Genomic DNA, 101,556 nt, shown 5'->3' on the forward strand with positions numbered 1-101,556 from the left:
CCTTCCTCCTTTCCTGTCCCTTCTTGGATGCCCAAATGCAAAAGGAGGAACATTTCCCCTTTTGTTTTGTTTTCAGTGTGTGTTTTGCTAGCCCTCTGCCAATGAAAATGGAGCTTGGTGGTGGTGGGGGGTATGTGCGGCTCCATTTTTGCTTGCAGAGGGCTGCAGGAGGCCATCGCGGCTGAAAACGGAACCCGGGAGGGTTGCGTGTGGCCCTCCCGAGCTCCGTTTTCACTGGCAGAGGCACCATGAGGCGGTCTTTTGCTGTTTCCAGGCCAGCCCGATGGGTCAGATCTAAGCACCTCATGGGCCAGATCCGGCCCCCAAGCCTTGAGTTTGACACCTGTGTGAAAGACAGTCTTTACATCCAATGAGATCCCTTTCTTAAGATGGAAAGTTTCCATTGGCCTTAACAGTTGAACTAAAAAGTGTTCCCCTTTACACACACACACACACACACACACACACACACACACACACACAGGGAGAGAGAGAGAGACTGCACACTTCAAAATATCACTGCTCTAGAATTTTTGTCTGGGCTCAATAGTGCAGGGCTGTGATAACGAACCTATGGCACGCATGCCAGAGGTGGCACACAGAGCCCTTTCTGTGGGCATGCGTACCATTGCCAGCTGCTCTTCAGGCTTCTTGGTGCACCAGCCAGCTGGTATTCATGGGCAGCGGGGCGGCGGAAAATGGCCTGAAAAACGGCCTGAAAATAGGCTGTTTTTCATTTCCGGGCCTTTTCCAGACTGTTTTCAGGCCAAAAATGGCCTGAAAAAGGCCAGAAATGGCCCCCAAAATGGGCAAAAAACAGGCAACCAACCAGCTGATCGTTGGTTTTCTGGCACTCTGGCAAGCACACGTGCATGCGCCTGCATGCACGTTCCGGTTTGGACACTCGGTTCCGAAAAGGTTTGCCATCGCTGGTATAGGGCAAGCCATATAAAGTAATTTCCTTCAGTCTGGTGCAATGTGAATCCAACTGCTACAGGTAACCGTCCACTTGCAACCTCAATTGAGCCCCAAATTTATGTTGTTAAGTGAGGCTTCTGCTCAGTGAGTTTTGCCCCATTTTACAACCATTCTTGCCACAGTCGTTAAGTGAATCGCAGCAGTTGGAACAAGGCCGTTAAGTGAAGCTGGCTTCCCCTTTGACCTTGTTTGTCAGAAGGTCACAAAAAGGGGCATCACAATGGCCTCAGGAATACACCAACAGTCATAAGTATGAATCAGTTGCCAAGCCTCTGAATTTTGATCATCTGTTCATGGGGATGCGGCGAAGGTCGTTAAGTGCGAAGAACGGTCATAGTAATTCACTTTTTTCATTGCTGTCGTAACTTTGGTCACTAAATGAACTGTTGTAAGTCAAGGACTATCTGTACTTTGTAAACCACGACTTAGCACATTGTGCAACTCGGTTTATTCAATTAATCACTGTTAAGTAAATAATGATTTAGTATTGGGAAAGGGGTGAGCCTCTGAATCTCATTTTTGGGGTCTTGGGAGTTCATTCTGATCACACACAAAGGTGCTTTTCCAAAATGGCAACTGGATTTTCTTTTCTTTTTTTCTTTGAAAACCTTTTGCTTCTCATTCCAGAAGCTTCTTCAGTTCTAATTGACTGGTGGGGAATGGAAAGATTTATATTCTTTGCAATCCTCTGGTCGTTAGGACTCTTGTTAGGTCTCTGAGAGTAGTTGAGGCCACTTGGGGGTTTAATCTGCATCCTCAGGGTGACCCAAATCAGAGTTTAAAAGGGTGTGGAACCTTCCTGAGTAAGTGAAAGTGTGAAGTGTGTGTTTTTCTTTTTTTTTTTGAAAAATACTTTATTAGTTTTACCTTTAAAAGAACAACACAACTACAAGTTATGTACAACAAAAAGACAAACAGGCCTTAGCATAGGCCAAGAGGGAGAGAGAGGAAAGCCTAAGAGAGGGGAAAGGGAAGAGTAAGGTAGGGGAAGGGTAGAGTAGGGAAAACAGTTAAAATAAACCCATATTTTGTGACTGTCTGTAAGATCCTTTCTTCTTCAAAAGTATCATCAGCGGTGCTTTTCTTTATCTCTGCTTTGGAGGCCCTCGGCCATAATTTTCCTAGAGGTGATCTATCTTTGGTTTAGCCAATTATACAAAGGATTCCAATTGTTGTAATAGGATGAGGATTCTTTATTTTTTAGTGCTTGGGTTAGTTTGTCCATTTCGGCGCATTGTAAAATTTTCTGAATAACCATATGTTCAGTGGGAATGGAAGGTAATTTCCAGCCCTGGGCGAATGCCAGTCTGGCTGCGGTTAAGATATGAATTACAATATACTTCGATTTTTTGGGTATTTGTTTATCGAAAATTCCTAGAAGGAAGGACTCTGGTTTGTACTCTATTTGTTCCTTGGTTATTTCCTCTAGCCAGTGCCTAATTTTTTGCCAGTACTTCTGGGTTTCCTTGCACGACCACCACAAATGGAAGAAAGTACCTTCTATGCTTTGGCATTTCCAACAATTGGGGCTCGTGTTGGGGTGCATCTTCGCCAATCTCGAAGGGGGCAGGTGCCATCTATAAAACATTTTATATACGTTTTCTTTATAAGCTGCTGATTTTGTGATCTTAATGTTCCTGTTCCAGATCCTTTCCCATTCTGCTAGAGTAATGCTCCGTCCCACGTTTCTGCTCCACGCAATCATATTTCCTTTGACAATTTCTTGTTCTAGTTCAGTTTCTAATAAATGTTTGTAAAATTTAGATATATTTTTTTTTGCTCGGTCCTAATAGAATTTTGTCTAAAGTCTGTAATTTATTGTAGATTCCAAATTCCTTAATATCTTGTTTATATCTACTATGAATTTGAAGGTACACCCACTGATCAATTTTAAATCCTCGCTCTTGTAATTCTTGTCGGGTTTTCAGTTTTCCTTGTGGGTCTAATAAATTTTCGTACTTAATCATTTTAGTTATATCCAAATTATTAGGGTGTACTATCGCTTCCATTGGAGATAGCCAAATCGGTATTTTTAGATAAAGTTTTTTACGTACTTTTTTCCAATTGGTTAATAGAGAGTCCCTGATAAGATGCCTATGGAAATATGATTGCCTGGGTTTCCCAGTTTCCCACAGAAAGGCATGCCATCCTTTCTGCATATCGTGGCCTTCTAATATTAGTGTTCTTTTGTTGGTTAAATTCACCCATTCCTTTATCCATAGTAGGGTGGATGCCTTATAATATACTTCCCAGTTTGGCAGGCCTAACCCTCCTCTGCTTTTCAAATCTTGTAGGGCTTTTACATTAATCCTAGCTTTTTTCCCCTGCCAAATAAATTTCAGTGTTATCTTGTTTAATTCCATAAAAAAAAATTATTTAATTTGATTGGAATTGTCTGGAATAGATATAGAAATTTTGGCAGAATATTCATCTTAATCAGAGCAATCCTGCCCAATAAGGAAAGTTGTAATGTACTCCAGGAATCTAAATCTTTCTTGGATTGTTGGAGAAGTTTGTCATAGTTGTTTTCTTTTAATGATTTGCTTTGTGGAGTAAGCCAAATTCCTAAGTATTTAATTTTTTTTGTCACCTGTATTCCCATTATTGTCTCTAGTTCTTTATTCTGGTCTCCTGTTAAATTTTTAGACATTAATTTCGTTTTTCCCCTATTAATTTTAAATCCTGCGACTTCTCCAAATCGTTCTAGTTCTTCTAATAAGTTATGTCCTTTTTCTATAGGCTCCTCCAGAAAAAAAACCAAATCATCAGCGAAGGCTTGTACTTTGTACTCTTCTGATTTAATCCTCAGTCCTCTAATTCTCGAATTTTGCCTAATATACGTCAAAAGAGATTCTAGGGCGAATATGAAAAGCAGAGGAGAGAGAGGGCGACCCTGTCTAACCCCTTTTCCTATTTTTATCGGGTCAGTTTGTTCCCCATTTATTAGAATATTTGCCTGTTGAGTGTGGTAAATTGTAGTGACGACGTTTTCGAATCTAGTGCCGAGGTTCATATTGTATATTTTTTGAATTAAAAAATGCCAGTGAAGTGTGTGTTTTTCATTATTGTGAAAAATAATCATGTCACTTTTTTCACTGCTGTTGTAAGGTGAAAATAGTCACTAAATGAATAGGATAGGATAGGATAGGATAGGATAGGATAGGATAGGATAGGATAGGATAGAATAGAATAGAATAGAATAGAATAGAATAGAATAGTTGGAAGGGACCTTGGAGGTCTTCTAGTCTAACCCCCTGCCTAGGCAGGAAACCCTATACCATTTCAGATAAATGATTATCCAATATCTTTTTTAAAACTTCCAGTGTTGGAGCATTCACAACTTCTAGAGACAAGTTATTCCACTGGCTGATTGTTCGCACTGTCAGGAAATTTCTTCTTAGTTCTAGGTTGCTTCTCTCCTTGATTAGTGTCCACCCACTGCATAGTTGTAAGCCAAGGACCACCTGTATTCATTCATCTGGAAAGGTGTTCCCAGACTTTTCCCAATTGAAACAGACATTTGTCTGGAATGGTTTGGGACAATATTTTTCAACCTTGTCAACTTTAAAATGTATGGACTTCAACTCCCAGAATTGTCCAGCCAATAAGCTGGCTGGAGATTCTGGGAATTGAAGTCCACACATCTTAAAGTTGACAAGATTGAGAAGCATTGGTTTGGGGGCATTCCTCTTATGGGCAGGGGATTGCAGTAGAGGACCTCAAAGTCCCCTTCCAACTCTACCATCCAACGGTCTATGATTTCTCACTCAGGGCTATGTGAATGCGTAGGTAGGTAGGTAGGTAGATGATAGAGAGACAGACAGACAGAGATAGAGACAGAGACAGACAGGCAGGCAGGCAATGAGATTAGATAGATAGATAGATAGATAGATAGATAGATAGATAGATAGATAGATAGAGAAAGATGATAGAGAAAGATGATAGAAAGAGACAGACAGAAAGACAGAGACAATGAGAGAGAGAGATAAATGATTGATAAAGACAGACAATGATAGATAAATGATAGATAGATAGATAGATAGATAGATAGATAGATAGATAGATAGATAGATAAAGATGATAGAGACAGACAGAAAGACAGACAATGAGAGAGATAAATGATTAATTGATAAAGACAGACAATGATAGATAAATGATAGATAGATAGATAGATAGATAGATAGATAGATAGATAGATAGATAAAGATGATAGATAGAGAAAGACGATAGAAAGAGACAGACAGACAATAAGAGAGATAGATGATTAATTGATAGAGAAAGACAGACAATGATAGATAAATGATAAATAGATAGATAGATAGATAGATAGATAGATAGATAGAGATGATAAAGATGATAGAAAGACAGACAGAAAGACAGACAGACAATGAGAGAGATAAATGATTAATTGATAGAGAAAGACAATGATAGATAAATGATAAATAGATAGATAGATAGATAGATAGATAGATAGATAGATAGATAGATAGATAAAGATGATAAAGATGATAGAAAGAGACAGACAGAAAGACAGACAGACAATGAGAGAGATAAATGATTAATTGATAGAGAAAGACAGACAATGATAGATATATGATAGATAGATAGATAGAGACAGACAGACAATGAGAGAGAGATAAAGGATGGACGGACAGACAGACAGACAGACAGACAGATAGATAGATAGATAGATAGATGATAAAGATGATAGAAAGAGACAGACAGAAAGACAGACAGACAATGAGAGAGATAAATGATTAATTGATAGAGAAAGACAGACAATGATAGATATATGATAGATAGATAGATAGATAGATAGATAGATAGATAGATAGATAGATAGATAGATAGAGACAGACAGACAGACAATGAGAGAGAGATAAAGGATGGATGGACGGACGGACAGATAGATAGATAGAGATAGATAATGCGGTTAAAGAGAGGCGGGGCTGTCTGTGACCCAGGCCTTGTCTCGGCGGCCACCCGGATGATAAACTGGCCTCTTTTGCTAACTGCAGCTTCAGAAAGCAGCCGTTATTCCTCATTAGCATACATTTCAGCCGGTCTGTAATTAGAACAAGGGGCGAGAAGAGGCAGGGGGAGGGGAGGGAGAGACCCCTAGCAGCCCCGCTGTCACCAGGATGAATAACCCCCTTCCCAGGCACGAAAACCCACCAACCCCATAATTCCTTCTCCCTTAGGACAGAAGCACAGAAACCGTGGTACAAGGGGGAAAAAACTCACTGGAAAATCTTCAGCAGCTCCCATATTGGAGGCTAGTGAGATCCAAAGGCATTAATTAGGAACGTTGATTAATTAGGAATGTTGATTAATTAGGAATGTTGATTAATTAGGAATGTTGAAGGAGGGTTTCTTCCTTTCCCTCTTCCTTCCTTCTCTCCCTCTTCCTTCCTTCCTCTTTCTTTCTTTCTTTCTTTCTTTCTTTCTTTCTTTCTTTCTTTCTTTCTTTCTTCGTATCTTCCTTCCTTCCTTCCTTTTCTCCCTCTTCCTTCCTTCCTTCTTCCCTTCCTCCCTTCCTCCACCCTTCTTTCTTTCTTCTTTCTTTCTTTCTTTCTTCCTTCCTTCCTTTCTTTCTTTCTTTCTTTCTCTTTCTTTCTTTCTTTCTTTCTTTCTTTCTTTCTTTCTTTCTTTCTTTTCTTCCTTCTTTCTTCTTTCTTTCTTTCTTTCTTTCTTTCTTTCTTTCTTTCTTTCTTTCTTTCTTTTCTTTCTTTCTTTCTTTCTTCCTTCCTTCCTTCTTCCTTCCTTCCTTCCTTCCTTCCTTCTTTCTTTCTTTCTTTCTTTCTTTCTTTCTTTCTTTCTTTCTTTCTTTCTTTCTTTCTTTTCTTCCCTTTTCTTTTTCCTTTCTCTCCTCTCTGTTTGTTAAACAAATCCTGCCCAGGGGTGGGGGAAGCATCACAAGACAGCTTCCCTCCACAGGCCTCAAAATCAGAAGGTGAAAAAAAAGAGCTGAAGATTTTTTTAAAAAAAAACCAGGGTTAAAAAGGTGCCTCAGGTAAGCAAGCAAAACAGAGCATAGGGGAATAGTTGATGTGAAAAAGACCCCTCGGAGGACCAAAATTATTAACATATTAATCATGGCTGGTTAAAAAAATACATGAAAATACCTGAAATGCCTTTGGTTCTGGAAAGGTAAAGGAGGCGACAAGGGCTCTGGCCTGGGAGGAGGGGCATCTTGGAGAGGTGGGAGCTACCAAGATGTTTTATGGGGGCACATCTATTCATGGCTTCCCAGGGGTTATTTGAGAAGTACCATGTGCAGCATGTATTTACACAGGTAGTCCTTGACTTATGACCACAACCAAAACCTCCCGTCATGCCCTTGTTGGAGTCTGATTCTGAGGGGGAGATTGAGGAGTTGACAGGGAGTGGGAGTGTGGCTCTGGTGGCTGTGGAAGAAACGGGGGAAACAGTTCAGCTGGCCAGAGGAAGACCCAGGGCCACCCCCTCTTCATCCTAGGGCACGCAGGGAGGAACGGAGAAGGGAGCAACATGGCTTACTGGAGAGAAAAGGCCCTGATCCCTTTCATTAGTTGCAGCTGGATATAAGAAGGGCGTTTGCACACAGCACCTTGCTGGAAGCCAAGTGTGCATTATCTTTGTCGAGGCTTATATGGGTTTTGGCATCCTCCCAACTGTGTGTGTGTGCTTCCGTTATCTTTTGGAAGTCTGCAATTTATTATCCTGTCCTGTCCTGTTAATTACTTCAGTGTGATTTGTGTTGGTTTTTTTTTATTTCTACTTTATCTGTACTTTGGGTTCAGGCTGCATTTCTTCCCTTTGAAGATTGTTTTTGAAGAGTTTGATCTCCAGCCGAGGATAACTGGACATTGGGAGACAAGTTGGAGGCATTAAAGGGACTTTATCCATTTTTGTGACTTTGTTGCTTTTGTGCCATGCCCCGGGTCATCACACTTCCATTGCTAGCCAGGACAATTGTTAAGTGAGTTTTGCCCCTTTTTATGACCTGCCTTGAATAGTTGTTAAGTGAATCACTGCAATTATTAAGTGAGTGAAACCGTTGTTATGTGAACCTGGCTTCCCCAATGATTTCGCTTGTCAGAAGGTTGCAAAAGGGGACCCCGGGACGTTGCAATGGTCATAAATGTGAGTCAGTTGCCAAGCGTCTGAATTTTGATCCCGTGACCATGGAGATGTTGCAGCGGTCACAAGTGTGAAAAACGGTCTTAAGTCACTCTTTTCTCGGTGCTGTTGCAACTTTGAAAGGTCACTGAATGAACGGTTGTAAGTTGAGGAGTAACTGTACAATTACAACCACAATCCTTTTCTCCGAGTCTGCCCCTCAGTACTGAAAGACAGCTGTCATTCAACCCTGACACTGAATTAACCAATTCAGGAAACTTTAATTAGTCAAGAACCCTAATTAAAATGCTCCGTCAGCATGATTATTAGCATTTTTCATTCCTAAGATGCTTTCAAGTCATTTCATGTGGAAAAGTTATCCATGAGAAACTCTGGGGTGGGAGAAAGGACCCACTATAGAACCAGAGGGAGCTCCTTTCCGGTTGATATGACAACGCCTGTCACAAACTGAAATAAGAATACATTGTATTGAATATCACTTCAAGGTTCGTCTTGTTTAATCTGTCAACCCATAAAATATTCCTGTGGTCTTTGTAGAGTTGCCAACAGAAAGGGAGGGGGGAAAGGGATTTGAAAGAGCAGTGCGGCAGCTTGGAAATCGAAAGTGCATTCCATAAATAGTTTTTCAAAGATAGTAACTAGGTGACTGAAGTTTCTGCCACGCAAAATTCTAACTGGAGAACACGATTGATGACTCTTGGCTATGAATGTGCCTCATTGGAGAATATGAATTATGACACACCCAGGGAGTGGAGGGAAAACCAGGGTCAAGGGTGACAATGAATTATGTGTCTCAGTCAGCTACACCCAGGCAGTGCCGGACATGTTAACTCCCAATAAATCCTTTCGAAGTTTTGGAAGTTTGGCTCAAGACTCATGATTTACTTGGGATAACTGCCGGAATCCTAACACAACCTTCCTATCCTCAAAGTGCCTTCAAGAAACATTTATTTTGCAAATTTGACTAACCTCTATGTGACCTGAAGGCCATTGATAGATTCCTTTCAGGATAAAGAGCAGAATCAATCTCTGGCTTTTGGTTTTGAAGATTCGATTGGATTTGATAAGAGAAATATTATAGCTCTTTAAATGTAAGGAAATTTGCATTTGGTAACTTACTGTCCTTTAGATGAAATTAAGACAACATTTTATGAATAATGTTTTTTAGTATGTCAACTATTAGTATTTTAAGGTGTTTTATACATTGGTGTTATTTCTTTAAATTTAGAGAGAAGTGGCTGTATTGTTAATATCTTTGTACTGAAAGAAAGTCAGAGGCCACCATTGCTCTGTTCGTTTGATGTATATTTTTGTCACTTTTAATTAGTTTTGTCATTTCTTTTTCCTTTTATGTGAGTTTGCATTTTCATGTATGATGCATAAACTTAATAAAGATGTTATTTTAAAAACATCTTTATTTTGTAGTCACTTTCACTCAACTACCTCCTTTTAAAAATTTAGTGTCAGGATTCCAACAATTGCCCTAATTAAATCATGAGCCTCGAGCCAAGCTTCAAAAACTTCAAAGGATTTATTAGGAGCAAACATGTCGGTATGACCTGTATGTAGCCGATTCTGAGATATGTAATTCACTGTCACTCTTGACCCTGGTTTTCCCCCACCCCTTTGGGTGTATCACAGTTCATATTCTCCAACATAGCACGTTAATAGCCAAGAATCATGTTCTCCAATTAGAGATTTGCATGGCAGAAACTCTGGTGCTTAGTTACAATCTTTGCAAGATAAAAATGGAATGCACTTTCGGTTCCAAACTGCTGCACTGTTCTTTCAAATTCTCCCCACCCCCCTTTTTTTTTGTTCATGGCAACTCTAAAACATGCATAGAAATGTTTTATGAGTCGACACCTAAACATCTGCCACCTAATTGTTTTAATCACTCAATCATCTCTACCATCGTTGCACAAGTCCCAAAGACAGCAATCAGGACCCTGGAAAGCTCCCATTTGCTGGATTAGCAGGACCCCAGATGTTGCTTCAACGTTGGGCCAATCATTAGGAGACTGTGTGTTCTAGTCCCGCCTTAGGCCCAAAGTCACCCAGCCAGCTTTCATGACCAAGACAGGGTTAGAACTCATAATCTCCTGTTTTCTAGCCTGGTGTCTTAATCACTAGACCAAACTGGTTCTGTCTGAAATATCTTGAGGATCAAACACCTAAATCCAATTTGGGGGTGGGGAGTTGTCTATGCCAGGGGTCTCCAACCTTGGCAACTTTAAGCCTGGAGGACCTCAACTTCCAGAATTCTGGGAGTTGAAGTCCACCAGGCTTAACGTTGCTAAGATTGGAGACCCCTGATCCATGCCACAAGACCTGTGTTAGCTTTGATTGTGGCACAACCCAACTTGTGAGGTTCACTGATGAGGCTGTGTGTCCTCAAAGCAAAGAAAGGGGAGTTAATTTAAGAAAGTATGGTCCAAATAATTGTGAGTATGAAATTCAATTTGATGTAGAGGTTAAGGCATCGGGTAGAGACCAGGAAATGGTGGGTTCTAGTCTCGCCTTAGACACAAAGCCAGCTGGATGATCTTAAACCAGTCCCTCTCTCATTCCTAGAAAGTAGGCAATGGCATACCATTTCTGAAAAAGTTTCCAAGAAAACTGAAGGATTTGTCCAAGCAACTAGGAGTCAACGCTGATTCAAAACAGTGGTGGGATTCAAAAATTTTACTACCGGTTCTGTGGGCATGGCTTGGTGGGTGTAGGGTGGCTTGGTGGGTGTGACAGGGGACCGGATACTGCAAAATCCCATTCCCTCCCCACCCCACTAACCCGCTTTCCAGCTCTGTTCTCCTGTGCAGGGCAACAAAAGAAGACCCAGCTGATCAGCTGGGACTCAATGGGAGGCAGAGAATAGATGGGGGCGGTGGGGCCAGTCAGAGATGGGTTTTGCTGGTTCTCAGAAATTTCTGCTACCGGTTCTCCAGTACTGGTCAGAACCTACTGAATACCATCTCTGATTCAAAGCCTACCACACCATCACCAAATTGTGAATATTGGTGTTATGGAAATATAACATACAAGTCTGTTTGTCTTAGGCATTATTTATCTTTTGGTGAGCTTCCTTTCTTCCTAATGTAGGTTTAATATTTCCAGTTATGTTTTCCCCCCTGGAATCATAGCATAGCATAGCTGGCTGGAGAATTCTGGGAGTTGAAGTCCATAAGTCTTAAAGTTGCCAAGTTTGGGGAATCCCTGCTCTAAAGTTAGAATCGCCGGCTCCTTGGTCTAAAATTGCAACCGGAAGTTCCACAGCCTCTTTCGCGTCGAGAACCCTTCTTTTGACCAAACCTGCCTGGCAGCGCTTGTTAAAAAAAAAAAAAGAATTTGGAGAAGCTCAGATTTTAATAAAATTAAATTATTATGCTCCCCCCACCCTCCGCTCATCTCACGGATACAGCGACTCTGTATTTGTTGTGGGGAAATATCTCAGCATCCAAATATATGATTTACACATCGGTTGGGAGCAACAAACGCTTCCCTTGAACGAACTACTTTCGCAACCAAAAGGATTTAAATCTCCCAAACTTCTTGGTCGAACGTGGAGAGCCCCGTTTTCTTTCAATCAGGTAGGCTGCTGGGGGGTCTGGAAAGAAAATTAACCAAGGGGTGGAGAGATGGGGGAAGAGGTCTGTCGGCGCTCTTACTTACACACGCTTATTCACAGTTAACTCATCCCAGTCATTAACTCGATTTTCTGGATTGGCAGGACACGCGTCTCCACCACAAGCAACAATGGCGAAGCCTGAGCTGGCTGGCTGGCCGGGCAAGTTGGCCACGTTCTCGCAACACTTTTTTTTAGCCCTCCGATCGCGGTTTACAAGCTATAATCATATAATGACTGGCTTTACTCCACAGGCTAAAATAATCCTACTCAGATCAAGCGCCGGAAACGGCGGGCTGGTGTAAACTCGGAGAGCGCCAGAAGAGAACCGAATAGAATTCTTTCTTGGCCAAGTGGGATCGGATAGCCAAGGAATCGGTCTCCGGTGCATAATCTCTCAGGCTGTAGAGATTCTCAGCCATCCAGGTTGCCCTCGGAAGTTGTGGGAGCTTCATCACTTGAGACTTTCAAGAAGAGATTGGACTGCCATTGGTCAGAAATGGTGTGGGGTCTCCCGCTTGGGTGGGGTGGGGGGTTGGACTAGATGACCTACAAGGTCCCTTCCAACTCTGATTATCTGTGAAATCTGTGAAAGATCACTGTTGTCCCAAAGGTGCTTTTTTTTCAGGAGGCAACTGGGCTTTCTTGTTTTTTCTTCTTTTGAAGACGTTTCTCTTCTCATCCAAGAAGCTTCTCCAGTTCTGACAGGATAGTGGGGGAATGGAAGGATTTATATTCCTTGCAGACAGCTGGTCATTTGCATCCTTAATTTAGAGAGTCCTGGAAGCACTTGGAGGTTTATCTGTGTCCTCAGGGTCATATATTACATGAACAGTGTGACATCTGGGTATCCTTAGCTTTGATACCGAATTATAGTAATAATATTGACAATTGTAGTTATCTTGGTTATATTAATCATCCTCACATCATAATATCATTATACATAATACACTCGTCTTTCAACTCCTAATCCTTTCTTTTACATGCTGATTTTAAAATATGACATAGGAATATGCATAACAATATTTCCCCCCCTTTCTAATTTCTACCTCTATTCTAAATCTTAATAGCACAAATCATATATTAGTAGGTGTTCTGATTTTATCCATCATCTCCATCAAATCCATTCCTCCTTCCACACCATTCAAAGGGTCTTCATCCCAAATTGTATAGCTAAAAGTCTGCAGAGACTCTCACTCATCCAGGTCATAGTTGTCCCAAAGGTGCTGGACTTTGTTTTTTGTTTTTTTTCCTTTTGAAGACGTTTCTCTTCTCATAAGTTCTCAGTGTACATACAAACAACAAAGTGATATGTCATAGATCATACGGTAGGATCATAAATCATAAGATACACCAATTGATAAATCATAACACAGCAATAGGAGAAGGTAGTAGGAAAGACGAGAAGATGACAAGGATAATAGCCATGCAGCCTACTACATGGATCAATATCTCTGGGCGAAAGACAATGCTGTAGGGAGTCAGGTATTTAGCAGAATGGTGGCATGGAAAAAAAATTATCTTTTGTGTCTAGTTGTTTTGCCCTATAGGGCAAATCTCCCGAAGGGAGAATTGCTCCTTTCAATTCTGAGCTACCAATATTCTCCCTGATCAGGAACTATTTCGCAATAGATTTATTTATGTATTTAGTAGATATATGTGGCAGCCCATCTCAAGTATATGAGTTTAGGTGTTTAGGATTGTGCGGCAAAGAGGCATTGGGTTCCGAGGGATTTACATTTGTTCTCATGAGTGCACATCTCTGCTCACATAAGGAATGTCTATGGAGATTCTCCGTCATCCAGGTCACGATTGTCCCAAAGGTGCTTTTAATAAATAGAAAATAGAATCACAGAGTTGGAAGGGACCTTGGAGGTCTTCTAGTCCAACCCCCCTGCCTAGGCAGGAAAGCCTACACCACTTCAGATAAATGGTTATCCAACATCTTTTTTTAAAAGCTTCCATGGTTGGAGCATTCACAATTTCTGGAGGCAAATTGTTCCACTGATTAATTGTTCCAACTCAAGGAAATTTCTCCTTAGTTCTAGGTTGGTTCTCTCCTTGATTAGTTTCCATCCGTTGCTTCTTGTATTGCCTTTAGGTGTTTTTTCAAGAGGTCTTCTTTTTCAAGAAGCAACTGGACTTTCTGGTTTTTCTTTGAAGACGTTTCACTTCTCATCCTTCCATGATCCTTCCATTCCCCCACCATCTAGTCAGAGCCGAAGAAGCTTCTTGGATGAGAAGCGAAATGTCTTCAAAGAAAAACCAGCAAGTCCAGTTGCCTCTTGAAAAAGCACCTTTGGGACTCATACAAGGAAGCATCTAGTTTGCACTTTCTAAGTGTACAAGAAGACCAGGCCATTTTCCCCCCCTCCCTTTTCAGGGTCACTTTCTTGCTGTGTTGTTTAGGAAGTAGCGTCCGCCTGGCACCTCAATTCATTTTGGGGATTAGGTTCAATACACTGTAATCTGTAATCCAAGGCTCTTCAAACTTGGCAAGTTTAAGACTTGTGGACTTCAACTCCCAGAATTCCTGAGCTACCATGACTGGAGGAGGAATTCTGGGAGTTGAAGTCCACACGACTTAAAAGCTGTCAACTTTGAAGACCCCTGCTGTAATCAGTCAAGGACAGGGGTCCCAGGATACCCACCCCAAGCCCTCAAAAACTCTCAAGGGTAACATTAAATAAGTTTAACAGGAGGAGTCCCCAGTGCTCTCTGAGCTGGGCTGTTTTCTTGCAGACGTTTCATTACCTGATAGCACTGATGGTGATACCTAGTTGGGTAATGAAACGTCTGCAAGAAAACATCCCAGCTCAGAGGACTCCATAGTTCAGCCCTAAGCTTCAGTTGGTGGTAGATTCTTCTATTGGAAAGTTGAACTGACTTAACATTGTAGGAAGAGAGGAGTGTTAATTTTATTTTAACCAAAAGCCAGGCCTCTGATAGTCCCTTTTCAGTATGCAAAGACTTTCCTGAGTTACAAATCTTTTCCTATCATTTGAAGAGAGGCTACTTCTGAGGGAGACTGAGGGTTGAGATATAAATAAATAAATATAAATAAAATACTAGACTCTTCCTGAGTTCTGGCCTAGGTTTCAGACAAAGCCTAGGTTTCAGACATTCTGGCCTAGGTTTCAGACATTACGTAACAAAGCCCCCATGGACTCCACAGATAATTCAGTCTAAGGTAGGTGTGCAAAAGGGTTTGTTTTTTTTTAAACACGGGAACGAAGGGGGGGGGTGAGTGGAAAAATGTGCCCAAGGACAAAAGATGTTCTCCCATCAGGAAAAAAAGAGTAACCAACATTTTTCTCACCCCCCACGATCTGATCCCAGTTAGGTTTAAAGCCTGGGATTTCCCTCATTTTAATGAAAGCTTCACAATAAACGAGGAAGCGTTGGCAATTTAAGAAATCACCAGAAAATAGAAATGCCCCCCCCACACATAAATAAAGGGTTAGCATTGTATTCAAAATTAATAACCATTGAGGTTTATTTCCCATGAAGTTTTCCTTTGAAGGGCCGACCTGGGCAACGGAGGGGAAGCGCTCACACACACACACACACACACACACACTTGATTGACTTGACTGTATTTCTCCCCCGCATCCTTTGGGAACTGAAACTGGGCCTGCCCACACAAAAAGGAGATGATTAGTGGGTGTTCCTCCTCCTCCTCCTCCTCGCTTTATCCTCCGGGTTTCTTTGCCCCCAGGGGGTTCTCCTTACATAAACCGAGTCGGCCACCCCGCGTGGGGAAGAAAACACGGGCGAAGAGCCGCGGCGCGAACCTATCTAAGGCTGGCGAAGGAAGCGCGTCACGCTTTTACGCAGTTCAATATGGAGAGAAAGAGAGGGGGTGGAGGGGGGAATCCACCCCTTCCCCATTTTTGCCTCGTCTTTTTTTCCGTGGTACCTACCTTTCTGCGGTTCAAAAATGGATTTTTCTGAGGAGGTGGGGGCGGCGGCGGCGGCGGGGGGGTGTTATTTAGGACGCTGGTCATATTCAGCGGGGCCTTGGGATGAAATGGACTAGTCTGGGAAGGTGCCCTGGTCAGTTACGTCCAGAATTAAGGGGGAGAGAGAGATTGAGAGGGGGGCGTAATGTATTCCCTTCGTTGCCTCCTCCTCGCCCCCTGCGCTGAGAAACTGTTTTGAAAACAGAACCTCCCTTTCTCTCTCCCTCCCTCCCTCCCTCCCTCCCTCCCTCTCCTCTTTCCTTCCTTCCCCTCCCTCTTTCCTCCCTCCTCCCTCCTCTCCTTCTTCCTTCCTTCTTTCCTCCCTCTCTCCCTCCTCCTTTCCTTCCTTCCTCCTTCCTTCTTTCCTCCCTCCCTCCCTCCTTTCCTTCCTTCTTTCCTTTCTCCCTCCCTCCCTCCTTCCTTCCTCTCTTTCCTTCCTCCTTCCTCTCCCTCCTCCTTTCCTTCCTTCCTTCCTCCCTCCCTCCTCCTTTCCTTCCTTCTTCCTTTCCTTTCTCCCTCCCTCCTCCTTTCCTTCCCTTCTTCCTTCCTCCTTCCTCCCTCCCTCCTCCTTTCCTTCCTCCTCCTTCCTTCCTATCCTCCCTCCCTCCTCCTTTCCTTCCTTCCTTTCCTTCCTCCCCCTCCCTCCTCCTTTCCTTCCTTCCTCCTCCCTCCCTCCCTCCTTCCTCCTTTCCTCCCTCTCCTCCCTCCCTCCTTCCTTCCTCCCTCCCTCCCTCCCTCCCTCCCTCCCTTCCCAGCTCAGTCCTTCAGCTTGGGCTCCCAACCAACCCCAGCTCATCCCGGCAGCCTCAGGGAAACTGAGGCAGGGGCTGCCCTTTCCTCAGCGCCCGCTCCTTTTAACTGCTTGACTATTGCTGGGCTAAAGGAGTTTTCTCCCTACTAATAGCAGGAGCGTATTAGGAAGCTGTTGCCGGGGCTCAGATAGGAGAATCCCGGGGGGGAGAGCGATGTCCACTGGCTAAGGCGCTCCCCACCACCACGCCAGAAGGAAGCCACCATCAGCCGCTGCTGTGCGGTCAGGAAAAAACAAACACCCGCCTTGAATCTGTCATTGAAGGCAACCAGAAGCTCAGCTCCCCTCGAAGGAGCCTAAAGCTTAATATTTCCATCCTTTTTGGCCCCTTTCCTTTCCTTCCCATCCATCCAGGGCAAACGGGAGGCGTCTATTTCCCCGACCCTGAACTCTCGCAAGTTCTTGAACTTGAAACTTTTCCAGGACCCTCCATCGCCCCCTCCCCAAAGCCCAGTGGGGTGGAATTTGGGGTGGGGGGGGGGGGGGGGGGGGCTCCCTTTTGATTGTCCATTCTCTTTAAAAAGGGAGAGAGGAGGGGGGGAATTCCTATAGTATTTTATGTCCCTTTCAGTCCTCTCTCCGGACCGCGGGAGGGGGGAGGGGGCAAGGCCGCGTTGGGAATACCTACACAGGCACCCATGCCTATATCCATAGCAATTACCCCCCCTCCCTCCCTATCTGGAGCGGGGGTGGGGTGGGGGGGAGAAAGACACGATGGTGGAAAGACCCAGATCGTGACCTTGTTCTCTTCGGAGAAGAAAAGGGGCTGCTTGGTTTGCGACACACGTTGGGAGCTTTGGCGAGCGGGGACCCTCGGAAGGAGAGGGGGGGCGTGGGAGAGCCAGGAGGCGAGGGAAGAGCCCCCTTCCCTCCAAACTCCCCCCCACGCCCCCTGTGAGAAAATGTGCCTGCCCTTGGAGAGAAAAGGGTGGCTGAACTTTTTCCCTTTGCCCCTTCGGTTGCTTCCCTCCGTCGCCCCCGCCTCCTTTGTGCAGCTCAGCCAAGCAAAAAATAACAGCGGGATATTTTTTTAAAAAAAAAGGGGGGGTTCTTTCCCATCCCCACCAACCCTCACCTCAACACCAGCATAGTGCTTTTGGGTGGGTGGAAGACAACTTGGGGTCATCGCCCAGTGGAGCGCCCGTAGGAAGGTCTTTAGCTCCCTACCTCGTAAAAAACAGACCTTGGGAAATATTCAGGGCTGACCAAAACGAAGGAAGGGGTGTTTTTTTCCCTTCCTTCCTTCCTTCCTTCCTTCCTTCCTTCCTTCCTTCCTTCCTTCCTTCCTTCCTTCCTTCCTTCCTTCCTTCCTTCCTTCTTTCCTTCCTCCTCCCTCTCCTTCTTTCCTTCCTTCCTTCTTTTCTTCCTCCCTCCCTCCTTCTTTCCTTCTTTCCTTCCTCCTTTCCTCCCTCCCTTCCTCCCTCCCTCCCTCCTTCTTTCCTTCCTTCCTTCTTTCTTTCCTTCCTCCCTTCCTCCCTCCCTTCCTCCTTCTTTCCTTCCTTCTTTCCTTCCTCTCTTCCTCCCTCCCTCCTTCTTTCCTTCCTTCCTTCTTTCTTCCCTCCCTCCCTCCTTCTTTCTTTCCTTCCTTCCTTCTTTCCTTCCTCCCTCCCTCCTTCTTTCCTTCCTTCCTTCCTCCCTCCCTCCCTCCCTCCTTCTTTCCTTCCTTCCTTCTTCCTTCCCTCCCTCCCTCTTTCTTTCTTCCTTCCTTCCTTCCTTCCTTCTTCCCTCCCTCCCTTCCTCCCTCCCTCCCTTCCTCCTTTCCCTCCTTCATTTCTTCTTTCCTTCCTCCTTCCTCCCTCCCTCCCTTCCTCTTCCTCCCTCCCTCCCTTCCTTCCGTCTCTCCCTCTTTTCCGGGCATTCCCGTCTCCTCCACCGCCCACCCGCTCCAAAGGGAGATGGGGAGTTTGCGGGCTGTCGATCTACGTATTGAAAAACCCACCCGCCACCCCTTTTCGGTGTGTTTTGGGGAAACTTCAACCGGTTGCGATCCGGCCAACGGCCGAAGAAACAGCGGCGCCACCAGAAGACAAAACAGGTAAGTCCTGTTTACCTATGGAGGGAGAGGCGCCCCCCCGGATTCAGAGAGGAAGGCGGGGGAGGGGAGGCTTTTGCGGCAATCTCGAGGTAGGTCTACTCGGAAGTAAACCCCGTGGAGCCCAATCGGGTGCCCAGGATGGTAGCCCTGGAGGACGGCAGCTGAATCGGGGAGTCCTGGGACCCTCTGCTTACTCACGAGTCGGCGCCGCTCCGCCACTGAGGATGCGCCTATGCCACGGACCTCAACCGGGTCTCGCGGCTTCTCCGGCAGGGGGTCGCGCCCGGCCTCCTCTTCAATGTAAATATATTTATATATTTATTTACATTCCGGTTTTAGCTAACTTGAGTGAAATGAGCTGGAGGCGTCCGCTGCTTCCAAGCGGGTTCCGTAGCGCAGGACCACAGAATGGCAAAGTTGGAAGGGACCTTGGAGGTCTTCTAGTCCAGCCCCCTGCTTAGGCAGGAAAGCCCTATACCATTTCAGACATTTGGTTATCCAACATTTTAAAAAAAAAAACTTCCAGGGTTGGCGCATTCACAGCTTCTGGAGGCAAATTGTTCCACTGATTAATTGTTCTAACTCAAGGAAATTCCTCCTTAGTTCTAGATTGTTTCTCTCCTTGATTAGTTTCCATCCATTGCTTCTTCTCCTACCCTCAAGTGCTTTGGAGAATAGCTTGACTCTCCCTCTTCTTTGTGGAAGCCTCTGAAATATTGGAAGACTGTTATCATATCTCCCCTAGTCCTCCTTTTCATTAAACTAGACGCAACTGCTTTTTATATGTTTTAGCCTCCAGACCCCTAATCTTCTTTGTTGCTCTTCTCTGCACTCTTTCCAGAATCTCAACATCTTTATTTTATTTCATTTTATTTATTTGATTTGTCAATCACTTTACAAGGTAATAGATATAAGTATAAACATGAGTAAGAATACAGGAAATAGGTACGAATAAATGGGGACAATAGGACAGGGACGGTCGGCACGACGGTGCCCTTATGCACGCCCTTTACAGACCTCTTAGGAATGGGGTGAGACCAATAGTGGTTAGTTTGAGGTTAAAGGAGTGGGGGGTTAGAGGATGTAACTACAGAGTCAGGTAGTGCATTCCAGGCATTGACCACTCTGTGGCTGAAGTCGTACTTTAGGCAATCGAGTTTGAAGCGGTTTACACTGAGTTTGTATCTGTTGTGTGCTCTTGTGTTGTTGTGGTTGAAGCTCTTTTTTACATTTTGTGGCGCCCAAAGTTGGATGCAGGGTGCTGTTTCTCTAAAGCGGGAAAAATAAATTGGGGGGCGGGAGTTCAAATACTTTAGATGTGGGTGGAGGAGGGAACGCCTGGAAGGTGCTTAGACGGCGTTGGCGTTAGACTGACAGGCTGGTGTGTGTGTGGCTTTTTGCAGACCTTCCGAGCAACCATTGACTTGTGGGGGGGGGGGAGGTTGAATGAGCGAGACCGTGGGGGTGGGGGGCAGGGGCTTAGACCTCTCCCTCCACCCCTGTCCTTGCAAAAAGACGGTCCCCCTCCCGTCCGTCCCAGGCCAATTGGGACGGAAATCTGCTGTTGAACTTGAAAAATGCCTCTATTTCTGTGTGTGTGTGTGTGTGTGTGTGTGTGTGTGTGTGTCTCCTTTCTTACTTTATGGTGCGGCGGGAGAGGGGAAAGAAAGCCAAATATTTCCAGGGGCAGAAACAATTAATCCAAACCCTCAGCAAGTTTCTAGACCACAAAAGTGGGGGGGCCTGGAAGCGGGAAGGAAGGCCGCTCGCTCCGTGGCTCACCCGCCCAAGTTCCCAACCCGGCCTATTTCGCGCAAGGCTCGTTGAGGCTCGGCCAGAGTTTTTAAATGTGGGTTTCTTAATTTCTTTTTCCTTGGCTAAGAAAGGCGCGATTGAGAAACACCACCCTCCGCCGTTAAAAAATCTCTCTTCTTCGCTCTCCTTTATTTCTTGCTGGAGGTGGGGAGATTTCTACTATTCTTCTCCCCATTTTTTCCCTCCCCCCTTAAGATTGGAGATCTCTCCCCTCCCCCCTCCCCCACAAAAAAACCACCACGTGCTTTAAAAGATCTACCAGCGAAGACGATCCCACCCCCGCTTTCCACCTACGCATATCTTAAACATCTTTTTTTTTTTTTTGCAAAAAAGATCAGATCTCGCCCAGCGGCTCCTGCTTCCTTTCAAACCGCCTCCCTCCCTTTTTTAAACTCTCTTTTTCATCCGAGGTAAGTTATCTCGCCCCGGCTTGGCCCGCCAATTAATTCCCGGGATCTCTCGCTTTAGGGATTGGGGGGGAAAAAAAAAAGACGAAGCGAAAGTTTGCTTGCAGCTGGGCGGCTCAGCCTGCTTTCCGCAGGAGCATCCTTTCTTGTTTGGCTTACCTGCACAAACCTTTCCCCCCCCCCACTATTTCCAAGCTAAAGCAACTTTCCGAGTGGGAATCCCCCCCTGGTAGATTGGGATTCTTAATTCGATTTTATGTATTTATTTGGCCCCTTTTGAGAAGGAAGGGGAGGGGCGAGGAGACGCGACCAGTTTCAAAGGGCAACTTTTTAGGTCGATTTGAGAGGGGAAAGGAGTTGAGTATCGCCTCTTCAAACGACTTGGGGAAATTAATATGCTTAATGTTAGGCTTTCAAGCTTAAGGATTTTTTTCTCTCTTCCCACTCTCCTCCCCCGGCTGAGAATTGAAGCGTCGTTTAACGACGGTTTGGGCGATCCTAGAGATCGTGTAGGATCTGTGTAATGCCTACTATCGCGTTCCGCTCTTTGGATCGCGTGAGGATGACTTGAGAAGAAGTCCCATTGAAGTCCATAGGTTTCTCTTTGGAGCCAAGGACATAAGGGAAATATTTGTTTATTAAGGGCTAATCCAGAAGTCTGATGGGTGTGTTTTATTTCTGTTTGTCTTGGTTTGCTGTCTCACAGCTACAGACCAAAGGACCCCCGGATTACACAGATTATTCTCGGGAAAGTGTGTCCAGCAATTGCAACTTCAAATAATTTATGGATAATTTGTCTGGGGTAATAAATCCTCTCCTGCTGGTTGTGGAGCTTTTCAATGATAAATGGGTTTTTAACATGAAATCTCAAAACAATTTTACTTGGATTCCAACATTAAGTCTGTCTAATTTCACAGACCAATTCTGAAAAGCTTTCGACTTTCTCCCATTTTCCCATTTAAAATATATCCCATTTTAAAATATAGATTCAAAAATTAAAATTTCAGTGCTGTACTTGAAGACCATGAAAAGAATAGAGATGCTATAGCATCTTAAAATATCTTACTTGTTTCTTCCTTCCGTCCCCATTTCAAGGCAACCAAAGATTTAATTTCCAGATTAACTAAACATCAGTCTTATGCAAATTTCACTGTAAATTAACACATTAGGCTTAATTTCTAAGTAAATATGCACTGATTCTTTTCACTTGGCTTTAAAAGTAAATCTGATTTAAAAAAGAGGCTGTATTTTTTTTTCTAAAACAAAGTTCATCCTGATTTCTCTCTCTTGAATCCCAAATCAAACATTCTCTTTACTGTTCATTTTTAATAGATTGTTTTAATGGCTTAGATTATTTTGAGCTAGATCAGTAATTTGTACTTAAAACCTGTCATTCTATGAAGGGCTGTATTTTAATTATATTTTTATTTATAGTCTCTTGATTGCAGAACCATGTCTGTGAAGTGAACGAGAATAATAACATTAGGAATCCATTGCAATATTTTAAAATTTACCAGAAGTGTGTACAGCCATAATTTGCTGAACAATTTATTTTATGCACACTGTGCCTTTTAAACAAAAAAACTGTTGAAGTTTAAACTTTTTCTGCCTTGTGTTTTTGGATTTGGCCTTAAGATGAACTTCTCTTTCGCACCCAATAAAGTGTCATGTATCCCTTAAGTCTTTTAAAAATGCAACTCTTCTCATCTTATGGGATGTGTTGTTGGATGTGTTTGTGGTAGCTAGTCATTTTCCTGTTCCATATGAAGTATATGAAATCTTATAAATTCATATATTAATTTATATATTTATATTTATATTTATAAATTCATATATGAAGTATATGAAATCTGAGTCTTTGCTCCTGGTTCCGCTGGCATTTAATGGTCATTTGCCCTGAATATTCTATGAAATCTTAATAGTTGGCCCAGTCTTCTTGGCAACCGAGCAAGGCTATTCTGGCAACCTAAATAATATTGATAATTTTGATCAAGCTGTGAGATGTTTCCAGTGGATTGTATTTTACAACCTTTGGACTCTAACCCTTAACAATACTGCCATTCAACTATGAATTAATAGGTTATTATATCAAAGAGAGGGGTTTATTCTACAGAGCTACCTTACATGCAAATCTTTGGGGCTTCCACCTGGAACATTGGCCTCCTGTCCTTCCTCTGCTGTATTTATCAGAAGGAAATGTTTGCATGTGACTCTTCATGTGTTTGTTGAAAACTGCCAAGTTCAGTTAGCAAAGCATGGAAAAATACACACCTGAGCCGAGTTTATCCTGTTGCATGTTCTTCTTTTAGGGATAAAAAGATGCCTAGAAGCTCAGATACTTGAAAGAGCGGCTATAAAAAAACAAAACCAGCCACAATTTAAGGAAGGAGAATCTCTTAGGGTTGCATTTCATCAGTAGTTGACTAGGGAGCCAATGCCATTCAAATCAAATCAAAGATTTCAAATCCACTCCCGAAATGGGGCCTGCCCTGCTTGTTTAGCTACAATATTGAAAGGATGAAATAATCCCCTTTGCATTGTAGATGGAGGGTGGGGAGAGAGATTTCAGTGGAAAGTCTTAATGTTTGTTCTATCGGTCTCAGTAAGTGCAGTGAGATTTGTTGTATAGGCTTGCAAATTAAATTCAGTATTGTCTCTTTTTAATAGAGCATGTCTGTCTTCCTTTGTCCATAACACTACAGACAGCAGATTAGTCTGAAAGGAAGTCCCCCCCCGTTTACAACACCAGGACATGTATTTTAGTAAACATTCAAACCCTGATGTTAACAGAGAGGTTCACTTCAGTTCAACTTGCTAGCAGCCACTGAGAAGAATTGGGTTTAACTTTGCAATCCTAAACAGAAATAAATCCCACTGAATGCAATTTACCTTGTTCCTGGGAAAATGTATCCAGCAATCCCTGGCTCATTTCTTGGCAAGAGAGCAAATCCTGAATATGAATGATCTCTGCTAAATTTGATTAATTGGTGGGGGGGGGGATGTGAGATGGATAAATCAGGAGTTAAACCCATTTTTATCAATGTATGCTAATTGATATAACTAATGTGTATCTCAGAGACTTACAGTGGCTTTTCAGAAAAGCGTCCTCATTATTCTACTCTTAACAAAATTGGTGAACATTTTTTGTGGGGCAAAAATAGCTTCTTTTTTTTGATATCAGGTTGTACACAGTTATCCCCCCCCCCCCAAAAAAAATCCCACTGAAACGATTCAAAGAGTTCAGTTTGAGACAAAGCTTTTCCATGCACAAAAATTAGCTGCCAGCATCCATGCCATCTGTGTTTTTTTCCTGCGTGCCCATTCAGTTGTGAGTTCATCGTGTTTGCATTGCTTTACCCTCAGTAAATGTGATTCTTATTTTTTTCTATTTTTTTCTTCAGCCTAAGAGAGACTAAGGAATGAGTAAAGCTGGGCCCAAGCCTTAAATAAATAAAACCATCCAAATTTAAAAAAAACAACCACAGTAGTGCTTTAAAATAGCAAATATAACAATAAAAACATTCTTTTTTTAAAAAAAGCAAAATGCTAAACATTGTGCTTTCATAACACGCTGGTTGAATCGGTAGATCTTCATTGCTTTCTGATGAAAAAGTGGGCCAAAATATTGTTATCTTGGAAGAGAATTCTCACACGCTGGGTGAGCTAAATCCACTGGTGAGCTCATAATCAGGATTTTTTTCAGCCCATTTTAATGCACAAGCTGGATCGTATTGGAGCAAGTATCCTTTTAACTTCCTGGATCCTTTGCTATTATTGATAGGATTGCAATCCTTATTTGCAATGGGCTGTAGTTTATTGCAGTAAATATTTGCAACACACCGTAGTTTTTACACTTCTTTAAATAGCAATAACACTTAGACTTATATACCACTTTATAGTGCTTTACAGTCCTCTCTAAGCGGTTTACAGAGTCAGCATATTGCCCCCAACAGTTTGGGTCCTCATTTTACCCACCTCAGAAGGATGGAAGGCTGAGCCAATGCTTCACTAAGCAGATTGGATCCCTGAAGCCAGTTTCTCAGTACTAAAGGAATACACGTTATATAAAGTAGCAGTGGTAGGAGAAAGATTCCATTGTTTATTTCATGAACTTGGGATGCTCCACTCTTTTTGAGACCTGAGTTTGGGAAGGATAAAAGTGGAGTCCAAAGATGGCTGGATAGAGCTACTTCAGTTTATTCCACAGTTGGATGGAATGGAAAGAATCCTGTTTTGAAGTCAGGGAGTGTCCCATATCATCTTGTTTTCCTCCTCCCTCCTCATTCCCATTTTCCTTTTGTGCTGGGCTTTCTAAAAGAGAGGCTCTCGAGAATATCTCCAATTGTTTTGTTTTGTTTTTAAACAGTCTTGGATTCTTTCATGTCGTTGGTCGTGTGAAGGCTGTCTGGAGAGGGGAAAAAAAATGATTGGCACAATGTTCTTTTTGTTGTTGCTCCAACACCTCTGGCCTCATCTTCAATCAGAGCTTGAGCTCGTGGCTACAATTGCCCTCCATCTGAGCTGCAGCCATTCCCCTTCTCTTCAGGACGCCTCCTGTAATCCACAAGGAAGCTTTTAAAAATTGATGCTTAAGGGCACTGGGGGCAGGGAAGCATCGCCACTGATAGAAGTAAGGGCTACGTCCCTCTTCTCTTTATGGCAGGGATTCCCTTTTGGGGGGAGGAAAAAAAAACCAGCAATTAGCTTGCCAAAACTCAGCAATGCTGGGTGCCTCTTTATGTGATGTTTGTTGGTCATTTGGGGCTGGCTTATTGTAGTAGCCCCCTTCCCTTGGCACTCAGAAAAGACCAGGTTATTCAGCCAGATTTGTTTCATTTCAGTCTGAATTCTTGTGTACCCTGGAAGCTTCTCACCCACTTCAGCCGTTATTCTAATTTCCCTGCCTGCTTTTTAATTTCTCCAAAGCTGCTACCATTAAGGTGCCGGAGATATGTATATAGGTATATAGGTGGGGGAGGGAAACATTTTTACAAAGGCTATCTTGGGGTGTTTGAGAAAGAAAGAAAAATGCAGGAGATTTAGGAGCCTGGGGGTGTGTGGGGGGTTTCTCAAAAGCTTAATTTCAGCCCTGCTGAGGGAAGAGGAGAAGGAAAGAGGGAAAAGAATTGGAGGTGAAGAAAGGGTGAGAGAGAGAGAGAGGACGAAGATTGAGAAAGAAGAAAGGGAGAACTCAGTGGTGGTCTGGGAATGTCCAAAGATCAGTCTGCAGGTGTGTGTGGGTGTTTGTGTGGGTGTTAATATATAAGAACATAAGTATGGTAGATATCCTCATGAACCCAACCCTTGTGCTGATTTCCATGAGGTCAGTGCAGTTCTCAGATCCCACGGAAAATTCTCCCTAATTTGGTGTGGGAGAGCTGCGCAAGTTTTCAAGTCCTTTTGGAGATATTTTGGGAGTTCCTCCTATCTTAAGACAGAGAGAAATAGGTTTCAGGACCGTGGAGAGAGCTCAATTTACAAACTTGGATGGGTGTGTGTTTTTCCCTGGGGTGGGGAGGAACAGCATGCCTTGTAGGGCCTTTTGAGGTGCTTTTTGTTAAAAGGTATTCTCCTCGTCCCCTTTTCAATATTGTAACTGATTTCGGGACTCTGAGTTGACCAAGTTCAAAATATTGCTCTGTCCGAGAAGTGAACTTAGCACTACAGGATCGGGGGCGTGATTAGCTACCTTCAAATACTTGAGGAGAGAGAGGGGGGAAGGATGGAGGGAGAGAGAGTGAGAGGGAGGGAGAGAAAGGGAGGAGGAGGGGGAGAGAGAGAGAGAGGGAGGGAGAGAGAGAGAGGGAGGGAGAGGGAGGGAGAGAGAGGGAGGGAGGGAGGGAGAGAAAGGGAGGAGTAGGGGGAGGGAGAGAGAGAGAGAGGGAGGGAAAGAGAGAGAGGGAGGGAGATCCAACCTAGAAATAAGGATAATTTTTTGGCGGTGAGAGCAATTATTCAATGAAAGAGCTTGCCAATACAGTAAAATATTTGTAGCTCAGGGTTGAAATGAAGGGCCCTTGCTGATCTCTGAGCTTGGTTGTTTCTTTCAGACATTTCATTACCAAACTAGGTAACATCATAGCTTTCCTCCTGTGCTCCATTCCTGGAGGTTTAAAAAAAAAAAAGACTGGACAACCATTTGATTGAGATGATAGAATGGAATGGAATAGAATTCTTTATTGGCCAAGTGTGATTGGACTCACAAGGAATTTGTCTTGGTGCAAATGCTTTCAGTGTACATAAAAGAAAAGATACATTCGTCAAGAGTCAAGAATCATAAGGTACAACAATGATAGTCATAGGGTACAATCAGCAATCAAATCATACTAGGATTTGATATAAAATCAATATAAGTCATAAGGATACAAGCAACAAGGTTACAGTCATGCAGTCACAAATGGGAGGAGAGGGTGATAAGGAGTGATGAGAAGATTAATAGTAATAGTAGTGCTTTGTAAATAGTTGTATAGTGTTGAGGGAATTATTTGTTTAGCAGAGTGATGGCATTCGGGGAAAAACTGTCCTTGTGTCTAGTAGTTCTGGTATGCAGTGCTCTATAGCATTGTTTTGAGGGTAGAAGTTAAAACAGTTTATGTCCAATGTGAGGGGTCTGTAAATATTTTCACAGCCCTCTTTTTGACTGGTGCAGTATACAGGTCCTTGATGGAAGACAGGTTGGCAGTAATTGTTTTTTTCTGCAGTCCTAATTACTCTCTGAAGTCTGTGTCTGTCTTGTTGGGTTGCAGAACCAAACCAGACAGTTATAGAGGTGAAGATGACAGACTCAATAATTCCTCTGTGATGATGTGAGATTCCTGCCTTGAGCAGGTGGGTTGGACTAGAAGCCTTCCGAGGTCCCTTTGAGCCCTATATGTTCTAGACCAGGGGTGTCCAACCCTGGCAACTTTAAGACTTGTGGACTTCAACTCCCAGAATTCCTCAGCCAGCTTTGCTGGCTGAGGAATTCTGGGAGTTGAAGTCCACAAGTCTTAAAGTTGCCAAGGTTGGACACCCCTGTTCTAGACTTTGTTTGCTTTGCCAAAAACCAGCCCCCACCTTCCTAGAATTGAGTTTATCATTTACAGGTTATTGTGGGCTTCATCTTTGTTTCGTTTCGTTTCTGATGTGCAATCGTCATTAGTCCGCCTGGCATATTAAGATGCCTTGTGGGAAACAGATGGGCCCAAGGACAATTCCCACTGCTCTTTAAAGGGAGAAATTTTGCAATCACAGGGAAACCAGAAAGGGGGCAAATGAGGCTGGCTAGTTTTGAGCGAAGGATTAGACAAGCTTTCACTCTTGTATTCGCTTGGCTGCCTGCTGTTCAAAGAAAGTGGGAATTGGCCATTGTTTCAGCATTGCTGGTTCTCATTAATATTTGGATGTAAATATTTTGACCTTAGAGTACTCGGATTGTGTTCAGAAACATCAAAATTTAGGCCTTCCTAGAAACGTCAATGCAGACAGACTGAAAGGAAGAGTTGATGGACAAAGCTGTCACAGGGGAAGGAATTGCCTGCCTTGTCACACCAAGACAAATTCCTTGTGTGTCTAATCACACTTGGCCAATAAAGAATTCTATTCTATTCTATTCTATTCTATTCTATTCTATTCTATTCTATTCTATTCTATTCTAATTCTAATTCTAATTCTAATTCTAATTCTAATTCTAATTCTAATTCTAATTCCATTCCATTCCATTCCATTCCAATCCAATTCTAATTTTCTCTTCTCTTCTCTTCTCTTCTCTTCTCTTCTCTTCTCTTCTCTTCTCTTCTCTTCTCTTCTCTTCCCTTCCCTTCCCTTCCCTTCCCTTCCCTTCCCTTCCCTTCCCTTCCCTTCCATTCTAATTCTAATTCTAATTCTAATTCTAATTCTAATTCTAATTCTAATTCTAATTCTAATTCTAATTCTAATTCTAATTCTAATTCTCTTCTCTTCTATTCTATTCGATACATTTATCATTATTTTTTTCCCCACCTTAAAACCTTTCACCCCAGTAAAATTGCTCCTGGATGTTTAAGCTCGCTTTCAGTTTATGTTCACGCACAATCCCTTTCACTCAGGTCCTGGCAGTTGCTGTCCTTCAACTTACTAAGCCCGGTTAATGTTACCCACAGTTGATTTTTGTGCTGCTTCGGTGTTGTCTATGTATGCATGGAACGCATAATGTGCAGGGCCCCTTTCAAATGTTCTGAGGATTTGTGATTATAAATTATTGGTGGGGGGGCAGTTTAGGTTAAATATGTAGAGCAATAATAAGCGTCCTAGAGAGTCCCAAAGGTGCTTTTTCAAGAGGTTCTTGAAGAAGCTTCTTGGATGAGAAGCGAAACGTCTTCAAAGAAAAACCAGAAAGTCCAGTTGCCTCCTGAAAAAAAGCACCTTTGGGACAACCATGGCCTGGATGACTGAGAATCATCATAGACGTCCTTGAGAGTTATGTGTGAACTGCTGCTTGACCTGGCTAGGGGAAGTCCTGTCTAGGAATTATGGAACTAAATTGCTGTTTAACTGTGACCAGGTTCATTTATGATAGCAGTAGCTATGCAATTTCTGAGAAAAACAGGCATATGTCTGAATGTTGAAGTTCTGGACATCGAGTCCTAAAAAAGAGGGAGAATTTGCTTGTTGAAGTTGTGTTCAACCTTATTCTTCCACTCACTCCCCCCACCCAAAAAGCTAAAATTATTTTATGGCAAAAAATATATTTTTAAATGAATTTCCTGTCTGTATTCTTCCTTCCTTCCTTCCTCCCTCCCTCCCTCCCTCCCTCCCTCGCTCCCTGTATTTTCTCAAAATCAAGGGTGACTGCAGGGTACTATGATCCAGAAATGCAAGTTGGTGACTACCCAATTAAAGTCCCGCCTCTTTTTATCATTCTGTATATACAATAGAGGCAAAGTTTTGATTGGCCAGTCCTGGTTTCCATCTTGACCTTTTTGGATCTCTTCTCCAGATACAGGACAAAAGGAAAAGAGATGTGCCGGGAGGTGGGGAAATGCAGAATTCAGGCCCTGGTTTTCAACGATTGAAGTAATTGGGAAAGTTTAGCTTAGAGGTTAATCAAAGAACAGATCAACAGAGTTAGAAGGGACCACGGAGGTCTTCTAGTCCAACCCCCGGCTCAAGCAAGAACCCTAAACCATTCCAGACAAATGGCTGTCCAATCTCTTCTTAAATCCTCCACAATTTCAGGAGGTAAGTTGTTCCACTGATTAATAGTTGTTCTCACTGTCAGGAAATTTCGCCCTCTCGTCCTTTTTATTAAACTAGACATGCCCAGTTCCTGCAACCATTCTTCATATGTTTTAGGCCTCCAGTCCCCTAATCATCTTCTTTGCTCTTCTCTGCACTATTTCTAGAGCCTCAACATCTTTTTTTTACATCGTGGTGACCAAAACTGGATGCCGTATTCCAAGTGTGGCCTTACCAAGGCCTTATGAAGCGGTACTAACACTTGAACACGTGATCTTGATTCTATCCCTCTGTTAAGTAATAGGGCAATAGGAGGAGGTTAATAGGACAGCTCTGTTCAAATATCTGATTGGGCATTTGGGCAGAAGGGAAGGAAATGTCTTTGCTCTTGTTCTGGGACTGGAATCAGTAAGTGAAGGACAAAATATCTGCTATGTTTTGATTTTTGGATGATGCGCCGAATATTACGGAAGGAGGATCTGTCATATCTTTTTAATCTTTTTCTGCCTTCCCCCTTTCTTTGCATGGCTGGAATTTATTTATGCACAGTTGAACTCTGGGTTTATTTTATATAGATAGATATTTAGAGATAGATAGATAGATAGATAGATAGATAGATAGATAGATAGATAGATAGATAGATAGATAGATATAGATATAGATATAGATATAGATATAGATATAGATATAGATATAGATATAGATATAGATATAGATATAGATGATATAGATATAATCATGACCTTTCCATGAAGGAGAATTTTGAATATATATATAAACACTGGTTTTAAAAAAATCTCCAAGTGCCTCTTTTGGCTTTCTTGTCATCTTTTTAAAACGTTCTTTCCACACATGGAAAAGGTACATTTATTCTGATTGTAAAGCACTTATCCTGACCAACTTTATCTGAGATGGAGACTCAGCCTGGTATTATCTGAAAAGGAGACCACAAGGAAATCTCAAATCCTTGGAATCGCCCAGCTGAGCTCAAGCTAAAGGATAATATGAGAGAGAGAGAGAGAGAGAGAGAGAGAGAGAGAGAGAGAGAGAGATTATCTGTCAAATTAGAAGGAAGTGGCAGGTTGATCTGGGACAATGTGTCTCAACCTTAACAACTATAAGATGCATGGACTTCAACTCCCAGAATTCCCTAGCCAGCCTGGCTGGAAGTTGAAGGTAGAAAAAGATTGATTCTCTGGGAGAACAGAGGTTTAGCTTCTTTTCTTCTTCTAGCCCAAATACCAAAATAATGTAGAAGTTGGAATCATTCTGCATTAACAGAGCAACCTCTCCAGAAGTGTTCTCCTTTCCAAATAATACTGACAGATCCTTACCTCAGCATAGAAGTGCTGAATGTTTCTGTTGCATCCCAGCAAAAGCTATGGCAGAATTATCAAGCTCCTGAAACAGAGATGGTGATTAGGAGAAGATAAGTCTAGTTTGGAGACTTATGCACAGTTGCACTGAGCAGTCTCCTCTGATATCTGCATGAGTCACTAGATGCCCAGACCTTACTCAGTTATAGATATATGCCCTTTGAGCTTGGATGTTTGCTTGTGAATGTTTCATTATGTGAAGGAGTGTGGGGTTCTCTGGCTGTTATATACAGGTAGTCCTTGACTTATGGCCACAGTTGAGCCCAACTTTTATGTTGTTGACTGAAACATTCGTTAAGTGAGTTTTGCCCCATTTCACTGAATTGCTGGAGTTGTTAAGTTAGAAACGCGGTTGTTAAGTGCATCTGGCTTCCCCATTGCTTGTCAGAAGGTCGTAGAAGGGGATCACATGACCCCAGGACACTGCAACTGTCTTAAATATGAGTCTTTCCAAAGCATTTGAATTTTGATCATATGACCATGGGGAGGCTGCAACCGTCATAAGTGTGAAAAACCATTGTAAGTCATTTTTTTCAATCCTGTTGTAACTCTGAACAGTCACTAAATTAACTGTTGTAAGTCAAGGACTAAGTATACAATGGCTTGCCTTGTCAGTTTTGGTGGAGGTGTGGTTTCCTTCTTGGAAGTTCCTTAATTAGAATATTGTTTTCACCTGGTTGTTTAATCCCTGCTTATCTGAATATTGGCTGCTGGAAGGGGGTGTATGCTAGTATTTTTGTTCCCTTCCTAGGTTTTTAATTGTCTCCTTTAGTGTGGTTTATCTGGCAGGACACTATGAGCCATTGTATATAAACAGCCAGCAAACTTCATACTCCTTCACACTGACGATGTTACCTAGTTATATTACCTAGGTTATTAAGATGTTTAGACGAATGTGTAGACTAGATTCCCTAGATGTTTAGACTGGATTTGCCATTTCTATCCATCTATCGAGCCCTTCCTAAGAACTTGGGAGAGGTAGGTGTGGATGTTTGATGGTGTTAGAGATATCATCGGAGGATGTAAGCTGTTCTGAATGTAGCTGCCTTTTGCAACTGACTGACAGTGTTTCTGTCAATGCCGACGGTGTTCAAGTGATGATCTTGTTGTTTTGGGTCTTATTAATTACCTAGGGTGAAGAAACACCTATAAGCAAACAACCTAGCTTAGAGAGCATCAAGAAATTAACAGGAAGTTACTTTTTTATACATCTCATTCTTTTTCTTTCAGCTTCCAAAGCCTTCAGGGGCCTTTTTCACTCTCTAAATCACCTGTCCTCACCTTGACTTTTTGGAAGTTGAGAAGTTTTTTTTTTTTTAATGAAATTGGTAGATTAGGTGAAGCAAAAGCTTCAAAAAAAATTTAGCTACCTTTTTTCTTGTTTAAAAAAAAAAAGAAAGAAAATGGCATTCCCAAACCATCATTTGCAAATTAGTGACACATTTTGCAATGTGCAATTTATCCAAAGAATTTTGAGCTGGCCTCTTTGCAGTAGAACTGAGAGATGCATCTCCATTAAATGTCTATCCATCAGGACCAACAGATGGAAAATCACATTTAAAGTATCTTTTTTTGTTCATTGGCAGATTTATGTTACGTAATGCTCCAGATAGCTTCTCCTTCAGTTCTTTCCATGTAAAAACCTTCTTGGATAAGTGGAGCTGAAAAGGGAAAAAAAACTGGTCCAAAACCACTCAGTGAATTTCCATGTTTTTGACTATCAAAATCAGGTTAAGTGAACAATTTAATGTCCCAAAACTTTTCTTGGTCAAATAAAAAACCCATCTGCTTAGGGCGGTGGATTTACTTTAGAGCAGGGGTGTCAAACTCAAGGCCCGCAGGCTGGATGGTGCTTAGAACTGGCCCGTGAGGCCCGCCCTGGAAACACCAAAGGACCGGCCTGTGGCAGGCATGGGATTCAAATATCCCAGCAACCGGTTCGCTGCCTGGTTGCTGGGTGGGCCTGGTCGTGGTGGACGGGGCCTACTGCAACTCCTAACGACTGTCAGAACTGTCACCTCACACCTGCACTCTGTGATCGTTTAGCTTCAGTCGGCCATGAACTCTAGAGATGGGGGAGGCTGAAGGGGAGAAGGAAAGCTTGGGGGGAAAGTGCAGGGGTGGGATTCATATTTTGTAACAGCCGGTTCTGTGGGTGTGGCTAGGTGGGCACGGCCATGTGACTGGGTGGGTGTGGTTTCTTCTTATATATTTTTTTGCAGCACCCCCCTGTTTTTTGGGCCTCCTGTGCCTCAGGGGAGGCTCCTGGGGAGGCATTTTTTGCTCCCAGAAGGCTTCCCTGGGGCTCAGGAAAGAATAAAACTGAGCACGGGGGGGGCGTGCAGCATCAACCTGTGCTCCATTTTGGGGCTTTCTGGGCCTCAGGGAAGCCTCCTGGGGTGCATTTTTGCTCCCAGGAAGGCAAAAATGGGGGTTGCTGCACACACACCCCTCCATTTTTTGCCTTCCTGGGCCTCAGGGAAGCTTCCTGGGTGAAGCAGTAAGTAAGTGAGGAGAATCCCGGCACAGCTGATCATAAGAACAGCTGATCATTGGGAGGAAAAAACAAGAAAAGCTTAAGGAGTGACTGGACAGGGAAGAACACAGTCAGCAATATCGGGCATGTGCGCAAAGTTCCACATGCCCAATAAGGACTGACAGGGAGGGGAGGGGAGGGGAGAGGAGGGGGTGGTGGAGGGGGGGGAGGGGCAGCCAGGGGCACGATTTGCCAGTTCTCCGAATTGCACAGAATCATAACAACCGGTTCTATAGAACCAGTCCAAACCGGTAGAATCCCATCCCTGGGAAAATGAAAATAATGGGAATAAGTGTACTTCTCAGTGACTGCGCCTCAAGGTCATTTTCCTGGGAGAAGAATGCAGCCCCAAGACAGGCTTACACCACTGGTGTCAAACTTTGCCGTCATATGATGTTTTGTGATGTTTTTCCCCTTCGCGGAGTTGGGATGGGCGTGGCCTGCATGTGACACATCCAGTTCGGGGGGCTGCCAGTTTGACACTCCTGGTCTATACTTCTAGTGACTGTTTCAAAAACATCTGCTTTGAAATTGATTGGACGATGGAGGGACTAGCAATGGGAAGTGCCTGCATGGAGAAAAGTTACTCTAGAGATTTGACACGCAAACTTCAGTTCTGACTTTGCTTTATTGTTATCCACTTGATCTTTAGTAAATGACACTTTTCTCAATAAATGGAGTCAAGGATCATTCTTGCTTAAAGGTTCAAGTTGACACAAGACTGACAGTGACCACATAGTTAGATTTTCTCCTTCCCCAGCTAAATGACCCTTATGTCCGATTTCATACTCTGAACTCATCAACTTTGCGGCTGAGATCTTTCAAAGGGTGGTCAGAATTTGGCTAGAATTTTGAGAATCCTAGCCGTAGATAAATTAACAAGTTGGGAAAAGAATGTTGTTCTGTTTTGGTGTTGCTTTGAAATACAGTGGAACCTCGAATCACGAATGCTTCTGTCTGTGACCAAATTGGGTGACGACCAGAATTTTCAGAAAAGTTTTGTTTGTGGTTGTGAACACATCTTTGAGTGGCGACCAGACACACCCATGGCAATATTCATGCAGCAATTTCCCCTTCGGTGCCATTTTTTTTGTCCATGCACGCGCAGTCAGTCGTGCTTTTGGTCATGACCAAATCGAGTTGCAACCGAAGTCCTGGAACATATTATGATTGTGACCCGAGGTTCCACTATGCATAATTATTATTATTATTATGGTTGGTCACCCTGATGTTTAGGCTGGATTTGGTATTTTTGTCCACCTATGGAATCTTTCCCAAGGACCTGGGATCGGCAGGCAATCATCATTTAATAGCATTAAAGGAATTGTCGCAGGACATAAGCTGTTCAAAGTAAAGCTACCTTTTGCAATTGATTGATGATGATTTTGTCAATGCTGATGGTGCTCAAGTGATGCTCCAGATCTCTTGGGATGGCACCCAAGGTGCCTAACACTATCTTTGCTTTCTTTTGCCATAGTCATTCTGGCCCAAAGGTAATTTTTCAAAAGGCAATTGGATATTGGGGGGTGGAGGGGATTTCCTTGAAAACTTTTCACTTCTCATCCAAGAAACTTCTTCACTTAAACTGAACCAAGAAAGTCCATTTGCCTTTCCAAAAAGCACATTTGAGACAACCGTGACCTGAATGATTGAGAATCTCCATAGACAGAGATGTTCAGCGTCTGCAAAATTCTTCGTATTTTGTTATGTTCTCCAGTTCTTTCTCTTCTCTTCTACTGTCTTTAGATGTTGCAATATCTACTATCCATCCAGACTTTTTTTTTGTCTTTCATATCAACAATGGTTAAGTCTGGGATTATTGTATCATTTTACACTATATTTCCACGGTCCTACCTGAAACATCTACATTCTTACACGAGGCCATTTGGGTTTAATTTTTCCATATATTCTGATAGGTCTTCTTTTTGCCATTTATACAACAAATAAATTCCTGTCCATCCCAATAAAAAACCCATGATTTCCTACTTTGCTTTTTAAGCATGTGGATATTATAATAGGCCTTCTCAAGCGCAGCAAGAAACCAGATCTTATTGAGCCATTTTTCAAATGACAAATTATCCCAATATTTCTATTGGTGGAGAGTGATTGAGTTTGCAAGGGAAAAAAAGCAGGTAAACGACGCTGCAGTTTTATTTTATTATTCTTTGCTTTTTAAGTTTATATTCCTTCCATCAAAGGCACACAATAAGTCGAATAATGGGAAGTTGTATTAGAGATTAACTTCTCTTTTTATTTCTTCCACCCTTCCCAGCTCCTTTTATTCCATTCTAATTTTTTTAATGTGTTTTCTATCTCTTTTACAACATTTTTTTTTTTTTTTGCAGTTGGTTTTTAGTCTGCTAATCTGAACTGTGGTTGGAAAGTGGAAGTTACTGTTACTGGGTAGACCATAAGACTATTAAACAAACTATACATTTTGATAACTGTGGTGAATCTTAGCTTACCAGTTGCACTGATTTTTATACAGTGCATGAGGATCTACTCTATGTAAGATTGAATCTTGCTGATTTGTGTGCTTTCTCGCTCCCTGGTTAAATCTTTGTGCTCTTGTTCTCTGTTCTGTTTCACATTCTGTGCTTAATTCTTCACTATACAGGCCAGCATTCCTAAATAGAATCTATTCAAGAATCAGTCTGTGTTGTTCAGCTGTTGCTCACTTCTCTGAGTGTTTGGGGAAGCAAGGAGGGGTATCTTCTTCTTTTAAATGCAACTCTTACTAAAAGAAGCTATCCAATTCAAATGTTTTCCCAGGGCGGGATCATCTTCCACGCAAGTACAGTTCACATCTTAATAAATTCTGTGATCACTCGGAGTGTGGCACAAAAGCAACGAAGTCACAAAAACTGGTAAAATCCCTTTAATACCTCCAACTTGGCCCCCAATGTCCAGTTATCATCTGCTGGAGAAAAAAACTCTCCCAAAAACAGTTTTCAAAAGGAAGAAATTCCATCTGGACTCGAAGTACATATAAATTAAAAATAAACACCAACACAAACCACACTGCAGCAATTAATGAGACAGGGCAGGATAAGGGATTGAAGACATCAAAAGATAATGAAACACACACACTTGGGGAGGACGCCAGAACTCAGATAAACTTGACAACCCAGAATAATTTCATGCTTTGCTTCCAGCAACTTTGCTGTGCACAGTTGCCCTTCTAAACAGTCTTCCCAGCTGCATCCAGTGAAGGGGATCAGGGCCCTTTCCTCCCCCATAAACTACGCAACTCACATTGCTCCCTTATCCATTCCTCCCTATGTGCCCTAGGATGAAGAGGGGGTGGGCCTGGGCCTTTCTCTGAATGCCCAGCCGGACTGTGCCCTTCCCCAGTTTCCTCCACAGCCATCGGAGCCACACTCCCACTCCCTGTCAGCTGTTTCACCTCTCCCTCAGAATCAGATTCCAACAAGGGCATGACAAATTCTTAATAAAAATCATCACAATACAGCTATCAAGGTATATTGGGAGCCATTGGTGGCAGAGTTGCATTGAAAATTGCTTTCTGCCCGAAGCAGTTTGCAAGATGGCATTGAAACACGATGCCATGGGAGACATGGCAAAGATAAGAAGAAGGCAGTTGAGGTTCCTCATTCAGAATAGAGCATTTTCTGCTATTTCCATCCAAACGGGGAAAAAACTGGACTTGATGTCCCTTTTCATTTAGGAATGAGGGTAGCCTGGGCTAGATTCAGGAGCGGGCTTCCAAAAAATTAGCAACCAGTTCTCTGCCCGGTTGCTGGGTGGGTGTGGCCATGGTGGGCGTGGCCTAGTCGGCCTTCTGCACCATGGCGGGGGGATGTTTTCACCCTCCCCAGGCTCTGGAGAGTTTCCTCAAGCCTCTGGGAGGCCTGTTTCCCCTCTCCCCGGGCTCTGGAGACCCCCTGGTGTCAGGATTCCAGCAATCGCCCTAATTAAATCATGATTCTCGAGCCAAACTTCAAAAAACTTCAAAGGATTTATTAGAGGCGACCTACTGGCACTGCCCTGTATGAAGTCAACTCTGGCATACGTAATTTACAGTCCCCTGTGGCCCTGTTTCCCCCCCCTCCCCCCTGGGTGTCTCATAAAGCAGATTCTCCAATTGAGCACGTTCACAGGCTGGGTGTCATTATTCACGTTCTCCAATTAAATATATTCCCGGGCAAAAGCTCTGGTAGTTTAATTACAATCTTTTAAAGATAAGAGTTGGAATGTACTTTTGCTTTCAACTGCTGCACTGCTCTTCCAGATTTCCTTCCTCCCCCCCCCCCCCGCCCTTTTTATGGCAACTACTAAAACAGGCATAGAAATGTTTTATGAGTTGACACCTGTAGGCTGAAAACAGGCCCATTTCCAGCCTTATGGAGTCTCAGGGAGGCCCATTTTTCGCCGCGCAGGCCCTGCACTTACCTGGGAGGGACAGGGTGGGGTGGGTAGGACCAGCCAGTTGTTGCAACTACCGGTTCGGCGAACCAGATGTAAAGTTAATATCCAGTTCACCCAAACCAGTATGAACCAGTAGCAGCCCACCCCTGGCTAGATTAGATGGGAGGGTTAAACCGCATTTGAGTCTGCTGATTTGGGGAGCTGGAGGAAATAAAAGAAGTCCTCCATGGGACTGGAAGAGCAAGCCAATCCATATTGCTTATCTTGCTACTCTGGCCCCGACCAGTGAACGGAGAGCTTCCTGGAGCAGGAGCAGTCTATCTTACAAATTGCAAATGCAAACCATTCTTTTTGGTCCTGTTTTTTTGCGGGCTTTCCTAACCGGGTGTTCTTGGAAGCAAGGAGATGAGAATCAGGTTTTGCCAGATTCATAGCAGACCCACTGGAGGAAAAAAACAATCTAAAATCCTACCTTCCTACTCCCACTCCTATCATGAGTTTGCTTACAGAAGGCTGGATATCCAATCGCAGAACCTCAGCTAAGCAAATCTGATGCAGTGTAGCAAAGGGTCGATCCAGGCTATCAGTAGTGACTGCTATGCTACTAACAATGGAACCTCCTTATTTAGAAGCAGTGTATCTTTGAACCCCAAACAGGTTAGGCATCCTCTGGTGCCGATGGGTCCCTTAAAAACGATTGAGACTGTCTATTATTGATCTAAAAAGAACGTTGTACGCTTTTGGGATCCAAACTGAACCCCAAAACATTTTGTAAGTTAGATTAAAATAGAATCACAGAGTTGGAAGGGACCTTGGAGGTCTTCTAGTCCAACCCCCTGTTTAGGCAGAAACCCTACACCACTTCAGACAAATGGTTATCCAACATCTTTTTAAAAGCTTCCATGGTTGGACCATTCACAATTTCTGGAGACAAGTCTTGGGACAAAGTTTTTTAAAAGGTATAAAAGGCAGTTTGGTGTAGTGGTTAAGGCAGGGGCCTTCCCATTTGACAGCTTTAAGACTTGTGGACTTCAGCTCCCAGAATTCCTCCTCCAGTCACATTAGCTCAGGAATTCTGGGAGTTGAAGTCCACAAGTCTTAAACTTGCCAAGTTTGAAGATCCTTGGGTTAAGGCATCAGGCTGGAAAGCCAGAGACCATGAATGAGTTCTAGACCTGCCTTAGGCCCAAAGTCAGCTGGGTAACCTTGCGCCAGTCACTTTCTCTTGGCCCTTAAAAGGAGGTACTAGCAAGCTACTTCTGAAAATGAAATTGCAGGGACTTCTCCAGGTTGTGTCTCAGAATTGTTCATAATTCAACAACAAAAAGAATACAGGTAGTCCTCAACTTATGACCACATTTCTATTGCCAAGCAAGGCAGATGTTAAGTGAGTCTTTCCCCATTTTACACCCTTTTTGCCATAGTTGTTAAGTGAATCTGTTTCCCCCCCCATTGACCTTGCTGGTTGGAAGCAGGTGGGGAGGGTCGCAAGTGTTGATCAGGGGACCCCAGGATGCTGCAACCATTGTAAATATATGCCAGTTGCCAAGCACACACATTTTTTATCATGTGACCATGGGGATTCTGCGACAGTCATAAGTGCAGGGATTGATCACAATCACGTGCTGTTGTAACTTCGAACGATCACTAAACAAATGGTTGTAAGTCAAGAAATAGCTGTAGATACGTTGATATCTCTGGTAACTCTTAATGGACCTAGAGCCAGTTTAGTCTAGTAGCTAAGGCACGAAACTAGAAACTGGGAGACTGTGAGTTCTACTCCCGCCTTAGGCAGGGAAGCCAGCTGGGTGACTTTGGACCAATGACCAAGAGACTGTGAGTTCTAGTCCCGCCTTAGGCAGGAAAGCCAGCTGGGTGACTTTGGACCAATGACCAAGAGACTGTGAGTTCTAGTCCCGCCTTAGGCAGGAAAGCCAGCTGGGTGACTTTGGGCCAATGACCAAGAGACTGTGAGTTCTAGTCCCGCCTTAGGCAGGAAAGCCAGCTGGGTGACTTTGGGCCAATGACCAAGAGACTGTGAGTTCTAGTCCCGCCTTAGGCAGGAAAGCCAGCTGGGTGACTTTGGACCAATGACCAAGAGACTGTGAGTTCTAGTTCCGCCTTAGGCAGGAAAGCCAGCTGGGTGACTTTGGGCCAATGACCAAGAGACTGTGAGTTCTAGTTCCGCCTTAGGCAGGAAAAGAGCAAGAGCTGTCATGGCACAATGGTTAGAGTGCAGTACTGCAGGGTATTTCTGCTGACTGGTGAACTGGTACAGTTCGACAGTTCAAGTCCCACTGGCTCAAGGTTGACTCAACTTTTCATCGTTCCGAGGTCAGTAAAATGAGGACCCAGATTGTTGGGGTGGCAATAGGCTGGCTCTGTAAACAGTTTAGAGAGAGCTGTAAATGCGCTGTGAAGTGGTATATAAGTCTAAGTACTATTACTATTGCTAAAACCAGATGAGGGACCTTGAGCCAGTCCCTTTTTCTCAGCCCAACTCACCTTACAGGGTTGTTATAGGGAAAATAAGAGGAGGAAGATACATTCTCCACCTTGATTTTTTGTAAAAACAATAAAGCGGGATACAAATAAATAAATTAAACTAATAAGCAAGTTAAACGCCTTGTATTCCTTCATCGCTGATGCTGATGCTTGCCTTTTAAAGAGACTTTGTTCCTGGAAATTGGGTTTAAAAGCAAGGGAGATCCAAGCTGGACAGAAAAGAGGGGACTTGGGTGGGTAGGTGTGGGGAGGAGGGGTAGCCTTATTCTATGGGTAGAATTGAGGTGGGGGGGTGTTAACCCAGACCTCTAACTTGGACCAATTCCATGGAAACCTATTCACCCGTGTCACGATATCTATCCCCACATGGCAGTGACATCATCAGTGGCTTTGGAAGGTGACCTCTGACCCTGTCTGGCTGTCCCACATAGAAAGACTGCCGTCTTGTCCCAGTCTGGCATTGTCCCTTTATTTCAATACTGCTACCCCCATCACACCCTCTTTTTTTCCCAGGCTGAAGTCGCCCCCTCCTTCCTCCCCCCCCCCCTTATTCCAAACGAAGCCGTTTGAATCAATCATGTTTAGATAAGAGCTGGTGGAAAACTTGCAGTCATTTAGGGACTGGAGCGCTTGACCTACGGTGCTAACAGTTATATTCCAAAAAAAGAAAGTTAGCAAAGTTTTCTTTTATCTTCTTTCAGTATTTCTACTTTTGCCTCTTTCCTATCTCTCTTCTTCCTTTTGCTCCTCTTTGGAAAGCTGGGGGGGGGGGGAGTGCTGTATTTAAATAATTTGGTTTTTGTTTAAAAAACAACAACTTCACAACAGAGGAGAAACACAAAAGCGAGTAAGTAGAGGTGTTTTTTTTTAACTACATTGAATAAGGTTGTCTTATATATATTTTGGAGGATTGGAATAAGTGACTTTACAAAGCAAGAAAAGAGTTGGTTCTTGTGTTGGTGAAATTTTAACTGGAAGTTAGTTTTGAAAGAAAGAGAAAGATAATAACTGAAACATGATTGACTGGCCTGATGTAGTGGTTATATTTGTTTCTTTAAATTTTCATTTTTCTTGTCATAGTTTGAACCTCGTGCAAGAAACGTGAAGTTTACATTTGTGAAGTTGATTAATTCAGCAAGCACATTGTAAAATGCTAGCCATCTGCTTAGATTTCTATAGCTACATTTTGCCAGAAGAATACATTTTTAAAAAATATATAAATGCACACAACTGTTATTAGATGTTTATTAGAACACAATATGTCAGTTCCATTTTTTTTAACCTATCCAGTTTTGGAAATACGTCTCTGTGTCTGATCTCTGGAAGTTTGTTTCTATGGGAAACGAAGGATAAATGTCCAAATATTCTTAATTATATTTATTTGGGAATGTAGTTTGCTTTTTGTTAAAAGTTAGCAGGTTTGGCTATTTTGATAAACTGCAGAAAGGAAAGGGAGAATCCACCACTAGTAATGTTGGGTACATTAAAAGGGGTGTGTGTATGTATTTATTGGAAGAAGATAAAAATTCTAACGTTTTTCGCTTGAATGAACTGCCTTGGTGAAGGCACTCTCCGATCTGGTGGCTGCTGAACCAATTGAGAGAATAACTTATTCTGTAGCTCCTTTTAAAAGCAGGAAGAGTTGTGATTTTTTTACACAAACCCTCCTTCCAATTTGGAAATGTCTTTCAGTAGATTCCCCTGTTTAAAAGAAAAGAATTGTCCTATGGAAAACTTCAGTGTCTGTATATGCACCCGTGAGAACCCTTAGATCTTTAGCAGGGCACTTTCTGAAAATTCGCTTCAATTTTATGTTTGTTTGTTTCCCATGGCAGGCCTTTAACAAACCACCACTGGAGTTGATGCAAGCCCACTTCATGTTACAGCTTAAAAATCTATTTACATATAGGCCATTGTGCTTTGCCAATTCATGGCAAACATGTTGCAGATATTCTTGTGCAATTCAAATCATTTTTTTCCTGTGGACTAAGAAGTGTCATCCATCAGTCTGGGATAGAAGCAGGGGACACCCACCAACCAACCACCAATATCTGAATGAATGAATTAATATTTAGACTAGAATATCCTTAGAAATTTAATTCTCCCCTTCACAGACCTTCTCTAGGACAGACATTGGTAGACCATCTGAGATACCAAGAAAAGAAATCTACCCAAATGAAAATAAAATTTTGCAAAAAAAAAAAAAAAATTGGTTAGGCATAGCAACCAATAATAAACAATGCAAAGGAAGGGAGAATGCAACATTTTGAAAGGGTATAAAACAAAGCCCATTCTCGTTGATGTGTCACAATTTAAAATCTGACCACTTCTCAGGGGCAAATTCTTCTCCCCTACCCCACCTCCAATAAAAGACCATCCTATAAAAATATCCGAGTAGGAGGATAAGGATGAGGAGAAGAAAGAGGGAGTTCTGGCCTCTGGGTGATCCATTTAAGAGGAAAACGGTGCGCTGAATGTCATGACTCAGCATCAAGCATTAATCGAAGACATGATATGGAAAGGGAATATGAAATAACGATTAAAAAGGGCCTGCAACCGAGAATCAAGCAACAGCAAGGGTAATTTTTTTGAGATGGGAGTCAGGAGAAATATGCAAAGCTGGAGCAGCTGGCCCAGCTCGTGTGCATTTGTGAATGTGTGCAAAGATTCAGGTATTTTTTTACAGCCAGCCTGTACTAATTCAGATGACCAGGGCATTGTGTGTGCCTTTTAATGTCCCTGGCATTTGTGCCAGCCCTGGAATAAAATGCCCTGGGAGATGTTTTGTTTGCTTGCTTCTCAGTCACCCTTCTCGGTTCTCAGACCTGAAAACACCCTCCATCCCAGTCACTTAGTGAGGAGTGTGCACGTAGGTGTCCCTCTCTATTGTGCGAAAGGTACCGCGGGAGGTGTAAGGAGGCCTACAGTCCACAGGGCCGGTTTTTCTCTTTGGTTATCTAGCTGTATGAGTGTATCTGATATCATAAAGCTAGAGAACCGAATGTATAAACCGCCCCGCTCTTCTGCGGATTGTCTCCCAGTTGCCATGTTTGCTTCGGTCTCTTCCTGCAGCAAGGTTGGCAGATCGTGTGAAGGGGAGACCAAAACAGAAGGTTATTTCGTTCCTTCCGGGCAGAGAAAGCTCAAATGGAATTTCATAAGGGATTTACTTCATGCGTTTGTGCATACAGGCGCATGCAGGCTGGTGGGGAAAGGTGGTGGAAGCACTAGATTCAGCTGCCACAACGACGCCACCTGAAAACACTCTAAATCCATCTCCAAACCAGCTTCCTAGGGACAGAGGGATCTTCTTTTCACTTTTTGATTGCGATTTAGTCTTTTAAATCTGGTATTTTCTCCACTTTACAAAAGACCTTTTCCATTTATGAAGATCTGAGCAAATTAATAATAATTTTTTTTTAAATCCCAACACAGATACTACTCATTAGTCAAGTGAAATATTCACATCTTTGACCTGGCCAGATCTGTGAGTTACTTGCCATTAATGTTGAAATGCGTGTTTAAGTTGCTGCTTTTTGTTCTCTTTAACCCCGAGGGCTATAAGATCATTGGAACGTGCCAGATTTGAAGGCCAATTTGTAAAATCTGGGCGTTCAGCCACCTGCTGAGATAGTTTATATTTAGACGGTTATAACATTGTTCAATTTTATAATTTTTCATGTTTAAATTTTTTTACCCCTAATGTCTTCATTTCTTCTATTTTGTTTATGAAGAAATTTGTGAAGGCTGCTGAAATCTTCTACCAAAATCTTCCTACTGCCTTTTGAATAACTTCCTAGACACCAGAGGAAGTTTTGAAAATTGCTTTAGACTTTGTTCTTTGCAGATGAAAATTTGACAAGATTTGGCTCCAGCCAGGAAGGTGATGATACCTCCATAAAATCTCTTTCAATGTTCTTTTCAAGCACATTTTTTAAACTTACCTCATTCAAAAACATCTTTCTTGATTGATTGAGTTTGGAATCTTTTCCAATTGTTTTTATCAAACTTTGGGTGAAAAAAACCCACAACACAATCTTTAAAAAAACCCCAAAATATACGGCTTAAGCCGTATCATTCTGAATAGAAATCAAGTACAGTCTGTCATGACAATGCTGCTTGCCTGCAATTTGTGGTTGCCACGGATGAATTCAAAATGCACAGGAGGATCGTAGCTTCTCCATGATTTAGGTGTTTTGTGGGATTTAAGAAGCCCACAAGAAAGGGGTAGAGAGAACACACAAGTATTCACAACTGTAGGATCAACAGTGGCATTTCCAATGAAAACTATCTTCAGTCATGTATGGACATCTCTTGCTGGAGTTCTCCAACAGTCTGTTGGTGAGTTAGAATAGAATAGAATTCTTTATTGGCCAAGTGTGATTGGACACACAAGGAATTTGTCTTGGTGCAAATGCTCTCAGTGTATATAAAAGAAAAGATACATTCGTCAAGAGTCAAGAATCATAAGGTACAACTGACTAGTGTTACTGATTAGTTACTGCCTAGCCATCACTAGTTACTGACTAGTGATGGCTGGTTCCTCATTTCTTACTTTCTCATCCACTTCATTCTAGCAATAATATTGTCCCATAAATTGATGCTTTCTTGATGGCCTATAAAACCTAATATTGGACAGGTCTGGCTGCATAACTCTTATCGAGCCATTTATATTTAATAGGTCTTTTTTGTAGGTTGGGCTGCTTCTCATCAACCAGATGGAGTTCTCCTTGGAGAATAGGCAGACCCCTGGATTACCCCTGGACCAGAGAGAGAGACCAATGTTTCCTCCTAGCGCATGGCAACCTCATAGAGCCACCCAAAGGAACCATAGCTCAGTCTGTTACCGCCAACCTTGACAAGCAGACAGCCTCAGGCTGAATCCCTAAACAGCTTTCCTTGAAAGGATCTCAAGTTGTTAGTACAGCTGGTCAAGATCCACCTGGGATCCTAGAGGATTGCCTATGATCCTTGGAGCGCATCGGGTTGGAGATGCTGAGGGCTTCCCTACTGTACCTGGCCTGCAAAAATTCAATGATCACCAAAGAGATATTGAAAACACGAGCCTTTAGCTGCCATCTAGTGTTGTCCAGATTTTAACAACCCAGGTATAACGGCTCTTAGGATTTTATTTTATTTATTTATTAAATGTATATGCCCCTCTCCATCTCACTATCCAGAGCAGGCCAGTACACAGGCCAGCAGACAGGTCTCAGCATAGATATTTTATTTTTCTTATGAGCAAAAATCCACAGTTCTATTCCTTGACATTAAACCATTTGACTTTACATATTCATGACCTCAAATTCCTAGCTTTGTTCTTCCACGCTTGAACTACAGTCCGTATTCTAACTTCAAAAACCCATAATCTTCTACATTATTACAGGTGGGTGGAGGGCTTAGCCCGAGAGTCAAGATTTTGGCTTATGTGTCAAAGACCCATGCATTAATATGCGTTTAATCGTGACACAATTACACACTGACCCCACTTATTTCTCCCATGTCCCCATGACGTTCATTCTTCAGTGCAAGAATGAGAGCGGGTTTACGTTGTCTTTAGCTGGGCCAGGAATAACGCGGGTTGTTGTTTTTTCCAGCTTATTCCAATAATCTCTGAGGACATCCACACCAAGGGGGCAAAATCTTTGCAGTCTGTAGGGAAAATGCGGGGTGGCTGATACTAAGACTAAGGGAGTGGAGCAATTCATTTCAGGTTTTCCAGTGGCTCAAAAATACATTGAGAAGATTCTTCAATAGGGAAATGGCTGAAGTCTTATCCTAGCCAAAAGAAATCCCCCCCAAAAAAGCTTGTAAAACTGTGTTTCTCCACCTCAGCAATTTTAAGATGGGTGGGCTTCAACTCCCAGAATTCCCCAACAAGCCTTGGGAGCAGTCAGTATATAAGTTTAGCTGATGGGGGCAAATGAAAAGTGGCTGGTTACTGTGGGAAACGGGGACCTGATGAGGGGTTATTCTGATTTCGGCTGGCTTTGTCTTTACTGGCAGCCTGTTCACTGCAAAGTAACAAGTGCAGCATCTTAGAGCTAAACCTGGGATAGGTAGGTTGGTCTCCAAATATCCTTCAATCGTTTGAATTAAGGTCAGAGAGTTTTGTGGATTTGCCACTTTATTCATTTATACAGCGTAAAACCAGTATGTTCGCTATAAAAACAATAGGGAACAGTGGGCATTTTAATATAGCCATTGGAGTCATTTTTTAAAGTTCCTAGTCCTTAAGCTTGACAAGACATGTTTGCAAGGGCAGTGAAAAACTTAAAAGCCTGAATGATGCTGAACCAAAGCATAAACAGGTGATGAATCCATCCAACAAGGAGCAAAAATCTAATTAGGCAGAATTGTGTTTGCATTTTCTAAAAGTTATAGCATTTGTTTTTTTATTGGAATTCAGCATTTCACTATTTCAAGGTAGAATGGATGCTTCAGTGGGTTTTTTTTGTTGTTGTTGCATTTTGCTGACATTCTTTGTTTGCTCTTATTGTCCTGATAATTCCTAACCAAACTGGAATATTCACCACTATTAACGTAACTCCTTTTATGCAAGGAGTATAACTTCCTCATATCTTCATTTACAGCTTTGTGATCTTGGATAATATTTTCTTAGGGACTAGAAGCACAGGTTTGTTAAACAGCTACTTTTAGGCTGAGAGAAGGAGGGAAAAGTTTCTGCAGGAAAGTGACGGAGTCAGGAAAAGCATCTTACAAGCAATTGTATTATTAAGGTCTTAGTTCCACAAATGTCCTTCATTTCTCTTTTAGAAAATAAGTTTTGTACCTTGGCATATCACACCTTTCCAGAGAATTTGTAAGATTTTCTTTAAAGAACATAGAAAAATATTCCAGTCTTGGAATTTAGCATTTTTTCCCCTAGAAATCCCAGGTTTTAATGATTGAGGCTTGAGACCCTTTATAAGTGAAATATTTTCTCCTGGAAAATACAGTTTTTATTAATCAGTTATATAACTATATTGGAATATAAAATATACATTTGGGGCTGAGATGTGGAAGCTTTTCTGGATTCAGATATGAGCTGAAAAAACAAGGTTTCTTTTCTGTGTATTGGATTTGAAAACTTTCTTCTACATACTATATTTTAGATGTGTTAGCACATGTATGTTCCCTCACAGCTAGCAAGAATGAGATAGAGAAGACATTTCATGAGTATTTAGGAGCAATTGAGGAAAAGGATTTGACAATTGTTTAAAACCCTCTTAGTAGTGGCAGGAAAAATAATGATGGTTGGAATTTCAAGTGCAAAACACTTCTTCAAACTTTCCCTTTTTAACTTTGGGGAGATGATCTGAATGCTTTAATTCCAGAGCTTCTACCATATAAATAGCTAAATAAGCACATTGCTTTCAAATAAATCATTGCTCAAGAATTAACAGAGATGGTGATCACAGCCATGAAGTGTAGAATTGTTTGCTACTTGGCAAGAAGACTCGGGTAGATTTTGAGAAAATATTAAAGTGCAGAGGCATTAGACCAATCTTGGCAACTTTGAGACTTGTGGACTTCAACTCCCAGAATTCCCCATCCAACATGGGTAGGGGCAGGCTAAGAGTTTTTCTTTCCCAGTTGTTAAAGATGGCTGTGAAAGGCTGAACAAAGGAAAACTGTTGCCTTTGAACTGGGTTGCTAGAGAAAATTGTTGGAAATTCCTTCGCCCTCAAACAGAACAAGTCACTCACTACTAGATGAATAAAATTCAGATTACAGGTAGTCCTTGACTTGCAACAGTTCATTTAGTGACCTTTCGAAGTTACAAAGGCACTGAAAAAAAAGCGACCTATGACTGTTTTTTTCACACTTACAACTGTTGCAGCATCTCCATGGTCACGTGATCAAAATTTAGACGCTGGCTAAACTCACTCATATTTATGATGGTTGCAATGTCATGTGATCAGCTTTTGCAACCTTCTGATAAGCGAAGTCCCTTAACAACTGTGCTACTAAGTTAACAACTGCAGTGGTTCACTTAACAACTGTGGCAAGAAAGGTCTTAAAATGAGACAAAGTTCACAACAACTCTCACTCTCAACAGAAACAAAAACTCTCGACAGAAAGTTGAGGATTATGTGTATATTGGGATACGAACGATTGCAAGCAATGAAAAGTTGCTGCCAACTAACTAATAATATGTAAATGTTTCCAATCAATCAATCAGTCAATCAATGAGCTACCTTACTCCCATAATCCAACCAGCAAAATATTCTCATTGCTGTGAGAATCAGTGGTTCTAAACCATTTAGACTTTTCCTGCTTTGGAAATGTTGCAGGCTTTCCATGAACCAGCCTTATGAAAAGGCTCGGGAATAGATTTCAGCCTGCCTGATATTATCTTAGAAATGAAGGTGTTTTGTAAAAAAAAAAAAAATCAAGTCATTAGTGGTTAAAATTGACATACCAATCCATATTGTTTCTACACAATCAGAAGTTACAAGGGAAAATAAGAGCCAGTTTGGTGTAGCGGTTAAGGAAGAAGGCTGGAAACTAGGAAACTCTGTGAATTCTAGTCTGTCTTTAGGTATAAAAGCCACCTGGGTACTTTGGGACCAATCACTAGGAGACTGTGAGTTGTACTCCCTCTCTAAGCATGAAATTTAGCTGGGTGTTTTTGGTCCAATTACTCTCTCTCAGCCCAATCCACCTCACAGGATTGTTGTTGTGGGAAAAATAGGAAGGAGAATTAGATATGTTCACCCTCTTTGAGTTATTTATACAGATAATAAAGGTGGGATTTAAAAAAAAACATCTAAAATAAAATCAAGAGTTTTTATAACCTCAGGTTCGGTGTTTTATTCAGGCTTGCATTAATCAAATAACACACCAAAGCGGAAGGAAGGTCCAGGATTCTTTTGATGGGGTGTTGACAGGTTGATGCATTCATATATATTTTTTTGCAGTGTTTCACTGAAAATTACATGAGCATTGCTTTTTAAATCACTAGATTTCCTGTTCCTCCAAAGATTTACCTCATCTAGTATCCTACTGATAAAGGAGAATTTTTGTAGCTCAGGGTTGAAATGAGGGGTCCTTCATTTGCAAGAAAGCAACCAAGCTCAGAGAGCGCCAAGAACCCCTCAATCTAGTATCCTAGTTTGATCATTACCAATCTTTACAAGCCCTAGGAAGCCCCTAATCAGGGTATGAGGGGAATACTCCAGAATATATACAGAGTCTTTTTTTCAGATGCTGCATGCAGTATTTAATGGAGTCAGGGAGAGAGGGAAGAATCTTTTTAATTCCCCTTTAAATACAAGTCGATCTAACTTCATACACCCAGACAAATACATGGACAAAATTCGTCCTTCCAAATTCGCAGCGCAGTTCACACATTTTTAAAATGTATATTAGGAAACATTCCATGTTCCACTGCCCATACCAGTAGTCATGTAAAAATATGTGCAACACTTTAGGAAAAATTGCTCTGAAGAGTGTGTACCTTTGGGAAAGGTGCACAAAAGTGACTATAAACTTCAGGGCAAACATTAAAATTGTCAGCTTAGTACAGAATAATGGATAAACTGAATGTATAAATGGAACAGATAAAACATTGAGGGTAAACCAACATTGGCAAGTAGACATGAAAAAGTGAGAAAGTAATCTTGACAGATTCACCTGTCCCAAATATATAACCATATTGAGTAATAGCTGTCTGTTTCCTAAATAAATTAGTAGTTAATTTGAAGTGCAAATAATTCTCACTTCCGTCCTTGTCTCTCCATTTCCCAAAGAGACTCTGTAGCCTGTGTTTACACTACTTCTCTTCCAACATAATTCTATCTTTCTTTCTTTTTCTGCAAAGGTAAATATAATATATCCAGATATGTACAGTACATGCAAAATGGGAAGGCAGGAATCTAAATGTATAAAACATTTAAAAAATTTTTTTTGGGAGGTTGTGTTTTTGATTCATCGATTTTTCTAGTTGAAACTGATGAATCTCTAATCTGCCTTTCTTCAAAAGTGCTGTGTTATGCAAGTTGTTCTAAAATCTTTTTTTTATCTCCCTTGGTCCCTGTTTTTAAAAAAGGACCCACATTTGTTCAAGCAGACCAGAGCGCTGAAACATTGGCACTTTGGCACTCGCTGTACCTTTAACGCAGAACTTTTAACACTTACCGCCCCTGTCCTATTGTCTGCATTTATTCGTAACTATTTCCTGTATTCTTACTCATGTTTATACTTCTATCTATTATCTTGTAAGCGATTGACAAATCAAATAAATAAATAAACTTCTTTGGATTTTGAGCTTTGCAAAAGGAAGCCAATAACGAATATGTCCAAAATAATCAGTCCTTCTCTTCTAGTTCTAACCAGGCAGGAATTCACGTTTGGCAAGAACAGACATGCTAATTGTTCCTTTGTGTTTGATTAGGTTTTAGTCTTGTGCCCACTTGTCCAGAAGGGAACTGCAGAAAACATAAAATTTCTTTAATAGAAATGTCCAGGATTGGACATGCTGGTAGTATTTAGCTATTGGATCATTTATTTGTGGGGGTAGAGGTGCTAATGATAGAAAACAAGCAATATTCCAACTGAGCATTCCCAAAAGAATTATTCAATACATATTTATTTATTTTTATTTATTAAATTTATTTCAATTGTATTTCCTCTTCTGATTTACTTTATACCGTATATTATTGCATTATTGATTTTTCCTGCATTTGAATATTTTTAACTGCAAGTTATTTTAACACCAGTTAGGAACTCTGCAAATTGTCGGACTTATCCAGAGTGATAAGATTTAAATTCTTTCCTATTTTGTTGGTAAAATTCAGCCAGAGTGGTTATTCCAATGACGAATGGCAGAGAGAGAGAAAAAGACACGACAGCTTTAATTTACCATCACAAATTTGGCTTAAAATACGAAGAGATTTTTTAAAAGCAGGGCACAACAATTACCCCAGTGGATAACTCACACTCTCTCAAATTAAAGACAGGGAGAAAATTCAAAATCGCTTTTGAATTCAAACTTATGAAATTTAGCATTTTTAAATCAAGGCAGGAAGGTCGTCTTCCCAATTCACATTTAAAATATGTAGTTCTCCAAATTTCGCAGTGAATCTCCAAGAACATGTACACATTTCTATGTTGAAAAAGAGCACTGCTAAATTGTTAATATTCATGAAAATAATAAAAAATTAATCACCAGGCTGCTGATATTTGCCCAAATTGTGTACCTTGAGAAAAATTGTAAACATTTTTTTAAAACATGTTTGGCTGAACTTGACAATAAAAACTGGAAATTAACCCGCAAATTGCTCACTATGTGAAATTTGCAATTAAAAAAAAAAAGCACTTCCTATCCTACCTAGAACGCAGTAATAATTGTTGATTTTTTTTTTTAAAGAAACAAGAAAATTCTCATCTCTTGTTCTACATTTTCTTCCTAACATATTTTGTAATCTGGGATCAAGGTGTGACAGTGTGTAGCCCATTATTTTCCTTGAGCCTTTTGCAGTAAACTTTGCTTGATTAACATTCTTTCAAAACTTCCTATATACAGTATGACTTTTTCATGCTAGGCCTGTCAGCATTTCTGGTGAACTGTTTATAAAATAAAAAGTGTCAAGATAAGTCAACTCCTGGAATTCTGCAGGAACATATCTGCAAATTTCTAAAGCACTTGAAGGCAGGACAAGAAGCGATGGATGTGTTGAAAGAAATATCCTTCTGGGTTCAGTTCCAAGTGGGGAAAAAGACACTGGAAACATGGAGGCTGCTTGGAAGGTTTAATGGTGGACAGGACCACATGGCCTGGAGCTCCAGAGAAGGGTGGCCACATGCTTCAAGGTGAGAAGAGATCAAGAAAAAAAGGGACTGAGGTGCTGAGAGTGCCTGGGTTTTATACCCTCTGTTGGGATTTGAATTGGAGCTTGTATTCTAATTGGTTGTCAGACTCCCAGGGACAACTCTGTAGGCTGTCCTGAGTTCCAGGTTTGGTCTAGCCTTGCTGGGTGAAAGGGCTTTTGGCAATTGCTATAGCTTTACCTGGAGTTCCTTGTTATGTAAAATATTCTGGCCCAGGCCTTAATGGCCCACCCATTAACAAAAATGGAGGTGAGATTCTGCTTCTGGGGTGAGTTTCTGCTTCTGAGTTTCTACTCTTTTTAGAGGAAACATTCTGCCTTTTTAATATTTCCTAGGCTATTTCCATTTTCTAGGAGAGGGGTGGGTGCTAACTTCCTACAGATGGAAACTAATCAAGGAGACAACCAACCTAGAACTAAGGAGAAATTTTTCTGCATTTTTCTTGGTCACAATACGGAAAGAGTTTGCAATTGTCTTCTTCTGGTTTATGCAATGAATTTTCACTCTAGAAAGCCTAGAGTCCCCTGGTTGTCTCCCATCCAGACCTTAACCAGGCCTGACTCTGCTTAGAATTTCAAGACCAACCAAGCTTCAGTTATTGTCCTTTAGGGTAGAGTGTAATTGCTTTGCGGGACTTTGAATATATTTGAAAATATTTGGTATATTCCAGCTTAGTTGCATCAATAGGAACCAACTGCTGTTTGCTCAATGGCCTATGATGGCTAATGGCCTCCAGCAATCATGTATGATAGCTTATGTATAAGACCCTCACACTTCAATGCTCTGTTGCATATCTGTGAGGAAGAAAAAATAGGGCTGGGACACTGTAAGCTTGAATACACTTCCTTCAACAGGATGTCAGCCCAGCAAATGGCCATCTTCATCAGGAAATGTGGAAGAAGAGAGTGTGAATACTAAGGAATGCCAAACCCCTGTCTTAAAGTGGTGAGAGTTAGCCCGGAGCTGTCAAATTTTTTCAGGCCTTTTTCTCACTGAGGTTTGAGTTCAGATCTATATAATGTAACAGAATACCAGTTGGAAAGGACCTCACATTCTCCCAGTTCCTACCCTGATGTCTTTACCACTACACCAAACTGATTCTCAAAAAAAAACCTTGAAAGAATATAAAACAGTAAAGACAAAAAGATGCCTAAAATCCAGAATTGAGTTTAAAAATAGAATAACAGAGTTGGAAGGGACCTTGGAGGTCTTTTAATCCAACCCCCTGCTTAGGCAGGAAGCCCTATACAATTTCAGACAAATGGCTGTCCAATCTCTTGGAAATCTCCAGTGATGGAGCACCCAACTTCTGGAGGCAACACGTCCCACTGATTCATTGTTGTCACTGTCAGGAAATATCTCCTAATTTCTAGCGCAATGAGAAGTTTCTCTGGTTAATCAAATATTCGTAGCTTGTTGGCCTGGAACAAATGGTCGTTGTGTGGATAAATGGAGAAAACTGGCAAGGAGGGAAAGAGGCAACTGTGTTGCTTTCGCACACAGAAGGGCCACGTCTTCAGGTGAGTTCTGTGGGCATCCCTGATTGAGGTAAAAAAAAAATAAAGATGGTGTCCACTCCTTTCCTAATGGAAGCTTCGCTTTTTTTAGATGCATCAATGCATATAAAAGGGGCAGAGCTTCAATCTGTGGAGGTGGACATTATTTTGACTTTTTTGCTCCCAAAATGTTTAAGGTCAACATTTCTGTTGCTAAGCGAGACAATTTGTTACGTGTTTTGTCCCCATTTTACAACTTTTCTTGGCACAGTCGTTAATTGAATCACTGCAGCTGTTCAGTTATTAACATGGCTGCCACATGAATCTGCCTTTCCCGTTGACTCTGCTTGTCAGAAGGTCACAAAAATTGATCACATGACCCCGGGATACTACAACTGTGTCAGTGCCAGTTGCCAAGCATTTGAATTTTCATCATGTAACCATGGGGCTGCTGCAGCGGTCGTAAGTGTGAAAAATGTTCATAGGTCAATTTTTTCAGTGCTGTTGTAACCTGAAACAGTCACTAAACGAACAGTTGTGAATTGAGGGGTGTCAAACTCAAGGCCCAATGCAAAGAGGAAACATGCCAGCAGTTTGGGGAATGGCATCAAACTGTCCACATCCACTCAGCTGGCCACGCCCACCCAGTCAGCCACACCCACCCAGCCCCCCTGAGGTCAACCACAGCCCTGATGTGGCCCTCAATGAAATTGAGGTTGCCACCACTGACCTATAAGGTAGAATTAGCCCATCTAGCACAGGGGTCTCCAACCTTAGCAACTTTAAGACTTGTGGACTTCAACTCCCAGAATTCCTCAGTCAGCTTTGTTGGCTGAGGAATTCTGGGAGTTGAAGTCCAAAAGTCTTAAAGTTGCCAAGGTTGGAGACCCCTGATCTAGCGTGTTTCCTGTCTGGTTTACCTAGTAAAACATACCCAACCTCTACCTCAAACTTGCAAGGAGCTCGACAATAAGAGACCATAATTTCTAGACAATTATCTCCATGCTGGGTAAAAGAAACGCTTGGAAATAGGTTATAATGGCAAGTTTGGGTCCATTCCTTTCTGATATTTATTTTATTTTATTTTATGGACATTGCAACAATTGTGAATACAAATGCCAATCAATCAAATGTTGATCACGTGACCGTGGACATGCTGCACTGATGGTAAGTCACATTTGTCAGTGCCGTTGTAACTTTGAATGATCACTAAATGAAGGTCTGTAAGTTGGGGACTATCTATATAAACTGCGCCAGCCATTCCTCTCAGTCTTGTCTGGCTACAGATGCCATTATTTCTCTCTCTCTCTCTCTCTCTCTCTCTCTCTCTCAAATTGATTTTCCGCCACCTCACAGTTCAAGCTACTTGGAGAGTGCCCACCTATCATTTTTCCATTTCAGCAATTATGCGCAGGGCTAGATTTCAGCTATGGTGGGGGGAAAATGGGAAAGCAGCGATGGGGGTGGCCAATGCCAATACAGAAGGCCCTGGGTTCAAGTCTTGACATCAAGAAGCCTCCAAATCATCAGGAAGGAAACACCTGGAAGAAGATCCAGATAACTTAAAATAAATACGTTTTGGTCACTACAGTGTAAAAAGAAGATGTTGAGACTCGAGAACACGAGGGTCAAACTCGCCATGGCATATCGATGTCATGTGATGTATCGTGACATTTTTGGCCTTCGCGGAGCTGGGGTGGGCATGGCCTGTGCGTGACGAATCCAGCCCGTGGGCCTCCAGTTTGATACCCCTGCTCTAGAAAGAGTGCAGAGAAGAGCAACTGGAGGCTAAAACATATAAGGAACAGTTGCTGGAATTGGGTAATGCCTAGTTTAATGAGAAGAAGGACTAGGGGTGACAAGATAGCAGTGTTCCAATATCTAAAGAAGAGGGAGTCAAGCTATTCTCCAAAGCACCTGAGGGCAGGACAAGAAACAACGGACGGAATCAAGGAGAGAAGCAACTTAGAACTGAGGAGAAATTTACTGACAGAACAATTGATCAGTGGAACAAGTTGTCTCCAAAAGTTGTGAATGCTCCAACACTGGAAGTTTTTAAGAGGAGATTGGATAACCATTTGTCTGAAATGGTATGCTTCCTGCCTGGGCAGTGGGTTGGACTAGAGAGCCTTTAAATAAGAATTTAAGGCTTTCCCAGTGGGCAGGTCTAGTTTTGGCTCTTAGCCATGCTGGCTAACATCTCATCTGAGTGGTGATCTGTCTCAGAATACTAATTGCTGGCAGAGTGAAAAATTAATAAAGGAGAAGGGTGGAAAATCTGTCACCTGTCAACAGTATTTTGCTTCTACATGTCCAGATTCCTGTGAAATCAGAATATGAGGACTTTAAGATGCTTGCTGTTTCAACTGTACCTTGGAGGTCATCTAGTCCAACCCCCTGCTTAAAAGTAGGATCTGCAGCTGAAGTAGATTCTGCAGCACAGCTAGAGTTTGGCAATTAGTAAAAATAAATAAAATTTGGGAAGGAGCCTAGAACTGCCATTTCACAAGCTTCTACAATGACAAATAGATAGAAATAGATCTACAGAGGACGCTATAGCCATCACTCTTCACACTGCTCTGACTCATCTAGAACAGCAGGGGGAGGGGCTTTTTGTAGATTTTAGTTCTGCATTTAACACAATTCTTCTACATAGACTAGTGTCTAAACTTCTGGACCTTAGACTTTCTTATTCAATCTGCCTTTGGATTATGGATTTCCTGTCTGGCCGCTCACAGAGGGTCAGATTAGGTAATCATACCTCTTCAGCCCTTATTCTTAACACTGGTACACCACAGGGTTGCGTGTTGAGTCTCTTACTCTATACTCTTTATGTGCATGACTGCATTCCCACTCATGCTAGTAATACTATTGCTAAATTTGCAGATGATACAACATTGCTGGGACTCATCTTCTTTTTACATAGCGTGGTAAGCCATGTCAACTCCCTTCTCATGCCAAATGGTTCACAAAGTCAATTTTGAGCAAGTTGCGGAAGACAGGGAAGGGAGGAAAAAGAGGGTGAGCGGCAGGGGTGGGATTCGATTTTTTTAACAACCGGTTCTGTGGGTATGGCTTAATTGGTGGGCGTGGCTTGGTGATCATGTGACTGGGTGGACGTGGCTTGGTGGTCATGTTATTGGCTGGGCGTGGCCAACTCAATATCACTCACATCGAGGCACGCATCTCCTCGCCTGGCCTCTCATGACTGGGGATGCTGCAACAGTCGTAAGTGTGAAAAATGGTCATAAGTCACTTTTTTCAGTGCCATTGTAACTTTGAATGGTCATTCCACACAAACAAAGTACCAGCAAAGGAGGGGGAAAAAACTCCAGAGACGTTCCTGAGACAGGAAGTCTAGTCCTGCCAAGAATGTAATAAGAGTTAACGGAGAGGCAGTTTCTGTAAGCAACACCAGAATGTTTCCTTCCTGCCTTCCTTACAGGATTAGGCCAGTAATTTCTTCTAACAATCGGTTCTCCAAACAGCTTAGAATGTTAACAACCAGTTCTAGTGAATAGGGGCGAACTGGTAGAATCCCACCCCCGGTGAGCGGCCCTGAGTGATGAGAAGAATTCTGATTTGGCTGTGACGGACTTTTTACCAAGTGCTGAATGGTGTGGCTAGGCCCTTTGGGTTTTAAGAACAGGAATCCTTTTCAATCCTAAAGCAAGTAGATAGACATTTCTAGGGCTGATGTTTTATTGCTATTTATTTGGTGTGGTAAAGCCTGTTTTTAATCAATCAGCAGATGCTAACTGGGTTAAAGATTGCAGTCACAGAACAGAGAGGTCTAAGTTTGAATCTCTTATAGTGCTTTGTTTGTTTGTTTTTGTGACTAGTCCCTGGAGTTTTCTTAGCGAAATGTTCAGAGTTTGTCCTTGCCTTCTTCCTAAGGACTGAAAGGCTCCAAGTTAAAATTTACAATCCCCACTTTCTAGCCCCGTGACTTTAACCCAGAGGTGGCATTCAGCAGGTTCTGACCAGTTCTGGAGAACCGGGAGCGGAAATTTTGAGTAGTTCAGAGAACCGGTAAATACCGCCTCTGACTGGCCCCGCCCCCATCTATTCTCTGTCTCCCGAGTCCCAGATGATCGGCTGGGTCTTCTTTTGTTGCCCTGCAGAGGAGAACGGAGCTGGAAAGCAGGTTAGTGGGGTGGGGAGGGAATGGGATTTTGCAGTAACCTTCCCCTGCCACGCCCACCAAGCCAAGCCACGCTCACAGAACCAGTAGTAAAAAAAATTGAATTTCATCAATTGAACTTCTTTAACCACTATGCCAAGGTCCTAATCATAGTGCTTGAGACAGTCTCCAGCATAGGTTTCAGACCAGACCAAAGGCCTGCTTAACCCCAATGGCCAATGAATTAGCTTATTGGAGTCCTGCAAGTAAGACATCAAGGTGATTGCAACTGATAGTCTAAAACGGTTTTGGGCGGGATAATAAATATAGAGATACGACTAGTCCTCCTTTAGCAACTGCCTCCTTTAGCAACTATCTGCAGTCTAACGATGATAAAGTGGATTTCCGATCAATCTTTGTATTCACAACCTTCGCAGGTCCACAGAGCAAAAGAAAGCTGAAGTGAGATCCTAAAATCATGATGTCTCAGGAACTATTTTGCTTAACCACTATGCTGCTGGTCTCACTTGTGGCTGCTGGATGAGAACTAGCTGTAACACCTAAATTTTCTTTTTTTATCAGAGTACTTTTATGGTAGCCTTGTTTAGTTCCCTCTGGCTTGAGTCTGTTCCTGACCTTTCCCAAATCTCACCTCTTTTGGCTTTTTAAAGTTTTATTTAACATTTACTAACGTTTACTTAAACCTTTGTCTGGCTAACTTGCAGGTGGGGGGGCAGTCAAATTCCTTTATAGCTTTTGCTTAATGCTTGAACGTATCTCGCAGGACTATATCTTAGCAGTGCCCTATACAGACAGCCCTTGACTTACAACCATTCATTTAGTGACCAAAGTTACAATAGCACTGAAAAAAAATGACTTATGACTGTTTTCACACTTACGACCGTTGCAGAAGCCTCATGGTCATGGTCAAAATTCAGATGTTTGGCAACTAGCATATATTTATGACAGTTGCACTGTTCTGGGGTCATGTGATGACCATTTAACAGAATAACAGAGTTGGAAGGGACCTCAGAGGTCTTCTAGTCCAACTTCCTGCTCAGGCAGGAGACCCTGTACCTCAGACAAATGGTTGCCCAGTCTCTACTTTAAAAACTTCCAGTGATGGAACAGCCACAAATGCTAGAAGCAAGTTGTTCCATTGATTAATTATTTTCACTGACAGGAAAATTCTCCTCAGTTCTAAGGTTCCTTCTCTCCTTATTTGGTTTCCACTCATTGCTTCTTGTCCTGCCTTCAGGTGCTCTGGAGAATAGCTTGACCCTCATCTTCTTTGTAGCCTTCCAAGCTGGCTTGTGTCCAGCAAGGCAATGAAGGAAGCCTGATTCGCTTAATGTCCAAATGGTTCACTTAACAACTGCAGCAATTCCCCTAACAAATGGGGCAGGAAAGGTCACAAAATGGAGGCCAGACCACTGACTGTCTCGCTTAGCAATGGAAACTTTGGGCTCAATTGTGCCATAAGTTGAAGACTGCCTGTTTGGAAGCCAAGCACCGTTCCCTGAAACACCAGGCTGGGTCCCCTTTTTCGGATCCTGGGCCAGGCAGGCTCCCTTCTCCACTCACACCCCTCCCAACCCCTCCCAACCCCCCCCCCTTCATGCCCGGCCCCTTGCATCCTAAGGGGATTGATTGACGGCACCACTGCTCTTGTCATCTTTTCCAGGCCGGCGCGGCGAGCGGGATTTCTATGCAACCCAAGGCCCGTTGGAACAATGCCGCTGGTTTTTGTTTTGTTTTGCTTTTTTTTTTTTTTTCTTGGAAAGATGATGGGGGAGAGAGAGAGAAAGGGCGCGATTGAAAGAGTCAATGGAAGCAGGCCAAAAGAGGGGTCCGGGGCCTGCCGATTGGCTAGGCTGGCAGGCCAGAACAGCTGTGAAAAAGGCTCGGCCGATTTTCCCACGCCCGCCGGAGCGGCTGTGGTGAAGGCACCCCTCGACAGAGGTCATCCCCATGTGCTAATATATACCCACCCCACGTCCTCATTCAGAGTGCATTTGTTTAGCACACAGAGGCGAGGTGACGCTAATTTCACCGTCAATTTGCTTAAGCCTGGCCAACCTCCCCCTCCCGGTCTTGGCTGCCTTTTGTCAAGGCAGGGAAGCGGGATGAAAACAAAATGTGGAGGGAAAAAAGGGGGGAGGAGAAGAAACAGAGACAGCCTGAACCCCTCCAGAAAGTGTCCAGCAACCTGCAAACTCTCCCCACCTTCCCCCCAATGTCTGGCCGGGTCGCCATCAAGGTCAAGGTAAAGAACCCCTTCTCACACCCAGGAAAGAGACAAGAAGAGCAGGCTGGGAAAGAGGTGGATTGTGATGAAAAAAAAAAGCATGCATTTGGCATGCAAGAATTCTCTCATTCAGAAATCTTTTTCTTGGGGACGTTAGTCTGTGCTAGGGCAAGAAAGGGACGAGTGAAGCCAAAAGAAATTTGCTATTGCTTTAAAAAGGAGCACTTTTAAACTAGTTTCCCCAGGTCTAATTTCATGATTCGTTTCACTATTGGCTGAAAAGAGAAAAAAGTTAGATCCAGAAGATGGCAGTCCCTTAATGCCTGGCTCAGGATGCTTGGAAAACTGGAGTGATGGAATGAGATAGGATTAGGACATTGCTAGACTAAGAGGAAAAAGTTCTGGGATTTGTGAAGAATGTCCATTGGTTTTAAATATCTACAATCAGCTTGTCAACCTTGGCAACTTTAAGACAGGTGGGCTTCAACTCTCAGAATTCCCCAACTAGCATGGAGAAATTTTTATTTTTATTTTTATAACAAAAACATCAAATAAAACCATCTTTCAATTATATAGTGTGTCGGTCGGGTACATGTATCTTATGCATATAATAATATTGGTATACATTTCTTATTGAGTTTACATTCATATTATGTTATGGTCAACATTATATATCCTCTTATATCATTATTACATTGTCATTAAATTTTTACTTCAATTTCAAACTATCCTTAAAGGCAACTCCCAAATCTTACTAGATTATATTCATATTAAGGTGATTCAAACACAATCAATTTTAGTATATCATTATTAGTACAATTTCCTTTAATTTCTTAGTCTATTTTCTAGCCATTCAGCATAGAGAAACTTACATGAAGTAGCTCCCAGAATTTCCCAGCCAGCATGAGGAAATGTATATGCTGGCTAAGGAATTCTGGAACTCTGTGGGTCTTAAAGCGGCCAAGGTTGAGAAATGCTGTTTTACATTCATCCTGACTCTGTTTGTTTTGTGTCCATCTTAAAACACACATCCCTGCTGTTTTTACAGACTCTTTTGGTTTAAATGAGGTCAGTTTATTGGTCTTTAATAGGGTTTGAGTCTCTAGCCCCAGAAATAACTGTTAGGCACTACAGAACTCCTGTGGGTCTCTGACTGGAGGCCACCTTTCCCATAGACGACAGAGCCAGGGCAGAAAAATCCCTGAAATTTCATTTACATTCGCATTCAATCTTATTTAACCTTAAGTATTGCTGATACGATTGCTCTTTGCTGCTGTGTTCATGGGGATATAAATTGGAGATCCAAAAAACAAAAAAACAAAACCCCAACCCTTGCTCCTTTCGTGGCATGCAGGAAAATACCCGACTCTGTAGTTTCTTCCCCAAACCCCAAAAACTTTAACCTTAGACTGTCTACTATTGACCTCACCCCTTTCCTAAGAGGTCTGTAGGGCGTGCATAAGCGCACCAACGTGCCTCGTCCCTGTCCTATTGTTTCTCTTCTTCTTCTTTTTTATTTTTCTTATATGTACCATTTCATGTATTCACAACTATGTATACACTTATACTTATTATCTTGTAAACAATTGGCAAATCAAATAAATAAATAAATAAAATTTAGCTAGCACTGGGAGAGTTTGTAGTTTTCTGAACAGCAAATGCAAGGAATATCCTTGTGGAAAATGGGGTTGCCCAGAGAGATGCGGATTCACTTTCATTGGGTGTGTTTGGACAGAGAATGTAGAAGGCTTGAATCTGGATTCCTGCATGTTGAACAGAGGAAATGACCCAATCAGTGAATGCATGAGCAGGTTGGGCCTGGAGAATTGGCTAATTTATTTATTTATTTGATTTGATTTGTCAATCGCTTACAAAATAATAGGTATAAGTATATACATAGTTATGAATACATGAAATGGGTACATATAAGAAAAATAAAAGAAACAATAGGACAGGGACGGTAGGCACATTGGTGCGCTTATGCATGCTGCCTACAGACCTCTTAGGAAAGGGGTGAGGTCAATAGTAGACAGTCTAAGGTTAAAGTTTTTGGGATATGGGGAAGAAACCACAGAGTCAGGTAGAGTATTCCAGACATTGACCACTGAAATACGCTGAAGTCGTATTTCCTGGAATCAAGTTTGGTGCAGTTTACCTTGAGTTTGTATCTATTGTGTGCTCTTGTGTTGTTATGGTTGAAGTTGAAGTATTCATTGACAGGTAAGTCATTGCAATGTATGATTTTATATACCATACTTAGATCAGACCGAAGACGGCGTAATTCAAGGTTTTCTAGGTCTAGAATGCCGGCTGCCATTCCATTCCATTCCATTCCTCCCTCTCTCCCTCCTTCCTTCCTCCTTCCTCCTTTCTTCTTTCCTATCCTTCCTTCTTCCTTCTGTCCCTCTCTTCCTGGAAGGTGGATGGTTTTTTTCCTCTTTCTGCCTTGAGGTTACTTCCAGTCCAAATACATGTACAGACATAAATAAAGACACAAACATACACACAACTCTATATGACTAGCTCTTTTTAGGGGAAAACAACAGGGAAACATTCAGGGTGTAGCCAAGGGAATCAAATGGAGAGAAGACTGGCATTTATGCCTGTTCATGGAAAAAGTTCAACTAAATTAATTTAAGCAGCCTGGGAATGGCCATCTTTGCCTGGGACTGGCAAGACTGATGAAAAGATGGAACTTTGTTTAAGAGCAAAGGAAGACACATAGAAAAAAACTGATCAAGGAGAGATTCAACCTGGAAATAAGGAGAAACTTTCTGACAGTGAGAACAATCAACCAACGGAACAGAGGTTGCCCTCGGAAGTTGTGGGAGCTTCATCACTGGAAGCTTTCAAGGGGAGACTGGACTGCCATCTGTCAGAAATGATATGGGGTCCCCTGCTTGGGTGTAGGGGGGTTGGACTAGATGACCTACAAGGTCCCTTTCAACTCTATTCACGCATCCTTACTATGAGAAGATGCTCTGGCCAAGATCAACAAGCAGGTCTTATTTTTTATGAAACATCAAGGAGAAATGATTAAATCCAGGAGAAGTGATAGTCATAAGTGTAAGTTGTTAACCTGTAATTACAGGTAGTCCTCAACTTACAACCACAATTGAGCCCCAAATTTATATGACTAAGTGAGAACAATTATCCAGTGGAACACAAGTTGCCTTCAGAAGTCTTGGATGCTTCATCACTGCAGGTTTTTAAGAGAGATTGGACAGTCGCTGTTTTTCTGAAATGGTATAAGTAGCTCAAGCAGGAGGTGAGACTAGAAGACCTCTAAGGCCCCTTCCAGCTCCATACGGACTGATTGATTTGTTAAGTGAGCCATGCCCCATTTTACAACTTTCTTGCTACAGTTGTCAAATGAATCATTGCAGCTGTCAAAGTTCGTAACACAGTCGTTAAACGATTCTGGCTTTCCCATTAACTTTGCTTGTCACAAACGACTCCAGGATATTGTGACCGTCGTAAGCATGAGTCAGTAGGCCAAGCATCTGAATTTTGGTCATGTGACCGCGGGGATGCTGCAAGGGTCATACGTGGGAAAAATCAGTCATAAGTCACTGTTTCCAGTGCTGTTGTAAAACTTTGCATGGTCACTAAATGAACTGTAGTAAGTCGGGGATTACCTATACCTGATTTGTATCACATCTTTCTTTCTGTTCATATGGAACACTCAAGGCAGGAAAATAGGTAAGAAACCTGAACACATTGATTGATTGATTGATAGATAGATAGATAGATAGATAGATAGATAGATAGATAGATAATAGACGGATAGATAGAGATGACAGATAGACGATAGATAGATGGATAAATAGATGGATAGATAGATGTAGACAGGTAGACTAGATAGATAGACAGATAGATAGATAGATAGGTAGGTAGGTAGATAGGTAGGTAGATAGGTAGGTAGGTAGGTAGGTAGGTAGGTAGGTAGGTAGGTAGATAGATAGATAGATAGATAGATAGATAGACTGACAGAGAGACGGGGGGGGAGAGGTGGTATTCAAGGTTCTGACCAGTTCTGTAGAACCGGTAGCAGACATTTTGAGTAACTCAGAGAACCGGCAAATCCCACCTCTGACTGGCCCCGCCTCTATCTATTCTCTGCCTCCGGAGTCCCAGCTGATTGGCTGGGTCTTCTTTGGTTGCCCTGCACAGGAGAACGGAGCTGGAAAGCAGGTTGGTGAGGTAGGGAGGAATGGGACTTTGCAGTATCCTTCCCCTGCCTCGCCCACCAAGCCATGCACACTAAGCCACATCCACAGAACCAGTAGTAAAAAAAAAAGAATCCCACCACTGAATAGATAGATGATAGATAGATGATATAGATAGATAGATAGAGATAAGATGATTGATAGATAATAAAGATAGATGATAGACAGACAGACAGATAGACTAACTGACTGATTGATTGACTGATTAGTTGCCATCAAGTCCGTATCAATTCTTAGCAATTTTATAGATCAGGGGTCTCCAACCTTGAAACTTTAAGCCTGGCGGACTTCAACTCCAAGGAAAGCTGGCTGGGGAATTCTGGGAGTTGAAGTTCGCCAGGCTTAAAGTTGCCAAAGTTGGAGATCCCGGGTATAGATCAACATTTCTCAACCGCCTCAGCTTTAAGATGTGTGGACTTCAATTCCCAGAATTCAGTTGCTGACTGAGGAGCTCTGGGAGTTGGAATCCACACATTTTAAAGCTGAGGAGAGTGAGAACCACTGACGTTGATCATAGATCATCGGAGTCTTTGGTGCTTCCCTGAGTTTGGTGGGAGGTTTGTTGTGGGGTTTTTTTGCAGATGTTTCATTACCTAACCGGATAATGTCATCAATGTTAGTATGAGACCTTTGCAAGAAAACAGCCAAGCTCAGAGAGCACCACGGTTCAACCCCGAGTTACAAACATTCTCTTCTGTTGTATCATGGATCTCCAGAATGATAACTCTCAAACTAGACCTTCAGCTCTCCCAACGGTGCCCCCTCTGTCACTAATATGTCAACAGATCTAGAAAACAAAATATATCAAATACATCTGAACATAGCTGGAGAAAATGGAAGCTTGGCCCATTTTGCTGAGTCTTAGCAATAGAGGTAGCCCTCGACTGACAACGTTTAGAGACTGTGCAATGTTACAATGGCATTGAAAAATAGAATAGAATAGAATAGAATAGAATAGAATAGAATAGAATAGAATAGAATAGAATAGAATAGAATAGAATTCATTATTGGCCAAGTGTGATTGGACACACAAGGAATTTTTTCTTGGTGCAAATACTCTCAGTATACATAAAAGAAAAGATACATTTATCAAGAGTCAAGAATCATAAGGTACGACACTTAATAATAGTCATAGGGTACAATAAGCAATCCAATCATACTAGGAAACAGTCAATATAAATCGTAAGGATACAAGCGACAAAGTTACAGTCATACAGTCGCAAGTGGGAGGGGATGGGCGATAAGGAGTGATGAGAAGATTAACAGTAATAGTAGTGCAGACTTTGTAAATAGTTGAACAGTGTTGAGGGGATTATTTGTTTAGCGGAGCGATGGCGTTCAGGGGAAAAACTGTCCTTGTGTCTAGTTGTTCTGGTGTGCAGTGCCCTATAGCAGTGGTTCTTAACCTGGGCGATGTTGCCCCCCAGGGGGCGATTTCATTTTTCAGGGGGGCGATGGAATGAAAAGGGGCAACGCGGGGGCAAAGGAATGGAAGGGGGGCGATATGGGGGTGATGGAGCAAGAAGTTTTGGGGACACTTTTGAGACTTTTTTTGTACAGTGAACCACAAAAACATCAGATTGCTCACTATTAGTGGATTGAACTTTTAAAATGTTCCTCCAGCTAGCTTCAGTACAGAACGCTGTACGTATGTGAATTCGCATCGCTCATCTTCCTGCGCGTTGCGCAGCAGCCTCTATCACTCTACCCATTAAATTTGTCGCTCTGATTTTTCTTGCTTTCCTTCTGTAAAAATTTTCTTTGTGTCTTTTTAACCCTTTTTACAGTGTGCATGAATATATATTTTCCTCGAATCTTAATTTAGTTTCAGAGTTTTCGTCGTGAAATTCTTAGTTCCTTGCATTGCGGTTTGTGTCTTATGCCCTTTCTATATTTCTTTTGGCGTCTTAAAATTCACTTGTAATTAAATGTTACTGTTTTTTCAGGCATTTCATTTTCTTGCAGTTGAATTTTGTTTTCAGCCGTCGTTACATTTAAGTGTCTTGAATAAATAAGATAATAATGAAATACATGTATAACGAAGTTTGAGAGTAAAGTGATGGGTGGCATCAGAATTTTTCACACAGTTGAGATATGGGAAAAAGACTGGGAATAAATTATTTGCATCAATATGTCCTGATGACAATTTTAAAGAAAACAAAAAACTTGTTTGCATAAATTGAAGAATTATTTCCCTGTGTTGTGATTGAGAGGTTATGTTGGGGGAGGGGGGCGATGATAACTTCCTCAATGGCTCAAGGGGGCGATTCTTTCAAAAAGATTAAGAACCACTGCTCTATAGCGTCGTTTTGAGGGAAGGAGTTGAAGCAGTTTATATCCGGGATGTGAGGGGTCTGTAGATATTTTCACAACCCTCTTTTTGACTCGTGCAGTATACAGGTCCTCAGTTGAAGGCAGGTTTTCTGCAGTCCTAATTATCCTCTGAAGTCTGTGTCTGTCCTGTGACTTATGTGACATGACTGTTTTTCACACTTTTGATCGTTTCATCATCCCCATGGTCACATGATCAAGATGCAGATAGCTGGCAACTTTCGGCCTTCAGTGCCGAAAAGGTTCGCTAACACCGGTGTAGGGTCTCCTGCTTGAGTGTGGGGGGGAGGTTGGACTAGATGACCTACAAGGTCCCTTCCAACTCTGTTAATCTGTAAATCTGTAAACTGTCATATTTATGACGGTTGCAACATCCCAGGGTCACATGATCCCCTTTTGCGACCTTCAGACAGGCAAAGTCAATGTGAGAAGCCAGATTCCCTTTACAACCATGTTACTAACTTAACAACTGCAGTGATTCACTTAACAGCCGTGGCAAGAAAGCTTGTAAAATGGGGGGAAATGCACTTAACAAGCGTCCCGCTCAGCAACTGAAATGTTGGCTTCAATTCAGTTGTGGCCATAAGTCAAAGGACTTCATGTACGTTGAACCACAAAGTAACTTAGAGATTAGAAACAACCAAGAATTGAATAAACCAAGAACAAGCCAAGTTCTTTTTTTATTTTTTTATTTTTAAAAGTACTTGATTAAAGTTCAAGATATTGAAATGTTTACAAAAAGCAAAATGTTAAGAAGCTTTACAATATAATTTTTGTAATCGAAATTATATCGACATCTTTCAATATCATTTTCTTGGCAGCACACTAAGTACCATGTATACACTTAGAATTTTACAGTTTGTTTTCTTTCATATTAATTCACGGTTCTTAATTAATGTTAATAAACAAAGCTATGTCATCTTTATAGGTCACTAATTCAAGTAAAAAGGGAAGAAAAGAGAAAAAAGAATATCATATTGACACTTAATATACGTATATATATCTAAAATAAACTTCAAGGGCATTTATAGACTATGTGCTGTAGTTTAATATTCCGTAGGTATGGGAGGAGGAAGGGAACACATTTTTATCATTCATTATTGCATATTTCTATATATTCCTACAGTATATCTAGGTAATTATAAATCCTGTTCTGGATGTCTATCTAAATCTCGCTTTTTTCCCAGCAGTTCCTCAATTTCTATAACTTCTCCCTCATCCTACCTGTTTGCTAGTATTCCAATTTTATTTCCTTTTTTCCCCCTCCTTTTTAAATTCCTTTTGTAGAACAAGCCAAGTTCTGAGCACAGAATGTGGGGACGCAAACCCTTGGCCTTCCACTTAGCTGGCTACGGACCTCTCACAAAATTTCCCTTGGAATCCCAGGCAGTAAAGCTTGTATGAAGCTATTCAGAAGGCCTGGCTATTGGTAGACACCTCTCCCCGAATAGTGTGTGGGGTGTGTGTGGGGGGTTAGATTGGAAATTTTAAAAACCCTTTCCCCAGCCATTTGTCAGGAGACTGTTTGGCCCGAACAATGCTCACGCAGAAAACTAAACAATCTCTGCAAGTAACAAAAGTTTCCAGCTGCGCCTTTTCTTTCTTTCTCGCTTCCCAGCCCTCCCCACGTGCTTTGAATATTTATAGCTGTTTGGGGGCAAGTCCAGAGTTTGGGGAAGAGAAGAGTTTGGGGAGCAGAAAAGGGGAAGTCGTAGAAAGAGAGAGTGGGTTACTCCTCATCTTGGCTATGCTCTGGATAGGATAGGATAGGTTAGGACAGAAGCCTTTATTGGCCTAGTGTGATTGGATACACAAGTAATTTCCCCCCCATACATAAGCTCTCAGTGGACATACAAACAACAAAGTGATGAACCACAGATCATAAATCATAAGATACAATCATAAATTGTAAGATACAAATAACAAGGGATAAATCATAAGGTATGAATAGTAGAAGCTAGAAGGAAATAGGAGGTGAGAAAGATGAGAAGATGACAAGGATAATGGCAATACAGCCTACTACACAAGTAAATATTTTTGGGCATAAGACAATGCTGTGGTAGTTATGCAAAGTGATGGCCTGGTGGGAAAAAAAACTACCTTTGTGTCTAGCTGTTTAGGGATACAGGGCCCTATAGAGCCGTCCCGAGGAAACAATTTATGTCCAGGATGCGAAGGGTGTGTAGATATTCTCTCAGCCTTCTTTCTGCTTCGTGCGGTATGCAGGACCTCAATGGAAGGCATTTTTCACCCAACTCTTGCCTAACAAAGTTTCTTTCTCTGGGGAAAAAAAAAATCTCTCGAGGGGTTGTAGGAAAACACTTATTAATGCATCCATTATATGAAAGGGGAAGGGAGGGTGTTGGGGGAGGAGGGAGGGAGGGAAGCTTGTGGCTTGTAGGATAATGCACTCCAGTGGTGGGCAAAGGGCTTCCCCATTGTGTCTGGCTGAGAAAGGGCCCAAACCCGCGTCTCGGGGCGCAGAGAATTAGATCACTTTGTCTAAGCTGTCCATCTTCCTCTTTGGGATACTCCAGCACCCACCCCGTGAGTTTGCTGGCTTGGTGGAAGTCAATGGTGCATTGCACTCTCTCTGCCACCCCTCCTTCCCTCCTCCCCATCTCATTGTGTGTTTTTCTTGGCTGGGGGTGGGAGGGTTGAAATTATCCATTTCGTCCTTTTGTTCTGTTTCTCCACATGCCCAATGTTGCAAGTTTAATTTCTCTCCTGATTTCTGCATCAGTGTGTAAATTCAAGGAGGATTTGTTGCACGAAGGCGTTCTTGTGCATGCTATGGGTTACCTGAGTATTATTATTATTATTATTATTATTATTATTATTATTATTATTATTATTATTATTATTTGCTTGTTCCCCAAGTCTGGTACATTTCGATCCAGAATTTTCTCTAATATGTAAAGTTTTATTTTGCTCTCTTTTCAATATAATATGCTCCTAGTGGGCTGGGGAGGGAACGACCAATTTTTGAAAGCGGGGTTTGGGGTAGTCTTCTGTTCCTCATCAGAAAAGCCATTTGAGCACCTTTACACCAGTTGTAGATGAATACCATTTCTCCTCCATCACCCTTTTAATTTGAAATGCTAGCTGAAAGTTTCCAGCTTCCTCAAATTAAAAAGAAATGTTTCCATCCATTCCAGGGGATGTGCTGATGTAGACTTCATTCATTCTTTCATTCATTCATTCATTCACTCACTCATTCATTCATTCATTCATTCAGTGCATTAGTACAGAATTGTTTATCCATTTCTTCCAGGGTGTTTTTCTAGCTTTCACAATATTGCCTATACTCTTATTTATTTCTTGGTATACTTTATTCATTCATTCATTGCAACGGTACAGAACTGTTTGTCCAATTCTTCCAGGGTGTTTTCTGCCTTTCACAATCTTGACTACATCTTTATTTATTCCTGGATAGACTTCAGTCATTCAGTCATTCAGTCACTCCAATAGTAGAGAATTGTTTGTCCAGTTCTCCCAGGGTATTTTCTGGATTTGCCTAGTCTACACCCTTATTTATTCCTTGGTAGAGTTAAACATCTAAACATCCTTGGTAGAATTAAACATGCTCCTCCATGGGCACCCAACCATCTTACAAAAATCTCAAAGTCCTCAATCCTCTACTGAAACCAAGCTTCTGCATAGTATAACATCCGTTAGATGTTAGAATGCAGTATTGCAGGCTAACTCTGCCAAATGACAGTAGTTTGATCTTGACAGGCTGAAAATTGACTCAGCCTTTCATCCTTCCGAGGTCAGTAAAATGAGGATCCAGATTGTTGGGGGCAATATACGCTGACTCTGTAAACCGCTTAGAGAGGGCTGTGAAGCATTATGAAGCAGTATATAAATCTAAGTGCAATTGCACTTACACTTATTGGATGATGTCGGCCAGCCAGTCTTAATCCCATTTACTTCACAGAATAGTTCTGAAGAGAAAATTGAGGAGGGGAGTCTTTATGGAACACCCCTTAAGCTCTTGGACAAAGTATAGAATATTGCAAATTAACATAAATAAAAGTAAACGTAAAAAAGTTTGATGATCTGACAGGAGGAAAAAGTGTCTGTTAAAGAAAAATGTCCATTGAACCCCAATGAGTTTTTCACATGTGTATTTTCCGTTCTTTATGCCTTTTATGTACATTTAAAGCAGTCATGGGTTTTACAACATAGCCATCATCTTATTTATTTTATTTTATTTATTTATTTTATATACTACCTCTATGATTTTTTTAATAACTGCTCAAGACAGCAAACAAACAATATCTAATACTCCTTCTTCTTTCTATTGTCCCCACAACAACAACCCTGTGAGGTGGATTGTGTTGAGAGAGAGGGACTGGCTCAAAGTCATCCAGCCAGCTTTCATGCCTAACTGGCCCAAAATCACCGGCTTTTGGGTGGGCGCTTGGCAACATAGCCGGCTGGGAAATCCTGCAATCCTACGTCTTAAATTTGCTGACACTGAGAACAATTAATTGGTGGAACAATTTGCCTACCAGAGTCATAGGTGTTTCATCACTGAAGGTTTTCAAGAAAAGGTTGAACAACAATTTGTCCGAAATGGTGTAGGGACTATTATGCATTGGACTAGAAGCAGGGGTGGGCCTCTGCGGGTTTGCACGGGTTCGGGGGATCCTCTAGCTAAGATTCTGCGTAGTTCGGTGAACTTGCAAATACCAACTGTGGCTGGCCCTGCCCGCCCTGCCCCGCTCCTCCCAGGAGTCCCCATGTGGATCCCGTTTTTGGATCCAGGTAAGTTCAGGATCCGTGTGGAAGCTCCGGGAGGGCAAAAAACGGGCCTCCTGGAAGTTCCGGAAGGCTGGAAACAGGCCCGTTTCCGGCATCCAGAGCAGAGGTGGGTATTCAGCAGGTTCTGACCAGTTCTGGAGAACCGGTAGCAGGAAATTTTGAATACTTTGGAGAACCGGCAAATACCTCCTCTGACTGGCTCTGCCCCTATCTATTCTCTGCCTCCCGAATCCCAGCTGATTGGCTGGGTATTTTTTTTGTTGTTGCCCTGCAAAGGAGAACGGAGCTGGAAAGCAGGTTAGTGGGGTGGGGAGGGAATGGAGATTTTGCAGTATCCTTCCCCTGCCACGCCCACCAAGCCACGCCCCACAGAACCGGTAGTAAAAAGATTTCAATCCCACCACCGCTCCGGAGGGCCTCCAGAGCCCAGAGGAGACCGTTTTCGCCCTCCCAGAGGCTCGATGAAACCCTCCGGAGCCCAGGGATGGTGAATATGCCCCCCACCACCGTGGTGCAGGAGGCCGACTAGGCCACGCCCACCCAGCAACCAGGCAGAGAACCGGTTGCTAAAATTTTTGAAGACCACCCCAACTAAAAGGCCTCCCAGGGTCCCTTCTGGCCTATGATTCTATGCTTCTAAGACAAAAGGTGTCATGCTTGCCCTCTTCAAATACCTGAAAGCAAGTTGTGCCCCATGACGGCAAAGATGAAACATGAAAACTGAACACCTGAATAACACCGAAGAGGTCCAAGCCATTTTCTATTACTCCACAAGGCAGAAGACAAGTAAAACAATTGGATGGATAGTAGAACTAAGGATCCATATTGGATTTGATTTGATTTTTTATATATTTTTTATTCATTTTATTATGAAATTTGTATGCCAGCCGCCTCGCTATCCAGACTGCATTTGGATCGTTAATTGGAATTGCCGCACTGAACAAGGGTGGGTGTTGATGGGTTCCAGGGTCTTTTACAACTCTATGAAGGTAAAGAGATGGATGGATGGAGGAATCTCAGCTTTAGGGATAAATGGAACTTGCGGCCCTCAATGAATAACAAATAAAAAACAACACAGGGACATAAACAGAAGCTATAGAATGGACTTGCAGAGGAACACACAAAAAGTTTTGGAGAAAGTACTGTATGTAGCAAAACATGAGCTCATGATTGATATTAGTCCTTTAAGGAAGGCTGGGTCAGGAAACAGACACCACTAGGACTCTGTTTTATTGATAGATTATCAGTCCCAATCCCAAGGACAACACAGTGAAATGTACTGGAGGTCAATTCTCTATTGCTTGTACCTAAGAGTGATGGTGGCACAGCAGTTAGAATGCAGTATTGCAGCTAATTCTGCCAACTGCCAGCAGTTCGATTCTTGAATGGCTCAAGGTTGACTCGGCCTTCCATCCTTCCTAAGTCGGTAAAATGAGGACCCAGATTGTTGGGGGCAAGATGCTGACTCTGTTAAACCGCTTAGAGCTGTAAAGCACCATGAAGCAGTATATAAGTCTAAGTGCTAATAGACAGAATCTTGCCAGGCTAAAGCTTTCTATACAGAGACAAGTCACTGTAATTTCCTGGGCTACATTTTCTAAGTGGCTTGTTGGCTACTTCTTCCAGCTGGATTCTGTGTCTAAGGCAGGATTAGAACTCAGTCTCCTAAGGAGGAGAGAAGGAGAAGGAGATCAGGAAGGAGGAGGAAGAGGAAGAGGAGAAGGAGGAAAAGGAGGAGAATGGGAGGAGGAATTAACAGGAGAAAGGTATGGGAGAGAAAGAGATCAGGAAAGAGGAGGAGGGAGGAGGAAGTCACAATATTATAAGGCTAAATGCTAAATGCTAAGAGGAGAAAGATATGGCAGAGAAGGAGAAAGAGATCAGGAAAGAAAAGAAGGAGGAGAAGGAGAAGGAAGGAGGAGAAAGATACGGAAGAGAAGGAGAAAGATCAGGAAAGAGGAGGAGGAGGAGGAAGAGAAGGGAGGAGGAAGTAACAATATTATAAGTCTAAATGCTAAATGCTAAGAGGAGAAAGATATGGCAGAGAAGTAGAAAGAGATCAGGAAAGAGGAGGAGAAGAAGGAGAAGAAAGATACAGAAGAGAAGGAGAAAGATCAGGAAAGAGGAGGAGGAGGAATATTTTGTGCCAACTCCGGATCTTTTCCCAAGAAATTGAGTCTTTTTTTCCTTGACAATCCTAATCAAAATATTTGCCCCCAAACGATCAAGTTAACACTATTGGTTTTATGGCACCAACGGAGCCCGTTTGAATAATTTATGGGGAGCTGAGTTACCTCTGACCTTGAACGTTGGAGCCTTTCTCTTTTCTCGTCCTCCGTTCTCATAGCCGTTTGGAACAGCTGGACTGTCTGGCCGCAGCCGGAGAGCTCAGGGCAGGCTTTGTCTAACTCGGGCCATTAGCCGAGACAACTTTACAATTCAGAGAAGTAACAATATAATATTTATGGACTTTCCATCACCTCCCGTCTCGCTCTTTCACTTGCTTTACTAAGGCCTCCTTGTTGGCCTTTTTTGAGTTCGGCGGGGCAAAAGGTTTCTTTCTGTGTGGCAAACCTGGAAGGAAAACAAAAAGAAACAACCCAAGAGAAATGAGAACCCCCCCCCCCCAAACACCCCAGAATTCCGTTCTCTTCTGCTTGCAAAATTTATATGGTTACCGTTGCTTATTAACAGGTCTGCTTTGAGAACAAGAATCTTGCCTTCCCATCGTTTCTGCAGGAAACGGTGGGGTTTTTCTTGCCGGGGGTGGGGTGGGGTGTGTGTGTGATAGGAGATGTCAAGAACCAGCAATTTGCTACAAGAGCTGGCTCAGATTCATGAGCGGTGTATCATTCCACCTGATAGGAAGTGCCACAATACAGGTAGTCCCAGTGGTGGGATTCCACCAGTTTCCCTACCTCAGTGATGGCGAACCTTTTTGCTGTGGCACACACAATACAAGGCTCCCTGCACCCCCTGCGCATGTGTACACAACACCCCTCCCACCCACCCCTTACCTGCACTGAGCATGCGTGTGCCTCCCAGATGATTTGAATTCCGGAAGTGCTGAAACGGGCCCATTTTTCAGCCTCCCGAGGCTGCAGAGGCTTCCCTCGAGCCTCTGGGAGGCCGAAAAAGGCCTCAAACGGGACAAAAATCAGCTGGGAAGCGCGCGCATGCGCAGTGCAGGTAGGTTTGGCTGGGGCTCCCGTGCCCGCACAAATGGCTCTGCGTGCTGGCTGTGCCATAGGTTCATCATCATGGCCCTACTGCTTTGGTGATCACGCACTTCACATGGGCGCGTGCAGGTGCGCGCGCAGCTTTCCAAACACCAGATGAGGCGCTGCCGCACCAATCAGCTGAGAGGATAAAGCACAGAAAAGCACAGGGGCGGAACGATCTTGCGCTTTTCTCTTCTTCTTCCTCCTCTCAGCTCATTGTCGGAGCTTTTCTTTACTACCGGTTCAGGTGAACCGGGCCAAACCGGTAGCATTTCACCTGTGATGACCCAAGGTGGGATACAAAAGCAACAAAGTCACAAAAACAGGTGAAGTCCCTTTAATTCCTTCAACTTGGCTTAAAAGGTCCAATTATCACTGACTGGAGAAAAAACTCCTCCACAAACAGTTGCGAAAAGGAAGAATTTCTGTTCAAACTCAAAATACATATAAATTATAAATAGAAAAAACAACAACACAAACCACACTGAAGCAATTAATGAGACAAGGCAGGATAAGGGCTTGAAGATGTCCACACAGATATCGAAATACACCACAACTGGGAAGGATGCCAGAACTCAGATAAGAACTGACAAACGAGAAATATTTTCACGCTTTGCTTCCAGCACTGGCCCATGCACAGTTTGTCCTTTTAAACAGTCCTCACAGCTACAGCCCATGAAGGGGATCAAGGCCCTTTCCTCCCCGGTAGACCACACCATTCATGTTTCTCCCTTATCCGTTCCTCCCTGCGTGCCCTAAGATGAAGAGGGGATGAGCCTGGGTCTTCCTCTGAATGCCCAGCCGACCTGTGCCCTTCCCCAGTTACCTCCACAACCTCTGGAGCCACACTCCCACTCCCTGTCGGCTGTTCCTCCTCTCCCTCGAAGTCAGATTCTAACAGGGGCATGACACCACTGGGTAGTCGTTGACTTACAACCATTCGTTTCGTGACTGTTTGAAGTTACAATGGCCCTGAAAAAAATGACTTAAAAAAAACCAATTACGACTGTTGTGGCATCCCCATGGTCACATGATCAAAATTCAGATGCTTGGCAACTGGCTCATATTTATGACGGTTGTCGTGTTCCGGGATCATGCGATCCCCTTTTGTGACCTTCTGACAAACAGGGTCAAAGGGGAAGCCACATTTGCATAATGACTGCATGATTCACTTAACAACTTCAGTGATTTGCTTAACATCCATGACAAAATGCTCGGGAAATGGGGCAAAACTCACTTATCAACTGTCTTGCTTGGCAACAAAAACATGGGGCTCGATTGTGGTCATAAGTCGAGGATATAAGTTGAGGACACCCACATGAGTTAATCCTTGACTTACAACCACAACTGAACTCAACGTGACAGTTGTTAACTGAGTCGTGTCCCATTTCCCGAGCCTTTTGTCATGGTTTTTAAGCAAATCACTGAAGTTGTTAAGTGAATCATGGGGTCGTTAAGCAAATTTGGCTTCCTCCTTTGATTCTGCTTGTCAGAAGCTGCCTAAGAAGGTTGCAATTGACAATCTCAAGATCCTGGGATGCTGGGATGCTTCATCAATTCCTGCCAAACACCCAAAGTATGATCACCTGACAATGAGGAATGTCATAAATGTGAAGACTGGTCACAAGTCACTTTTTTCAGGGCCATTGTAAATTGGAACCATCATTAAACAAATGGTTGTAAGTCAAATTCTAACTGTACTGTATGTTGTGATTCGCCGGCAGCCTGTGCAGATGGCAGCGGAATCGGACAGTGGGGAAGAAAGGAGGCCAGTCTGGGAGTCTGGAAAGGACTTGGATGAGGGTCCTGCGTCTGATGCAGAGATGGGGCCGGGACCATCTGGGAGTGGGGTGCTGACTCCAGAGCTGCTAGAAGGCGAGAGCAGCTGAAACAAAAGGGGCAACTCGGGAGTAAGGATGGGAGGTGATTGCCCCTCCCATAAGGGATAAAGGACATGCAAAGGTAGAGAAACCTTTGCAGGAAGCAAAGTCATTTGTGCAGTTCAGACTCATTCTCGAAGCTCTTTGTACTTCGGTTGGTTTTCTAGTTCATTTGACACTTCTGTTATTGGCAGCACTTCACAGGAAAGCAAGGTGGGTGCTTATCTCGAAGGACTGGTTGAGATTCATTACCGGCTGGGAATGAAAATAATTCCCAGCGTTGCAAGACTTGTTTTTAAAATAAGTATGTGCGTAATTATGGGCCAGAACACTGTAATTCTTGGAATTTCCTCTCCCCTCATCTTCTCCAGTGCTTTTCACTGTCCTCTTTGGCTGCGCCATTGAATTTTCTAACTACAGATAGTCCTCGACTTACAACCATAAGTAAAGTGGAATAGGAGTGGAGTGGAGTGGAATGAATAGGAATAGGAATGGAGTGGAGTGGAATGGAATGGAATAGAACGGAATGGAATAGAATAACAGATTTTGAAGGGACCTTGGAGGTCTTCTAGTCCAGTGATCCCCAACCTTTTTTACGCCGCGGCCCGGTACCGGCATCAGCTGGGCGCCCGGTCCATCACTGGCATCAGCTGGGCGCGCCATCTTTTTGATGAAAAAGTGCTTCCGGTGACCTCACCGGAAGCACTTTTTCATCAAAAAGATGGCGGCGCTAGCGCTTCGTGAGCTTTTCCGGATAGAAATGGCTTTCTACCCGGAAAAGCTCACCAGAAGCGCTGCCGCCATCTTTTTGATGAAACGCGCTTCCGGTGAGCTTTCTACCCAGAAAAGCTCACTGGAAGCACTTTTTCATCAAAAAGATGGCGGCGCCAGCAAGCCAGCGGCCCGGTAGGACTTGTTCCGCAGACCGGTACCGGTCCACGGACCGGTGGTTGGGGACCCTGTTCTAGTCCAATCCCCTGCTTAGGCAGGAAACCCCACACCACTTCAGACAAATAAATGCCCAAGACTTTCCAAAAGCTTCAGCCACTCTCACCCCCTCCTCACTTTGGCTGCCTGCATTGCCTTCCGCTTCCCCGGCCACAGTGAGCCACTTGGGGATGGCTTTTTCAGACAACAGACATCTCTTTCCCATCAACTGGCATAAATTGAGGGATGGGGCTCGGGATCCAGACACTCACCCCCTTCCTAGACAGACAGGCCTTTCTCATTAGGGCCTGGTGTCAGCCATGTGCTTGCAGATCTTCTCGGCCATTTAAATGCACATCTGAAAGGGAGGGGCTGCTAATTTGCCTGCAAGGCCGCCTTGGGGCAGATGGGCCCTCCACCTGCGGCAACTATGCAAATGAGGTGTCAGGCTGGGCTGGGGATTTTGCAAAGCAATGTCCAGATTTCCCCCCCTTCCAGTAGAAACGGAAGGCACTGCCGCTTGCTGGGCTGGACGGTTTCAGCAAATTCCAGGTAGTCCTCAACTTACGACCACAATTACAGAATACAGAATAACAGAGTTGGAAGGGACCTTAGAGCAGGGTCACCAACCACGGTCCGCGGACCGGTACCGGTCCGTGGAACAAGTCCTACCGGGCCGCTGGCTTGCTGGCGCCGCCATCTTGTTTTGATGAAAAAGTGCTTCCGGTGAGCTTTTCCGGGTAGAAAGCTCACCGGAAGCACTTTTCATCAAAACAAGATGGCGGCGCCTGCGGTGAGCTTTTCCGGTAGAAAGCCATTTCTACCCGGAAAAGCTCACTGCGCTGGCGCCATCTTGTTTGATGAAAAGTGCTTCCAGTGAGCTCACCGGAAGCACTTTTTCATCAAAACAAGATGGCGGCGCCAGCTGATGTCGGTACCGGGCCGCGCCATAAAAAGGTTGGGGATACCGGGCCGTGGCGTAAAAAAGGTTGGGGATCACTGCCTTAGAGGTCTTCTAGTCCAACCTCCTGCTCAGGCAGGAAGACCGGTACCATTTCAAATAAATGATTGTCCTGTCTCTTCTTAAAAACTTCCAGTGTTGGAGCACCCACAACTTTGGAGGCAAGTCGTTCCACTAATTAATTGTTCTAACTTGAGAATTTTTTTCTTATTTCTAGAATTGTTCTCTCCTTGATTAGTTTCCATCCATTGCTTCTTGTCCTGCCTTCAGGTACTGTGGAAAATAGCTTGACTCCCTCTTCTTTGTGGCGGCCCCTGAGATATTGGAAGACTGCTATCATGTCACCCCCAGTCCTTCTTTTCATCAGACTAGACATACCCAGTTCCAGCAACCGTTTTTTTATGTGTTACAGCCAGGGGTGGGATTCAAATTTTTAACAACCGGTTCTGTGGGCATGGCTTAGGTGGTGGGTGTGGCTTGGTGGTCATGTTACTGGGTGGACGTGGTTTGGTGGTCATGTTATTGGCTGGGTGGGGCCAACTCAATATCACTCACATCTAGGCACGCATCTCCTCGCCTGGCCTCTCGTGACTGTGGGGATGCTGCAACAGTCGTAAGGGTGAAAAATGGTCATAAATCACTTTTCAGTGCCATTGTAACTTTGAATGGTCATTCCACACAAGCAAAGTACCAGCAAAGGAGGGGAAAAACTCCAGAGAAGTTCCTGAGACAGGAAGTCTAGTCCTGCCAAGAATGTAATAAGGGTTAACGGAAAGGCAGTTTCTGTAAGCAACACCAAAATGTTTCCTTCCTGCCTTCCTTACAGGATTAGGCCAGTAATTTCTTCTAACAACCGGTTCTCCAAACTGCTTAGAATGTTAACAACCGGTTCTAGCGAATAGGTGAGAACTGGTAGAATCCCACCCCTGGTTTCAGCCTCCAGTCCGCTAATCATCCTTGTTCTTCTCTGCACTCTTTCTAGAGTCTCAACATCTTTTTTACATTGTGGCGATGAAAACTGAATGCCGTATTCCAAGTGTGGCCTTACCAAGGCATTATAAAGTGGTATTAACATTTCATGTTATCTTGATTCTATCCCTCTGTTTATGCAGCCTAAGACTCCGTTGGCTTTTTTGGCAGCTGCAGCCCACTGCTGGCTCATATTTAAGTGATTGTCCACTAGGACTTCAAGATCCCTCTCACAGTTACTACTATTGAGCCAGGTACCATCTATACTATACCTGTGCGTTTGGTTTTTCTTGCCTAAATGTAGAACCTTACTTTTTTCACCATTGAATTTCATTTTGTTAGATAGCACCCAAAGTTCAAGGCTGTCAAGATCCTTCTGTATCTTAAGCCTGTCTTCTGGGGTGTTTGCTATTCCTGCCAGCTTGGTGTCATCTGCAAATTTGATGAGTTCCCGATCTATCCACTCATCTAAATCAGGGCTCCCCAAACTTAGCAACTTTAAGAATTCTGGGAGTTGAAGTCCACAAGTCTTAAAGTTGCCAAGTTTGGAGACCTCTGATCTAAATCATTGATGAAGATATTGAAGAATGCTAAATTTTATTTCATGTGATGAATCTCATCTCTGTTTAGGCATGAAAGCTGGCTGTGTGACTTTCGGCCAATCGCTAGGAGACAATGAATTCTAGTTCCGTCCTAGAAGCCCAAGCTACCTCACAGGGTTGTTGTGGGGAAAGGAGTATTATGTACGTTTGCTACCTTGAGTTATCAATAAAGTCATAAAGGCTGTATAAAAATCTAATAAATAAATTCAAATAGAGTCAATGTGATTACTTCCCAGCAATAGTCAGCAGAATTCCTCCCCACCCCTGTTCAAAAATATTAGTTTTCTCTAGAGGCTGGGACCCAAAATTTCCAGGGCCAAATGGCACCTTTGAGAGTTCAGTTTAACTACTTTTACTACATTATGTGTGGGAAACAGTGGGGAGGCTGGAAAGAGAGTGTGTCAAAAAAGTCAAGATGGAGGCAATGCCCATGTCACTGAAGAAACCCCACTCCTTTTGCATGCATTATAAAAAAGGGGGTGGGGCTTTAATCACATGGCCACAGCCGCCATTTTGACTGCTTATCTCATAAATTGCAACTTTATGCAGATGGGAAGAAACCTGGAAAGTAGCATTTCAGAGAAATTCTGTTTGGATTAGCTCACAAGAATATTCCTGCCAAAGTTTCGCAAAGTTGTTATTTATCCCAGAAATCCGTCTACTCCTGCTTCCTTGGTCTTGTCCAACTGTGTGGGACCTGAAACTCTTTTTTTTTTAAATTTATTTATTTGATTTGTCAATCGCTTACAAAATAATAGGTATAAGTATAAACAGGAGTAAGAATACAGAAAATAGGTATGGTTAAATGGGGACAATAGGACAGGGACGGGAGGCACGATGGTGCAGTTATGCACACCCCTTACAGACCTCTTAGGAATGGGGTGAGGTCAATAGTGGATAATTTGAGGTTAAAGGAGTGGGGGTTAGAGGATGTAACAACAGAGTCAGGTAGTGCATTCCAGGCATTGACCACTCTGTGGCTGAAGTCGTACTTTCTGCAATCGAGTTTGAAGTGGTTTACGTTGAGTTTGTATCTGCTGTGTGCTCTTGTATTGTTGTGGTTGAAGCTGAAGTCGTCATTGACTGGTAGGACATTGTAGCAGATAATTTTGTGTACTGTGTTTGGTAGAAGGGTAAAAATGGATATTGAGCTAGTTTAGCTTCAGAATTCACTGCCATCCAGTATGGCAGGGTTTCCCAACCTAGACAACTTTAAGGTGCATGGACGTCGATTCCCAGAATCCCCCAGCCAGCGAAGTTGGCTAGGGAATTCTGAGAGTTGAAGTCCACAATTGCCAAGGTTGAAAAACATTGCTATCGCTGTGTATGTCCCCAGCATCTGAGATTCCAGTTCCAATGTGACATCTATCTTTGTCCTCAATCCTTTCCTCCTTGATCAGGGCCACAACAATTAGAAGAGCAGGCTGTGTCCTTCCCACCCAAGGTGTCAACTGCCCAAATCCACAGGAAGCACAAACAACAACCCACAAGGACCAATCTCTGTTACGATGACAGTTACAATAAGCAACAGTAAATTATACCGCATGCTGTTTTGTTCGTCTCAGCAAATCTTGCTCCTTTCCCAATTTTGCTGCCAATCTGCCTCACAAGAGAAGCTAAGGGAGTCCACCTTTGGCCTAATAATCGAGTATCAGTGCTGGCATGGATTAGCCTATTATTACGCCACAGCATTTAGAAATGATGCTCCCCCTCTACCATTACGGTCTACGGGAGAGCCACTTAAATCTTCTCTTTTGTCATCCACAGGTTACAAGTCAGAGATTCAAGAGAACAGCCCTGCAAATCTCTCTCTAGGATTTCGTTGCTGATACTTTCTTTCTGGAAGCATATTTCCAAGTGCTTCTGCCATTGTTTTTGTGGTGAAGATGGACACAGGAGGTTGAAAGAAATAAACCGAATCGGAGGTCCCAATTTCTCCAACAAGGAGACAAACGAGCAAGTCAGCATGTTGCACTGGCTCTCTTTCTGTTTTCTGCCTTTGGAGCATGTAATGCAGCCAAGTACTAAACCAAGTTAAAATTGAGTGTGGGAGTTTTTAGGCAGCATGTTGGGAGCTGAGCCACTGTGCCACCATGTGATGTGAACCAGCCCATCAGGTTAAACCATGATAGGGTTTATTTGAGTGGGGGAATAGAGCATGCTATGTTAACACTGCAATTATGTTTTTTTTCAAATTTAGTCTGGAATCTAGTATAGTGTTTCTAATTGTTGGCAACTCCCAGAATTTCCCAGCCATCCTGGTCCATTCCTCTTAAAGTGGCCAAGGTTGATAAACACTGCACTAAGGGATAGCAGAAACGTCTTGTCACTGCTTTGCGGGTGGGCAGGGCGGGAATTAACAGGATACCAGAATAATAGTTAGAAGGGATCTTGGAGGTCTTCTAGTCCAACCCTCTGCCTAAGCAAGAGGCCGATACAATTTCAGGCAAATGGTTGTCCAATCTCTTCTTTAAAACCTCCAGTGTTGGAGCACTCACAACTTCTGAAGCCAAGCTGTTCCATGATTAATTGGTTTGCCAGGAAATTTCTCCTTAACTGTAAGTTAAGTTTCTTATATGTACCCATCTCATGTATTCACAACTATGTATACACTTATACTTATTATCTTGTAAACAATTGACAAATCAAATCAATAAATAAATAAATAAATAAGTTGCTTCCCTCCTTGATTAGTTTCCATCCATTGCTCCTTGTCCTGCCCTCAGGAGCTTTGGAGAATAGCTTGACTCCTTCTTCTTTGTGGCAGCCCCTGAGACATTGGAAGACTGCTATTATGTCTCCCCTAGTCCTTCTTTTCATTAAACTAAACATATCCAATTCTTGCAACCATTTTTCAAATGAGCCACAGTGGCACAGTGTTCAAATCTCACCAGTCTCAAGGTATTGTAGGAAGTTAGCAGCCACCCCTCTTCTAGAAAATTGAAATATCCTAGGAAATATTAAAAAGGCAGAATATTTCCCCTAAAAAGAGTAAAGTAGAAAATGGGAGAGGCAGAAACTCATTCCCCCCACCACACCTTTGCTAATGGGCCATTAAGGACTAGGCCAGAGTATTCTACATAATAAAGCCCTCTACCCATCTCACCACCTGGCCTGGGAAGATTGTATCAGCCAGCACTGGGGTGAAGCCATGTGGTCCAGACAAAGCCTACAAAGTTAGCTAAGACCCCCGCCCCTGGGAGTCTGACAGCCAATGGGATGCATTTCTTACACAGGAACAGGAAACACTGAGGTGGGGCCCAACAGAGGGTATAAAACTAAGGGTCTCTCAGCATCTCAGCCCTTTTCCTTCTTTCTTCATCCAGGGCATGTGGTCCTGTCCACCATTAAACCATCTTTCCAAACAGCCTCCATGTTTCCAGTGTCCTTTTCCCCACTTGGAACAGAACCCAGAAGGATATTTCTTCCAACAGTACATAAATCTAAATGCTATTGCTCTCCAGACTCCTAATCATCTTAAGTTACTCTTTAATTTATTTTTGCTTTTCACTTCCTTTCTTTGAATGTCAGTTTGTAAGGGTTAAAGGTCCCAATTGTGGTCATTAAACAAGGACTACTTGTGTCTTCTCAACTCTGGCTTCACTGTATCCCAACATTTGGAGGAAAAGATTGTCATCTTACAGCCTTCTGTCAGGACCTGCTGGATCTCAAAGGAAAGGGGGTTCACAGGGCAGGGCTACCACGGAGAAGACACCTTTCCTAGGGCCAACTAGATGGCAACATTTGTTGAATTTGATGAGACTGACATTTGGGTAAATCATCCTAGGATACGTTGGTTTTATATATATATATATAAGCGAAATACCACTCAAGCATTATCACAAAATCTCCAGAACTGTAAAATCCTACAAACTTGAAATTTGGCACATATCTTCCTCTTGGCTTCTAGGTGCTCACTAAGAAAGGATTTTTCAAAATGACCATCAGAGCATTAGTATTTCGTATATTATTATTATTAACATGCTCTGATGCTAAGGAGTTCTACTCCCCCTCCCCACCTGAAAAGGAATCTGTTCCAAATGCAAAACACAAGCAGAGGAGAGGAGTTTCAGTTTTAGTTTCACAGCACCAAGCAGCTTTAGTACAGAACCATTGAGCTAAGCCATGCTCAGGCTCCTTGCTGTCTCCTTGCTCAAACAGCAAATACTGTTTCAGTTTCCAAACAGCCCTCAACTCTCACACACTGACAGGACGCTAGCCAGATGAATACCAATGGATGCTGGTAGCCACAGGCAGAATTTTTTCACCTTATTTTCCTCCCAAAAAACTAATCCCAACCACATAGTTTCATAGCGAAACACGTGTATAGAGCTAGTCCTGTATAATTTCACCTCTTGAAGTGTGCTTTTTATTTAAAGGGTTGTGAAAACCCTTTTTTTTTTTTTTACTTTGAGCACTGAAACATTCCAGTTGAAGTTGCTAATCTTATTGTTTAACTCTTTAAAAAGAAAAAAAAGTTGGTGGAACAAGCCAGATGGAAATAGAAAAACAGTGTTTTGTACCAGACACCCAAACAAACAAATAAAAAAGAGATTGAGTTTTTTTTAAAAAAATCTTGTTTTGTGATTATTTATAAATGAGAAGAAAAGTAGCTCAGAGAGATCTGCAGGACATTGCTTATTACGTAAATGACTGGCAATTGACAATAACCATTTGTGGAAATCAAATGGTAATTTTTGCTAAAGGATTGTGTTTGGATTTTGATATTTTTTTTTTTTACCCATCTGTTCTCACAGCTCCAATGGAGACCAGGAAAATGGCAGCAATTTGGTATCATTTCTCTCCAGTTACTTTAATCCAAAGATAGCTTGCCAGTGCACATAAACCTTTGGTGTCCATCCTGATATGTAGAGTCGTATTTAAAGTAGCTGGGAGTTTTACTTAACACCAGGGGTGGGATTCAAAAATCCCAGCAACCAGTTGTCTGTCCGGTTGCTAGGTGGGTGTGGCCATGGTGGGTGTGGCCTACCGGAACTTCTGAGAGGGCCGTTTCTCGCCTTCCCCAGAGTCCGGAGGCTTCCCTCGGGCCTCTGGGAGGGCAAAAACAGCCTCCCCAGGGCTCCGGAGGGCCTCTGGAAGCCGGTAACAGGCCCGTTTCCAGATTTCTGAAGCTTCTGGTTCGGTCCATTATTCGCCCTCCCAGAGCCTCTGTGCAGACCCTGCATTTACCTGCATCTAAAACAGGCCGCGTGGAGACTCCTGGGAGGGGAGGGGCGAGAGGGGCCAGCCGGTTGGTTCAACTACCGGTTTGGGGAACCAGATGTAAATTTAACATCCGGTTCGCTCGAACCGGTCTGAACCGGTAGAATCCCACCCCTGCTTAACCCCTACTTTATTACAGATGGTCCTGGACTTATAATCACTTCTTTAACAACCATTCAAAGTTACAATGGCACCAGGGGTGGAATCCGACAGGGTTAACTACTGGTTTACGAGGTTCGGTGATTGACGATGTGCTTCCCTGCACGCTGCCTGCGTGTGCCTGTAAATCGTCATCAGCATGCTGTGTGCAGAGAAGCAGCCTTTCAAAAAGCCCCTTTTTCCTGCTTTTTTAACTGCAGCTGTGCCTCTCATGGCAGCTGAAGTTGAAAAAAATCAGGAAATAAAGGTCATGTAAGAGCCCAGGTGCGCGGGTCGGCAAAAACTTCAGCAGATATAGAACCGGTTCTATGTCTGCTGCTCTTCAGAGCTACCAGTTCTATGGAGGTGGACAGAACCGATAGAAACCCACCCCTGAACGGCACTGAAAAAAAAGGACTTACGATCAGTCCTTGATCAAAATTCAGGTGCTTAGCAACTGACTCATATTTATGACCAATGCTTTGTCCCAGGGTCACGCGTTCATTCCCCTTTTGCCACCTTCTGACAAGTAACATCAAAGGGGAAGCCAAATTCACTTAACAGCTGTGTTACTTATTTCACACTGCAGCGACTCACTTAATGACTGTGGCAAGAAAAGTTTACCAACAGGGCGAAATTCATTTGACAACTGTTTCACTTAGCAACATAAATTTTCGGCTCAACTGGGGGTCGTAAGTGTACTGCGTTCCTTAAAAAAAAAAAAGACAGCAACTACAGCGGAACTATACGGAGCCTCTATGGTTTAAGGGTGAACTTAAATCTATACAAAAATTAGAGGAACAAGGTATAAAGATGAATTGGTTTTCATATGCGCAAATACATTCAAAGTATGATAAAGACTCTAAAACAGAAGATTTCTATGATAAACTGACTGATTTAGATAAGATTTTGACAGGTACTTATGAAAAGGTGATTAAAAAATTATATGGATATTTATTAGAAATTAAACTAGAAGAAGAGCAAGTTAAAGAAACAATAATTGCTTGGGGGAAGAATTTTGGATATGAGATTGATCTAGAGAAATGGCAAAAATTGTGGTCTCAAAATTATAAAATGACAATGTCAACAGCATGTAAAGAAAATTTGTATAAGATGTTTTACAGGTAGCATTTCCCCCCCGACAAGAATAGCAAGAATGTTCAAGAACAAATCTGAAAAATGTTGGAAATGTCATCAAACACCTGGCTCATATTACCATATGTGGTGGACTTGTGGGGATGCTAAAAAATATTGGACTAAAATCCACACGTGGTTGGAAAAAATGACAAAAAAGCATATAGATTTGAAACCAGAGATATTTTTATTGGGAATCTTACCTGAAATATATAGTAGAGACTTGAAATACCTGATTGTAAATGTATTAACAGCGGTTAGGATTGTATTTGCTAAAAACTGGAAAAATGAGAAAATACCACCACAGGAGGAAATCATTAAGAAAATATTGGAATGTGCTGAAATGAGTAGATTGACATTTGAAATCAGAGAACAAGATGATAAACAATTTTATAAAATTTGGGGTCTATTCTATCAATGGTTAGACAATAAAACATGGTAATGAAATATGTAGATTCTTAGAAAATGATAAATATATAAAGATGTATTCTTTTCTTATATCTACAAAATGATTGTAGGATAGATTTGAGATGATAATATGAACTGTCATAAAACAAATAAAGTAAAATATGATTATTTTGTAAAACATGAATGAATAAAAGTATAGTCAAATGATTGATTAACAATGATAATGTATTTAATACTTGATTGAAAATATGAGAATATATACAATGTAATTGTAATTGAAGACTACGAAATGGAAGCACAAAACAAAACAGCTGCGACTCTAAAGGCTTGGTCTGATCTTATAAAATACATCATAGGGGTCAAGCTATTTTCCAAGGGACCGGAAGGCAGGGGTGGGATTCAATTTTTTTAACAACCGGTTCTGTGGACGTGTCTTAGATGGTGGGTGTGGCTTGGTGGTCATGTTATTGGCTGGGCATGGCCAACTCAATATCATTCACATCGAGGCACACATCTCCTCACCTGGCCTCTCATGACTGTGGGGATGCTGCAACAGTCATAAGTGTGAAAATGGTCATAAGTCACTTTTTTCAGTGCCATTGTAACTTTGAATGGTCACTCCACACAAGCAAAGTACCAGCAAAGGAGGGGGAAAAAACTCCAGAGAAGTTCCTGAGACAGGCAGTCTAGTCCTGCCAAGAATGTAATAAGGGTTAACGGAGAGGCAGTTTCTGTAAGCAACACCAGAATGTTTCCTTCCTGCCTTCCTTACAGGATTAGGCCAGTAATTTCTTCTAACAACTGGTTCTCCGAACTGCTTAGAATGTTAACAACCAGTTCTAGTGAATAGGTGCGAACTGGTAGAATCCCACCCCTGCCTGAAGGCCAGACAAGGAATAATGGATGGAAACTGATCAAGGAGAGATTCAACCTAGAAATAAGGAGAAATTTTCTGTCCGTGAGAACAATCAACCAACAGAACAGAAGTTGCCTTCGGAAATTGTGGGAGCTTCATCACTTGAGACCTTCAAGAAAAAATTGGACTCCCATCTGTCAGCAATGGTGTAGGTTCTCCTGCTTGGGTGGTGGTGGTGGGGGGTTGGACTAGATGACATACAAGGTCCCTTCCAACTCTGTTAATCTGTAAATCATGGATTCTTTAAGCCTCAATTTCCCAAGCTTTAGGCAACATTTCTTAAAGGTCGAGCATTACAGGATGTTCAGAACCATGGAAGGAGGAGGTTAGCGATGGGAGGGAGACAGTTTCTGAGACATTTCAAGGGGGAGACCGGGGGAGAAAAGTGGGGTTACAGCTTCTTCTCTTTTGGCTGGCTGGCCACATACAAAGCCCAGCCATCACCGGAGTTAATCCAGCTTTAACTCTGTCTGCAGACCACCCAGCGAAAGAGCAGCCAGCTCTGTTTTGGGGGGGGGGGGGGGGGGTTTTTTTTTTTTTTTTTTGTTTTTTTTTTTTTTTTTTTTTTTTTTTTTTTTTTTTTTTGGGGGGTTTTTTTTTTTTTTTTTTTTTTTTTTTTTTTCGGGGGGGGGGGGTTGTATTTGGTCCCCGTGCAATAATCCAAAACGTTTTGAAATCTCAACGGGAATTGGAACTAAATATTGTGGCATCACACACCGATAAACACACCTACTTCTCCATCGATTTATTGTTCCCTAAAGTTGTCCTGCAGTTGTCTTTAACTCAACATGAATTCTGGTACTTAAGCACTTCAGTTCACATTTCTTGCTTCAACAGTAAAAGTTTCCCTGGCATCCTATTTACTCCCAGTCACTAAAAGTAATCTTCTATGTATATATAAAAGCGAAATACCACTCAAGCATCATCACAACATCTCCAGAACCATAAAGACTACAAACTTGAAATTTGGCACGTAGCTTCCTCTTGGCTTCTAGGTGCTCACTAAGAAAGGATTTTTTGAAATGATCATCATCAGAGCATTAGTATTTCCTATATTATTATCGACATGCTCTTCTGATGCTCAGGAGTTCTACTCCACCTCCCCACCTGAACAGAAATCTGTTCCAAATGCAAAACACAAGCAGAGGAGAGGAGTTTCAGTTTCAGTTTTAGTTTCACAGCAGCAAGCAGTTTTAGTACAGAACAGTTAAGCTAAGCCACTGCCAGGCTCCTTGCTGTCTCCTTGCTCACACTGCAAATACTGTTTCAGTTTCCAAAAAGCCCTCAACTCTCTCACACTGACAGGACGCTAGCCAAATGAGTACTGATGGATGCTGGTAGGCAGAGGCAGAATTCTCCCCCTCCTTATTTTCCTCCCCCAAAACCAAGCCCGACCACATAGTTTCATAGTGAAGCACAGGTATTGAGCTAGTCTTGGTATATTTCTATGTGGGGTCCTTGGTGGTCTCTGACCTTGGTTGTTTTCTTGCAATTGTTTCATTACCCAAACTAGGTAACATCATTAGAGCTGAGGATGTTACCTAGTGTCAGTTTTCTGCTTTCTGCACAGAGGTGGATTTATAAACTGTACAGATGCAGATAGATAACTCAACAAGACGTCCATAACAAATAACATTTATTGGTTCATCAGGTATCCTCATAACTCACATTTGTGATGAAGTTCTTCTTTAATAACCAATCCTTTGTATATCTGCCTTGTAGTAAAAGATGGTTATCTCCTAACCCATCTTGTAGTGATAGAAAGAAGCTGCCATGTGTTCGTGAGTTCAGGCAAGAATGAAGAAAACTCCCCCAACCCCTCGAGGGTCAATTTAGTGGCCAATCAAGAATACAGATGTGGCCATGTGACATGAACTACATTTCCCAGGATACCTTTAACTACATTTACCATGATGCATTTCCTTAAGGGGACAGCTCATAATTCCTAAGTAACTATCCAATTCCCATAAACTGGCTGGGACAGCACAGTCAGAACAGGTCGTCCTCGACTTACGACCCCAATTGAGCCCAACACTTATGTTGTTAAGTGAGAAATTTGTTAAGGTAGTTTTGCCCCATTTTACGACTTTTCTTGCCACATTTGTTAAGTGAATCCCTGTAGTTGTTAAGTGAATCTGGCTTCCCTGTTGAATTTGCTTGTCAGAATGTCGCCAAAGTGGATCACGTGACCCCAGGACACTGCCACCGTCATAAATATGAGTCAGTTGTCAAGCATCTGAATGTAAATCATGTGACCATGGGGATGCTGTAACAGTCATAAGTGTGAAAAACTGTCATAAGTCACTTTTTTCAGTGACGTTGTAACTTTGAGTAGTCACTAAGTGAACTGTTGTAAGTCGAGGACTGCCTGTATTCTCCTTCATTGATACTTCTGCACAGAAGGATAACCAGATTCTTTGCCAAGCAGCTTTCTAGTATGAGTAGTATTTGATTTACAACCCCAATGGGGATCAGAATTTCTGTTGGAAAGCAAGATACTTAGCCGTGAAACGAGTCATGCTCATTTTTAGTCTTTTTCCCCACAGTCATTAAGCGAGTCACTGCAATTGTTCAATGAATCAGGAGGTCATTAAGTGAATCCAGTTTCCCCGTTGATTTTGCTTCTCAGAAGGCGGCTGTGAAGATTGGAAATGTGGCCCTGTGGCCATCCCTGGGGTGAGGCAACCCTTGTAAATACACGCCAGTTGCCAAGCACCCAACTTTTGACCCTGTGACTGTAGGAATGATGCCACAATTGAAAATGCAAGCACCAGTTCTAAGTCACATTTTCCATGGCCGTTGTAACTTTGAATGAATGGTTGTAAGTACAAGAACTCCAGCTTTCTGCTGGAAAGAATTTACAACTCTGCCTTTGTATCCTTAAGCAGTTGAATCATGTGTCAGCCCCGGATTCAACAGATGGTTGCAAAGGTTGCTCAGGGCTGCGTACCTGGACCCATTTCATGTTCCCACCTGCTGCTCCTTTCTTTGTGTGTCCAATCACATGGCCAATAAAGAATCCCTATCCCTATCCCTACTCTACTCTACTCTACTCCAGGGGTCCCCAACCACCGGGCCCTGGACCGGTACCAGTCCGTGGAACATTTTCTACCGGGCCGCCGGTTTGCTGGGCGCCGCCATCTTGTTTTGATGAGAAAGTGCTTCCGGTGAGCTTTTCCGGTTGGAAAGCGGCGTTTGGGTCCTGAAGGAATCCTCGCGCCTTAGTTTCATCGAAGGGGGGGGGCGGCTTCGAACAAAACTAAGGTGCGAAGATTCTTTCAGCACCCAAGGCAAGGCGAGCCGAGCGACCGTCCCAAAGCCGTCCCAAAGCCCATCGACAAAGGTACAAAGGAGGAGTTGAAGGTGGCGGGGAGAAGCGGGGGACGGCTGGCCGGCCGGTCGCTCGGCTCGCCTTGCCATGCGTGCTGATGCCGGTACCGGGCCGCGGATCATTTTGTGATGCTGGTACCGGGCCGTGGCACAAAAAAGGTTGGGGGCCACTGCTCTACTCTACTCTACTCTACTCTACTCTACTCTACTATCTTATTGCATTCTATTCTATTCTATTCTATTCTATTCTATTCTATTCTATTCTATTCTATTCTATTCTATTCTATTCTTCTTCTGCTTTACAGCTCAGGAAACTAGGGAGATTCTTTTCTGAGCATTGCCCCATCCATTGTCCAGCTGCTGGCTATGCTGATTCTTATCTGACTAGGCAGCATATCTTCACAATCTCCCAAGGTCTTTCTCACATGCCATTACATGCCAGCCAGATGTAATTCTTTCACAGATGCGACCCCTAACATGTCTCTTCTGCCCGACCTAATGGGATAGGCAGATGTACAGATAGTCCTGGATTTACAGCTATTCGCTTAATGACTGTTCAGTTACAACGACACTGAAAAAAGTGATCTCTTCTCTTCTCTTCTCTTCTCTTCTCTTCCTATTCCTATTTTTTTCTTTATTCTATTCTATTCTTTGTCACCTGAAGTTCCTGTTTGGCCAGCTGTGCCTAGAACAAAATATGTCAGATTGAATGTTAGAGGATGAAAGATGGACTCACTCAACTTTGACTCCCAAGGCTGAGACCTCTGGAAAATAGGTTTATTTGCACTCTGGTAACATGGCTTGTGACCTCACAAACCCAAGTTCCTCAGACTAAAAGGATGCCTGGCAGCAGGAATTTCTTTCTGTGCCTGGCTGATGAAATGAAGAGCCAGATTGTGGGGGGGCAATATGCTGACTCTGTAAACCTACTTAGAGAGGGTTATAAAGCACTGTGAAGTGATATATAACTCTAAGAGCTATTGCTAGTGCTATTTCAGAACTGGCCAAACATATGGAAGAGCCTTGCATAATTCATTTGAATATTGGTAAGTTGAGAAGGGCTTCAACGAGAAAAGAGGGGGGAGGAAAGAAGGAGAACATATATTTATTTTTTATTATTTTTATTTCTTTTAGATTGTGTGTTTTTATTTCCTGTAAGCTGCCTTGAGTCGCCTGTGAGCGAGTAGGTGGCAATATAAAATTTCCAAACAAACAAACAAACAAACCAATAAATAAATGGAGGGGTCTTTTGTGCTCTCTGAGCTTGCTTGTTTTCTTGCAGACGTTTCATTACCCTAACTAGGTAACATCATCAGTGCTAGCTGATGTGCTGGTTAAATAAATGCAAAGGAAAGCTCTGTTTATTAATCAAATTTGTCTCCTTCGTTTTGCTGAAGCTGTGGTTCTTGAATTGCCCTCTCCCTCCACCCAAATCCAAACTCTGTGTGTGTGTGTGTGTGTGTGTGTGTGTGTGTGTGAACTCTCCAAACAGTGAAGCAGATACAGATTAACAGAGTTGGGAGGGACCTTATAGGTCATCTAGTCCAACCCCCAAAGCTGCAAAACAAACAAACAAACAAACTGCACAAGGGCGAGGTTTTGCCAGGCGCTCCTGGAACGTCGGACTCTGGAGATGCGTCCTTAGCGGAGCCATCCGCCCTGGCCGACTTTGCTACGCCAAAGCCCCCAAAGGGCGAGGCCGGAGAGCACTCGAGTTGGTAGGCGCGCCTATCCAGGGCGCACAGCCATCCACAGGGAATTGCACGCGGGGGAGACGCAGCCAGGCAACCCTTGCCTGGGGGAAGGTCAGTCGCCCTTTCCCTCAGGCCCGGCCTCATTTCTCGGCCCGGCTGAAGGAGCGCGGCTCTCCTTCGAAGGAAGCGGAGCAAAGGCAGCCTGCGCTGCAGATGAGTCGGCCGCGCCAGGAGCTGCTCCGGGGAAAGAGGCGAAGAACAAAGCCGGTGAACACTGCGACAGGGCGGGCGCCCCTTCAAAGAGAAGCGCTGAATCTTTGAGGCTGAATTACAGGTAGGCCTCAACTTGCAACCATTTGTTTAAGGACCTACGTTCGTTTAATGGCACTGAAAAAAAAGTGACTTAGGAGCATTTTTCACTCTTGCTGTCACCCTCTTTTCACTCCTTGGTTAAAATTTGGATGCTTGGCCACTGGCATGTCTTTATGACGGCTGCAATAAGGGTATCATGTGATCAGCCTTTGGGACCTTCTGATCAGCAAACTCAATGGGAAAGCCGGATTCACTTAACAACCCTGTTACTAACTTGACAGCAACGTCATTTAGTGACAATTCGGAGCTTCAACGGCACTGAAAAAAGGGACTTATGACCATTTTTCCGCACTTACGACTGTCAGGATTCCAGCAGTTACTCCAATGAAATCATGAGCCTCGAGCCACACTCCCAAAACTAAAAAAGATTTATTTTAAGTTAACGTTCTACATCTGTCATTTACCAGGACATGGCCAACTCTGAGACACGTAACCCACTGTCACCCTTGATCCTGCTTTCCCCCCCACCCCTCTGGGTGTATCATCCAATGAAAAACGTCCATAGTCAAGAGTCATCAATCATGCTCTCCAATTAGATTTTTTTTGCGGCAGAAGCTTCAGTCATCAAATCAGTGTTTGAAGAAAATATGAATGGAATGTACTTTCAATTCCACACTGCCACCTGCTCTTTGAAACTCCCCCCCCTTCTTTCTGTTGTCAACTATAAAACGTGTATACAAAATGTTTTATGAGTTTACAATGACCTTTGTAGCATCCCCATGGTCACATGATCAAAATTCACATGCTTGGCAACTGACTCATATTTATGACGGTTACACTGTGTCCCAGGATCTTATAATGACCTTTTGCGACCTTCTGACAAGCAAAGTCAAGGGGGGAGCCAGATTCATTTAACAACCGTGTAACTAACTTAACAACGGCAGGGATTTCCTTAACAACTGGGACAAGATAGTAAAATAGGCTAAAAATATCACTTAAGTTTCTTGCTTAGTAATGGAAGTTTTGGGCTCCGTTGTGATTGTAAGTCGAGGACTACTTGCACTTTCTCCGGCTGAGGAATGGCTTTGTTGTCCCTCAAAGAGGGTTGTGCCAATCAGATAACAGAGTAATTTCCCTCCTGCTGGGGGACTGCATCCAGGCAGCTTTCTGGACAGCCAGGAGTATCCAAAAAAATCAAGATGGTGTCCTTGTTTTCCAGAATTCATATGAACCAATCCAGCAAGAGCTGAAGCACATATGTGGACTCCTGTACCCAACCTTGGTTACTCTATAAAGCCTTAGTAAGGCCACACCTAGAGTCCTGCATCCAGTTTTGGTCACCACATTATAAAAAAGATGTTGAGACTCTAGAAAAAGTGCAGAGAAGAGCAACCAGGATGACTAGGGGACTGGAGACTAAAACATATGAAGAACGGTTACAGGAACTGGGCTTGGCTAGTCTAGTGAAGAAAAGAACCAGGGGAGACATGATAGCAGTCTTCCAATATTTGAGGGGCTGCCACAGAGAGAAGGGGGTCAATCGCCTGTAGGCCAGACAAGGAATAATGGATGGAAACTGAACAAGGAGAGATTTAACCTGGAAATAAGGAGAAACTTTCTGACAGTGAGAACAATCAACCCATGGAACAGATGTTGCCCTCAGAAGTTGTGGGAGCTTCATCACTGGTGGCTTTCAAGAAGAGATTGGACTTTCATCTGTCAGAAATGGTGTAGGGTCTCCCGCTTGGGCGGGGGGCGGGTTGGACTAGATGACCTACAAGGTCTCTTCCAACTCTGATTATCTGTTATCTGAAAGCACAACGCATGCACATATGCAGGGGTGGGTTTGAAAAATTTCAGCCAAGGGCCCTCTGCCCAGTTGCTGGGTGGGCGTGGCCATAGTGGGCGTGGCCTTGTCAGCCTCCTGCACCATGGTGGTGGGAGGTGAGTTTTTGTCCTCTCCGGGTTCCAGAGGCTTTCCTTGAGCCTTTTGGCGGGTGAAAACAGCCTCCCCGGGCTCCGGAGGCTCTCTGGAAGCTGGAAACGGGCCCATTTCCAGTCTTTCTGAACTTCCGGGAGGCCTGTTTTTTACCCTCCCCGAGCCTCCATGTGTGCCCTGCACTTACCTGCATCCAAAATGAGCCGCGTGGGGACTCCGGGGAGGGGAGGGGTGGGTGGGGCCAGCCAGGAGTGGGATTTGGGGGTTCTCCGAACTCCGAACTAGCTCTAGGGGCTCTCCTGAACCCCTGCAAACCCCCAGCAGCCCAGCCCTGCCATAGACCCAACAAGTGATAAGAAGGGGGGGAAAATACTTTTTCTCTACTGGGAAAAGAGGAGGAAGGAGTTTGAAAAGGTTGGTCTCTGCAGAGCTTCCCAAGTTTTTTTCTTTAATTTAGTAGAGACAGTGTTTGCCAACTAACCAAAGTTTTGGGACTGTTGGGCTAGAAATGAACCCTTGGGCTTCAGAGCAGGGTTGCATTCACAGCCAGCCCTAGATAGCTCCGTCCTCTTCTCTGGTTCTGCCTCCTTTTACAAGCAGAGATTCTCCATATTTTATGGATACTTTCCCCCACCCCAAAAAAAAAAAAAAGGCAAAGGAGGAAGGGGAAGGGGGAGATTGTATATAGGTCCCCTCTCCTCCAGCTCTCTTTTAAAAACAGAGGCCCAGCGGAGTGGAGAAGATACTGCTTGAGTCTAGCACTGTTGGATGCTGAAGTTAATTTATGACCCAATCAGGAGAGAAATGGGAGGGGGGGGGGAAGAGGGGGTTAAAGGGGGTGGGGGGAGGATTTGGAAAAAGGGGTGCTTTGGGGTCTGTGTCCAGGGAAGGTCTGGTGGGGAGAGGTGGAGACGGGGGAAGAAAGGGGAAGGCACACATTCATCTTCTGCTTTTTGTCTACTATGAAATGAAAATTCGACACTGTCTAGGAGTGATGGAGGTCCTCAAGTCCTTCTGATTAGGTCCAGGGACACCAAATCCCATCAGCCCAGCCCCCAGAGACTAAAGGCTGTTAGTAGCACCAGAGAAGTCTGGGGAAAAACTATTCTGACTGTAGAAAAAAAAAAACCACATCACTTACATATGTACTTACACACACACACACACATCTGTCTGTTTATATCTATCATTTTTCTCTATCTTTTTATCATATCTGAAAAAACAATTACTACCAACCTGCCTTCAGTCGAGGACCTGTATACTGCACGAGTCAAAAAGAGGGCTGTGAAAATATCTACAGACCCCTCACATCCCGGACATAAACTGTTTCAACTCCTACCCTCAAAACGACACTATAGAGCACTGCACACCACAACAACTAGACACAAGGACAGTTTTTTTCCAAATGCCATCACTCTGCTAAACAAATAATTCCCTCAACACTGTCCAACTATTTACAAAGTCTGCCCTACTATTACTATTAATCTTCTCATCACTCCTTATTACCCATCCTCTCCCACTTGTGGCTGTATGACTGTAACTTTGTCGTTTATATCCTTACGATCTATATTGACTGTTTCCTAGTATGATTGGATTGCTTATTGTACCCTATTACTATCATTAAATGTTGTACCTTATGATTCTCGACTCTTGACAAATGTATCTTTTCGTTTATGTATACTGAGAGCATTTACACCAAGACAAATTCCTTGTGTGTCCAATCACACTTGACCAATAAAGTATTCTCTTCTATTCTATCTCTCTATCTATCTCTCTGTCATCTATCTATCTATCATCTATTTGTTCACACCTGTTTGTTTACGCCCTTTCTTGGCTGCAGTAACTGATTTTCAATGACTTGCTGCTTCTGAAAATGGAGGTTCTATTTAGTTTTCATTTACTACATCAGACTGGACTAGAAAGTGAAACAGGTTCCAACCTTGTTGGATAAAACACCACCAGGAGATCTCCTGGGAAGTTACAAAGAAAATCTGAAAGAAGCACATAGGAAACTATTTCTGCCCAGTTGCTGTGGAATCTGCAGGAATGTGTCCATAAGGTTGAGAAGTTTTGATGGAGTCAAGGTGTCCTATCCTTACCTTTCTTACCTGGTTGTCATGGCTAACTGTAGGTCATTTGGCACAACTCTTTTAAAAATGCTATTATCGGCATCCTTTTTTGCAAATGTGTAAATTAATTATTTGAATTTTTAAAAATCCTTTTTAATCAGACCCAAATCTCTTATTGGCTAGCTTTCTTGGCTGAAATATGAGAAGAATGTGGATCTAGATATTGTACATTTATCTACCTCCATTCTCAATCTACAGTTTTCCACTTTTTAGACTAGAAACTTTATTGTTCACCATTCTGATGGTAAGTTATGTGAATAACATGAGTATAGTAAAACTACCAGCAATTTTATTTTGGTTCATTTTAAGAGATTTATAGGTTTTGCACATCTGAGAGTATTCCAGTCAAATTCCTTGAAGATGGGCATGTAGTTACAGAATCATTTTTCTTCTCCTCTTCTCATATTTTTAAGGTGCACACACTATTTCTCAGCAAAAAGATTAAAGCTCCATCCAGTGGTGAAGATCGGCAAGGACCTCCCATTACTGGTATCCATGGCAACCCTGCATCTCTACCCATCAGTTCAAACCAAGGATATCCCAGCCAGAGGCTGACTCATTTGGACACAACTCTGCAGTTTGTCAGAATGCCACAAGAGAAAAATAGTGGGAAACTGAGAATGGAGGAAAGAATTGGAAATATTTGGGAGAGGTTTTTTAAAGGCCACCTACTCTAGCAGCTATTATCAGCACACTTTTTGCAAATGTGTAATTAATTACATGTCTGATTTGTCTATCATGGTCTTGTCCTTCGTTTATAACATTTATTGACTTTGAGACTGCAGGCAATTGCAAACGTTTGTGAAAATGACAGGAACTGGGCACTTCAACAAATCAATCAGTCATTGAGTTAAATTCACCCAAAGCAGATCTAGTTGATATCTTATCTCTAAAATAAACAAACAGGTGTCTTGCTTACTGTAAGTCATGTGTCAGATGGTCTGGTAGTGTTGTGGTTCGCCGGCAGCAGGTGCGGACGGCTGAGGGCTCGGAGAGCGAAGATTCAGATGGCGGGCCTGCCTGTGATGCAGGGATGGGACCAGGACCATCAGGGAGTGGAGTGCTTTGGAGATTGTGGAGGCTGGCAGCAGCGATGAGGCCCCCGAGGAGCCTGTGCCCAGCACACATGCACGCAGGGCTGCTCGAAGGAAAGACCAGCTGCAGCAGCATGGGTGACTCGGGAGTAAGGCTGCAAGGTAACGGCCCCTCCCTGAGGAGATAAAAGCCAGCTGAGAAACCGCAGTTCTTTGCAAAAGTCAAAGAAGTTTTACACTCGAGCCTGGTGGACGTTAGGAATATCTGAGTCGGTGTTTAAAGACTCTTTGGTTTGAATTATTGCTTAGTAACTTTATCTGGTGTTCTTGGCAGCCTTGCAAAACCTTGGCAAGGCTCTTTCTTATTGGAACCAATTGGTTTGAAGCAGCCTTTTACCCGTGAAGGAACGGGATTTGTAAAGAAACATTAAAAGGTTGTGCTGTTACCTTTGTCTCGTATTTGCTTCCTTGGAACCAGGTTTGGGTCAGAACAGGTAGCCCCCTTTCTGATTAACACATTTTATTAAAAAGGATTTGCTTTGATGAATTATGGCTCACTTCATTAGTTTGTTAAGGTGGATACCTTTTAATACAATGTGTTTATTGCTACTTTGAGTGAGAACTCTAGATAGATCTGTTTGATGATCCATTTGTTCATTTTCTTGGCTGTCTATATTATTCTCATGAGTCTTCTCCAACACCAACATTCAAAAACATCAATATTCTTCCTATCCAGCATATTTCTTCAAAGTACAAATTTTGCTTCTGTGGAGAGTCACAGGGAAGACCATGACTTGCATGATTCCTATCTATATATACCCTGTTAGGAATATGAGTCACCTAACAGCTATTTGGGTTAGAAATATATAAACCAGGATAAACATTTTAAACCTGTAACTTTAAGAAAATGCAAAACTGTAATTAGGTGTGGTTTCTCAAACGGCCATAAGATGGAGCCAGAAACCTGGTTTGTTTAGTCTTAGTCTCAGAAGAGAGTGTGTCTCCCTCTCTGTTTCCTTCTGTTGGAAAATATTGCCGTTCCTCCATTTTTCCTAATTGACTGATATTACTGGATTTAATGTAAGTCTGATACTGAACTGTTTTTGACACTGGAATTTGATATTTGGATTATATCCTGGATTGAAAAACTGACTGATTTTACCTGTGAATGATTTTGGACTGCTTATTTTGGACTTTGCTTAAACCTTTCTGGAAGTAAAAACCTACATTTACTGTACAGTGTATCTGTGTGCTGTGTGTGTATTATTCAAACGCTACTCTCAAATACGTCTCCCTGTATGCGCTCATTCTCCTAACGGGGAATTACCTCAACATACCCCAATCAAGAAAGTGCCTAAGAGCCATTAGTAAACAGCCCAAACAAAGAATCCCTAAGACCATCCCCACCCACGTAGACAAGACGCCAGAGTATAAACTGACAGCAAACTGCACTCCTTGCTAGCACTGGCGATGTTACCTAGTTAGGATAATGAAACATCTGCAAGAAAACAAGCAAGCTCAGAGAGCACTAAGGACCCCTCATGTCAACCCTGAGCTCCAAATAGACATAGACTTCAGACAGTAATTAGGACTGCAGAAAAAACAATTACTACCAACCTGCCTTCCATAGTGGACTGGATACTGCACAAGTCAAAAAGAGGGCTGTGAAAATATCTACAGACCCCTCACATCCCAGACATAAACTGTTTCAACTCCTTCCCTCAAAACGACGCTATAGAGCACTGCACACCAGAACAACTAGACACAAGGACAGTTTTCCCCCGAATGCCATCACTCTGCTAAACAAATAATTCCCTCAACACTGTCCAACTATTTACAAAGTCTGCACTACTATTACTGTTAATCTTCTCATCACTCCTTATCACCCATCCCCTCCCACATGCGACTGTATGACTGTTACTTTGTCTCTTGTATTCTTACGATTTATATTGACTGTTTTCTAGTTTATTTTGATTGCTTATTGTACCCTATGACTATCATTAAGTATTGTACCTGATGATTCTTGACTCTTGACGAATGTATCTTTTCTTTTGTGTACACTGAGAGCATTTGCACCAAGACAAATTCCTTGTGTGTCCAATCCCACTTGGCCAATAAAGAATTATATTCTATTCAAATATTCTCCTTTATTGATTCCTATCTTTATAGGGAAAGACACATCATGGGTTCTGTGAAATCAACCCTTTAGGGGTTAACCCTTTAGGTGTGAAATTACCAGGAGACAGCTGAACAATAATTGAGCAAAAGGGACCTCCATGCTGATATGGCGGAGCCAAGGAGAACGTCTTTCCATGGGGACATATGCTGGTTAAATGCAGTTTCAAAGCTCCAGTCCTGGTTACTGCCCCTTTAACTTCATGGGTTAATTTATGGGTGGACCCCGCCTCTTCCCAGAAACTCCATCCCATCTGTTTATCTATTTCCGTAATCTCCGTCCTCTTAGCTTATTATTATTGCCAACTTATTGTCACCATTAATTTTAGTATGACAACTGGACAGCTCAACCTGACAACTATCTTTCTATGACCTGCCAGCTATCTGTCTGGACCAGAATGCGCAAAACATTTATAGTCTTGTTATTGTAATACAGATAACTTCTTACACAATGTCTTACTTAATATCACATTAGAGCTTCTTAGGTTAAATGAGAACTAAATATGGCGTTACCATTGCTGTCTTTTACAGGAATAATTCTTACTTCTCATAGCATCTGATTACTTTTTTCCAGCATCTTCATAACTGCCCTATCAATTGCTTGTCTGCTACATATTTCTTGACTGTTGTTCCATCACTGTTGGTGGTTGATCCTGAAATGCAGAAGCTATTCACCACTCTGATATCTTCATTGTATTTCTGGTTGTTTTACCTGTTGTCATTCACTTGGTCTTCTTTTACATTTTTTAGTCACATTGTTTCATTGGTTCTTTGACTTT

The 101,556-nt window shown here is 42.7% G+C and overlaps 1 long non-coding RNA gene across 1 annotated transcript; it reads left to right on the forward strand.

Annotated features, from left to right (window-relative positions):
* Positions 1 to 18,278: 18,278 nt before the first annotated feature.
* On the forward strand, positions 18,279 to 82,357 carry LOC148133539 (uncharacterized). Its single transcript, XR_015746965.1, has 3 exons — positions 18,279 to 18,530; positions 79,887 to 79,997; positions 82,113 to 82,357. It is a non-coding gene; the product is annotated as an uncharacterized LOC148133539 (long non-coding RNA).
* Positions 82,358 to 101,556: the final 19,199 nt, after the last annotated feature.

This window comes from Notechis scutatus, chromosome 1 (assembly GCF_049901735.1).
Source record: "Notechis scutatus isolate UNSWTSFEM ecotype Mainland chromosome 1, rNotScu1.2, whole genome shotgun sequence".
Classification (NCBI taxonomy): domain Eukaryota; kingdom Metazoa; phylum Chordata; class Lepidosauria; order Squamata; family Elapidae; genus Notechis; species Notechis scutatus.